At 40.4% G+C, this 121896-nt stretch overlaps 1 protein-coding gene across 4 annotated transcripts; it reads left to right on the top strand.

The window, feature by feature from the left end:
- Positions 1-3583: 3583 nt before the first annotated feature.
- Positions 3584-115952, top strand: Tnfaip8 (TNF alpha induced protein 8). Of its 4 annotated transcripts, none has more exons than XM_047554704.1 (2): positions 3584-3733; positions 114449-115952. In XM_047554704.1, coding segments are annotated over exons 1-2 (567 nt in total). In that variant the 5' UTR covers positions 3584-3732; the 3' UTR covers positions 115015-115952. The 4 variants fall into 4 exon arrangements, with proteins under 4 accessions (XP_047410660.1, XP_047410659.1, XP_047410658.1 ...); XM_047554703.1 differs by lacking the exon at positions 3584-3733 and adding an exon at positions 55388-55769; XM_047554702.1 differs by lacking the exon at positions 3584-3733 and adding an exon at positions 77360-77573.
- The last annotated feature ends 5944 nt before the right edge of the window (positions 115953-121896 follow it).

The following is a 121896-nucleotide window of genomic DNA, read 5'->3' as shown; positions in this document are numbered from 1 at the left end:
CTTTATGGTTCCAAATTGTAAACATGAAAGAGCTAGTTTAAAAACAAAAGTAGACCAAATATCTATCAACCCAAGTAAGACAAGAAAGTTAGTTATCCTAACTAAATTCTAATTTATAAACCTATGTGATAATAAAATATCACGTTTATGTGACACACACTATGAAATAAAGTCCTATGTTTCTACCAACATAAAGGCACTCTCCACCTGCCACTCTCCATGCCCCTCAAAAAGTAGACAACGAAGGATGACTTCTCTTTTAAGCACCTGTGGTCTTGCAGGTCTAGATGATCCTGGTAAAGCAGGTTGAGCTGAGAAAAGGTATTAGGGTCTATAAAGAATTTTAAGTTTTGTATTTTTATTGTTTTTAATTTTAGTATTTTTACATTCTGCAGGGAAAATATAGGAATCAAAAGTTTGAAGATAAAAGGGAAAGAATAATTAATGGAATATGTTCTCTGTAGGTAGTGGGGAGAGGGCTTAGGGGAGCCCCAAAGAACTTTTGGATTGGTTTATTCTGAGTCACCTAGGAAAAGGAAGGGAATTCAAGATAAGTGTGGATTTAGATGCATTTTTGGTGGCTGAGGCAAGTCACTGGGAAAATACTGTATAGATGGTTTCTATATTTTTGATGAACTAGGAGGTGAGATCATCTCTCAAGTGTCAAAGGATGAGGGGATGGGAAAGAAATCTTGAGGACCTGGTAAAGGTTAGCCCCTCTTCCCATTCACTATGCAGGAAGATATCAAGGCTGCATCAAGATGCAACTGAAATTTGAAGTCATGAACCTGTTCAGGCAGATTTTGGGGGTTCTTAAGTAGCCCATATGAAAAATGTGGATGGCTAGAAAGATTGGCCAGGTGGGTCCAGGAAAAGGATGATGGGACAAAGGAAGAGGGAGTGTTAGCAAATGTGTGACTGACATGATGGCTTTTGGATTCAGGCTGGATAGGAAAGGATACCAACTGGGAAAAACACAAGTCTATTAGAGGTAAAGGATGAGCATGGAGATCAATGGTAAGAGGTTGAAGTTGGAGTATGGAATGTTAGAGATTATAAAGGCAGAGGAGCCTCAGGAGGTTGCTGCTACAGGGTGCATAGCTGGGGACAAGAGAGACTAAAGTCAAGCCATAGTGAAAGTTACTAGAATTGAGTTTTCAGACAACAGGACATCCTGGGTGAGTCATAGCAATCATGCAGATAGGGCTCCTTCTACCTCACACACAAGCAGCCAGGTGTCCCAAAGACAACTTACACTGGGCAGATCCACTGCTAAAACTCTCAATTTATGTTGACAGATGTCCTCACTCATGGGCGTTCAGAGATGGTTTCTAATTCATTTGAGGAGGGGAAACTGGGAATGCACAAACCCTTTCAATCCTAAGTTAATTGTAGACTCCAGAAGTGTTTAGAAAGTATCTGTCTTTGTTCCTCCCTTCTCAGGGCGGCACCATTGATGGTATCTGCCAATCCAGAAACCTTGAAAAGCAACCTAGGTGATTCCCCTGGCCCCCACTCCATCAGTCTCCAGGGCTCTTGTTCAGTATTAAACCCATCTTATTTCCTTCCACTTAGTTTTGCCCCTCAGCATCTGTATTAGTTTCCTATTATAACAAATCACCACAAATTTAGGTGTTTAAAATAACACAAATTTTATAGCTTCATAGGTCAAAAGTCCAGTGTGGGTCTCTCCAGGATAAAATTGTCAGTATAGCTGAGTTACTTTCTGGAGGCTCACAGGGAAGATCTGTTTTACTTGGGTTATTGGTGGAATTCAGTTCTTGTAATTGTAGGATTGAGATTCCTTTCACTGTTGCTTTTGGCAGTCAGCTGAGGCCCATTCCTAGATCCTAGAGGTCCAGGTTGAGTCCCTGTCACACTTTGAATCTCTCTGGCCCACCAGGCTTCCATTTTAGGAGATTCATGTGATTAGACAGGGCCCACCTAAACAACCCAGAATAATGTTCCAATCAAAACAACCTTAACTTTAATCACACCTACAAAATGCCTTTTGCCATGTGTGTTAACACAGTCACAAGAATTGGGGATTAGGGAGTGGACATCTTTCAGGGGATCTTTATTCAAACAAGTTGCCTGACTTTGGGATCCTCTGTATTGTTCTCTTTCTAGAACAACATTTGATACCTCTCCCATACGTTTTAGCCTTCTGTCTTCCTCTCAACCAAGAATCAATTAATGTCCTTAGCTCCTGTAAGAAGAAAGCCCTTGGGTTTGGTTCTGTTCTATTGTTTTAGCTTCATTCCAACAAGCACTTCAATTGTCCACTCTTTCTTAATGCTGGGAAATGTTTACCGTGACTTTTCTCTACTTGTGTCTGTTTGTAAGCTCCCATGCTTTCTTCCAAATTCAGCTCAGAAGTCACCTCCTCCAGGAAAATCTCCCTGGAACTTCCTACCTATAGCTATAACCACAGGAAAACTGTCATCTTTTAAAATATCTCTGTACTTTGTGTATGTCCCTATCTTTGATACTAAACCTAAATGCGTTGTGACTCTCTATTCCACCTATCCAGAGCTAATTTTCCTGTCTCCCAGACAGGCTCTGCCCTTTCCTAAAAGTGTAACTTTAGGCAGGCCATGTGACTTCACTATGCCTTCCTTTCTGTTTTGTAAAATTGGGGTAGTTGTAAGATCTATGTCATAGATTGTTGTGAGAACGATGACGTTCACACATTCAAATATGCTAGTATCATTACTATCCTCAATCCTGAGCACGGATGTCACACAGTTGCGCAATTGTTTTTAGTACGGATGGGTTCGTCTTAACTCCCACAACTGTCCGTCGCCCTTGAAAATAGGTGCCAAGGTAAGGGCTCTTAAACAGAAGGAAGTCCAGGTTCATCCTCATCCTGGAGTATACTCTCTCTGTAGTATCTTGGTTCCTTAGGCAAGGACTGTCACAGTGAAGTTCGCAGGGTGGTTGACACCGCTGGCTTTCCAAGAACCAAAGATTGTGAGGAAGCCCGCATCCTCCCAAAATCCGCAAATCTGGAGCGCTTCGGATATCCCTGGGTAGACTTCAGGCCGGTAGAGGCCGAAAACACACAAATGTATAAAAGCAGGCAGCAGTTAGGGACTTTCACGGATCTTCATCATAACAGTAACAATGGCAGCAGACGCTAACGTTCACGCGTACTGTTACTTGCCAGGAACCATGCAAATACTCATGGCCTCGCTTAACTATTTCAACACCATGAGGTTACTACCTTCTTTTACAACTGAAGAATCCGAGAGGCCTACGGGCTAGCAACTTTCATGTGTTCTGTCCCAAACAAGTCCTGCCCCTAGCGCCCAGAGGTCTGCGCCTCCCCGATCCCGCAGAGCTTCCAGGCTGCTGCCCCGCGCCCCTCAGCGCTCTCGGGCTGTGGACCACTTTCCCCGTCCCCGCCCCGCCGTGGCCCTCGGCCCCACCTCCCCGTCCACCCTCCCGGGCAGCTCCGCCTCCCCGCCCCTGCCCGTCGAGCTCCGCCCCTGCCCGTCGAGCTCCGCCCCAGCCCCCGGGCTCCTCCCCGGTCCGGCCCGCCACGCCCCTGGTCTCCTCCTCTCCGCTCCGCCCCCGGCCCTTGGCTCCACTTCTCCCGCCTGCGGTGGCCCGCGTTTGGTTGTTAAGGTCCACCGGCGCGCGCTAGCCGTCCCGCGACCCGCGGAGTCCGCGTCGCCAGACCGCCCAGCTCGCGTCTCCGCGTCCGGCGCCGCTGCGCCCCCTCCTCCGAGTAAGTTCCTCCCGGCGCGCCCATCCCGCGTGCACCCTCACTGAGTGGGCTCTCCCGACCGCTGGGGTTAAAAGAAATAAAAGAAATAAAAGCAGTCGGCATTTAGGGACTTTAAAATTGTTCTTGGGCTTGCGCTTCCAGTTCTCCGAGAGTTTCCGGAGTGAGAGTGGGAGCGAGTGGTGCGTGTGAGCGAGTGTGTGTAAGTGGGAGTGCGTAAGAGTGTGTGCAGGAGCGCACAGCCTCGGAAACTCCGGGGAGTTTCATCCAGTTCCTGCGTTGTCATGAGAATCCTAGGTCCAGGACTAGGAACCCTCACCGACTTGGGCCAACTTTTTAACTTCCACCTCCTGCTCACAGCCACACTCGCCATTCCTTCCTTCCTTCTGTGGAATGGCTCCCGCTATGTGTCACGTCCTCTTGGTAACCAACCGCACATGCTGAGAAAGGATTGCCCGGGTTATCAGGATGCCCCAGATTGCAGACTGAGTTGCTAGTCTGAGATTGTAATCTAATTCTGCATTGTAAAACGGGCAAGGACCAGGAGTTTTGCTTTGAGATTTTTCAGTGGAGATTTCCTTTGGGGAATAAAGTTGTGTGCACGTGTTTGTGTGTGTACACGAGCCTACTTGTGGCATTCCAGTCCTAGCACCTGCTGCAAGAACACCTGATGAGTTCCCAGGCTTCCTGGGCCCAGGGTTACTGATACTTAAGACCAGATTGCCTGACCAGGCATGGGCGCCAAAAAGATGTTCATTCGTTCAGCAACACCATGTGTCTAGATCAACACCTAGCACTAAGGAACAGTTTCAGTGCCCTGTGTTGAAACAAAAATGTTTAGGTTGCTTAAAACTGATGGTTCCATTATCCATAAATTAATTTTATTGGGAAGGGGGTAAGCCACTACTCTCAATGCAGGGTACATATTTCTGTATTTTAAAAATTGATAGCTTTGCCATCATAACAGTATTGTACTTCAATCAATCTACAAAATAGTCTCTTTATCTATAAAATGATTGCCTGGTTTCTTAGGTCCCATCTAAGTTCTAGTTCTAATAGTCTGGGTTCTACATCTCAGTTTACTCTTCCTGTCTTTTTTTTTTTTTTTTTTTTTGTGGTGCTGGGGATTGAACCCAGGGCCTTGTGCCTGCAGGCAAGCACTCTACCAACTGAGCTACATCCCCAGCCCCTCTTTTTTTTTTTTTTTTTTTTTTAAATGTAACATTTTATTAAATAAAGTTTGAACACAGGCCCATTTATTTATGTATTACCATATGTCTTGCTTTAGGGTTAGGCTAAATATTTACTACCTGGCCTTTTAAGAAAAAGTTTGAAGTCTGCTGATACAAAGTAACCTGAAGAAAAGTAAAAACATACATCAAACCTCAATAATGCTATGACAATAGAGAATGTCTGAGACTATTTATAGTCTTGCTGTGTTCTTACTATGAAAATAGAATACCCATAAAATTTCCCCCACTTTCTTGACAAGAATTCACTTAAGAGATGCTGGTAGAGAAATGACATTTTTGAGTAGAAAGTGTTCCCTGAGGTATCAGTATAACAAAACTATGTGACTAAAGGAAATAACCAGAACAGGGTAGTCTTTTTTTTAAATTGGGGATTGAACTCAGGGGCACTCAACCGTGGAGCCACATCCCCAGCCCTATTTTGTATTTTATTTAGAAACAAGGTCTCACTGAGTTGCTTAGCACTTCACTGTTGCTGAGGCTGGCTTTGAACTCTCCATCCTCTTGCCTCATCCTCCCGAGCTGCTGGGATTACAAGTGAGCGCCGTTCCTGGCTAACAGGATAGTCTTTAAGAAACCATTTTACATTGATATATGAAAGTTAAGAGCTGATAAATCACTTTAAGTGCTGCTTATCTTAGAAGATATTTTTATCTGGTTTGAACCCTGCGTTACACAAAAGTATTTCCACACCGTTTTAACTAAGGAAACATTATACTTTGCAATGTAAACATATGACTCCATCTCTCTTTAATAAAGAAATAATTATCACCTTAATTAAACACCTGAAAACATTTATTGCCACCTTCTAATTAGATCTGTCATGGGAAATTGTCAGCAATTTATCGTTAATAATCTACCTAGTAACATAAGTATCTTTTTCTTGGATTTTTTGGATGCATATTTCCCTCCATACACATTAATCACCCCTGTGGCCCACCTTTTGAGTTTTAACCTCTAATTTGAATCAGTAAAGTTTAGGGAAGTGGACTACCTCATCTCTCTGTAAAACCTTAGGTATTGAATGTTTTGCATTAAACTCTTTGCATTAACAAACGTAGGCTTTACAAGTTATTAAATTCTTCTGGATTACTTGAGGATTTAAGAATAATAAGTCATTGAATATAGGATAGTTCTACCAAAAGTATAATAATCATGCACAAATGGACCTTATAAATATTTTCTTCAAGAGATTTTTTACTCTATTATGCCTTTTGTTCTGATGAGTTCAAATTGAGTGAGAAGAAGGGTTGTGTGATTTGGAAATCTCATCTTCATTGTCTTAATTTTCCATTTCTGATTACTTTGCTAGACGTAGTCTCCATCTGGGTATTGAGATGTCTTGAGGAATGGCAGAAACCAGGGTGGACACCCTGCATTGACCAAGCAGAGAGTATTTTATGATGCTTATTTTTTTGCAATTTTCCTTCTGTTGAAATTGGAGGAAAGGGTGTGTGGCGAGAAGCGATTACATTCAAACCGTACTCATTAGGAAATGCCACGGTGGGGGAGGAGTGAATTTCTACATGGTTTATGACTTGGAGAACTTCAAATAGTTAATACTTGGAGTTGAGTTGCCACAGTGCCAGGCACTGCAGCAGTCTCAGAGTTAATTGATCCAGTTAATTCACTTCTGTTGGGAATAGCCCTACTTGGAAATAACACTTCTTGGAGATTTCATTAGTACTCAGAATACAGCTTTGCTCCTCACCATGTAGCATGGAGTCCATTCACTAACCTTCCCATTTTTGTATGGTACTGTTGAAAGGATTGAACACAGGGTAATTTCCAGGAGGCAGGAGAGAAATAACAGTGACCAATAAGTGCCACCAGTTTCCATATGGAAAGGAAAGGGTGGTGGATAGGAGTATTAGTGGAACCCCAGTACCAAGGGCGCTGATTTGGGCAATGAGGACATGCATAGGGCCAACCTGGATGACATTGTGGACAGTTTACTCTATTTTGGTCTTCTCCGGGGTCTGGCTCTGATACAGAAGTGAGGGAAGGCACTGTGTAGTGCTAGATTAACTTTTATCGCCTCACCCGTCCTCATACCGCCCACATCCTGCACTTAATACCAAATGCACACAGTATGAATTCAATCAATATCAAAAAGGTGTTCTGAACACCCCAATCTTCATGTTTCCCTTTAGCTGGGAGTTCACTTCCTGCTGCTCTTACCATCTCTGGTTTTGATGACTGTGTCCCTAGAGTCTGAAATGACTGCATTTCTTGACTTTTGTCCTTCAGTGGTGCTGCCCAATAGCTGAAAATGAGTGATTTGTGGAGGATCAAAAAAAAAAAAAATGTAAATCAGGTCAAATAGTATGTAGTGGAAGTCAGTTGGTTGTTAGTCTATCTTCCAACCTGAAGAGGAGGAAATGAGTTAAAAGTGAAGGGTGGGTAATAGTAGAATGTCAGGGACAAGAGGCATCACAGAAACAATCTGGCTCATGGTCTTAGACCATCACATTTGGGGTTATTTAAGTTTGTAGGCATCCAGTTCCCCAATCCAACTTGTAGGAAGTGAGCACCATTCATTCTTGCAGTGGGTATTTAGTGGGTACCTACCATGTGCCTGGTATTGCACAACCCTCTCTTGCTTACATGAAGGCCTGGAATCTGAGCGGCAAGTTATTTATGCAAAGAAGAATGCTGGTATGAAAGGGTCCCTAAGGTAAGCTTATAATGGCAAAAATGGGTTTGCCATTTTCTTTTGTTTCCTGAAGGACAGGTGCTTACTTAGGATGGTAAAACCATTTTCAAAGTATTTTTATTTTTCGTTAATTAGAAACTGAAATAAGAACATTTCTTCCTATGTCTGTTAAAATTATCAGTGGTGTAGCAGCAATAAACTTGATTCCGTAGGATTTTGTTTTCTTGGACTTTCACATCAGGCATGGAAGCTACCTGAGAAATTTGTTTACAAATATCATGGGCTCAGCGATAATCAAATGATACTTACCTCATCCTTTCAGGGAACAGTTGCTTTTTCTCTAGAAGCACATATTTATGACATAGAAGCAGAGTAACTAAGGTTCAGAATTGGCTGCAAAACTAGATGGATGTCAATGAAGTTATTTTCCTGGGGTTGCACCCCCTGCTTTGTTTCTCATATGGGAGATATGAGAGTTCACATATACTAGGCAAGCATTCTACTATTCAGCAACATCCCCAGGTTGGCCTTGAACTTGGGCTCCTCCTGCTGCAGCCTCCTGAGTAGCTGGGATTACAGGAGTGTGCTACCATGCCCGGTATTGCCCTTTTTCTTACAGAACAAAGAGGTTTATAGACCAATCTGGTAATATTTCTGTAGAGGGACTGGAGGCTGGCTAGACAAATAGCTCTTCTCTACCAAAAAGAAAAATAGAAGGGTCAGGAGGTCACCCTAAGCTAGCTTGTGAACAAATCTAGGTTAGTTTTCTTTAACGGAGAATGGTATTCAGTTCAGATTTTCACATGTAAGTTTTCTTAACATTGAAAATAAAGATGACTATAATCAAGAAGAGGTGGGTTCACATGACTTTATTGAAATCAGCTGCTCATGTCTCAGCTACCACTGGCTGACTATGACTTTGAACAGTCTACTTCAGCTCTCTGATACTGTTTATTCAAGTTTGAGGACAGTATTTACATTATAGGATTGCTGTGTGGAAGAAACCAAAACATTCCTCTCCTGTTGTCAGTGGGTGGAATGTGCCCAGCCAGTGGTAGACTTTGCTGATTTGGTCAAATAGGCCTCATTACAAGAAGATAGCGATAGTACTGGGCATAGTGGAGCAGGGAGGGAGAGTGGTAACTTGTACCATATGTGCTTTTGGTATGAACTTTTTTTTTTTTTTTTCTCTAATGATGCCAGAGGAGCCCAGAGAATAGGTTGAGTATAACACAGTTTCAGTGATTCCCAGCTGTAGGGTAACATGATTATATACTGGAAATGTTGCTGCCACTGCTCCTCAAGATGAATGAGCCAGAATGGGGCATTTGGGTCCTAAGAGTCTGAGCACAGAGAAGAGCCTTGGTACCAGGTAAGCCTCCCTGTACAGGAGGGAAGCTTTGAAAGACCTCTCCAATGAAGCTGTGGATAGTTGGTTGACCCTTCATAGCTCCCATGTTTAAATCAGTTAGAGATGAAGCCAGATGATCCAAGACAGGCAGCTGCCTTTGGTGTCACAGAGGGACTTGGGTTGGGGAGTCTCACCAGAAGTCGTGTGTTCTGGGAGGCAGAAGCAGGGATGCATCCCCAGGAGTGTCCATCGCCACAGCTCTTCTGGGGACATGGTACTCAGCAAGGCACATAGTAACCCTTGAATGTTTGAAGGGAGCCAGAGAGGAGGAGACCAGCCCAGCTGGCCAAGCCTGGCTCTTCCTCCTTTAAACCAAGTTCATTTAGCTTGAGCCTTCCCTACTCCCAACCCTTATTTTAAAAAAATGAGATTCTTATAACACATCTGTCAAAAAAAATGGGGGATGTGGAGGTTGTGCTGTGCTGTGGAGACCTGACTGCCCTCGTGCTGTGCTGTCTTGGGCTCTTCGTTTGACTGTGTTCAGACCCACAGGCACGGCCCTTGGTACAGTGCTGACAATGGATTCAAAGTTCAGGACAAGTTTTGATGACTCAGACTTCAAGAAGTAGCCTATACCTGATGCCATCATTCTGCAATCAGGAAATGACTCCTTTATTTTTTCCTTTTTCTCTTTAAGGAAATGAACTTTGGGAGATGGCCGGTGTTTGGTTAAATACTGATTTTACTCTGTTGGTGCAGAGATGGGTCCCCCAGTGACTCACGAGTGTACCTGGGAGAGGTGAATGAGCTCAAGCCTCCCCAGCTTCTGGTGATGACCTCTGTTTGCACATACCTGGCCATTTGCTCCTTTGGTTTTATGGCCTGAAATAACTGATAGTATCTGAAGGAATGACTGCTATTATTTGCCAGGGTAAGACACTGTATAAATAAGGATCCCCTAAGGAAGTAAGGAGTCCCTGCCCTGTGTACTTGTGATTCTTATTGCCTTCACAGAAGGAAGGCTCTGCCCAGGTGGAGCAGTTTGAGAACATGATTACCTGGACAGCCCCAAAGATGATACACTTTGAACTTGTCCAGTGTGCTGTCTTTTGGGGCTCATCTTGGACTGCAGCTTCCAGCCTGACTATATAAATCATTCGCCTGGGTGCTTGATTGAAAGGTATAGACTCTTGGGGCTCCCACCTACCAAGGGCCTGGCCTGGGAATTTGTATTTCTACACCCAAACCTACCCACCAATGCATATATTGACAAGCAGGTCAAGAACAAAAAAATGTCTACTGAAAGTAGTAGTGATATCCCACAACTAGATCCAGGAATTGAAAGCCATGAAATGGAGCCATTGGAGGATCTTTAGTTGAGAATCTAGATTTCAGTGATGACAGTGCTGACATCAATAAAGCTAGGGTGCTGACTGACTTGAGGACACCTCAGGTTTCTCTGTGGATTACTAATCTGAAATGGTTCCCTTTTCTCAAGCATGGCACATGTTTGGAAGAGCCCAGGCTTAACCCAAGACTCAGAGTTGCCAAATGGCCTCTCTTCCCTGCCCCAGGCCTGCTCTGCTCTCCTGAGGTTTTGGCATCTCCAAGAATAATCTGTCTCCTTTTCAAGAGTGCCCCTCTCATTTCGAAATGGTAGGCAACAGGAAAATAGAAAACACATTTTTTTTCTTTGAAGCCATCTTGCTATAACTTCCTCCTCCTTCATCTTCTTTTTTGGGGGTTGATGGGGGAGGGGAGGTTGTGCCAGTTCTTGAAACTTTCTTCCTGTTACTGAATTTTGGTCAGTTTTCGATTTATCATTCTAATGGAAGTCATGGAAATTATGAATAATAAAGGTCTGCTACTGATGATACATAGTACCAATTATAGTAGAACTATTGCTTTTTCCCTGTAGGCTTAAATATTTGATTTGGGACCAAAAAAATATGAAAATGGATTAATTTGTGTCTTGCTTCAACCTTCTTCTCTAGCCAGCCATCTTCCAGGTTGCTGCCCCAGAGTAACACATCAGGCCTTCCATCATCACCATTTGGAATTGAGGCAGAGGCTGGAGGTTGAGACAGATGGCAGAGGCAGAGAATGAAGCCCCCCACTCTTGCTGGTGCAGGCCTTGATTCTGAGTACCCAGCAAGCATATCCACTCCTCGTTTTACCCTTTTTCCAGTCTTTTTGAAGTTTGATTCTTTTTTATGGTTGCCATTAGTATTTGTACAGTCATGATAATAGTGTACTATATCAGTGTTTTAGTTTGTCAGGATGTTATAAACAAAATATCATGGACTCTGTGACTTAACATTTATTTTTTTCTCAGTTGTGGAGGCTGGACGGTCAGGATGTCAGCAGGTTTTGTTTCTCTGTGGTTTTCAGATGGCCACCTTCCCTCTGTGTTCTATGGGATTTTTTTCTCTGTGTGAACTTCCCTGGTGTCTCTCCCTTGTCTTAGGCACCGGTCATATTGGATTAGGGCCCCACCTTATGACCTCATTTAGTATTAATTATCTCTTTATTAAAGATTTAGCTCTAAATATAGTCACAGTAGGGGTTGAAGCTTCCATATATGAGTCTAGAGGGGACACAATTTAGTCCTTAACAGTTCCTTTTGTAAAAGGGTATTACAAATACCCTTTGTATTATGATTGTCTTATGGTTTCTTTCTTTTCTTTTTTTCTGTGTACTTCTTTTACTGGTGTACTACAGTTGTATATAATGATGGGATTTGTTGTTACATATTTGTATATGCATATAATATAACAATATAATTTGATCAGTATCTCTCCCAAGTGCTTCCCGCCTCCCTCCTCCCACCCCCTGGTCACTTTCCTCTACTCATCTCCCTTTGATTTTCATGAGATCCCATCCACCCTCATCCCTACTTTCTTTCCTTTTTCCTCTCTTGCTTTCCCATATGAGAGAAACATAACCCTTGACTTTCTGAGTTTGACTTATTTCACTTAAAATAATAGATTCTAGTTCCATTCATTTTCCTGCAAATGAAATAATTTCAATTTTCTTTATGTCTGAATAAAACTCCATTGTATATCTATACCACATTTTCTTTATCCATTCATCCATTGATGGATGCCTAGGCTATTGTGAATTGTGCTGCTATAAACATGGGTATGCATATATCACCGTAGTATGATAAATACCAGGAAGTGGCTTGCTGGGTCATATGGTGGTTTTATGCCTAGTCTTTGAGAAGCCTCTATACTTATTTGCATAGTGATTGCATTAATTTACAGTTTCACCAGCAGTGTAAAAGTGTACCATTTTCTTCCCATCCTCTCCAGCGTTTGATTTCTTGATGACTGCCATCTGATTGGTGTGAAATGAAATCTCAGTGTAGTTTTGATTTGCATTTTCCTAAGTGCTAATGATGTAGAACATTTTATATATTTGTTGACCATTTGTATTTTTTCTTTTGAGAAGAATCTGTTTAATTCATCTGCCCATTTATTAATAGGGGTTTGTATGTGTGTGGGGGGGTTGGTGTTAATTCTACTTGTTTAGCTGCTACAGATCATTATTTTTTGTCTTAAATTAATTACCTTTTGAAGACAATTAAAATAGGAGTAAAAAACTTTGTATTAACTTTTTGTATTAACTACTTATTAACTAAATTTGGGGCTTATCATTTTTAATGTAGATCCAAGGTTTACATCTGGTATTTTTCTTTTTTTTTTTTAAATTTCAGGTGTTGATAGGCCTTTATTTTATTGGTGTATTTACATGTGGTGCTGAGTCTTGAACCCAGGGTCCCACACATGCCAGGCAAGTGCTCTACCGCTGAGCCACAGCCCCTGGTATTTTTCTTTTTTTATAATTTTTTTTCTTTTTGCAGTGCTGGGGATTGAACCCAGGGCCTTGTGCTTGTGAGGCATATCTGGTACCTTTTTTGTCATTCACCATGAGCTTCCTTTACTATCTCTTATAGATCAGATCAGATTCTCTCAACTTCTCTGGTGTCTCTGGTGTCCTCTAATAAGGACACCAGTCATATTGAAATAGGGCCCACTGGAATGGGTTCATTTTAACTGAATCATCAAAAATGAGATGATTCAAATGCAGCCATATTCTGAGATACTGAGGGTAAGTCTTCAACATGAATTTTGGGGAGTAGCTTAGTTTGTTCATGCTGCTATAACAAAATACCTGACACTGGGTAATTTATCAAGAAAAGAAATTTATTCACAGTTCTAGAAAATCCAGATCAAGATGCCCTATTCAGTGTCTGATGAGAGCTGTTCTTTGCTTCCAATATATCTTTTTATGTCCTCACATGGCAGAAAGGGAAAAAAGGAATGAACGATGTGTCCTTACATAGCAGAAGAGATGGAAGATGGAAGGGCATGGTACTCTCTTCCGTGTCATCTATAGGACAGGAATCCAGAGGCAGAGCCTTGTGACTTAATCACTCTTCAAAGACCCCAGCTCTTAATACCTTCTCTGTGGAGTTTGCATTCCAACATAGGAACTTTAGAGGGACATATACATTCAGACCATAGCTGGAGGGAATCAGTTTATTCCATGGCTATCAGAATGCTTTAGATGCAGGTAAAAGAATGCCCAACTAACAATGGTCTGAATAGTAAAGACATTTAATTATCTATATGAAGAGTAATCTGGGGTTGGGTCAGTGGCTTAAACTGTGACCTCTAAGATCAGGTTCTTTCTAACCTGCTGCCCTCCCATCATAGTACATTACCTTTTATCTGCAGACCTGCTTCCCCATGGGTAGTAAATGGCTTCCTCTGCAATGGGTGGCACTCACCAACCTCATTTAAAGACAGGAAGTGTGTGCATATATGTGGAGGGCATGACACAGGGGTGACAGTGATAAATTGGTTTTCTTGCATTTCTCTCCTTTCATCAGAAGATATTTTTTTCCTAAAACCTCTGTGGATCTCATTGGTTAGAACGAAGTCATAGCTTCCCCAAGTCACAGCTTCAAGGGAAGCTGTGAAAGGTATTAGTGAACCTTGAGGGAGAACCCTATCGTGGGAACCTCTCCTGGCTGTGCCACTAAGAAGAAGCGGGAGGGATGTGGTTATTGGGTAGACAAATAGCATCTGCTTTTTTCCCAGGATCCCATGCCTAGAGGCTGCCTGCTAAGGCCACACTATTCCTGATTATAATAATCCCAGGTTTTATTGGATTTAAAACTAAACACCATGATGGTAATTGGGAGGGAAAAAAAAACCAATGGTTTGGAAGGTGTTGAAAATCACATATACTTAATTACTGCTGGCAGTGACTTTTATGTTCAAGATCATGGGTTTATAAAAATAACACTACTTATTTTGGAAGAAGTCTCCTGCATTCAAACCCAGAACATGTCTATAAAATAGAGTTCCTAGTTGAGCGTGGTGGTGCATGCTTGTAATCTCAGCAGCTCAGGAGGCTGAGGCAGGAGGATCTCAAGTTCAAAGCCAGCCTCAGCAAAAGCGAGGCGCTAAGCAACTCATTGAGACCCTGTCTCTAAGTAAAATACAAAATAGGACGGGGGATGTGGTTCAGTGGCCTCTGAGTTCAATCCCTAGTCTCCCCACTCCCTTGCAAAAAAAAAAAAAAAAAAAAAAAAAAGAGTTTTCTTTGTTTCTGGAAATGTTTACCACCCCAGTAATTATGGCAAATACTTATCAAGTACTTATGATGGACCAGGCACTGTGCTAAGTGCTCTGTACACATAGTCTTCATCTTGAGAATTGATCTATGAGAAAAGCCCTATTGTCAAACCTCATTTACAGAAGCTGGGGTTGTGGCTCAGTGGTAGCATACTCACCTAGCTCACTAAGGCCCTGGGTTCGATCCTCAGCACCACATAAAAATACAAAATAAAGATATTGTGTCCACCTTAAAAAAAAAACAACAACAAAAAAAACTCATTTACAGATGAGATTAAACAACATGCTACGAACCTGAGATTCACACCCTGGCAGCTCAACCGCCTCCCATATTTGTGCTCTGAATGGCTACAGGGTGTTACCTCTCAGTAAAACTGTCACAGACCCCCTCATTTCTGGACTCTCAAAGACTGTTACTTCTCCAACCAATCTAGTTGTACTACATAGTTTGCCTACGTGTTTCAATCTTGACAGTTTGTTGTTTTCAACAGTAGAAAGATGAACCACATGCTCTGAGTGTGAGATACGTAATCTCACATGTGAGAGCACCCAATGCCTAAAAGCTTTTGCAATTCCAGTAGATGTCCAAGAGGTCTGTTATTTTGAATTGAGATTACCATTGAGATATTATGCAGAATGTCCTTTGCTATATGCCTCTAAAATATGTTGAAATGTTGGGTCAAATTTTAATCCAAACTGTATATGAAATCATTTTCCTTGAACACAGGAAGGACATTGAAACAGAATCCAGAAGATGCTGGCTCTTGGCTGCTTCTGCTGGATCCTGAAGCTCTTCTACCCAACATTTGGCAATTCTTTCTGTCAGTTGCCTGTTGTCATGCTGACAAGCCTAGATTTTGTTAACACCTTTTTTTTTTAAACCTTTTTATTGTAAAGTAAAACACAAATACCAAAATTCCACACAGCTTAATGAATTATTATAAGACAGAACCCACAACAACAGCACTGAGATCAAGAAACAGAACTTTACCAGTGCTCCCCTAAGCCCCTCAGCCCATCCCAATCACATCTCCCTATTTATTTATTTATTATTTTTATTTGGCTTTTAATTGTTTACAGACTGCATTTTGATTCATTATACACAAATGGGGTACATAATTTCATTTCTGTGGTTGTACACAATGCAGATTCATACCGTTCGTGTAATCATACATGTACACAGGGCAATGATGTTTGTCTCATTCCACCATTTTTCATACCCCCCTCCCTCTCATTGTCTTCTACATATTCTAAAGTTCCCCAATTATTCTCTCATTCCCCACTGCCAGCCCCATTATATATCATCCTGCACTTATCAGGGAAAATATTCGTCCTTTGGTTTTTTGGACTTGGCTTATTTCACTTAGCATGATATTCTCCAATTCCATCCATTTATTTGCAAATGCCATAATATTATTCTTTATGGCTGAATAGTATTCCATTATGTATATATACCAGAGTTTCTTTATCCATTCATCTGTTGAAGGGCATCTAGGTTGGTTCCACAATCTAGCTATTGTGAACTGAGCTGCTGTAAACATTGATGTGTCTTTTACTCTACATATTCCCTTATCACCCTCTTTTCTTAAAAAAAATAAAATAAAATAATAATACAGATTATTTGTGGAAGGACCTGGGCTGTGATCTGTAGTTTCCCACAGTCTTGATGATAAGATACATGCTCTTGATGCAGCACCACTTGTTCCTTTGCCCTCTGTCTCCTGCATCTGGATCTAGAAGTTGATGAGATTCAGGTACCATCCCTTTGGCAAGACTGCAGGTGGTGGTTTTCGCTGAAAGGTATGTGAGGCCTTGTTTTTTCCACACTTTTTTGATGTAAGCAGCTATCGATCCTCAGTGTCTAGATCTATGAATGCATCTGGGATTGCAGAAATGGTGATATTCAAATTGCTTCATTTTAATTTTATTGGTTAACTAGGATGATTTTATAAGGAGAGACTCTCCTTTTGTTTGTTATTTGATGTGACCTTTTTCCCCTTTCCTTATTAGCCTGTTAGGAACTGCCCCATCCCCTTTTGACTCTTGTCCCATTAGGTGAGACTTTTGCCTCAGACCCAGCTGTGCTCACAGGGGCAGGCTCTTCCCCTGAGCAGGTGTGTGGGTGCAGCACCGCAGGCCCCAGGCTGTCCTGTGGACCCATTGAGGTCATGTGGTACAATTCACACAGGAAAAGCAGAATAAATGTTTATTTCTTTTGATTTATCCAGTTTTCAAAAATTGATTTCCATTCATTCTCAGAAGGTTGATCATTAGGGTTGTTTTTCTTTGCATTTTAAAAAAATCATTATGAGTTTATGGAATTAAATATTTTAGATGGGTTTCAATCCACTGAAATTTTGATTTTTGCCAAGATTCAAATTATTCCATTATTGACTGATGGATCAGTGGGAGCCTCTTCCACTTGGTTCTTGAGAACTTGGGACATAACCTTAGTAATCTTGAGAACTTCCTGCTGTTTGGTTATGTTAAGGTGATTCAGGCTTATATTGTACATTTCCTGCCCACACCAAGAACTAGCCATTTCTCCAAGAATCTCACATTCTTTCTGAGAAATGGTATTTCAGGACCATAATCCAGGCACTAGGGATGCTCATTCACTGCAGTGGCTATTATTTTTAGTCCTTTTCACTGGTCAGAGGTGGGTAAAATGCACGCATTTACATACAAACATATATACTCTCATAAAGATAAAATACTTTGTGAGTTCATATTGATATCTCCAGTTCAAGTTTAAGACTACAGAGTTTTTGTTTAACCTCTTATATATTCCATTTCTATTTCCTTTCTCTCATGCTTAGAATCCTGGGTTTTTTAGTCATAGGAGAGAGAAAAGGGCAGTCATATAATTACCCATTTGGTTGTCCCATATTACACACAACAGTTTCTGAATAACAACATAAATACTATAATTACTAGCTATAATTACTGAAAAACAGTAGAAGTAATTGTTTTGGCATATGCCATACTCTTTCTTCCCCAGTTGTTTTTTTTAATGGGTGACTCTATGTTGTCAGATCAGACAGCCATTACATACTGAAGTATCTGCCTTTTAATATTCATTTAGTTTTATTTCTGCAGGTAGCTGTATGCATCATGCTTATCACCAGTTTTCATGTCAGTGACTCTAGAGATTTCAATGAAAGCTCTTTCTCTAGTATATCTAGTAAGTTGGAGTCATGAAAACAATTTCTTTATAACACTTTGTGATCTTTACAATTAAAGTTAGTTTTTTTTAAGATATAAAATCCTTGGATCACAATTTCTTTCCTTGAGAATTTTCAATATGTTACTCCATTTTCTTTTGACATAAAGTATTGTTGGTCAAAAGGTCTGGTGATGACTATCTCATTTTCTTTCTCTCTATATGATCTACTCAGCACTTTTGAGAGTATCAACTGTATATCTGTTTCATTCAATCTGCTGCATACCTAGCCTTCCAAATACTGGAATTAGCAAGTGATTATGTTACCAATTCTGAGTTTATGATATGGTCAGTCCTGGTGCTAAATAATATCTTCTTCCTGTTAACCCAGAATAATCTCAGTACTATAGCTTTTTTTTTTTTTTTATCTTTGTAACCTCAGCTGAGCCTTGTAAAGTGTACGTAGCACTAAATATATACTTGTTTTTGAGTGTTGTGGAAGGATGTGGGCTTTTTTCCTGTCCTCATTAGCCTGTCAGGAACTGCCCTATTCCTTTTCACTCTTCTCCTTCCACTGGGAAAGGCTTTTGCCTCAGACAAAGCTGTGCGCACTGAGGCCAGCTTTTCCCTGAGCAGGTGTATGGGTGCAGCACCATGGATTCTGGGTTGTCCTGTGGACTCACGGTGAGCTTGCCAGACTGACTTCTTATTTTATTGTATTTTCCGGACTAGCAGCACATAGGGAACCCACCACTCCTCCAGAACATCTGATGCCATGGTGAATACCAGTGTGGTACCTGTGCCTGTTTGCTGTCCCTTTGTCCATACCTTCACCTCTTACCTCCTGGGTTTTAGGGCCCATAATTTGGTCTTTGTGTGACCTTTCTTTTCTGACCACTGTTGTGTCACTGGATGCTGAGTCCCTGCCTCCACATACAGACCCTTTGTTGCTGCTGGACTCTCCTTTCCTGTCTGATCTTTTTGCTTGGCTGTCAGAACCTATGACTTTTTATTAATTAAATTAATTAATTAAATTAATAAATGCTACAGTTAAATTATTAAAAAAAGAAAAAAAAGAACCTATGGCAGGCATTACAAAATGGGGGCCTCTGGCCCGATGTGACCCAGATGCATTTTGTTCCATTTACACACTGTTTAGCTTTTAAAACTTAAATGTCAGTAGGACCTGTGCTAAAATTTGGCCAAAGCCTCTGTTTCTCCCTCTTTTATTGCCCTGGTCAATGGCGCATTTCATTTACCTGCCTTGATTCCTTAGACTGTTGAGTTGGTGGTCTCTGAATGTCCGTATCTTATTCTTCTCAAAGCCCAAGGGCATAATCTTGGGCTGCCAGGTTACACACTGACTTGCATTAGTTCAGTGAGCGTTGTTGACCTGGTTCTGCCTGTTTAGATCCTGGCCTGTGGGCCACATAGACCTCTTTCTTTCTTCCGTTTGAGTACCCCATCACATGTGATAACAGGAAACAAAAACCAGGCTAGTGATATGTAGCTTTTAAAAACATTCAACCTACAGAAGTAACAATGAGAATAATCAAGAAGTGATGGAATCATGGCTCTTACCTGATGGAGGGAATGCTGAAGTGATCCCTTATTTCAAGAATCAAGAGAATCTGATGAAATAGCTCCTGGGGCTGGGGAGAGAGCTCAGTTGGTAGAGTGTTTGCCTTGCAAGCACAAGGCCCTGGGTTCGATCCCCAGCACCACAAAAAAAAAAAAAAAAAAAAAATCAAGAAAAGGGAACCTTGTAATCTTAATTATACCAGGGAGATCTCACTTATAACAGGGAACTGGAGATATGGAAAAGCCACTGTGACTTGAGAACTTGCCCTGAGGCCCCACTTTTCTGTTCCTGGTTAGCACACAGAGGAAGGAGTGTGGAGTGGGGCTCTGTGCTCCTGTGGCTGGTGGCCGCACCCGTGGGAGGCAGCTCAGGAGCCTGACCCACCCTATCGAGTTTTTCCCCAGATCTGATGATTCAGACCTCAATCAAAACAGTCCTAGGAATGACTGATCCTGAGAACCTCCAAAGACAATAAGGATGTGTAAATAAATGTAACTATTTTTATTCTGTTTTTATTAATTCTGCAGAAATCATACTGAAGATTTTTTCTTTTTCTTCCTATCCTCAGCTGCCTGGATTTTAGCCTTTTGCCTCTGCAAGAACCACATGTGCTCCTAGTGACTCAGTAGTTATTGTGCACTTACTATGTGCAAGGCACCGTACTAAGGCTGCCATATACATTGCCATACTCATCAATAACAGTTTAAATAGATTCTATCATTATTATCCCCATTTTAAAGATGAGGAAACAGACCGTAAGACCTTACCCAGGGTCAGTGGCAAATCTGAAATTCAAATCCATTGATTCTTCACCATAGTGCTATACTTCCTCTTGCAGAAACTATCTCTGACTTCATCCAGTCAATGGGCAGGTGCTTTCTGTAGGTCTGTAACAGCTGAGCTCCAGGGTTTGGAGGCAAAGCTGGCTACTCTATGAGGTTTAGTGCTTTAAAAAAAATTTTTTTTTTAGTTGTAGATGGACACAGTACTTTTATTTATTTTTACATGGTGCTGAGGATGGAACCCAGTGCCTCACACATGTGAGACCAGCCTTCTACCACTGAGCCACAACCCCGGCACCAAGGTGTAGCTCTTGAACAAACTTTTCTGAGAGCTGTACAGAACCCCTGATTTAGATCCTGCAGCATGAATGGGCAGGGAGTGGGTGTAATACAGATGTAGCTGGGAAATCTCACAACCTCATAACCCCAGGCTTGCAAACCCATTGTCAGGGCTGCAGACAACTTGAGAGTGGCAAGTCTTGCTGATAACAAGTCAGCAGTGTTACCCACACTTGCTTGTTATCACCTCAACAAAGGGACAGGAAAAGCAGTGTGAAACAAATGTGCCAATTTTCAAACTTGTTAGGCATTCAATTTGGTAGAGAAAGAATTTAAAGTATCTAAAAATAAGGATTTTGAATTTCTTACTATCTGTGCTATTTCTACATATGTTCTCAGAGTTTTTTCCTTTTATTTTAAAGCTTCTTTTAGTACTCTGTACTGGGAAAAGCCCTGGACCATAGTGTATGAGATGGCTGTCCAGTGAAAGGCTGGGTAATCTTACTGAGACGTTCAGCCCCTCTGAACCAGAATTCCACATTTAAGAAATGTGAGATGTGGACTAGATAATCTCCAATCCCTCCCAGCTCTGAAATTGTATAGTTCTGATGTTTATAACCTGTACTTTTCATTATCATTTTAAGCATAGAAACCAGTTTCAGCTGAAGCCACTGGCAGAACCAGAGGGTAGTGCCCTGGGTCCCCTGGGAAGGAAAGCCATCCTACCCTAGTGTGGACTGAGGAATTCTGCACGAGGGGTTAGGGGTGAGAAATCAGAATTCTGGCCCTGAGTCTTCCCAGGAGGCCCCAGAGCTATAAAATGTTGTCCTGAGATACTCCTGTGAGTGATTTATTTTTAGACTATCTTTGTGTTCCCCTTCATTGCTAAGTGACAGTTAGCTATACTTACATATGAGGAAATCGTGCTAAATTATGTCTTACGCTAGAGAGCCATCTGTGACAATATCCAAGAAGCAGATACAAGTGACCACAAGTGAATTCATTTTTGAAGATGAGCAATGGCTGGGGGTATATAGTTCAGTGGTAGAGCACTTGCCTTGCATATGTGAGGCCCTGAGTTTGAGCCCCAGGACTGAAGGAAAAAAAAGAAAGAAAGAAAAAAAAAAAAAAAAAAGAAAAACAAAATAGAATGGAAAAAAACTTTAAATGACTTAAAATATGCATCAACTGCTTATGTATGTACAACCATGCTTATGTATGGAATGGTTCTTCCTTGAAATGGAACAGTAGAACAAAGCTGGTCTCTGTGCACTGATATGAAATGATCTCCAAGAGAGATTAAATTAAAAAACTAAATAATGATCTCATTACATTAAAAAAGGCTTATTATATTTTGATGAGTGCATAAGCATTTTTTTTTTGCGGAATGAACAATATGCTGTTAGTAGTGGTACTGTGGGTTGGAAAAGGGGAAAGTTTTTATTTTTATTTTATATTATCTGTAGTTCTTAAATTTCATATTAAAAATATATTTAGTGAAGGATGGAATTTAGATTTCAGTTGAGGTTTTGAGGCATTCTAATACTTCCTTGGAAAAATCTGTATAAAAATAGCACACTGAGAAAAGCAAGGCATGTATAAATACTGCAGACTCCCAATATTAGGTGAACTCCCCTCTTTGCACTCCTGGGCTTTATATTGCCGTTTTTACAGAACACAGCTCTCTGATGAGTACGTTCTTCTAACCCAGAAGAGTCAGGGGATCCCCAATGTCTATTTAAAAAGTCCTGAGGTCATCTGGGGATGTGGCTCAGTTTAGAGTGCTTGCCTAAGTATGCACGAGGTGCTGGGTTCAATCCCCGGCACTAAAGGCCTGAAGAGCACTGTGGTAGGGTGGGTACAGTGTGTGGCCTGACCTTCTGGTTTCTTATTTGGCGTGTAGGTAGTGGTCATGGAGGCTCTGGTGCAGAGGTGAACTGTATACCTGTCAGAAACTGTATTTGATTCACCAAGTCTCAGTCTTCTCACTTGTAGAGGATCAAATAGAACAGCAAATACAAAACTCCTTGGAGAGGCCCAAAGAACAATATTTGCTTGCTTACTGCCACCCTTCTGTCCATGTCCAGGGCTAGGTCTGATCCTACCCCTCTTTCTCAGCTTGTTTCCTTTGGTTCCCATTGCTAAACCTTTCATACCAACCAGGACACACCCGCTCTTCTCTGCCTGGGTATACCTCAGGTGAGACCTCTCTTGCTTCTCAGCCTGTCCTTCCAGAGCTAGTTCAGATGCTGCCGCCTCGTGAAACCTATCTGAGTCCAGATGTGCTCTCTTCCTCTTCAGATTTTTGAATAACTCCTTCAGCTCTCAGTCTTGACCCAATTTTCTGCCTTAGTTGCACTATCTGTGTCCTGAATCCCTGAATAACATCATGGGGGCAGTAACTGAGGTTGTTGTGTTTTTTTTTCAGGTTTATTGAGGTATAATTGACAAATAAGAATTGCAGATAGGTGTAGAACATGATTTGATATATGTATATATTGGGTGATGGTTGCCACATTCAAATTAAATACACACCCTTCATCACACTTAGTTACTATTTGTGTAATGTGGTGAGAACACTTAAGATCTGCCGTCCTTTAAGTTTCAAGTCAACAATACAGTATTATTACCTATTTCAACCTGCTGTACATTAGATCCTCAGACCTCTTCATCTTATACCTGAAGGTTTGTACCCTCTGACCAACTTCTCCCTGTTTCCTACACCCTCCAACCCAGCTCTGGCAACCATGTTCTGTTCTGAGTCTGTGAGGTAAATAACTAAGTTTTGTCTTTAGAATTCATCTTTATAACCATGTTCTCAGTAAATATGCACTAATGAGTGATTTCATTTTTATAATTTGCTAAATTTCATTTTTACTTTCATTTAAGGGATTATTTTAGTTTGACACTAATAAAATGAGAACTTTTCTTAAAATCTGCTTTGATCAGCAGGTTATGTAGTTTCCTTCCTCTTACAGGAACTAATCTTGAAATTTATGGAATTGCTAATCCTGAAGGATTTTTAGACCAGGCAGGTTCTGTCTAGGGTGGTCATTCTGTGCACAAATGATTGTCTCATAAGTTCTTAAGTGATGAAGTGAGATCTTATCCTGATAATGTGAAAAAACAAACGTGCTACACCCACTGTTGAGACAACTCCCAACAAAAGTAAAAGAAATTTAGAAAGAAAAACAGTAAAGTTGTAAACGTGTGCAAAAATCTCGTTTCATTTCTCATATTTCTTTCCGTAGTTATATATAGTTGTAACCATAGAACATACACAGTTTAATGTTCTACTTTTTCTAAGATTGTTTCTTAGTTTTTCATGTTTTTGTGGACATTTGACTGTTTCTAAATGAGACTATTTGAATTCAGTCAATTATTACCTTCCTTAAGAAAGAAATGGAGGCTGTAAAACAAAGAGACAACCTGAAGGATGGTAGACATCATATATTTAAAAAAGACATGATCTTATTCTGATATTGCTGACATGTAGTGGAGCTAAAATAGTAACAAATGATTTGATTGAAGCTTGCAGCAATATCAGTGAGATTAAGATCTTGAAGTGCTTTTAAAAGTTTTCTTTAATTAAATACTCATCTTTAAGAGATTAGAGTTTTGCCCAAGCAATGGATTTTTATTTACAAAGGCATGTTGAAAACAGCTGGACAGCAGCCTTTCCTTATCAGCAGGTTTCTATTACTAGCCTCTAGTTGTTTGCTAATAAATTTCAGGTCTCTAACACTAATAGGATGGAATAATTTACATAGAAGAATCAATCTCTAGCCTCCTTTGTCAGGAGAAACTAATCTGGCTGGTGCCTACAGGCAATGAGGTGAGTTTAACATATGGAAAGAATTAGGTTAAATACCAGAATCTCTTTGAGGTCTGTGGATATAGGCTCCAAAAGAGAAAGAGAGGGGCATTCAAAATTAAATTGCACAGAATTTTAACTAGCACTAAATACTCATTCTTGGAACTAATCTTGTTTTGGCCTGAGGCTAAGTTGACTAGATTTATACTCCATTTCTTGACTTAAAGCCACAATTGCTCCTTCTTACCAGGAGAACCAAGTGTCTTCTGACATGATTTTGTAGTGTTCCTTTGTGGAGTTTCTCGATTATTTTGCATTTCTTCCATCTCCCACAGTTATTAATACAAATGTTGATTCAAAGTAAATTTACCTTTTGGGCTGCTTACCTGTTAGGAATTAGTATAATTTCATAATGCTCTCACCTTATCATGTTTATCATGTATAATCTACAATTTCACCAAGGGAAAATTGTCAGATTTCACTGTGTTTACCAATGGAGATGACTGTGTCTTTGTGTGGCATCTGTGGTTTTATTAATGAAAAGACCCACAAAATATGCGTCCTTTTTTTTTTTTAAGGACTTAGTAAGGATATTCAGTGTTACTTAGTCACTCAAACCAACTTCACTGGGTCCCAAGAAGACCCATGAGAGGGACCCTGCAAAATTGTAACTTAGTCCCAAGTTTAAGAGAGGACCTGCATTGCATTGGACCCTCTTAAAATATATTCTGGGATTTAGAAGAAATCTCAAGTACGTATCTTTGAAATGCCTACAGTTCCTGGAACTGGGGCCAGAGTGCCTGAAATAGGGATTCTGCCAATTTCAAGCTACTTGAACTTGGCTGACACAGAACTCAAAGTGGTTGCTGTTGGTTGTTGCTGGTCTCTTCTGCCCATCCTCATTACTAATTCTGGCCCTGCTTTTGTGCTCAGTTACCACCTGTGACATTTTAAAGCTGCTCCTGCCCTTGTATAAGCTAGGAATGTCAGGGTCAAAGACAAGTCTTGAGGTAGAGGTGAGGTCCTTTTGTATCTCTAGTGTGTACTTCCTTAAAAACCAGGGCTAGGAATAGAACCCAAACTGCCAACTGTTGCTACTTCCACACTGCCAAGACCTTAAAGTCTAAAAAAATTGATATGATGGTCAACCCAAGATACCACTCTACCAATGATTTCATTTAGTTTTTATCACTCAGTCAGCTAATGATTATTAAATGTCTTAATAATGCATGCAGAGAACTGAGAGATTAAAAAAAAAATCCTTCTCCTCTGGGAAATGTTAAGTCAGTTCTAAGGAAAAGGTTAGGATGGAAATAATTAGAATGCTAGCACAATACAGAAGAGGGATGAATTCGTTATCCATTGCTACCTAACAAGCACCTACAAAAACTTAGGTAAAAATAATAATAAACATTTATAACTATACCCAATTTCTGTAGGTCAGGAATTTGGGAGCAGAACTGGGTGGTTCTGACTTGAGGTCTCCCATGAAGTTGAAGTCAAGGAGTGGGCCAGGCCTGCAGACATCAGAAGGTTTTCCTGTGGCTGGAGGATTCATTTCCAACATGGTTTATTTACATAACAGGTGAATGGTCTTGGGTCTAGGCTGGAGGCCTCAGTTCCTCACTCTGCAGACCTCTCCAAAGCTGTACTGCCTAACCCGTGGCATGGTGGGTGGCTTTCCCCAGAGTGAGTGATGAGAAGAGCATGACGTGGAAGCCTCAAATGTCTTTCATCTCAGGCTTTGGAAGTCATGCCCCATCCCTTCCATCATACCCTGTTGGTGACATGGGTCTCGTGGGAGGGGTTACACAGGGAGTGCCTACCAATAGGTGAGAATCATTGGGACGTCTTGGAGACCAGCTGTTTCAAGAGACAAAGATCTGTATAGTAATGAACAAAAATGTGTTGAGGTGCCGCAAAAGAAGGAGTGGAACGTAAGATGGATGGATTTTCAGTAGCTGAGGTTGAGAGGAAGGGTATTGAGTAGGATAGGACATCAGTTGCAAAGGCAGGTGGACATCAACAGATGTGCGTGTGTTCAGGGCCCCATTAATGGAGTAGTTTGGCCTGAACGAAATTCAGCAAGGTAGAAAGGGGCCAGGACCAGTGAGGTCTAAAGGCCAAGCTAGGGATTTTAGTCCTTCCTTGATTGTTAGTGAGGAGTCATTGAAGATTTCTGAGCTGCTCTGTGATATAAGCGTTGGCTTACTTGAGTTTTACTTGGCATGTGGGTGCCTTCTTTTTTGTTCTCAGTATTATCTAGGGAGTCAGATCCCTAATTTCTAAAATCCCAAAATACTTGTATCGCTTGATCACAAACCTCCTTGTACTGTTTAACTTTTCATGTTTTTGTCATCTTATCACAAATAGATTACATGGACCACAGGGTCATATGGTTATCTGGTTATCCAGTGAATTCTTGCTAACTGGTTGGACAATAGCAACCAATTACTCTATGTGTGTACAGCCACTGTGTCCAGCCTGTGGTGCATAATTCAGTTAAAATTTTTTTAAAAGAAAGGGCAATAGAAGTAGATTTGATTTATGGAAATGGAAAAAAATGTTCAGAATCAAACTCTATGCTTGGTGTTTGCCAAAATATTTATAGGAAATTTGAAATAGTAATTTTTATTTTAAAAACTCAAGTACATTATTTTCAGCTTCAAAGAAACTTCTTATTTGCTTAAATTAGTCTAATAGAGTGATAACCAGCTACAGTGTGAAATAAGGACTGCTTTCATCCTGCAACAGTAAAGGGCAGCTTCTTTCAGTACACACAGGATATTTATGGAGTAAGACTCCTGTTTAGGAGCTGGGGCAGGATTGTGACCCACTCCTTCCTTTTGTTTTGAATGAAATGATCATTGTCCATGTATTTTCATTAACTACATATTTCACTCAAGAGATAGTTTCCAAAAAGTTGGGTACTTGAGGTCTCAAGTTAGCAAAGACATTTTTTGCTTTTTTCTCTCAAAAATTTCCCCTCAAACTTTTTTTAGTAAGAACTGGGAATGCAGACCATATCCTCATAAGCCTTGGGGACATCTGACTCTCTGAACTGCTACATAGGACTTAAATATAGAAAGCAGATAAAGGATGACAAATGAATTTGCTGAGAGATGGGAAAGGGTCAAAAATGAAATGCCTGTGTGCAGGGGAGGGGCCAGGAAGAAAACTGGAAATGATTGATTTGCTTACAGAATCCCAGGAAGGCTGGGAATGAGAGCGCAGAGGTGAGGCAGCCGGAGTGAAGAAGGAAAGCCTACCAGAGGTGAAGGGCTTCCCGGGATAACTAGGGAGGGATGTTCCCTTAGTAACCCTGACCCAGAAATAGTCAGTCCAGGATGAGGCTGAGTAGAGCAGGGACCAGACAGGGTTTCTGGGAAGGAAAATGAAATAGATTCTAAAAGAAGGAAAAATGAAAAACAGGGAAGTCCTGGAGTTTGAATTCTGTTTCTTGTCATCAGTGAACTGTGAATATGGGCAAATCAATGAATGTGTTTTGATTTTGGTTTCCATATTTGTTAAATGAAAGTTTGGATGAGTCGTATGATGTTCAGAATTTGTGCAAATTCTTATGCTTTGTGATTCTGTTGAATAAACCTTCAATTGTACTTCTAGGTGTCTACCTAAGAGAATGAAAGCATATGCCCCACTAGTACTTATATGCAAGTGTCCAGAAGGTGGAAATAGCCCCACTACCCACCAGTTAGTGAACAAATAACAAAATGTGGTATGTTTATGCTGTGGAATACTCTTCAACAATAAAAAAGAACAAAGCACTTTATGTATTGCAGCACAATGGATTTCAAAAATATTTTGCTAAATGAAAGAAAACAGATGGAAAATCCTTTACGTGATATGATAGAAAAGGTGAATCTATGAAGTCAGCAAATAGATTATTGGCTGCTTGAGGCAGAGAATGATCCACCTGGGCACTTTGGGGGATGATGAAATGTTGAAATGATCTTTTCTTTCCCCTAACACTATGTGTCTTTCTCTAACTTATTTCACTTAGCATAATGTCCTCCAGGTTCATCCATGTGTTAGAAATGACAGAATTTCCTTCTTTTTTAAATTTTATTTTAATTGACAAATAAGCATTATATGTATTTATGGTATAAAACATGATGTTTATATATGTATATATATCTGTGTGTCTGTATATGTATAAACATTATACTTGTATACACATACTGATCAGGCTGAATCAAGCTATTTAACATTTGTATTACTTATCTTTTGTGTGTGTGTGTGTGTGGGGGGGTAACACTTATGATTTACTATCAACAATTTTTAAACATACAATATATTGTTACTAACTGTTGCCACCATGATGTATAATAGATGTCTTGAACTTATTCCTCCTAATTGTAATTTTGTATTCTTTGGCCAACATATTTATAACTATTTATCCCCCAGCCTCTGGTAACCATGATTTTGCTCTGTGTCTATGAGTTCAACTTTTGAACACTACAGTAATAAGTGAGATCATTCAGTATTTACCCTTTGTGCCTGACCTATTTCACTTAACACAGTACCCTCCAGGTTCATCTGTGTCATCATAAATGAAAGGATTTCTTCTTTTTAAAGTCTGAATAATATTCAATTGTGGACATAAATTCTTTATTCATTTGGGATAATGAAACGTTTTGAAACCTGGATTGTGGTGTTGGTTGCACAACTCCCTAAATTTACCAAGAATAATTCAATTGTATACTTACGATGATAAATTATACCTCAACAAAGTTGGGAGGAGAAAAGGTAACAAGGGACAGAGGCAGAGAATTGTAAATGAAATGAAACTGGCAATGTATTGGTTATTGTTGAAGGTGGGTGTCAGACAACACTTTATTATAATCTTCTTCCTACTTTCCTGTATATTTGAAAACTTGCATGATGAAAAAAAATTCACAGGCAATCACAAGCCTGTGGTTATTATTGTTATTGTTGTGTGGATATCAGATAATCATTTGCAATGTAAGTTTTACAGTTTACAGTGGTAGATATTCTAGATATTCTTGGGACATTGTTCAGTCTCCATTGAGATTTTGTCCATAGTATATGGAGTCACTTTTCTTTTTTTTTTTTTTTTTTTTTTGCGGTGCTGGGGATTGAACCCAGGGCCTTGTACTTGTGAGGCAAGCACTCTACCAACTAACTGAGCTATATCCCCAGCCCTGGAGTCACTTTTAATGTGTCAGCTCTTCCTGATTCCTGAGCAAGAACTTGAGAAAATTATGGTGATCAGAAAGAAGGTTAAATTTTGTTCAGCTTATTCTTTTTAAGTATGATTTATGTTAGAAAGTATAAAATTAATGTAAGTTTTTCTGCTTTACAGGGGAACCTTGATCTTAGAAAAAAAGTAAACCATCTAAAACAATGCCATTTGGAATAGCTCTGAAAAACTGAAATTTTTTTTTTTTTTTTTTTTAAACTTGAAACCTAGAAGCAGCATTCCATTCCAGGCTCAGGCTATTGTCAGAAGTGAGTATAAGAGTGATAGTTACCATTTTTCCTTGCTTTCTGTGTACTTGTCTAAGGATCTATTTTCAAACCGTGTAATTAACGTTCTAAAGAAGGTCGGTTTTTGCCCCGTTTTACAGTGAAGAAATCGAGGCACAGAGAGGCTGAATCACTTGCTCAAGATCAAGCAACTAGTTAACTGTGAATGTGGAGCCTGCCCGACTCTGCGCTGCATTTGCATCCTACTCTCCTGGCAGCGTAGGAGCAAATTTCCCACCAAAGGCCTTTTTCTCGCCAACTTCAGTCTAATCTATATGATATGCTCCCTTTACGGACTCCACATGGGGTAGGTGAGAAAGAGGAGGTGATGTCTTCCCTGGGGGAGAATCACAGGTGTACACACTAGTCAAGGCAGTGACCATCTCTGAGGCAGTTTTTTGGGCTGCCTCATGCTGAAACATTACAAGTGGGCCCTAAGCTTTGACTTCAAGGTAGTGGAGACAGTTGTTAGGAGTGCAGAATTCAGGTCCTCATTTATTGGCAGGATTATTACTTTTTTAGCACACGTGATGTTTCAATACACGTGTACAGTGTGCATTGACCTAATACAGCTTCTCTTTATCCTCCTTCCCGTCTCTAGCCTTCCGAGTCTCTAGTTATCACCATTTTATGAACTTTAGCTTCCACTCATGAGAGAGAACATGCAGTACTTATCTTTCTGTGTCTGTCTTATTTCACCTAACATAATGTTCCCCAGTTCCACCCATTTTGTTGGAAAAGACAGGATTTTATTCTTCTTTATGACTGAATACAATTTTGTTCTGAACTTATGCTGCATTTGCCGCATTTTCTGCATTTTCTTTATTCAGTCACCTGTTGATGGGCTCTTAGGTTGATTCCATATCTTAGCTATTGTACATAGTGCTGCAATAATCCTGCAGCTATCCAGTTTATTTTGCATATATACCTGGAAGTTGGATAGCTGGATTACATGATAGATTTATTTTCAGTTTTTTGAGAAACTTCCATACTGTTCTCCATAACAGATGTACTAATTTACATTCCCTCAAGTGTATGAGTTTCTTTTTCTCCATATCCTCATTAGCATTTATTTATTTATGTATTTTTTTCAGTATTAGGGTTGAACCCAGAGTTTTGTGCATGCCAGACAAGCTAGCACTCTACCAATGAACCATACCCTAAGCCCTAAATTGCATTTTAAAAATACATTAGTCATTCTGACTCGGGTGAGACATCTTGTTGTTTTGATTTGCATTTCCCTGATGACTAATGATATTGAGCATTTTTTCATACATTTTTGGGCCAGTTGTATTTCTTCTTTTTAGTAGTGTCTATTCAGGTCATTTGCCCATTTTAAAACTGGATACCTGGTGGGGGGTCATGGCTCATTGGCAGACGCCTGGCCTGGCATTTGTGAGGCACTGGGTTTGATCCTTACCACCACATAAAAATAAATAAATAAAATAAAGGTGTTATATCTATCTACAACTAAAAAAAATTAAAGAAAAAAAATTTGATTGCTTGTTTGTTGCTTTTTTTTCTTTTTTGAGTTGTTGATATCGTCTGGTTATTAATCCTTTGTCAGTTGAGCAGCTGGCAAATACGTTCTCTTATTCTGTAGCTCATTTCTTTACTCTGTTGATTGTAATCAGCTCATCTCTTCACTCTGTTGATTGTAATCTTGGTGTGTAGAGCTTTGTAGTTTTGTGTAATTTGAGTTATGCATTTATGCTTTGGGGGTCATATCCATAGAATCATTGCCTACCCAGTGTCTTTAAGTGTGTCCCCATTTTCTTCTAGTAGTTTCGTAGTTTCTGTTCTCTGATCCATTTTCAGTTGATTTTTGTACAAGGTGAGATAGAAGTCAAGTTCTCAATCTTCTGCGTATGTATGTCCAGTTTTCCCATATCATCTATTGAAAAAAACTGTCCTTTTCCACTTTATGATTTTGAAGCCTTTATTGTAATCAATTGGTTATAGATGCATAGGTGTATTTTCGGGTTTTATGTCTTGAGATAAGGTGTTGGCATTCTTCTAGTCTTATTCTTTTTGTGCACAGTTACTTTGGCAATTGGGAATCTTTTGTGTACCATATGAATTTTAGGATTTCCTCCCTAGTTTTGTGAAGAGTGTCATTGATATTTTGATGTAGATTGCATGGATCCTCAAATTGCTTTAGGTAGTATGGATATTTTAACACTGCTCTTCCAATTCATGAACATGGGAGGTCTTTCCATTTTCGCACATCTTCTTCAGTTTGTTTCATCAGTTTTTTTGTTTTGTAGTTTTCATTGTAGAGATTTTTCACTTCCTTGGTTAGATTTATTGCTAGTTATTCTGTTGTTGCTGGCAAGATTATTATAGGTCTCTTAGTTGATCTCCCAACTTCCAGTCCATTTTTGCCACCCAGTTGTAATACTTCCTTCTGTAAAAACCAGCCCTGGCCCTGCCTTGCCTCCAAATAAAAATCCAAACTCCACAGTGTGGTGTGTAGAGTTCCTGAGGTCTTACTCCATACCTTTTTTTATCCTCCCTCTTGCTGTTGTCTAATGAACACTTTCTGCTCATGCCATCTATAATATTCTACAGTTCCAAGTGGAATGGCTTGTTCCTGCTGACATATTTCCCTTTCTCCCTTCTTACTGGTCTGCTCCTATTCATCTTCTACAGAAAGCCTCTCTAATCCTCTCCCAGCAGCACTGGCTGCTTCTTTCTTTGTTTTTTTTTTTTTTCTTTTTTTTTTTTTTTTTTTTTGGCACTTTCTGTACACCTTCGTCACCTGTGTTTTCACTGGTTATTCATGTGTCCCAGCTCCTTCAGGCTGGAGAACTTGCTGTCCTACTCTACACACCTTCATCCAGTTCTGTGTCTGTCATAAGATGGAGTGACTTTTTTGTGGAGTCCTGATTTTTTATTTTCAAAGTGAAAAGTCTTAGAGATATAAAGTAAGAACACATTGAACAGGTTATGTTTATGTGAAAATAATGGAGATGACTTGAAAGTATTAAGGCACATATTCAAAATGTTCCAGAAGTGTAATCCTATTTCTCAGGGTAAAATATATTCCAAATGTTGACCCAGAGCCCAAGGATATGCCCACTGCTGCCTCCTCCTCACTCCAAGGTCTCATCTTACTTTTTTTGTATTGGGGAAGATCTGAGAGAAATGAGAGTCTGGGAACTGGAGAATGGTGAGATATGTATTTTTAGGAATTTTCTAGTTAAAAGAAGGCACTGCTAAGTTTCTGTAGTTTCTAAGGTTCTGTCAAGCTCTAAAATATTCTTTTCAGTTGTTTCAGTTCCTATCTTTTAGCAAATAAGAGAAAGGAGGGGTTAATTATTCACTCACCAGATATTTTGAATCATGGAACCAAATTTAGTTGGCCTATTTGGGGTCAGGCTGGCCAGTGCATTGAACTTGACCTCTAGACCACCTGTTGTATACAAGTCATTAGGTTCTAAGGTATAGCTTTCCTTACAGCTGCTCTCTCATATTTTATGAGCAGGAGTATCCCTGTGCTCTTAGGTGATCACCTCAAAATGCTTACATTCCAAGGGAGATAATCCAGAAATCTGGGCGTGCTTTTATTAGAGAAGATAATTTCTAGAGAACACTGAATAGTACACCCCCACTGTTTTTCACTCCTCTGCTTTCTGGTGTGTTTACTGCTAGTCACTGGGTAAATGCTGAAAGAAGAAAATTGTCCTCTGGATAATGTAGGTTGAAAGTGACTTATTTTTCTCTTGAGAATTGGTTCTGATGAACTGTCAAATTATTCACCTGTAACATGTGAGACAGCATGTGGTTTTCCACAGTCTTCCTCCAGTCTACCCCACCCCCACCATAATCTTTTCGTGGACATGTGATGAGCTCATTTGGAGGGTGTTGCTCACTTGACCATCTTTTCATCAAGATTAGCTGGATCAGTACATTAATTTCCATTCTTAATTAACACTTAAGGCTTATGATCTAAGATGATTCACCTGCAAAAGCAAACAAACCCTCCAAAATAGCAAAGAAAGCAATTCATGATATGCAACTTGCTATATGCTGAGGAGATAGGGGAAAGGTTTTTAAATATTCTTAGCCTTTTCCCTGCTCTGATTTTGCATCTGATTGAAGGAGAAATGCTTCCTCTTTGGGAATTCCCACTCCTGGGTGGACACTTGATATTTTGAATTGTTCTACTTTAAACCAATGCAAATGTAATTTCCACCTTCATTCATTTGATTTTATTATGTTTTATAACTTTGTTTGGAAAGGCCCACCTGTCCTGTGTGCCATTCTGTCTTTAGCTCTCTTCCCTCTTAGAAAGTCTCCTGTCTTGCGCCCTCACACCCACCAGAGCAAAAAGCCACACACTGGCAAATTAGGAAACCAGAGCCTGGTTTCCCCATGGATTCCTTTAGAGGTGCAGCTGTGCCGCCAGTGTAAACATCTTATTTCAGTTAGAGATAACTTCTTGATTTTCCATTACCCACGCCAGTAAGGTCATGAGGAATACACTCATTTTAATGAGCACTGTGTTTTGATTCATGTGTGTGTAGTCTGGGTAGAAAATGAGCAGTTTGGAAGTCAGAGACTTGGGCGCCAGTTAATGTTTTGCCACTGAGAACATATTATGCAGAAGACATTCACCTCCTCTCCCTTTGCTCTCCCCTGCCTGGTCCCTGAATCGGGGGCAATGCTGTGTGCTCTGGGATGGGCTCAGATGGATGAATACTTTTTCATATCTTGACTTGCCTCTCAGAGTGGAAGTGGGTAGATTAAATTCAAAGAAAGATATAATGGCACAGAAACCAGCAGAGGTGAATTCTTACTTCAGACCAGTAGAACAGAAAAGAAAAACAGGTTGCATTCAAGTAGATGTTACCTTCAGAAACTATGGGCAGCAATAGAACAATAAGGGAGGGAAAAAAGGGATTCTTCCCAGCAAGACCACACTGTTTGAGTGAACCTATTATTATGAAGTAAACACAAAGCAGCCACCTTTAGTTTCTTGACCCTTGTGCAAGAGTTTCCCACTATTGTTAGGGGGTGGAATATTTCACCTAAGTAAATTTACCAGGTAAGTGGGTTCCAGGTACCAGTTATTTGACCAGTGTGAATGGAAATTTTTGCAACCTTTTCTCCCCATCTTCTGTATATTATGGAAACACACCTCTTTCTATGTCTTTCTCCCTCCGGCTCCAGTTGCCTTTCTAAGAGACAAATCCTGTCATTCTTCTGCTTGAACATCTCAAAAGGGTTTCCCTACTTTCAAGATCAAGTTCATATCTCTTCAGCTAACATATTAGAGTTGGTTTCTGTCCAGGTTTCTAGCCTCATATCCTCCTCCTCTTCCAAAGGCATACTGCTTCAGGCATCCTAAATTGCTTCCTACATCCTGATTATTTTACAAATTGTTCCTTCTGCTTAGAGCTCCTCACCTGCTTTGTCTGGCTGATTCCTCTGGAGTTGTTCTTTGAGATGCTCCCAAGCATGCCTTCCTCCTGTCAATCCCAGGTGTCCTTTTATCAGTTAGATGCTGCTCTCCTGGATTACTCCTCCCCGGGCCTCCATCACAGGTCCTACTATGGTGTACACTTTCACATGGTTGAGCTGCCTGCCCCACTGATCATAATAACTCGTGTGCATTGGTCATTTACCAAAAGACAGGCTCTTTTCTGAGAGTTTTTATTTGTACTGAATTATTTAAGTTCTTACAGCAACTTTTATGCTGTAGGTGCTATTTATGTAGATGCTATTATCTTATCCATTTTAAAGGTAAGTAAACTGAACCATGGGACAATTGTACAAATCTTGCTGTTACTGGTAGGTAGAAGTAGGTTTCAGTCCACAGTCTTAACCTAATACACACTGTCTTGTTGGCAGGGACTGGGTCCCTAGCTGGGGCTCACAGTGGATTTAGGAGAATGAATGAGTGGGTGAGTATGATGATGATACACCATGAGCTTACTGAGGCCAGTTGTTCCAAAAACGAGAGAATACCAGCGTGGCCTTTAACAGTCTTCTGTTCAGCTTCACCACTTCCTCATTGTTGAATGTCAGTTTTTGATACAATCTCGGCTAATCTGTCCTTGATGAGTAAGAACATTTCTCATTGTTGGTGTTTAAGCACAGAGTGAATTGCGAGGGAGCTAATGGGGTAGTGGAAGGCAAGAAGACTGCTGCAGACGGTGGTGATGATTTTATAGATCCTCAGAGCCTCAATGTCCTAAAATGCTCTTAGTGACCCACAGCCTGAGCCCTTTCTTCACTACACAGAAGGCAAAGCCATTAAACACGGCTCCTGTCTTGTTGAGATTTTGTGCAATCTGAGACCACGATTACATGAATTCACTTCTCTCAGATAAAAGGAGCCTGACTACCCCTGCTTTTGTTTTAGGGGGTGATTTCCTATCAGTGAAACTTGGTAGTATTCTTTTAGAAATTTCCAGGTATCTTCTGTGCAATTCTTGAAGCACAGGTTGCCCTTTTGGATGCATCAGGTGGCAAATTAATGCATCAGTGTATCTCTGCTTGATACAAATTGATTTAAGTTATAAAATTTCCTAAATTCTGTGTGTTTGAAGCAGCACTGTGCCAAAACAGAAAATTCCCAAGGAATGATGAGGTGAAATTATCTTTGAAAAATGGTATATAATTAAATCATTATAAGTGAGTCAATATAACCAGTGTTATGATAGAAGGAAAAAAAAATAATGCCACATGACTTGGAGGGAGAAGGGAGGCAAACTTAAATCTGTAAACTCCAAGCTGAAGCAACAGAGGAATCGCCATTTGAATCATAAGCTCTAGAGCTGTGAACTCCCAGTTACAGAGCAGAATTGAAACAGTGGTTTACAAATGAAAATAGGTTTCAAAAATCTCTTTGATAGTCATTTTAAGGGTTTCTCCCCTCAAAAATGAAATATTTCTTTTTTAAAATATTATTTTTAGATGTGCATAGATCTTTATTTTATTCATTTATTTATATGTGGTGCTGAGAATCAAACACAGTGCCTCACACATGAGGCTTTACCACTGAGCCACAACCCCAGCTCATGAAATGATATTTCAAATGGCCATTTTCTAAATTAAATATGTTGGGGAAGGCGTATGTTTTCTAGTTCTCAAGAAGATCTGGAATTTCCCAATGTTTGTTTCAGTATCTAATCACTATTAAAATTTAAAGGATTTATGATCTCAGCATTCTCAGAATTTTCCGTCTGAATTCTCAGAAGATCTAAAACCTTCCTGATTGAGTAGTAGTATCAATTTTTAAAAGTCATTTGGAACAAAATTTGCTAACTCCAGTGGCCTCAAATCTACTTTTTATGTATTATAAAGATTACCTACATTTCTAGGCTTACCTTATAAGGAACAAATTATAAATACTGAAATCATGATAACTTGTGCCACTCTTCAAGATATTTGTGGAAATCTTTGCCTTTAGTCTGGGGAGGCTAAGAAATCTCCATTTTAACCAGGACTTTTTGGTGGTTCCTGGGTGGAGGACCATAGGGTGACTTAAGGCCTTGTCAGGGCTTCAGCTTACCTGTGCCCAGGACCTGGTTCCAGGTTGCTCTGATCTCCCTGTGGTCAGTCTTGGCAGGAGGACTATCTTCTTCCATCCCTGCCTCCCTTTTCCTTGAGAGAAGGAGAATACCTTGCTCTCTGTTTTGTTGCTCCCTCCTCCCAGAGGACTGGACTTTCTCAGAATTCCCAGTCCCTTCTACCTCCAGCCTGAGGCCAGTCTCTAACCTTTGAAAAGTTGCCTGCATGACCAAGAGACAGAAAGGAAGCAAAACTGCTAGGTTTTCAGGATCTCTCAGCAAATTTCACCCCTTCTTTGATCCCTGCTTTTCATTTTCTATGAAATGAATTTTTTATGACTAAACAAACGAACAAACAAATAAAACCTCTTGGGAGTGATTTTTCCCAAAAAAGAGTAGCCTGGCCAAGATGTTGTCCAAATCACTCCTTTTTAGGAACCTGGAACCATTTATATTTGGTTTGTTTTGAAATTAACATGTTTAAGGAAACACCTCAAATCTTAAGAAAAGATATAGGGAAAAGTAAAAACAATAAGTCATCTTTCTCTTTTTCTACAGTTACAAGTAGCTTTCTGGAAATTTGCTATGCATATTCAGGTATGCATATTTTATACATATATTTACAAATACTACTCATACTACTATATTTCATGAACTCTTATGATGCTATTCATTATAGATGCACCCCAGTTTCAAATGTGTTAAGATGAAGAAACCTTCATTTGATGATGTACAGAAAATTACTCTTCTGGTGCTTTTTTTTTCCATATTAAATACCTTGAATCAGATGGGGATGTTGGTTGCACCTGTAATCCTAGATGCTTGGTATTATAGAGGATCACAAGTTCAAGTCCAGCCTTAGCAATTTAGAGAGGCCTTAAACAAGTTAGTGAGACACTGCCTCAGAATAAAAATCAGAAAAAGCTGGGGATGTGGGTCAGTGGTAAAGTGCCCCTGGGTTAAATTCCTGGTACCAAAAAACAAAACAAAACACCAACTCTTGAATCAGTCCATCATTAGGAACAAGACAGATCTGCTTTATTCTTTTTACTTCATAGTATCACATATTCCAAATCCATATTCAACTACATGTTCTGTATTTCAAATCTATGAATCCATCTATTTGTTTAAAAATTCCCTTATTGTTGAATGTTCTTGTTGTACATAAATTCTCATATTACAGATAATGCTGCAATAAACTTCAATGTTCTTATGTCATTTTATATGAGCAATTATATTTATTTATTTATTTATTTATTTTGGTACCAGGAATTGAACCCATGGGTGCTTAACCACTGAGCTACATCCCCAGCCTTTTAAAAAATATTTTATTTAGAGACAGGATCTCACTGAGTTGCTCAGGGTCTTGCTGAGTTGCTAAGACTGGCTATGAACTCATGATCCTCCTGCCTCAGACTCCCAAGCTACTGGGATTATAGGCATGCCCCACAACACCTGGCTGAACAATTATATTTATAAGGTACATTTCTGAAAGTGGAATTGCTAGGTCAAATGGTGAGCACACAATACTTTTTTTTTTTTTTGGTACAACATTTATAAATATCTTTTGCTTGACTGGGGATGTAACACAGTGGGGTTTGATGATCCCTAGTGCAAGCACACACACACATGCACACACATGCACACACACCAAATTACTACCTTCTGTATTTTTAGTGCCAAAGAATCCAAACACACAGATGCAGATGATAGCTTCTGCCAGGGAAGCTTGTAGAGAAAAATTTCTAGAAAGATATGTGGACATATCTGATTAATCATCTGTATTATAGCCATCTACTCATATCATAGTCTTTCAATTCTAAAATGTGTACTTTTCTATTTTTTAACAATTCTCAATTGGGGATACATTGTAGAATGGATGTGTATAGATAATGTCATTGTCCTTTCTCAAAATAACCAGCTATGGAATTGTACATGTTATAATTAATGGGATTTTGGCAACAAGGAAATGCAGTACGTTTTCTTTTTATTTTTTATTTGATTTTTTTTATTTTTAGTGCACATCAGAGTAATCTTAGTAAAGTAATATGTGGTGCTGAAAAAATTTTTTTCATACATGTGTATGTATATAGGGTAATAATGTTTGGCTCATTCTATTGTCCTTGCCATCCCCACGGTCCCACCCCTCCTTTCACTCCCCTCTGCACAATCCAAAGTTCCTTCATTCTTCCCTACCCACCCCCACTATGGATCAGCATCCACTTATCAGAGAAAACATTATGCCTTTGGTTTTTTGGGATTGGCTTATTTCACTTAGCCTGATATTCTCCAGTTCTATCCATTTACCTGCAAATAATGCAGTGTATTTTAGTAAAAGTATGTATAAATATGCTATTGAAGATTTACTTGGAAATTAATTTAATGATGAAAGTAGAGTTTTAATTATTTTTCCTTGAAACAAGCATTGGAAACAAGCCAGAGTTTTGAGGACACCCCGTGTTTATCAGCAGCTACCACTTTCTTTGGAGTCAGCACATGTGATTTAAAGGGATACTTTCAGTATGGGGATGCAGCAGTGGTGGAGTGTGTGCCTAGCACGTGCAAGGCCCTGGGTTCAGTCCCCAGCACTGTAAAAAAGAAAAAAAAAAGGTAACTTGCATTTACTAAAGAGTCCCATTTTAAGGAAAAATCAAGTCCAAGATAGCACCTTGGGAAATACTAACGTCATGTTACTTAAGAGTTACAGAATTTAGAAGTCGATTCTTACCCCCTATTATTTAGAGATGAGCACACTTCTTGTGGCTCAATACTTGGGATCTCATGCATCTTGCCCAACTGATGATTAACATTAAACAATACTGTTCACTGAACATTGCAAAGCAGCAGGCATACTCAAGTCATGAAATGATAACTTTGGTGCAAATGACAGCGTTCCTGCCTTTCCTACGAACATTCCAACTGTCTTCTACCTGTGAACTCCCTTAGGGTTTGGCATTGACAAGTCTGGCCCTTCAATCTGTTTTGCCTTTCTGTTTAATTAGGTTTGAAATCTGTACTCTTCTCTCCTCTACCTCTACTTTTGGTTTCCCATGAGTGTGTGCAGTAGGTGGTGCACCTGTGCTTTTCCACCTCTTGGTGGGGAGGGGCTTCCATAGTTTTAGGGATGGCCTTGGAGGAGGTCTTAAACAGCTGGCACTTATTAAGCCGTTCTTAGCTGCACAAACTCTTAGTCTTCTTAAGACTTCTGATATTGCACTGGAAGAGTTTCAGGCTGGTGCTCCTGAAACTCCATTTCACTCATTCTCTCTCCAGTTGTCTATCACACGCCTTGTAAAAAGGCAAGCTCAGTTTGTGCACGTGTGTGATAAAGTTGTTAAACTGTTTCTTGTTAACTGTCAACTGGTATTGAAGGAGACAGTTATTTACATTTTCAGTTGTTTTTTGTGAAATACCAAGATCAAAGACCTTTTCTGCATGTTTCCTCCTCTACTCAAACCACAGCTTCCTTCCTCTGTGTTAAGTGCAGATAGCGTGCCTCCGTTTTCTACTCTCTCCCTCCAGTGGCAAGAGGCAGTCTTACTGGGCCAGGATGAAGTGTGGTCAGCCGGGGACATTTTCCGTGTGCCTTGCTAGCTCTGAATGGAGACTTTTGTCAGACACTTAGTGGACTTTTCAGAAGCTAATTTTGTTTTCATTTAAGAAAAGACTTTCTAGAGGTGCTTCACCCTGGATTTCAACCCTTGTTTGGTTCTGGACCCTTTTGGGAATCCAATGAAAGCTTGAGTAGTGGGGTAAGGCTTGGTAGCCAGGGGCAGCTGTGGCTCAGTCCAGCACTTTCCCTGAAAGGGATCGCCTCTCCACTGTTTAAATGTGTTCACAGGATGGCTCCTAAGGCTACAATGAACGGTAGCAGAAGAGGAAGTAGCATCAGGATGGGGGAGGGCAGTTCTGCCTGTGTTTGAGGCATGGGGTTAGCAAGACAGAGAAGACCTGGAACACTCTGAGTGACCTCCACATATCATAGCCCTGACCCCAAGTCGTGAGGATTCAGATGAGAAAGAAATATATATAAAATACTTGATTCAGTGCCTGGCACATACTAAATGCTTGGCATATTTTAATTTTCATACAGAGCATATCTTACTCTTTATTATAAAAAAGAAAAAAGAAATTGTTTCCGTGGGAATTTATGGTTTAGGTCAAGAAGCTTAGTGATATTCTTAGGAACTAAAATACCACTGCCAAGGTGGGTGTATTTGTTTATAGGGAAGTGTTGAACTTATAAAGTTGGGGAGTAAGAATATCAAAGGGCAGGGCAACCTGTCAGATCATGCAGAGAAGGCAATGTGGCAATTAGAAATTATGTAGACATTGAATAAGGTGCAGACCTTTAAAAGAGAAAATGAAGTGAGGACAGTCTGTACTTGGAAAAAGGCTATCTAATAAAAACCAGGACAAATACTTGTTCTGAAATTTTTATACTCTTTATATTGGCTTCAGTCTTAAGAGGGGTTAAATTATATTTGAAGAACCTCGATGAAATGGGGAAAATTTACATTGAGCAGATATTATATAAGAACAACTGGGTAAGCATGGAGAACTTCGTCTTTGTCATTTTTGTTACAGATGATTAATTCAGTGCTGAGAATTTATATTTGATTACAAGATTAATTAAAAGTTCCAAACAAAATCATTTTTCTTGCTTATTTGAAAAGCCCGCTTTTAAAAATCAACCATGTATTTAAAGGAGCTTTATAGAAACCTTAACAGCAATTGGGAGTTTGAGAGCAGTCAGCTCATAAATGAAACGTGACTTGGAGTGCTGACTCTACCAGCTGGGGGCAGGAAGGGGGTGTGGAGGGAGAGAAGGAAAGCAGGAGATTTGCCCCTACTGCTTGGAGACCATGGTTGCTGAAGCTGCGAAACCCCAAAGCCCAAGTTCTGATGCTGTTCCTAAGGGTCCCACAGTAATAAGCATAGGTTTCAACAGTTTCTTTTATTCTAAAGGTGACCAAAATAGTGAAGGGTGTAACATTAAAGTTTAGAGTTTTATAGAATACAGTAGCCACCTTATTAACCTGCGATGTTAATTAATAGATTTATCTGCACCTTTAATAACTTTTTAATAATACAGATGATGTATGCCTCTTTTAAATTCTGAGATGGGTATATTTTGAAGCAGCCTTAAGATGGAGTGGTTTTAGTTGGTGTGCGTAGTAAACACAGGATGATCCTTGTACTTCAGGAGTTTATACTCTAATTGGAGACATGAGGCTCAAGTGCATGGAACACTTTTAATGCATCTAGCCTAGCTTGTAAATTCAGTGTTTAAATGACTGATTCACTTATTTAGCAAATATTAAAGTGCTTACTGTGCACTAGGCATTCATGTATTAAATTTTTGGTGTTAAAGTAATGAGCAAAACTAAGTTTTCCACACTAGTGAAAGCAATTGCTCAAAACACAGCTAGCATAAAATATAGTAGAGGCTGCATACTGTAGTGTTTAAAATGACCTGAGTGGTCTGTTGTTCATTCGTGAATGTTTAGCATATGGGACAGGATCTGGCCAATAGTAACCACTCAGTAATAGCTGACTGAATAAAAGCTGATTAGAACAGACCATGGCCTTTTGGAACTCATAGTTCAGTGATAAGACCAGATTTTCCCAGATGTGTTCTGTGTTTTCCTTTTTCTTTCTCTTTTTCCCACACACAAACCCATGCACACACAGCAAGAGACAGATCTGATGACACACACAGTGCCCCACGGTCTCACTGGTGGACTCCAGAGCAGACTCTGGACATCATACATCCTCTCCGTAAGTAGGAAATCTCCTACTTAATCCAACCCAGCAGTGAGATGGAAACATTCAACAGGTGGGAGGGTTTACATCACTGATTTTAATTTTTTCTTTTTATGTGTTTGAGAACCAGAGAGATGGTATGGCATGATGATATAAAGCATGGGCTTTGGAGCCAGGGAAAAATAGGCTCACGTCTTGGCTTTGCCTTGGATAAGTTTCTTAAACAACCTAAGCTTCAATTACTTTGTCTATGAAGTGGTGACATTAAGAGCTTCCTTGCAGTCAGGAGTCAGTGGGATAACTCATATACGGTGCTTGGCAGAGTCCTGTGTGCACTGGAAACACTTAATACAGGTTACTGATTGTTATTGTTCCTGAAATGGGACAAGAATCCCTATTGTGTGTATGCAGGTATGTATGTGATTGCTTTTTTATTACAACAGATAATCTGTTTTAGCACAACTAGTAGACTGACACACAATAGACAAGAACATCACCAGAGACTTGCTCTGAGGGGAAAAGTACCTCCAGAGTGGGCCATGCCATTCTCTGCAAAAATTGTACCCTGGCAGAGGATGCAGAGTGTGCCTGGGAGGAGGGAGGCTTGTAGCCTGTTTGTGGCCATAGAGCTGTTTTAGAAGTGTCAAGCTTCATTGTAGGCTCCAGACAAGTCCCTGGTGTTGTCATCTGTAAGAGAAAATCGCATGTGGCCCCGGCTGCCCAGGGTCTTTATAGGCCAGAATGGGCGGGGGTCCTGCTGAGTGACAGGTGGAATTAAGGGTCAGTGGAGTTTTCCTGCCCGTTTGATTGGTCGCCGTGTGACGCTTTGCCCTTTGCCTCAGTTGCTCTGCTCTCCCTCATATAGTCGCCCAAATTCTGACCTAACATTGTCTACCAGAGAATGAACCCTCCAGTGAAGGCTTGATTGTGGTTCCTATGTGGGTCACTGGAAGTCTTCCCAGCCCACAGGTTGTTTGTTTATTATTTGTGTGAACTGGGCATTCCTCTGAGGCTGGTTTAGTGGTGCCCATAAAAGAAATGGAAGCCCAAGGCTGTCGTCATTGTAGAGCTGCCAGTTTCACCCTGGGAAGAAATAGAGCTGTTTCCCCTCCTGCAACGCTTGATTTTTAAATCTCCCAACTGTGTTGGAGTGTTTTGGGATGCAGCATTAAAATCCAAATAAATCATTATTCACTAGGTCTTGTGCATCTGAAAGGAAAAAGAAGTTTGCAGATCAGAGCTATAGTTGACCCTTTTCTATTTCCTCTACTCTTTTCCTGTTTCCTCTAGTCATGTTGATTCTGATATCAAGCTAAGACCCTCATTTGGAAGGACATAATGCACCATTGTATTAAAGTGATTCAGTATATCACTGATATACTTTGGAGCAGAAATTCTTACACTTGGCTGCACATTAGAATGTGTAGCTTTCAAAAATCTAGACGCTTAGGGCCTACCCCAAATACATTAAATCAAGTAAGGCTAAGTCACACTTGGGTGTTAGTAGTTTTAAAAACTCCTTGGGGGCTGGGGAGATAGCTCAGTTGGTAGAGTGCTTGCCTTGCAAGCACAAGGCCCTGGGTTCGATCCCCAGCACCAAAAAAAAAAAACAAAAAACAAAAACAAAAACAAAAACAAAAAAACAACTCCTTGGGTGCTTCCAATGTCTCTAGCCAAGTTTAAAGTCAGTGCTCTAGAACATGGCTCTCACCTGGGGGTGGTGTTTCCTCCCAGGGGACATTTGACAATATCTGGAAACAGTGTGGGCTGTCACCACAGCGGGGAGGGCATGCTACTGGTATCTAGTGGGTGGAAGACAGAGATGCTACAAAGCTTCCTACAATATGCAGGACAGCTTCTTGGAGCAAATAGTCATCTGACCCAAAATATCAATACAACCAAACACTGAGAGACAATACTCTGGAAAAATCAGGTTTAAGAAATGACAGAGTAATGTACATACTTGTTGTGAGAAAATCATATGGTGTAGAAGTTTCCATTTTTGTCTTTTCAGCAAGATAAGAAAAAGGAAGTGACTTTGCCTCTGTCTTTTGTGTCTCTTCTGTATCTGCCATTATGGTGGCCTGTCTTTGTGGATGGTGCACCTCCTGGTTCTGATTTCTTGGGCAGGATCCCTTCCTGTGGTTCTATAAGTTTATTGAATTTGAATGATTTGGAAGAAGACCAAAGTTAAGACAATTAAACCCATAGAAATTAGCCAAGACAAATAATTTTTAAATAAACTCTTGAATTGCTTGGCCTGATAGAAAGTTTTCTAAAATTAGAGAGCTAACTGTTTGAAAGTGATTATATGTGACCTATAAGAAAACTGATTTTAGCCAGGTGTGGTGTATGCCTGTCATTCCAGCTGCTTGGGAGGCTGAGACAGGAGGATCACAAGTTCAAGGCCAGCCTGAGTAATTTGGTGAGCCCCTGTCTCAAAATAAAATTAAAAAAGGCTGAGGAAATAGCTCAGGGATAGAGCACTTTCCTAATATGTGTGTGGCCCTGGGTTCAATCTCCAGTACTCCACAAAGAAAGAACGAGAGGAAAATCTGATTTTATGTGCTATAGAATTCATTCTCTTAATTTTATCACAGTCAGTTTTCTTGTAATGGGAAGTGTGAGACATTGAGGAATGTTTTCATACCAAGTTATTTCTTGTTCTTCTCCTTCTCCTCCTCCATCAAACCCACTGCCTTGTGCATGTTAAGCAAACGTTCTACTACTGAATCTATCCACAGCCTCATAACAAATCATCACATTGTTTTATAATCAATATCAACAACTTCATCTCCTCTGGACACACCCAATTTTTCAGAGTGTGTGCACATGAAAGAACTTTACCAGATGTAAGTTTTCTTGTGTGCAGTTGTCAAGTTTAGAATGTTTAAACAAGGTGGTAAATTTAGTTGAAAACTATTCCTTAAAACTGATAAAAGTAAATGGTCACAGCTCTTGAAGTTGCTCTAAGTTAATTGATCTTATGTAGCTGGTTGATTGCCAGTTATATTTTTTTCAATTTATTCCTTTACAAAGAGATTTCAAGTGGTGCCTTCGATAATCTACATCAGCCCTTATGAATCTAGGGTTACACCTGTAGTAGGTTTTCAGCCTCTTCCTCCTTCTTGATCCCTGTTCCAGTCCCTGAGAAGACCAAGTTTCCTGTAGCCAGCATCTACTGCCTTGTTCACTCAGAACCTACCCTCTTCCTGCCTGCCATTTTCACCCCCTGACTGCTCGCAGATGTCTCCAGAAGAAACCAAGTGATGTCCAGCATTTTAGTGATCAGTGGACACAGCTCAGTTTTTCTCTTTCTGACAGCTCAGGGCATGCCCACACTCCTCCTGTGTGGGACCCACAGACTCATCCTGGATCCTGCACTCTTCTGATTTCCCTCTTCCTTGGTCTCTCCTATGGACTTCTTCCTCTAGCTTGTCTTTCCCTTAAACAGTGTTATTTCTTAGGCTCTGTCTGGGTTCTCTGCCTTTTCTGTTCCACTCTGTCCCTATCTGTATCTAGACTTTCACATTCTCTAAATGCCACTGACTTCCTTCCACATGTATATTTCAAGTACAGACTCTTATCTGAGTTTAAATCCATATTTCTAGTAGGTGTTAACCACTGCTTCACAGGCAACTCAAATTCCATGTGAAGACAACTGAAGTCACCTTCTCTTCTAGTTTTCCCCTCCCAAGTGGTCCAGTGAGGGGAAACCTAGAGGGCATCTTCCTCTGCCATTCCCCTGTTCCCAATCAATTGCCAGTACTGTCATCTCTCCCATGATATAGCTATAGAACCAGCACGCTGCTTGCCACAGTTCCTGTCAACAGCAAAGACCAGGCCACAGCCCTGGTCCCTTACCTAGGACAAGTGACTGCTCCATCCTCACCCCTTCTGCAGCCTGGCTTCCTGTGCTGCTTGGTCTCCATAAATGTCCATCTGATTGTGTCATGCCCTGCTTAAGATACCTCATTGGGGTTTTTAAAGTTCCAACCTTTTTAATAGGCCTTATAAGATCTCTAATCACTTGTTCCCCAGTGGCTCTACTACTTGAGTTTCTTACAAGTATTTGCCTCTCTTAACTCACCACCAGTGTATACACATACGTCCTCTGGCCCTCTTGTGGATCATTTATCCTAAAGTCTAGCACAGGGCACACCAAAGCCTCAGTAAATATCAGTTGAATGAATGTGGGAAGTCAGTGAGTGGTCCTGGATTGTCCTTATCAGTGTTCTCAAATTCTAATTTAATTTGCCTTAATTCAGAGGCATCCAGAGTTAAAACTTTATATTTTGTTTTATAGTTCTGTGTATGTTTCCCTTGGCTTTGTATTTTCCAGAGGGTCATTGAAAACAAAACTAAAGGAAGTATGTGGGATTCTGTCAGCAAATCATTTTCAGTGTGTGCCCTTTGGCCATTGAGGGTTGAGCTTAGGAAGCTGCTGGGCAAAATGGTACTTAGGAAACAAATCACCTGTGTTTCCCGGTGGAGAGCCAGGGGCACCTTGGCTGAATGGGCCTCTGGGAAGATTTTTCACCTTGGGCTTGTCTAAGTCAGGATCAGAATACCTGGGACTTGCTGTGACTTGTCTGAACTGTTTACTGAATTTTCAAACCTGTTTGGGAAGAAGGCTTGAAACCAAAGTGTTTGAGTCTTACGCAGTAAATCTCTCATTTCTAAGAAATAAACAAGAACTAAATCATGTTTTACTTGTAACAATAAAGGTGAGACTGCTGATCTCAGTTGTAATGAACCTAAAAAGAACAGGAGTAGGCTTTTTTTTCCTGGAAGAATCCAGGTCTGATTTTTCAAGCTTTGCCCTCAGGGCTGGGAGCTCCTGAGTGAGGCTCTTAAGTCTCCATCCTCTCAGAACTCCTATCTCTAACTTCACTACCAGGATCAGAGGCCCCACCATCAGTGCTGAGTCAGAGGGATCAGAGTAGGGAATGACACACTTCCTGCCCTCCCTAAGTTCTGGGGAGTTTTTATGGTTTGTTTTTCTGTTTTGCTTTGAAGATTCTCTGAAAAGAGAGAAGATTGCCCAGACTGTCTCCTGAACAGCAGCCTCTGATTATTTTTTATGATATCATAGGATATTCTCCCTTCTGTACTTTCTTCTTAACTCACAAGTTTTTAAAAAATCTTTTTTCTTATATAAAAATATCACATTTATTAACTGTAATTTGACAAAAAAGTACTCATTTTTACTAGCTAAAAAAAAAAATCATATTGTAAATATGTTTTTTTCTACATGCCTGTAGTTTTGCTCTACAAAAATTATGTACTGCTTAATATAATTTATTTCCTTTTATATATTGCTTTGTAGCCTTTGTGAAGAGTTCTCATGTTATTAATTATAAGGTTATTTTTAAAGACTGCATTACATGCCATTATATGGATGTGCCAAAATGCACTTAACTAGTCTTCACTTGGATAGCTGGGCTCTTCTCAGCTCTCACTGATGTCATAATCCTGCACAATTTCCTTGCACTCCAGCTGCCCACACTTGTCTCTGTTTCATTGGATGTATTCCTGGAAGTGGTTGAAAGAGCCTGTGGAGTTTGAGGGTTTTTGATCTTTATTGCCATTTTGCCTTCCAGACATTTTGTCCTGTTTTACATTCCCACCATCTGATGTAAACTTCTGACCACGTCCTACATGGTCTGCAGATTCTGGCCTGTACCTAACTCTCAGCTGCTTCTCACACTCTTGCTTCTGACATTGTAGCCGCACCAGCACCCTCTATTGTGCCCTGGAGTGTGTCATGCTTGTCCTATGGCCCAGCTCTTCCTGCTGCCCAGACTGCTGTTCAGAGCACACCTATAGTGCCTCTGCCCTGGAGTACCTCCAGCCAAACACCCCACTCACGTCTATCCTAGCACCCCTCACTGTCTGTCCTCATCTGCCACCTTTCTCCCACATTGAATGTCAGTTTTATAGGACAGGTGACCTCTTGTGTTGTATTCCCTACCTGGTCCCCAGTATCTAGGCAGATAGAATTCAGTAGGTGCTGGATAACTATAGGCGGATCTTGGTGAGTGAATGAAGGACTCTTCTGTAGTCCAGGAATGTGTAGTGTAATAGGGCTGACGAGATGTGTATAGAGAGGGCTATCAATCGGAACAGCACATGGTAAGTGCTGTAAGAAATTTTCAAGTGGTGCAGGAAGACCATTGGGCTGATGACTGGCCCCAGGGATTATGAAAGGCCTTGTCTGAGCTGAGCCTTGAGGGGACTGGCTGCATTTTGCAGCTGATGATGGTGAAAGGATCTGAGAGGCTGGAACAGGTTAGCAGAGGCCCAGAGACAGAACAGTACTTAGCCTAGTTGGGGCAGGGTTGGAGACTGCACTAAGTCCTATGCTAATAGGACTCGCATCCTGAGCAGCAAGGAAGTATTGCCTGTTCCTTATCCAAGAGTGGAGTGACTGGGTGAAGAGGGTGAAGCATTTTTTTTAAACTCGGTTCTAGCCACTGTTGGTGACGTTGTGGTGATAACAGCTGTGTTTTGAGAAGATGCGCCACACGGGCAGCTAAGTGAATACAGCCATAGAAGGAGCCTGCAGTAGGATGGGGCAATGGCGCTGGAACGCGGGGAAGGCAGAAGGGGCACTTTGGAGGCATCAGAACCTGGTGACTGTCAAGGGGAGGGTGGGGCTCAGGCTGACACCTGAGGTTTCAGATCTGAATGACTGATAAGAAGATGAGACGCAAAGCTTCAGAAGAGAAGCTGTTTTGAGGCAAGGAAGGTTGTGAGTTTAGTTTTAGCCAGTGCCTTTACTGTGTGAGTGAACATTTTCAAGATTTAACTATCCCTTGAACATTCCTTTTCCTGAGGGCCTTGGGTATTAAGAAGATAGAGGTGAGGACAGAGAAATATATACTTCTGGACAGGGGACTCAGGTCACATTTGGCCCCTTCGTTATCTGTAAGAGTAGGCATGCATTTGCAGAAGGGGAAATGGGACTTTAGCCATTTTCCAGGGGATGAGGTGTAGTTTGCTGGAAATGTCTGCTCCCAGATCCCTTTGGGAAAGAGTTTGTTTGACATCAGTCTGTCATTAGGTAAATTTGTTCCTGCTGTTAGATGAAGGAGGATGGAGGTGGAGGCTCTGGGTACAAATGGGATTAGGCCCAGAACTGGGTGACATATCATCCTTCCCCTACAAATGTTCAAAAATGATGTGTTTTTCATGGGGAGGAAATTCAAAGAGAAACTTGACTCAGGACATATTGATATTTCTGATTGCTGTCTAAATTGAAAGTTTCTGAAAGTTATTATTTTTTAAATTTACATTCAGAAATGGCCACATGGTAAAGCTACACAATTACGAAGCTCTCTTACATCTAGCAAGGGAATTGAGAACTGCTTTCTTTTCAGACTGGGGTATCAGAGTGAGAGAGATGGTGCTGGTACCCAGAGAGGTTGAAATGAGAAAAAATAAAATAAAAATAAAAATAGCAGGTTAAGCTGGGTATAGGGTGCACACCCATAATCCCAACTATTGTAAGGCTGAGGCAAGAGGATCACAAGTTGAAGGCCAACCTCAGCAACTGTCTCAAAATTTAAAAAACTTACCATAAGCGAGGCTGTAGGTTCAATCTCTAGTACTGCAATAATAAGAATAAGAATATAATAGGGTTGCGATGGAGGGAGTTTGGAAATGGATGAATTTCAACTTGGGAAATATCTTGTGGTGGCTCATTAACTAGAAATTCTAGAAATTTATAGAGAAATTTACCCTACAACTGGATAGTTTTTCTTGGCAAATTGAGAGTTGACTAAGTTTAGTATTTTATTACTGGAGATCATATTCAGTTTTACATGAAGGTCTGCAGTGGAAGAATGCTATAAAACGTCAGGGCTCTGTTTATATTCAGTTCAGTGGAGAATAAACCACATTCAAGTGCCAGTGTACTTACTGCTGCCAGCGCTCAGTGTTTCTTTGCTTTCTAAATGCTGATGTAGTGTGTTCACTGGTGGTGCAGGTGTGAAGAGAGGCTTGAGTATGAATCACAGGAAGACAGACATCAGTGCTGCGTGGAGCCCTGCGACCTGGCCCTTGCCACAGCTCTGCTACTCAGCAGCCAGTGGTGTGATTTTCAGCTTCCTTGTGCTGCCTCATTTTCTTCGCTTGTGAAATGAGGTTAGATGATATCAGAGGACTTGCCAATACTGAAATTACCTGATTCTGAGAGAGGAAACTAGAAGATGTTTTTATGGAACTTATACTTGAGACATGGAAATGCATACCATAGAAAGGCCCACCTTCCCATACTTGTTTTTTGTGTCTCTGTTTGGGTGGAAGGCCTTGGATGGCAGCTGCCATGATGACAGACTTGGGAACTCTCTGCCACAGCCCCGTCTGTCATAAGCACTGACCGCCAGCAACACCCATTCACACTGTTTAAGGCCGCTCTACTTGCTGTGGAGGGTGGGTTGCAAGGTGTTCTTTTTTATTTTGTAAAAGTCAGTTCCCTCTTTTTGTTTTCTGTTTTGTGAACCAAGGACACTTTCATGGTATGTTATAAAGGGAAAAAGAGCCAATAGATTTGGCGTGAGATAGACCTAGGTTTGTACCTTAGCTCCAACTGAACAGATATGATAATTTTATGGACTTCAGTTGCCTCATCTGTAACCTAGGGATAATTATGAATACCCTTCAGGGTTTGGGTGAGGACTGAGTAAACCACAGGGAAAGAATTGTGTGCAATGTGGCAGTTCCTGTAGGCATGAACCACATACTTCTGTGCCCAGGCAAGGCTTCCCTTAGGGGAGAGGAAGGAATCTGAGCATCTGCTGTCTCTGATAGAACATCTGGAAAACACTTAGGAGCATGTTGCTAATCTCAGTTAGTCTCCTGGAATAATTCCTTCTCAGCCTGCCCTCTGCCCTACTTTACAATGGCTCCTTTTCCCTTGAAAAAGAGGAGAGACAAAAGGAGCAATTTGAATAGAGAAAGAGGCTTTGATTGTGGCCATGGTTTTTGGGAGACCACTGACAGAGTTGGCACGGGCGGGACCCAAGTATAAGAGAAGGATCCAGAGAGGACTAATGGGAAGAGAGGAGGGTTGAGCAGAAGGGTAGAAAAGGAAATTATTCTTGGTAGTTGCAGTACTGTGCACTAGGGATTAGGGAGCATTTTGGGAATGCCATACCATAAAGGTCAAGATTCTTTGTGGAAGTTTCCAGTTCTCTATGAGGCTAGAAAATCAGGTGAAGTGAAAAAAAAATATATCTTTTTCACACAGGCACAAATTTAATCACTCCTGTGGTAATTTTGTTGAATGTACTGCTGATAAGGATGTGGGTGGCAGTAGAGGAAATACTTTTCTCAGGGTGTGTAATAAGCAGTTGATGAAATGAGGCCAGCAAGAGTGTGTGTCTGGAGATTGTTCTGGGAGGGTAGGGGTTAGGCCTCATGGCTTCTCTTCTCAGCCCTGCCCTATCTTGCAGGGGCCCTTTTGAATGTGCTGCTTAACCTCTTGTTATATGCCACTCTTTGGAAATTGGAATTGTCACCCACTTTCCCTGGGTGTGGGGAGAATGCAGTGATTTAAACACCTTACTCTGAGATGCTAGATAGCAGGGTATGCATGCATACAGAAGAGTATCTGGTTTTCTAATGGCCACCATACTGTGATTGCAGAGATGGAGGAGAAACACCTGATAAGAAGGCTGTGGACCTCCCTGACCAATACTTGCCTAGTGTCACTGTGAAGCTCTGGAGTATTCCACTACTGGCAGTGCCAGTTGCTCTCCCTGGGGCTGGAGTGCTGAGCAGCCCTGTGCTTCTACTGCAGAGCTGTGCTCACCAAGAAAAGGACCACGACTCACCTGCATTCCCCAGCACAAATTACCTTACCAAAGCCAAGTCTGGACATATTCTTTGGCTACTAATCTATTTGGCAGAATTTTTAGGGCTGGAAGTCCCAGTGACCTGCTCTCTTCTTGCTGCCAAGCATGGCTGATATATCTGCACTGGGTGGCTATCACAATTGTTGATCCTTGGATCCACCCAGAGTATCTTGCAAGTCCTGAGGAAGCATGGAAGTTCTGTATTATATCTAGAAAGGCAACTAGAGGAGTTAGTTTTTTTTTTTTTTTTTTTTTTTTAAATATAACACTAATTTTGTGTATGTGTATGTGTGGTGCTGGGGATTGAACCCAGGGCCTTGTGCATGTGAGGCAAGCACTCTACCAACTGAGCTATATCTTCAGGCCATACTCTGTAAATTTTGACTACCTCACAGATAGTTACTTGAGAGTTTCCCTACTTAGCTTCTGTCTGTGACTCCTCCCAAATGAAGAAGGATGAGCAGAATATAATTCCAAATGCAGAGACTGCTTTCTACAACACACTAATTTGATCTGAGTCTGGATGGACCTGGGCATTCTGATCTCAAGTGAGAGAAGAGTTGTGTCTTCAGAGAATGCCCATCCAGATGCCTTGCTTTGTATCCTCCTCTTGTTGGAGAACTCTTTCTGAAATCAGGAGTGTGCTGCAGGATGGGGAGGTGGCCCTTGATACCTGAGGCCACAGTGCTTGCAGCTTGTTTGCCCTACCTGCTTCAGACCTTCCTAGGGCCTCCCTGCATGGCCCCGGAGCATGTATGAGGTCTCTGCCAGTGTGTTTGCAGGTGTTTTGATGTGGAGCTGCAGGATTCTTCCTCCAGCCTCCCCTTCCATAGCCTTACTGTGCTGCTCAGTTTCCCCCCAGCAACAATGGACAGAGCAGTTGCTGGTAACCATGTAGTTGTCACATTTTAGGGCAATGTGAGACCTGTTTATCTATTTATATGTAACATTTTTACTCTTGATAAATTACCCTTGAAATAGCCAATATTAATAGAATTAAAGTTTGGGAAATTCTTGGATTTAGAATCCTATACTTCTAGGAAGAGATTTCTCTTGACATCTTCTTTGACCTATAGTCCCCAATGAAGTTTTCATAAATGCCAGCCAGAATTTGGGGAGAAACACTTTTGTGAACTCACAAAAAAATGGTTGTTTGGTTGGTTGGTTGTGCGGTGCTGGAGATGGAATCCAGGACCTTGTGTATGCTAGGCAAGCACTCTACCGCTGAGTTACATCCAACCCAGGATGGTTTCTAAGGTATAAATTTCAAGCCTCCTCATGCTTCTATGAGTTAGTCACATGATAATGTAGGCTAAAGAAAATAAGAAATGTGTAGATATGTTTGTAAGTTGATATTGATTTGGTATCTATTTTAGCTTCCTCTCCCAACAAATAGTAGGCATTTGATTTTAATTAGGTCAGCAATAATGGTCATTACTACTTAAGAGCTCACAGTGCATAAGCCAATACACTATTTGCATGATTCTCTTTCAATCTTTATAATTATTCTGTGATGTAGATGGTGTTATTCTCATTTTACAGAAGAACAAAAATTGCTCAAGAAGGTTAAATAACTCGCAAATCCACAAAACAATAAAACATCATAAATAAAATTTGAACCAGGTCTAGCAGGCTTCAGAGAACTTGTCCTTATATTCCACTTGGTATCTTTTTTGTTGGGTGCCTTGTAGGCTCAGGAGGAGTGTTATTGTTACAGATGATAAAAATTAAAATTATCATCCCATTTTGTGGGGAATAAGATAGATATATAACTAAAGATAATATATAGACAACTGTGTTAAGTGCCAAAAAAATTCACCAACAAAGTTCATTTGAGGTTCTGTGGGAATTAAAAGAAGAGTCTGAGATTGTATATACTTAATTGGGGTCGTCAGGAAAAAACTTCAAAGAGTTGGTGCTCTTGAAGTGGTCTTGTAGGGTGGGCAGAATTTGACCTGGGGTGGGGGCGGTAAAGGAAAGCTTTGTGGGTGTTGATGACTGCCAAATGCCCAGGTAAATAAATAAGCTCCTAAAGAGACTCTTAGATTGCCCACAGAGGGGGTATGTGTGTTGTGCACATGTGTGTGTTGTGACCATCTGAATACCTCACACTTAACATGCTTTATAATTCCCTTCAAATGTACAAGACTAATGAGTCTAAGTAGCAACATTGTCCAAACTATGTTCTGTAGTTGTCCTGAGAACAGGAACACCTCTAAGCAATACTTACTATTAATAGACATTCATGTTTATACTGGCCAGGTAGGAATGAGTTGTTTTTTTTTTTTAATTCTATTTTCCCAGGTATCTGTGAATAGGCCTACTCCTTTTTTATTTTTTTATTTTTTTCCTCTTCAAGTATCTGTTTTCTAGCATGTTTGAACATTAGACTTCCTGTTCTGTTTGATTTTGAAAACATCTCCCATTCACCTATCACGGGAGACCAGGGTTTCTGTGTAGCGTAGTTTACAGGTAGCAAGTTCAGGCAGCCACCAGTTCGCCCCATTGTGAACGTGGAGACCTCTCTGGACTCACAATTAAAGGCTACATAATGCATTCCACTACAAGTGACGAAACCCAGCGCCCAGAATAACAAGCAAGACAACTTTTTAAAGTGACTGTTGTTGACCAGCGTCTCCTGTGCATTTGTTTGGTAACCTTCTGGTGGATTTTTCAAAAGGCTAGTATGATTTCTTTCCAATTATTCTTGAGGAAGAGTGACTCTTCCTGATGGCAAAGCAGATGCCCTGGCATACACATCGGCAGGGCGATTGCCATGTTCCTTGAGTCAGCGTGACTCTACTCAGACACGGTGAAGTTGTCCTTCTGCTCAAGCCCAGGGAGAAAATGCTGAAGCTAGGTGAGTGAAAACTGCCCTCAGAGATCTTGGGTGTGATGTCTTTGTTGGAATCTGGCAGAAAGTTCAGATGACTAAGTGACATGGTGTTGCTGTCTACCCGGAAATGATATTTGTCATGGCTTTAGAGGGGTCGTGTTCAAGAAATCCCTGCTTTTCTTTTGCTGTGGCTGTGGCTGTGGAGAGCTAGTGGTTAGCTGAAAGGAGTATGAGTACTGTGGGTGAAGAAAATGGCATTTGAAGATTGCGTACAGTTTCATTTGTAAACAAAATGAAGAAGAGTTTCAGAAATGGAACTCTGAAAAAAATCGAGTAGATCTGTTTTACCTAAAGATTCTTCATTACATTTCCACTCACATCTTGCCTGTAGGACACCCCTGGCTCTCAGTGGTCTGGTTACAGTGGTAATATTGTAAACCCGAGGGAGTTCATTTCTGTTCTCCCCTTGGGTCATTGTCAGAATATCTCTGTTGTCGTTTTTGCTCATAGTCAAAAAGCAATTTTACCTTATATATAAAGCCTTTTATACCTTTAAAATAACACCTCGGACTTGTTTTTAGTCATACAAATGCTTCTACAAGTAGACTTAATTTTACTTTTAAAGAAAATTGAAAGCCTTACCAAGGATCAAAATAGTGCTTTTAAAACAACCTTTAAAATTATATTGGCATTTACACACTTTTGTTCAAATCAAGGCATAGTATTTGCTTAAGTTTATCTTATTTTTTTTCCTGCTCAAATGGCTTTCTGGAGCTTAAATTGAATATTAGGAAAAATCTAGAAACTGAAAGACATAGGTGAGTGTTGGTATATCTAGTCTCTCTGCTCATTAATTAAACCCTTGGCAGCCAGTAGTATTTTGTAGAGTCATGACTACTTCTCTTGGATGGAATGTGGTCACCTGCACATCATTTATATAAAATAAACATTGGTCTACCAGACACCCAGAGTTGTGTGTGTCTGTCTAGTGTGTGTATGTGTGTGCGTGTGTGCATGCGTGTTCTACCTAATATATAAAAATAGTTATGTGTCTATGACTGTACATTGTGGTGTATATACAGTCGGGATCAGAGCCAGTTTTGCTTGGGAAGGTTTTATGGAAGAAGTGAGTTTGGGGTAGAATTCCAGAGGGAAGGTAAGTAATGAACTTTGGCAGAATGAAGTATACATAAAACAACTTCCAAGGTTAGAGTGATTAAGTCATATGTGTTCATGGGTAAGCATGAACCATTTGAGAGCAGATTGTAAATTAGTGTTGAAAATAGACAGATTAAAAGTGAAGAGGGAGCAAAGGGGAGAGAGCCAAGCAGAGAGCCAGAGGGGCAGAGAGGTGGGTAGGAAACTCTCTAGTGTTGCTGTAAATTTCCTCCTTGGATAGCAGCGCCTCCTGCCCATGTCGCCATCTAGTGGGACTGACTGAAATGCACGTGGGAGCACACCACCTTTTGTCACTTCAGGATAAAAGATGGTGTGCTGTCTTGGCAGTAAGGAAACATTTCTGTTTCCCCAGGGTTTTAAGTGAAGAATAGAGAGATAAAATGGATATAGTTATGTCCCCCGACCAAAAAATTGATATTTATTTAGACTCTAAAAATATGGGACCAGATGTCAATACCAAGAATTTCTCAGAGACCCAAGTTTGCTGAAGAGTGCTGGTGTACTTGGCCCTCCCCCACTCAGGGCATGCACTTGAGCAGTTCTGCAGCAGATGAAGCATGCCACAACTGGCCCCGGGCCCTTTGGGTTTTCACTTGGGTCAGCTTGTTTTTTTCATGTGGTTGGAGTCCATCCTGGTGGCAGAGAGCACTCTTTCCATAGGCACCACAGTCCACAGACCTCAGAGCTGAAGACACCATGGAGGTCATTATTCCTCCTGCCCTGCCTTTCACCCATCCAGGAATGCATCCGTTCCGCACGCGCTTGCTGAATTCCTGTTAGATTCCAGATGCTCTTCTAGGCACTGGGGATGCAGCAGTGAAAAAAGCAGCTCTTGGAGATCTGACATTCTATTTGGGGGATACTGACAATTAGCAAAGTAAATAATAAAATATATAGTAAGTGGGATGCTAAGTGCTAAGGATAAAAAAAAAATAAAGACAAATAGAGAAAGAAATAGGGGTTGTTTTTGTGTGTGGTGGGGATGGTGGTAATGGGTGGCAGTGGTTGCAATTGGGAATAAATCCTCACTGGAGTGTGATATTAGACACACCTGAGAGGTATGAGGAAGCCAGACAGGGATATCCTGGGGCAGAACATTACAGGCAGAGGACAAGCAGCAGCAAGGGCCCTGAGGCCCGGATGGCCTGACGTGTTCCAGAAACAGCTGGAGGAGAGACGAGACTGAGAACTGGGGGGGGCCAGATTAGTAGGGCCTACTTGACAGTTTAATGAATTTGATTTGTATTGAGCATAAGATAAGAAGACATTTGATTTAATCTAATTTGCTCCTTTTATACATGAAACTTAGCCCAAAGAAACCAAGTCAGGTGTCCTTTGTCAGGTGTCCAACTTTATAGTGCCAAAACTGGGACAGAAACCTTCCTCTCAACTCCAGCATTCTTCCCTCCACCCTGCCTGCCCAGCTGGGAATGAGTGACCACACACAGGCTCAGCTGTCCAGGTGCAGTGGTCTGAGTGGAAGCAGAGTTCTGTGGCTCCTCTAGCAGTTGTGTTCTGTGTGGTTCATCTTGGTCATTCCCTCAGTGTGTCTTTACCTACCTACAGAGGCCCACTGCAAACATGAGAATGGGTGAGACCTTTCTTCCCCACAGGAATACTATGCCAGATGCTGCTTTTCTTTATTTTGACATGGAGATAAATCCTTTGGGTTTTCCCAGTAGTTCTCTCCCAATCAGCTGGTAAGTTCAAGCACCCAAAGTCTGATGATGACTACCCTGTTCCTTATCTGCATTCATATTTAAGTTATTTGGATATAGTTAATATATGAAAAGGTTTCTGCAATCCTAAAGGGTTTGATCATAGCTCCTTGTATGGCACCATCCTCATGAAAGTGAGGTTGAGCATTAAACATTATTGAAAATTAATTTGAAAACAGAATTACTAGTTGAGGATGGAATGTGAACTCATTGTCACCAAGTACAGCTTAATGGGGACAATTTTTGCCCAGTACTCTGTTGTCTTCCTGCTGTGTGTTTGAGTCAGCCTTTTTCGCTGCTGTGACTAAAAGACCTGACAAGAACAATTTTAGAGGAGAAAAAGTTTATTTGGGGGCTCACAGATTCAGAGGTCTCAATACATAGACAACAGGCTCTATTCCTTGGGGCTCAAGGTGAGGCAAAACATCATGGCAGAAGAGTATGGCAGAGGGAAGTAGCTCACATGATGATCAGAAGGAGAGAGAGAGAGAGAAAGAGAGAGAGAGAGAGAGAGACTCCACTCACCAGATACAAAATATCTACCCCAAAGGCACACTCCCCAATACCCACCTCCTCCAATCACACCCAACCTACCTTCATTTACCACTCAGTTAATCCCATCGGGGGATTAATTCACTGATTGTGTTAATACTGTCATAACTCAACCATTTCTCCTCTGAACCATCTTGCATTGTCTCACACGTGAACTTTTGGGAGACACCTCACATTCACACCATAACACTGTGCTTTGAACTAAAGCCTTTTTTCCCCTCTTCCATCTCCGTTATGTTTTATGACTGTTGTCCTCTGGACACAGGCCAAATCCTCTAATATCATACTCTGATGAAGGTCAGACAAGTGCTAAGAATAGAAGAGAATGACTTTGAGCTGTCACCTGCATTGTCTCCTCTTGTTTAATCATCCTTTGCCCTGTATCCAGTAGATGAAGTGACATGAGGAATTTGCATTTTGTGGGAACATGTTCTGAACTTTCTTGCATTGCTTAGACCCTTTCTCTTAAAGTTGAGCTCCTGTTATAATGTGAGATTTACATAATCATTGTATCTTGCATTTGTATTTGTTTATTTAGCCTCCCCCTCCCTTTTTTTTTTTTCCAACCAAGGTGATTTCATGTGTTCATTCACGTTGTCTATAAATGAACTCTGAAATCCCACCAACTTGAACCATTAAGTTGAGCATTGATTTGCATCCTTTGAAATCAGTTCTTTCAGTAAAGTTGTTTTGGCTACCAGTGGAGCCTGAGGATGCAGACTTCTGTGGTCTTTTGGTTTGTTTGTTTTTAGGAGAGTGGTGCTGGGGGCGTGCGGAGCTCTCTGAGCTGGACTTGGTAAGAAGGAAAGAATGAGCACTTGCTGAGGAAAGAAATGCTGTGATCCAAACTCAGGGCCAATAAGACAGTGAAGCACAGCAGAAATCCAGATATTTGTGTGGAGGCTGCTGTGAGCAATAGACCATAAGAAAGTCTGACAGGAAACATTTCTGCAATACCAGCTTCCCATCTAAGCAGGAGCATCGCAAGTATTTTTTGCGTGTGGGAGATGGAGAATGAAAGGGCTTAGTTCAAGGTGCCACCAAAGACAGTCGAATGAAAATCCTAGGTAATTTCCCAGCTTTTAGAAGGTCATCCTGTTGGGATTCAGTGATTCAGCTGTAGGACCACGGAGAAAGTGCTGAAATATAATTAGCTGTGTGCAGTGTGTTTAAAGCAGTACCGAGTGGACTTTGAATGTTTTCTAAGGCTAAAATCGGGCCTGACTGGAACAAAGCAGTGCTTCTTACTATTGCCCCTTCTCCTGCTAACTACTTAATGATGTTTCTGTCCTTTGTCACATGTGCCCTTGAGGTCCTCACCACACCTCAGCTCCTGGGAGAAACCCCAGGACAGATCTGACGTCACTCCTGGTGTCTTACTCCAGATTGGAAAATGGCACTTTCACACATACATACCTTCCTGGCACCTCCTCCCACCTACAAGTCTTGCCTTTTCTGTCCCATCAGGGCAGCCACCTGACTATGACAAGGATATTCCCACATCAAGAAGCCCCTTAGGTGGTGGGCAGCACCGGACTGTGCACAGGAGAAAGACTAGGGACCCAGGTCCTCTGCTCAGGCTCCCCACCTCACCTGTGCCTTTGAGGTTTCTCAGCCTCCATCCCCTCCCCTGGCCTTCAGACTGCTGTCTGCTACCACTGGTATCAGGTCAGGCTTGGTCCTACTTAAGAGGCAGCCTTCCAGGCTTAGAAAGCAAACTGGAAGAAATGGGACTGAGAGGGTTTATTGACTTACTGTCCAGGTGTTGGGAATGTGGTGAAGCCAGCAGCAAGATTAGAAGCTTTCAGGCACTCTCCTCTGTGGCTACCCCACATAGTACCTCCGTTCTGGCCCCTACTGTGCAAGAAAGAGAAACCCCAGTTTAGATTGGTCATACACAAGAGAATTTATAATTAGCTAACTAGGATGAGGTTTGTTTTAGCAATTCAGTGATGTCAGGAACTCATGTCCTTTCCAGTCTACCCTCTGTGGTTGCACTTCATCCGAACTGGGTTTTCTCACAGTGATAAGACTCTGCAGCAAATTCTAGACTTTACATCCACAACACACCATCCTGGAGGAGACAGAGAACTGGCTTCTGATGGCTGTCAGAGTAGTGAGCAACCTTTTCCAAAGCCCGTTGCAAATTTCTGACATCTCAGTGGCTAGTTTTTTGGCTACAGCATCTGCTGTGGTGATTGTCTTGGGCTCAGATTGCCTAAACCAGTTACTCTACAGCAGAGGGGCATGGGATTGCTACAGTGGAGTTAAAATGGTCGGGCTGCTACTCAGAGAGGGAGTGAGGGAGGTGACATTGAGTCTGCTACACAGGTGTCCTCTTGTGTTTTTTTCACTGAGTTGCTTCTTATTTGGTGACTGGCTATGGTATGGTATGCTTTAGTTGAATAGGACCCTGCATATGGGATTACTAACTCCTGATGACAAATGTCAGATGCTATCAGGGTGAGCAAGGACACAGATTTCATGAAACCGTAGTTCATGAAGGGAAATTTTTCAAAGATCAGTAAAGCATCTCCAAGGTACCATAGATCTGGTCAGGTAGGCATCAAACAATTAGAATAGGAAGTAGAGAAAATTACTGTTAACTTTTCAACCTCTGGTAATTATATGTCACCGTAGAACACTGAAGTCCAATATAAGTTTTCTTTAAAAACTGTAAAAGGCAGCTGTATATTCCTGTGGCCTTACATCTTAAAGATAAGACCCTAATCACTGTATTTGACTAATTGTTTTATCTATTTAAATTTCAATAACTGGGCTCTGCATCATGTAAAGCTTTGAAACTGTGCATGAAGAAATAAAGCAAGGCAATCCGTCCTGAGAGTTTCGTTTAATTTATTCTAGATGGGTCCTGCAGGACAGTGGCTGTCTGAGGCAGGGGCAACATTTGGAGGGAAAGAAGGGCAGAGTGATACAAGAAAACACTCTTGTGGTGAGTCAGTTGGAGCAAGAGAGGGGTCAGTGTTTTTTTTATATAACATCTATGGCTGCTGTCTAGAATTCCAAACTTCAGAACTTTGTTCACAGCTAGCCAATATTCCCTGCCACATCCTTGAGGGAAACCAATGCACAGAGAGAAACCAGTGCACGGAGGGCCAAACCCTAAGAGGGACTAGGGTGAGCTAGGCCATCCATGTGGGTCCTAGAAATCAAATGCAGGAGTACTGGACTGGACTTAGGGAACCAAGGGTATTAAAGGCTTGCTGAACTCCCTGGAGGCTGGATGCAGGAGGAGTGCCGAGTTCCTGAGACCACAGTCGAGGTCTTAGAGATTTATTTCTAGTTCCTGTTAAGACACTTGTATGATGAGTCTTTGGAAATGTTGCATCAACTTGCTGGGCCTATTTTCCCATTTGTGACCAAGTTTGAGGAATGAGAAATTGAATCAGATAACCTTGAAACCATCCCTTGAGCATTAGCTCTCTGATTCCTAGGTTCTGTACAAGGTGTGGTTGGAAGTATCACAAGGAACTAAGGGTCTGGGGAGGGATGGGACTTATGTCCCCCATGTCAGGACATACAGCAGATGACAACACCATTTCTGCATTGTGTGCTAGATGTCTCAAATAGCTACCAAGTGACTCAGCTGGCGGTGTGCCAGGCATGAATCGCTCCAAATTGAATGTTGTTCATTGGAGATCACAGATATTGCCTTTATGGCCACAGTTCACTGAATGGAAGGATTATATCCTTGGCCAACCCAGAATAGGGTTTTGGCTGCCAGTCTTGTGTTCTTGGACATGCAGATAGATGTCAGGAGTAGAGCTGGAGCTTTGTACCTGAGGTCAAAGCAGGTGGTGACTCACAGCAGGTACTTCTGTTAAAAAGTGGTTGCAAAGCCACAGTTGCATTTCATCCATAGATTGGTGAGCCTGACTGATGTTTTGCACTGCTGTTTTGTCGAGTCTTATTACAGTGCTGTTGCACACTGTCTTAGCTTACTGTTTGTTAGTAATTCTGTTGCTCAGTGACTCGCCTGTGCTCCACTCTAAAATGCTCACTGCTGGAGCTCCACCTCTGTAGGAGAGAGGGTGTTTGTTTTAATGTTAGTTTGTGTAAACCAGTGGTCCCAAATCAAATGCCTGAAGGAACCAAGCAAGTACTACGAAGGTATACATAGTGCTCTGTGTGAAATGGAAGTTTTGTAGTAGAAGGCAAACTTAGAACAGATCTTCTTTAGAGGTGTTGAAGTTCAGATGAAAAAATAAAACTTACCTGGCTGTAGAAAAGTCCATCTTGAATTGAATTAGCCCTAAGGCTACCAGTTAGTGATTCTTGGGCTATAAGCCAAGTGACTTCAGCTGTCTCGGCTGTGTTTGCTCAGTGTCAGAGATACCAGATTTTGTGAGTCTTTTATGATTTCATTTTTATAATTGACTTCAACTTCCACCTTGGATTAGAAAACTGGGTGTCTTTGGAAAAGAGAGCCACGATCATTTTCACCCACAAATTGGAAATAACCTCAAAAGAAATCATTCTCGTGAAAGTCGTTTTTAGCCTTTGGAGGCTGAATCAGTTTAGAGAAGCAGAGATGGAAATCTCAATCAAAATAGTTCTGAGTATTTTACATCATTTAAAAAATTTGCATCACAAAAAAATAAGGAACTCCAAGCGTTTGAAACCTCACACTCCTGCTCTATAAACCATCTGTTGGTGTAGTCCTTCCTCTGTTTTTGCATGGGGTTAGGCAGCAATGGGGTGAGTGATCAGGCAGAGCTGGGAGTGGGACATGCTCATCACATTCATTCTCTTCCCAACCCTCCTCACACTCTTAATTTCTGCATCTCTGCTTCCCACTCACTGTGCCCTGCAGTCATCATGCCTGCTTGGAAAGAATAAAGAAACCAGTGAATTCATTTACTCTGAGGTGTTAGTCATTCACAGGCCTTTCTTCCAAGTATACTTGTATTTTAAAAAGAACCTGGTGGTGAAACAGAAAACAGGACAAAGAAAAGAGGGTGGTACCCAAAGTACCAGCTCTCTAATGGAAGTATTTCTTGAATGCTAAGATTGGAATTTGGGGGTTCAGGAACCTCCCCCGGTGCCTCAGAGATGACACTTTGTATTGTCCTCTTTGGGTCAGATCCACTGGACCAGCACCTGTGATGGGGAACCTGGAGGGGTTTTTGAGTATTCTTTTTTATTTACATTATTCAAACTCCTATCAGAGTCCATGCAAATTCTTGCAAGTGTGTTTTTGTAAGAGATGGTGGCACCCAGCTTCCCTGTGGAAATTTTAATATTTCTTTCTTAAAGCCACTCAAACTTGTGCTAAAATTGTGTTCTTCTGATAGTGCTTTCTCTGCAGGGTACTGTCTTCTGGGAAACTTCCTTAATGAATGGTCACCAGTGCTTTCCCTACTTTCTCAGTGCAGGTTTATTCCTCAACCCCTTGCAATTTGGCTTCTACCTCTAATTGTGTTACTAAATTCTCTTTCTCAGAGGATCCCCAGTGGCCACCTGATTATCCTAGCCATTGATTTTTTTCTTCAGCCTTCCTTTCCCACTAGATATTTCTTCACCTGTGGATCTTTTTGCATGCTTTCTTCCTTCTTTTCTCCTCTTTCTTTGCTGGTATTACTTTTTTCAATGAGCCTTTCTTGATGAGTCACTGCTTCAGGTCTGATTTAGGTTCTTCTCCTGTGAACCATCCCAAAACCTCATGCTTTTCTGCTATTGTATTTATCATACTGGATTCTAGTTAGTAAATGGTTAGTGTCCTTCCCCAAACCTTCCTGCCCCTGCCCCCTAACTCAGTCTGCTTCAAGAACAGATAACAAGACTGTTGTATCTGTGTCTTGTACATGTCTTGCCTGTATGTGGTATGACCTCAACAGATACTTGCAGAATGGAGAAATGTGTAAATGAAATAACATCTGAATGGTGACACCTACACCTTGCTCTAGAGCAGACAGTCTCTGGTTTCCTCCAGAACTCTTAATTCTCCCTTGGTCCCTTGCATATCCAATAACAAACTGTAGAGGGCATGTTAGATGCTGTCAATAAAGTGGTACCTCACCCTGATGAAGATGGTTGTGAATAAATCCTGGCCATTCACATGCAGCTACTTCATCACCAGGCAGTAACTCTGCATTGCTTTTGTTGACCACCTTCTGATGTGAGCTATGGAGTGGATAAGTTGAAGGGTTCACACCACCAACAGAATGGGAAACACTTTGTTCAGGAAACCAGGCAAATGGCTGTAATAAATTGATCATTATTATGGAGGAAGGACTTGAATATTTGACAACTGAAGAGAAACAGACTAAAAGAACTGATACAGTATTATGTATACATATGTAGATGGTACTGAAACTTCTGGGCTATTTAGGGAATTTTCAAGGTAATTTTAACCATATGTAACTTCACTTTACGGATGTTAGAACCCAGTCTCATTCCACTCCCCTCTGAAAGCATGACTGTAGTACATTAAGGGAGTTACATGAGTCAGTAGGCTGTGTACTGGGATAGGCTTTCTAGTGCTTTTATAAAGAATGTGAAATCCTAATCACTTGCATATTCTTGTCTCTTGAAATTGGGCAGAAATTGTTGACTGGGTGTAAATATAATGAAAAATAACTATCAGGCAGGTTTAGTGAGCAAAAGTAGGTTCATATCTATATTATAGAACAGTGTGGTTAAAAATTATAATCTTCATTTAAGAAACTATGTTCTATAGCCTTTAATAAATGAAGACTAAATATTTTATGTAATTTGTTCTAGAAATACTTTTAGTTAAGACTGAGCTGTACAGGAGCCCCCCACTGCTGGAGAGAGCTCTGTTATATGGGAAATTGGTCTGAGACAAGAGGCTCAAGTTCATCCACACCAGTTGCCCTGCTTAGACCTCACTCAGACTCAGTGTGTGAAATGGAATTCCTCGTGTCCCTCATGGCCACACCTATTCCTCCTCTGGGTTACCAATACTCAGCTACTTTTTAAAAACTTAATGTCTGGTTTCCTCTTTCCCCAGGGTCAGCCAGACTCCTAGCCTCCAAATTAACTTTGCCCTTGACCTTTCTTACTGCCCAAAACCCCTCTTCTGGTGATGTGGCAGATTTCCGTTTAGTGTGGTAATTGGTGTTCTGCTCAGAGAGACACCATAGTATAGAGAAAAAATAGCAAGGAATGAGGTCAGAAGACTCACATTCTAGTTTCAGCTTACACTCAGCCCCAGCTAAGTGGCTGTGGGCCAGCCACTTAATATCTCTGAGGTTCTGTACCCTCATCAAAAGCAAATGTTGTCAGTAATACCCAAGATTCCTTCCTTACAGGCTTGTCATGAGGATCAGTGACAAAGTATGCCAAAGTACTTCAAGGACTAGAAAGCACCACCATGCTGAGATGTGTAAGAGAAAAGATATGTTCTAGAATGTGTCTAGCATAACACTAGCATGTAGTAGGTACTTGATAAATTATACTTACTATTGCCGATGGTAACATAGCTTAATCTGAGCACATAAGTTATTTGGTTCTAAACTGGGTTGTTAATTCAGAATTTGGGGCTATGGCCACGTGAGATGCTTTTTTATTTCCTCTGATCCAAATAACAAGATATTTGGGACAAATGAAGTGCTACCTTTTTTAAAAATAACCTTTCAAAATTTTACTTGACACATAATATTTGTACAAATTTATGGGGTACAGTGTGATAATTTGATACATGTATATAATGTGTGATGATCAAATCAGGGTAGTTTGCATTTCTAGCTCCTTAAACATTTCTTTGTGTTGGGAAGCTTTGAACTCCTCTCTTCTAGTTCTTCATAAACATATAGTAAATTGTGAACTACGGTTACCCAACGGTTTTATAGAAAATTAGAACTTATTCCATCTAATTGTACTTCAGTGCCCTTTATCCAACTTTCCTCTATTACTTCCCTCTCTCCTTCTTAGCCTCTGGTGGAAGGTCCACTTCCACTAGGAAAAATGAGGTCCACTTTTTAAAGGTGCTATCTTTTTATAATTGCTGACTGATTTCATCCACTGAGAAAAGAGATGGCAAAATTAATTACGTGTTGTGCAATGATCCCAAATTGACTTTAGAAAGCATAGCATCTAGTGAATGGAAGCAGTCTCTGAAAATGAGCTCATTCCTTGGAGGCTTGCTTAATAGAATGTTTATTGCCTGAAAGAAATTCATGCCTTGAGTAAAGAGGTGTCTGGAATTCCCATCTGGGATTTATTAGTATATATATATTCAGGTGGCCAGTGCCGGATGTTAGTTCTTAACTTAAAGGAAACAAAGTTTTCAATCTGAGGATGGAGAAGTTGCTGCTCTTTTAAAGTGGGCAGCTGCTGCCAGTATCTTGCTGGCCCTGGAAATTCCATTAACTGAAATGGGATTTTGTCCAATCCATCTTATTAATGGTCTCTGTGGTAATTGTGGTGGGTTGGATAGGTGGCTAGTAAGGTTGCCTTTATAAAGATAAGTACAATCCATTTGTTGAAGTCTAGAGTCCCGTGGACATCTACTGGGGAGGCTTGCATTTGCTCAGCCCTCTGTTTATGAGGATGTTAAAGGAAATGTGTCCGTTCTGTGCATGTTGTAAAACAGAAGGTTTGCAGCTGTCAGAATTATTTTCTTCTTGGCTCCTTTTCTGAAAGAATTTTTGGAAACTTGTTAGATTTGTGGATGGTTACAGAGTGTCAGCCTCAGTTCCCCAATGCAATGCATGTGTTCTTTTCTTTCTTTTTGAAGATAGCAGATATGTATATACCTAGTTCCCCATATTGTACTTTTGGGGCATGGGGAAATTCAGTTTATTCTTATATGTTGTCATAACAGTATTATAAAATGATGAAATTATCATTTTTGTTAGTTGTATAGAGCCTTCGAAGTGTCCAGTATGTGTTGTGCTTTCTAAAAAGGAGAAAAAGTAAACACACGTTAAGGTATGATCTTATGTTTTAAATAGCCAAGGTTATAGATCTGCTTCAGAAGACAACAGGATGGTCAGCTTTAAGTATAATAGATGTTTACTGTAGGTGTTTAAGTTCACTGTGGGCTTCAGCAGATTTCGTAGAGGAGTTGGGACCTGAAGAGGGCTCTGGAAGGGTGTAACAGCGGAAAAATTAGACTGGCAGCAGTTGCTCCCTTGGTGTGGCTGCACAGGGTATCATGATTCATCCTAAGGTTGCTTTTAAGTCATTTCCAGTTAATGAAAGCAAGTATCAAAAGTTTCTGAATGATTACTTACTCTTTAGACCATCCATATCTATGAGTGTGTGGCGCACATTCACAAACGCGTCTCTGGTGATGCCTTTCATGCTCACTTGCATTGCATTGGCTTCTTTGGGCGTGAGAGACTGGTGTGCCAGCTGGCATCCTGGGAGTAGTACTTTACCCACAGCCTGCCTTAACTGTGTACCTTCATGGGTATAGGGACTGAAGCAGCCTGTAGTTGTTACAGGTAAGGAATTAGTGCATTCTAGCTTCAGCATTTGAATTTTCTAGAAAATTTTTTCTCCATTCAGCATTTGAATTTTCAACCTATGGTCTTGTTATGAGAAAACTGCCTAAAAATCTTAGATAATGCCAACTAGAAATGCTGGCCCGATTGATTGATATAGGAATGGAGGGGAAAACACCCATTCAGTAAATATTTTGGTTGTGGGACTTAGATTAGAAATACAAGTAATGCTAATTATAAGGTTTCTTGGCACTATTGCCTAAATGGGAATAAATTTAATAATATATATAAAGAAAATCAAGACACTGTGTTGGAGGTGGACGTGAAGGGCTATCTGTGCCTTCAGGGATAAGACTGTCCCTAGGTACAGTGACCCTAAGGAACCTCCCAGGAGACAGATACTAATGGCATTAGGAAATGTGTAGGCTGGAGCAGAGGTTCCCAAGTGATCATGGCTCATGGGACCCTTAGTGTCTCTGTAATTTTTTTTAATGTCATTTCTAGGACAAAAGAAATACCTAATAGTTAACATTTATTGAGTGCTAAGGTCTAAACAACTTAATAACTTTGTAGTTCTGTGAAATAATAATTGAAAGGTAAAAAGGTTTTTACTTTTTTTATTTACTAATGCACGTGTACATTCATTGGGCACTGCATGTATCAGGGTCCATTCAGGAGACAAACCACACAGTAATTTGAACAGAAAAGTTTAAAATAAAGAAATATTAACTAGGAAACCACTATGGTAGTTCTTCAAAAAATTAAAAATAGAATGACCACATGCTCTCACAATTTCACTTTTAGATAGAGCCCCCAAATAATTGAAAAGTGTCTTGAAGAGGTATTTGTGTATCAACATTGATAGCAGCGTTTTTCAAAAGAGCCAACAGGTAGAGGCAACCCAAGTGTCCATCTGTGGAAGAGTAGATCAGCTAAATGAGATGTACAGGTGAAAAGAAATACCATTCAGCCTTTAAAAGGGAGGAAATTCCGACATATACTACAACATGGATGATCCTTGAGGACATTATGCTAAGCGAAATGAGCCAGTCACAAAAGAGAGATACTTTATAATTCTGCTTAGATGAGCTACCTAATGTAGTCACATTCTTAAAGACAAAACAGCCCAGTAAATAGTTTTGCAAGATGAAAAATTTGTGGAGATGGATATTGGCGATGATTGTACAAAAATGTGAATATACTTACTGCTATTGAACTATACACTTAAAAATGGTTAAGTTGATAAATTTTGTTATGTGTATTTTACCACAATTAATAGTACTATTGCAAAAGAAATCTGAGCTATAATTGGGGTTGGCTAATAAAGAGAACTGTAAAGAATAGAGAAGTAGCAGGTATCAGGAGCAGCCACCACACTGGATGTGGTATGAACACTCAGGCACAAGCTTCCTTTCACTTTAGATCTTATAGGAGGGGGATGGTTGACCTTGGCTCTCTGGGTGGCAGAGAAGTCACTGTGGTGCTGTGCTGGCAGAACTTGCTGGAATAAGGTGCTGAGGAAAGCTGTTACCAGAAGGTTCCTCACTGGAAGCATTCTGCTGCAAATCACCTGAGAGAGATGCCAGGCAAGCCATTGGAAGCTGTGTGGTGCTGACCATGGCGCACTGCCGGATCCAGCTGCTGAAGAAGGTATCACACTCAGGAACTGGGTGCTGGAGAAGCCATCCATGCTTACAGGCGCTTGCAGAAAGAAAGCACCAGAACCAGGAAGGAAACTTCTTTCTGTAAAATCTCTGAAGTACCCCCCACCGATGAAACAGAATTGTACCAACTGGCAAACAAAAAAGATATAAAGGTCCCTTCTTAATTTTTTTCACAGTAGGTAATGAGGTTGAATGTAGAATGTGAAATAATAAATTTATCACTAGCCACTTCACAATTTCTCAGACCTTCAGATCTGATTGGATCCTTCTACCCTCATTTCCTGTTCCACATCACTTTTTACATAATACTTGCTTTTTATCACAGCAGCCTACCTTTGGAAAGAAATGATGTCATCGCAAGGAAAATAGCACAGGCTATGTTAAACTGTGAACTAGCTTGAATGAGTAGCTTATGCAGTGTCTGGGATGTTGAATATTGCTCTTTTTCCCTCAAATATTTAAATCATACCGTGTTTGCTGTGGTGCTCTGAGGTACACTGGCATACGATTTGGGGATCCCAGAGTTAAAATCAGGAGTCTTTTCTCACAACTCTTGACCACACCATTGTAACTTAAAGATTCTAAGGTGCCAATTTGGTTAAGAGTACTGAGGAGTCATGTAAAGTAAAAATTGTGTGAGTTTAATATTGTTTTTGAAAACCTTAGGAGGCTACCATATTAAAGACTGACATTCCATGTCCCAGTAAGTGTAAGACTTACTGTGTTTGTGCTTCCTATAGTACTGGAACAGGTTGTTGTTTCTTTGGGACCAGATGATAATATGGTTGGCTTGTCTTTATAGGCATTTTGCTATGAAAAAATACCTAGTTCAAAATAGCTAGAAAAGAGGATTTCGAAAGTTATTTAAAAATTTTTTTTATTTGTTCTTTATAGTTACACATGGCAGTAGAATGTATTTTGACATACTTTACATACATAGAGTATAACTTCCCCTTCTTGTGGTTGTACATGATGGGGAGTTACACTGGTTGTGTATTCATATGTAAACATTATTTGACTGTTTTTTAATGAAGAAATGATGAATATTTGAGATTATGGATGATGTAAATAACCCAGATTGATCAATCCACAGTGTATAAATGTATCAAAGCATCACACTGTATTCCCCAAAGTTATACAATTACTATGTCAGTTTCTTAAACACAATGTTCACCATCACTATGTGAACCACTCACAGTAGGAGGGCATGTGTAGATGAAGAGACTAGAGCCAAAAGGGAAACAGCAAATTCCCAGCTCCGTGTCATGCTTACTTTGCTGCATAAAATTGGAATGGTGGAATGGTGGCTGACTTTCCATTTCATTGTTATTTCTGTCTTGGGCTGACTGTACATAGCTGAAATGGAGAAAATTAAATGGCATGCGATGGGACTTTGCTGAATTCATATGCAAAAAAAAGTATCTTTTGAAATAGATTTCAGATTGAGAAAGTGATTTTTTTTAAAAAACTTTCTTCTGTTTCTACTAGGAAATTTATGGACAATATAAGTAGTCAAGCACAGTGTTCCGATTAGCAGTGTCTCAGAACTTGCATTCATTTGGTGAGGTCTACAATTTTGTGAATCTTAACTAGTACATATTTCTATAGATCTTCTTTTAAGGACAGGCTGAATAAACCTAAGTTTTGTAACCAGGCCTATTCAAGTGGAAAAATTTCTGATCCGTGCCTTTCAGTACTACCTGCAAAAAAATAGCCTCCCCTTCCCAAGAACCCTGTTTGGGTAAGTTCTGCTTCAGTGCACATTTCACCACCTGCTGAGTTTGTCTGCTGAGTGTCAGCCTTGGCCACCCACACCTGGCAAGCCTCTTGTAGCCCTGTAGCTTCCCTGCCTGCCTTTTCTGTCTCTCAAACTGTGACTACTTGGCATACTGTTAACTTCTAGATTCTGCCCGTGTCAGACACTCAATGTAAAAATCAAATTATGACAACCAGAAGAAGGTTAGACTTCCAAACAGATCATGGACTAAGAGGCTGTGATCCAAATTCCACATATGGAGCACCATCTTTGTTTTCTTTGTGGATTTCAATTTTCAAAATTTTGTTCAGAAACCTGGAGAAAGCTCTTCGCTGCTCATATTCCATCAAGTAGGACTCATTACTCAACCTTCCTCGGCATTGTGTTCTAACCCTTTAGAGTGAGCACACTGAGGAGGAAGAGATTATCACTGGCCATCTCAAGCAGAGCTGCTTGCTTCCGAAAGCTTCACAATAATCCATAGCAGATGTGTGGCTGACACGGGAAGGTTGCATAACTGTCTCGCATTGCATGCAGCTACATCAGCCAGCCCTTGTGAGGGGGTCCCCACTAGGTTGTTGAAAAAGAAAATCCAGTTAAAACCTGTTTATCTCATCACAAAATTATTTCCTTACTCTAAGGGGTAAAGACAGCAGTTAGAGTGAAAATAACTCAACAATTACTGCCCTTAGACTTGAAGTTCAGTTCACTGTAAAGAGGAACTTTCTAACAGAAATGAAATAGGGCCTTCTCTTGCAGGAGGGTGTCTCTGCTAACGTAGGTATCAAGGAGATTCCAGAAGAGTTCATGTTGATGTTGATGTGTCTAGGAGGTTGTTTCACCAGACAAGTAGAGATTAGAGATGACCATTAAGGTTGCTCTCTGGCTGTGATTGATCATTGAACATTTTTTGTGAAGGAAAGAATGTGTTGGCTGGATGGGACTGTTGTGCCTCTCTGTTGAATTCTTTCTGTGTCCCCTCTTGTGCCATCCCCACATTGACCCTATGAACCTGGACTTGGTAAAGAATTTCAACTCTTTTATTTTCATTTTCTACCATTTGCCACACCTATCTGGAGGATCTGGAGGATCTGGAGGATCAGCACTTAGGGCCTGCGAATAGACACTCTTAAACACCCTAAAACACGTTGGTCTTATTCACAAAAATAGGTGGACGAGGGGTGAGGGGCACTTGGTAGTTTTTAGTGCCCATCAAGTGCTTGATTCATTTCATCTTGATAGTGACCCTTTTAGGTAAGCTGCCATCATCACACTTTACAAAACTGCTAACAGATTCTCAGAGAGGGTTAACCAATTGCCCATTTTTAAAGGACTAATGAGAGAAGAATTAGTAGGAGAAAACCCTTCTCATGCAAATGAGGCACCATCTGGGCTGGCTTTGCTTGTGGTAATGTCAGTCCTGGGCTCCTGGTCTTCCAGATTTTCTGTTTCCAGTCTCCCCACTCCTGTTTCTGGTAACTTTGTATCCAAGAAAGCTTAGTTAGGTTCCTGACTGAATTTTTAATTAAAAAAAAATATAGTCTCATGTTACTAAATAAATAGAAGTGGCTGAATTTATAGCTTATTTAAAGCATTAAATATCAGGAATGGAATGACCTTAGCTTGAGGCTGTGATCTAAGCATTTTAACAGAGCAGTTTGAGCAGTGTGTGCTAGAACCTGTCCAACCTTAAATTCTTTGGTAAGCTCACAGTATAGCAAGCTTTGAGGCATTCCTCTGCAAAATAAAGGTTATGAATCTTAGGTGAATACTTGAGTAGAGAAAACCATTTGAATATACAAGACAGGAGGCCTAGCCTGCTTTCATTGTGACCTAAGAACATAATTACTTAGTTTGGTGACCTTGAGCAAATATCCCTTTCTTTAATCACATATCTTTAAAATGGGTATGATGACCCAAGGGAGCTAATTTAGGAGACTAAGTCAAACTTAAAAAAAAAAAAAGTGAGGCATTATTGCTAAGTATTTTAAAAGAAGGACCACGGGTCATAAATTCTTCAGATGAGATTTTCAGACCTGATTCATTTGTGTGTGTGTGTGTGTGTGTGTGTGTGTGTGTGTACTAATCTGCTAAAGGTTCTTTAATGAGGAATATTTCTTAGAAGAGAAATAAAAGCAAACAATGAAATCCTAGGAAACAAATGTATCCCAGGTGAATTGCTATCTCCCTGTGTGTGCTCACTCGGATGGCAGCACCCCTCCCATTCCCTCACATTCAGAGCATACTGATTGCCTAGAACTTTCTGGAAATGCCATGGGAGTCTGAGGAAACAGTTTCCCCATAACTGAAAACTCCCAGAATCTGGTCACCAGTAGCTTTCCCCCTGCCCATTTCCACACTCTTCCTCAGTTCTCTTCCTTGATTCTGATAGTCTTGCCCCATCTTACCCCAACTGCCCAGCCTTACCCCCGTTCTCAGCAGCACATAAACTAAGGCCTCTTGGAGCACAGAGTCTGACTCCCAAGAAAGTACATAGTGACCTCTGTCATTTGAACACCCTCTTCTCCATTTCTAGTAGATAAAATGTTTTTAAGGCAAAATTGTACCCGGAAGCTCCAGGAAGATAGGGCCCATGTAAATATTTGATAATGAATGAATGAATGGATACACCATCAGAATCTTAGCCAGGATTTTAATCCTTTTATATTGACAGAGAAGATGAAAGATCCATAATTGGACTTGTGTAGGGATTCACCATAATATTTAAATGCACTTTGTTACTAAATGAGAAGTGTTGCTAACTTAGTTGCTGTTTTGTATCAGGTTGTGTATAATATATTGTCAATGGAACTTCCAGATTGCTAAGCTAAGGATGTTGGAGTATTTCTTAAATGTACAAGAGTAAACAGGTCACACCTATAGGAGGTAATAAATCATTATGGCGCACTGGAGCATTAGTCACTGGGGCTAAAAAGTACCTAACCCTCTTTTGAATAAAACCCTGGCAAAATCAAGAGTACTTAGTATATATTTGGAAGAAGCAGAAGACCAGGGGATCTCTAGAGTGTCTGCTGTCCTTTGTCACCATTTTGCAAGGTACAGGCATGGAGCAGTGAATTACCCAGGGCAGATGGCTTTGAGGTCATATAGGTGACTGAGAAATGTCCTTATCACATACAGTCATTTAAAAGCTAAGCATTCATCACTCTTGAGCTAGATCAGGACATTTTTCCCCAAGGTGACTGCTGCACTGCATTTAAATACAAAAGAAGTTTCTCGAGGATCTTGGTGAATGTTCAGGGATCAGCAGAGCTGTTAACATAACTAAATTGAATTACAAGGCTGCCTTGGCAAGCCGGAACTGTTGGTTCAGCAGTTGTTCTCCTTGGCTAACCTGAGCTGGGCAGAAGGCCTTTACCTGAACCCATGTAAAAACAAGCAGGACATTAAGGGCATGTGCTTTAACACACCTAATGTGGTTAAAGGGCATTTACCTAATATGTCTTATGGAAGCACTTTCTAAAAGGTGAGTGAAAGTAATTCTGCTTGGGGCAGACTGGGCCTGGTGTGCGAGTTGTCTGGCTTTGCATAATCATCACCTTGAAAATGTGTTGCTTGGCTTTACCCCGATTATAGAAACTCTCTCATTTGTGTAGAACATAACCCTGGTGAGTGTCTTCAGAAGCCCTGGTGGACATCTGTGGACATCTGGAGTGTAGTGGGAAAAAGACAGATGGTGTAGGAGGAGAAAGGGAACTGAATGATTCCTTGGGAAGGACAGAAAAGGCCACTTGTGATTGCTGAGGGAGCATTTCTTTGCTTTGGCATGGTCCTCATCTCAGGTTGTTTCTCTCAAAAGTCTAGGTTACTGAGTACAAGGTACACATCTCAGCAACTCCTGATGCAGAATGTGTGGCACAAGGGACCATGAGGTACTCACTTTCAGAAGGGTGCAAGGGGTAAGGTCAGTTTCTGGGAGTCTCCAAAACTGATATTGTCCCCTCTCCAACTGGCTATTATGTCTTCCTCTCTTCATCTTGCCCTTTCAGTGAGATTGTGATAAAATTCTGCTAGGGTCTTAGGTATGTTAAAATTACTCAGCAGTAGGAAGTAACTTAACACCTAGGCCTTTTATTAATATTTATCATAGGCTCCCTGCTTATGAATAACACACTCTGTTTGAATCCAATACTGAAATAAACCCCAAGATTATCTTTTATAAAAACTTACTTTTAGTAACAATATGTAGTACTTATGGTTTTCAAATCACTTTTTACTTCCATTACCTTATGTAATACTAGACATAAATACTATTTTTATACTCACTTTATAAGAGGAAATGAAGGCTTAGAGAGGTTAAATAATTTGCTTAAGGTCATACAAATAATAAATGGCAGAATTAATTTAAATTCAGACTCCTTAAATCCAGGTCTTTTATATATTCTTTTCATTAAGTTTACCACAGTGCCTCTATTTTCCCCCATATAAAATGGAAAATGAAGTAAAGGAAAGCAGCTGGAAAGTAAATTAATTAAAGAATATAACTTTTCTCGCAGTTTCCAGATGGATCTTTCAGATATGTTATTTGAAGACCTTTGTTGCCTAAGATTGGTGATAAAACAAGTGCCGTGTAAACTACCTCAGTAAGACAGGTATATGGATGGCAGCTCATGTCCCCACTTCTCAGAAGGGAAAAGCAAGGCTCTGTAGAACTAAGATGACTTCCTCTGCCAACTTTAGGCGCCTGTGGGCCTGACCTGGGGTCAGAACGGAGCAAAAGCAGTTAGTGGCCCATTTGGGCTGGGGTTTGAATAAGAACCTCCTTGCCCAGGGGGATCTACTGGATGAGAGAACCGTGAGGCCACCTCCACTTTATTCCAGAGTCCCTGCTCTAGGATTTGTGAATTCACGCCTTGTGCAGATGGTCCTTCTGACCACATGGACGGTATCTATTATTTTCCTGCAAAAATAATGTACAGAACTCAGCAGCTTTACAATTCATAAATTTGAACGTGTAAAACCCCACGACGAGGAAAGTCGGGTGGGTGTCGAAAGACGGAGACCTAGGATAGTGTAGATTTGCTTACCGTGTATGCATTTGTTATTTATGTAAAACTGCAGTTCTCGGTGAGATGAGACTTTTTTTCTTTATCACACATTTATTTTATACTCCCAGCTTCTTTCGGTGGGTTTACCCTGGACACCCCTAACCCTGCCTCTGCCCGGGCCTCCGCCCCACCTGTGGTGAGCCAGCCGCGCCAGGTCGCCTCCGCCCGCGGCCCACCGGCAGGCGCGCGCCGCTCGGGGGCGGACTCCTGCCGCCCAGCTGAGACGCTATTCGTCACTGTTGCAGAACTTTCCCCCTGAAAATCCCTGCAGCAGAACCAGCCCTCCCGCCCCGGGGAGGTTTGGATTTTAGTGGTTTTCGTTCCTTTTATGTTCGTTGTGTGCGGATATTTCTGCTGAGCGAACTCGCGGCTCCACGGAGTACATGTCAGCGGTGATCGTGCCTGCAGCCGGTTACCCTGACACTATGCACTCCGAAACTGAAGAATCTAAGGAAGGTATGATTTTGATTTCTCTTGGGGGCGGGCTAAGTTCTGCGGAGGAATGTGGAGGAAGACAGTAGTCAGCGCTAATGGGAGTTTTTACGTGAGCGATGGGTACTTTGTCTACTTTCTCAGTCCGGTGGGAGGAGAACATGCAGAGCCGGGTACCCATCTCTGACTCCCTTCTCACTCACCGACAGAGTGGGGAGGGAGGTGAACAACAATCAGACCTAGCTCAGCCTGCCCGCTAAGTGGAGACTTCTCTAGAAATGAAACCCCACTATGATTTCAAGAATGCAAAATGTGCTTGGGAAAGGGTTGCTTGCCTGCATCAGGACAGCCTAAAGCCAAATCTCTGGGACAAGCCTAGGAGTGGAGGGCCCAGGGTCCCTTGAAAAGAGGTTTCAGAAATTGGAAACGATGTGCATTTCCGGCTAAAAGGGGAAGCTGAGTGAGGGGAAGAAGTGAAAGATCTTTATTTGGGGAATAGGTTGGTGTATTTAAAAAAAAAAAATTTTTTTTTTAACTTGGCTTTTCGGCATTGAGTTCATTTTGTTGGGGGCTGAAAGATATGAGGGGGACCTTGTGCAGCTTGAAACTGAGGAGAGTTTGTTTCTAACTTTGAAAAAAGCAAGTTTCATTTACTCCTAACAGAGAACGGGTGACAGAGCTGGAAAAACTCCAACCAAAACACAATTATGCACTGGTGTTAGTTTGGGGAGTTTATTTGTGTGTGAGTGTTTGTATGCTTTGTTTCTGAAACTTTGTATATACAAAAGTCTCCTTGTAAGTGGGGGTGGTTAGGGAAAATTAGAAAGTAAGAGGGGAGAGTGTTCAAGATTGTGAAATTCCTTTTTCTTTTTCAAGTAGCCTCTTGGGAAACTGGTAAATTTGAAGTCAATCACAGCAGCTCTGGCAGCCTGAGGAGCAGGAAAAAGCTCCATTTGGTAGACATCAGTTAGGGAGAGCCCTTGAAACTTGTCCTCTTCTGTCTTTTCCTGATTTCTTTCCCAAAGTAAAGCTCTCTGTGGGCTGACATTTATCTTATTTTGCTCTGAGAGGGAAAAGGTCAATAAAAAATAAAAAGCAGAGTTGTTTATTAGAAATATGGGGCTGGCCTAAATGAAAAATGACAGCCAGGAGCATTGTTTTTGAACTTGATGTGGAACTTGGGGGATTAATGTTTCCTTGCAATGGCCTCATTCTAATAGAGCCATGTAGTGATGGATGCTTTTCTTTTTTATGTCTTGTTATTATAACAGCAGTTTATTTTAATTCAAAAGTCATCAAAGGCAAATAGGAGTTGGACTGAAAAATCCATTGATGAATTTTTGTATGAGTCACATAGCTTTTAAATTGGCATTTCCCCCCAGGCCTGTTTTCCCTCTCTTTTGGGAAAGGAGTGAGGAGAAAGTAAAAAACCAGTATCCTGAAGAATGTATTGTACATTCCTCTAGCAATATCCATGCCTCCTCTCAGAGTTCTCTGGTGATGTTTGGAAGTAGCCTGCAAACTGGGGTGTTAGTGGGCCCTCTTGTACTTGCTTCACACCTGCCTTCTACTTGCATTCCTGCACATTGTGTAAATCTGCTGCAAATGATCACCCAGAATGTTTCTTTCAAAATAATCTGAGGTGCTAGAATTATAAATTGATGGCAGTTAGGATAAGGTTTTTGAATAAGTCTTGGGGAAATTGGTCAAATTCTTTGTTAACCAGATAGAATCATTGTAGCTTCTGCCAGGAAATAAAAGATGGGTATCTGTGTGGTTTGCATGTAGTGTCCTGGGCAGTTCCTGTAAGACTGATTATTGACTGTGATCCAGAACCTTCTCTCTGGCTACCACCACTCAGATGTCTACCAAAGCTAAATAACTCAGTTATCTTCTCTGTTCTTACTAATCCTAATTCCCCCTGTAGGTGCTTGGTTTTTTTTTGTTGTTGTTGTTTGTTTGTTTGTTTGTTTGTTTTTTGTTTTTGTTTTTTTGTTTTTAACCAGCTGCTGGCAGACTTATGTATCCCACTCGGTGTGAGATCACCCCTAGTTCTTCACAATGTCTGTATTGCAAGAAAATTGCTGTTGGATGCTTCATGCCTGATTTGTTGTAATGGGAGATACTTTTAAGTCATTATTTTGAGCTTCAGTAAGAGACTAGTATACTTTCTTGGGAGTGAAATCTGACAAAAAATTCGAGTCAGATTCAGAAGTCCTTGGAGGCCAGCATATTTACATATGTGCATGAATGTAGAAACAAATGACTGGGGATATTGTTAAGCCATCATGACTTAGAATGTATTTGACTCCATGCCAGGGGTGCTGAACCTTTGGCCTCAGCCTATAACTACCTTCTAAAAAATGGTTTAATTTTGAGTACTTATAAATGAATAGATGATTGTGCCTAAGTATTAAACTGAGAAAAAGAATGGAGGCCTTGCTTTATTAAAAGCTGAATGAGTTTTAAGATATCTAGACCTAAAATGAATAGGAAAGCAAGGGAAATGAAGGAAGAAACCCACTTTATTAAAAAAGAAAGTGCTGTTTAAAAGAGGATGTCAAGTTTCCAGTGGATGGGGACTTCTTGAGGAGGGAGCTGATGGCTACTTATTTGGCAAGTCGTTGCTTCCTGTTGAGTACATTGTTATTATGAAGTAGTAAAAGTGAATGGCAACTGAATTTTCTGAGGATCAAGGAATCCAAGATTCCTTTGCCCCAGTTATCAGTTTTGGTGCCAGAAATTGAGAAAGCCATTTATAAGAGGGGTCACTTTGTAAGGACTTGGAAAAGAATACTGGCTGAGTGGTAAGCGAGCTGAGGTCCCTCCTCCATTGCTCAAATTCCCACTTGCCACCACCTCACCAGTTCTCACATGCCTCACCAGTCTTGCTATTTCACAATGAAAACAGTAGCTATCTGACAACTCCTTCAACTTCCTGCTCCCAGACCCATAGACTCACCTCACCCACACCTACCCTCTCAGTAGACTGCAGAGGAGGTGTTGCTCCTGCTGCAGAATGTCACTCCTTCATCTTGGGCTGCTGCACCAGTCAGCCCCAGGTCTTTCCTGACTCCTTCCCTTCTGCACTAGATGAGCTCAGGCTCCTCTTCCTAGGACATTGGCACTTGTTTGGTCTTTCTGACCAAAATATCCTTATCTTCACTCAACCCCCTTTTCTTGGCCAGCTCCTTGGAGAGACTTTTTCTGAACCTCAGCCAAAACCAGGGTCCTCTGTTGCCTTCTCTCAGAGCACCTATTCCTTTCCTTGCTGGCACTGACCAGACTGGTTAGCATTCCTTCTCTTCTAGTCCACAAGCTCTTGAAGACCATGTCTGTTTTATCCCCCCTATATTCCCAGGACATACACAGCAAGAGGTGCTTATTAAATATTATAGAATGAATGAATGACCTCTATTGAAAGTTAATTTTCAGTATCACAGGGTACAGTGGCATAAGCCTGCAGTCCCAGCTACTTGGGAGCTGAGGTAGGAGAATCACAAGTTTGAGGTTAGCTTACCAAGACGCCCTCTCGAAAAGGATGGAGGGGTGTTAGGGATGTAGCACTGTGGTAGGGTAGAGTACCCCTGGGGGAAAACAGTTAATTCTTAGCACTTTTTCCAATTTTAGGCTTGACTTATTTTTCCTTTAAAATTAACTTAAAAAAAAAGAATGATTTTTCATGGTTCCACTTTTCTTACTTTTTGCTATCCTTCATCCTTCCGAAGTCTGTCTTTTTCTACTCCACTCTAGAAAAATCACATTTGCCAAAATCGCCAGGATTTCCCAGGTGCTAAAGTTACCAGTTACCCTGCATTCATATTTGTTTGTCCTAATGACTTTCAAAATTCTTTAACTGCATTTGACACCAGGAGATAAGCATCCCTGCAATCTTACAGTCCTTCCTTGATTCCTATGACAGTACCCTTTCCTGGTTTTCCTTTCTTCCTTTATTTTTCTAGCTTTTGCATTCTAATCCCCTAGCCCTCCAGCCTGGACTGTTCTAAGATCCACCTGTGCAACCAGGTTCCTGGTGGACACTGTGTTTGAATGTCATGCTGGCACCTTAAATTCAGTAGGCCTAAACTGAGCCCATCCTCTTTTGCTTTCCGCAAATATGACCTTCCTTCTGTATTTTAACTGAATATCATTGCCCTCTTTTTTGGTTTTCAAACTACAGACCTGGAAGTTGTCCTTAACTTTGCTTTCTTTAACTTCTGCTTCCAACTGGTCACCAAGATCTGGTGCTTTATCTTCTTTATTATCTGTTGAAAGCATCTCCTTCCCTTTATCTCCCTTGTCCCTGTCCCTGACGTGATTCCAACCCCCAGTATTTGTACCCCCAATTATTGCAATAATCACTTCTGTCATCAGGGTTCTTTCTTAGTTTCAAGAAATGATCTGAGAGCTGGGGTTGTAGCTCAGTGGTAGAGCACTTCCTATAGTGTATGAGGCACTGGGTTTGATCCTCAGCACCACACAAAAATAAATGAATAAAATAAAGGTCTATCAACTTCTAAAATATGTATATAAAAGAAATGAACTGATTCTTGCTATTTTAATCAGAAAAAAAATTTGGAAAGATTTTAGGAAGTTTACACATCTGCTGTGTTAGTCAACTTTCCATATCTATAACAAAATGCTTGAGATAATTAACTTCTAAGAGAACAGGTTTATTTTGGCTCACAAATTTTAGAGGTTTCATTCCATGGTCCATTGGCCGTGTTGCTTTGTGCCTGTGGTGAGGGCAGCACATCATGGTGAGAACATGTGGTGAAGCAAAACCTCTAACTTCATGACCAGGAATAGGCCATGAAGCCACACCCCCACTAACTGAAAACCTCCCACTTGGCTGAACATCTCAAAGATGCCACCATTTCCCAATTGCACCACTGAGGGGACCACCCCTTGAACACCTAGACGTTATGAGGACATTTAAGATCCAAAACATAGCATCCACTGCAAGGTTGGAAAACTAGCCTCTGAAAATGCAGCAAGACATACAGGGACATTCCCAAGAAACATCTGGTTAGGACATCACCACTGCTTTCACTGCCTCTGTCTTTTTCAGTTCTGCCATTCCTCGGACTCGATGGGACCCAGTGTTCAGTCATCCTCAGCGTTGAAAATCTGAGATAGTAGTCATCTGATTGATCAAGGCTGGGCTGAGTGCCTGCCCCTTGCTGCTGTGGGAGAGGGGACTTCTAGTTCTAGCTTTGGTGGTGGGATTTAGATGGTCTGACTCCCACAGCCACTTGCAAAACCAGGTCTTCTGCACAATAGGAAGAGAGTTCTTATGTGGATCTCCAAATAGCAACAGTCTACCAAACTACACGATTGGCCCAAACATCTACCACACCCCCCACTAGTGTTGCCCTGTTTATACACTTCCTCATTCCTCCAACAGATGCTGTTTCCGTCGGTTGACTCACTCTCTGGCTCTTCCTCCAGAGGTGAATATCTCCAACCAGACCCAGTTCTGGGTAGATGCTCTTCCAGGGTTTTTCCCTAACACCCTGTTCTTTCCTCCAGTGACTATTCATTTTCATTTACCTTCACTTCACTAGGAGCTTTTTGACAGCAAGGTTTGTGCCCCCATCCTCCCCTAGCATTCCCAGTGCTAGACCAAAGCCCTCACATATAGGAAGTCCTGATAAAGTTTAATTAAAGTAATTAATTTTAAATGAGCATTTCTGATAGGGTGAAACCTTTTAGAACATTGCTGAAAAGTGGTCTAGCTTCTTTGTGGAAATAGGAATTGGGCCTTCCAAACCTAGATGACAAACCTATTTTGGGTTTCTTAAATTTTCCACTAACATACTCTTAATAGCAGAGGCAAAACAAGCATGTGTCTTTGATCACTGGGGTCAGAGCCCTAAATAGCTTGCCAGCATCTCAGATTTCCTTGAAGACTGAAGAAATAATACTGAAACTAAAATATATTGAGCTGTTTCACATACTAGACATGGTGCTGTGTATCTTTATATGTATCTTGTTTAATATGTGTATAAATGATACAGTTGATAGCTAAGAAAACTGAGTGTCAGAGAAGTTAAAAATTGTACCTAAAACCACAAAGCTAGGAAAGGCAGAATCGGGTTTTAAACTGAGGCAGACTAACAGTAATCTTTCTTTCAACCTTTACATAGTACTTTCAATAATGCCCCGAAGCTGCCCTTTCCATCCTCAAATAAGCTTGGCATTCAGGAAGATGCTTGGTGTCCTATGTCTGCATGTACCCCAGAGAAGCAAGGAGTGAACAGACCACTGTCTTGGAGGAGAAAGAGCAGAGCCCAGGTGCTGATGTTCTCTGCTGCTTCTAGGCAGCCAGGAAGACAGGCAGGGATTCCCAAGTGCATCCTTCCAACCTCTGATACAGGAGATCTAGGAGATACCTGGGCAGGTAAGAGATACTTGGAGCTTACTGAAGTGAGAAGGACCCAAGTTAAGGGAACATTCAGAATTCCTTCTTCTAACTATTTTGAAATATTCAATAAATCTTCATTAATTGTGGCTACCCTATAGTGTGCTATAGAACACTAGAACTTTCCCCTCCTAACTATGTTTTTATATCAGTCACCAACCTCTATCTCCTCCTCCCCCTACCACTGCCAGCCTGGAGCAACCACTATTCCACCTATGGCTATGAGACCAACTTACTTAGCTTCTACATATGAGTAAGAACTTGTGCTACTTATTTTTCTGTGCCTGCCTTATTTCACTTAACACAACTTCCTTCAAATTCTTCCATGTCGCTGCAGATGACAGGGTTTCATTCCTTTTTTTATGGATGAATAGTTCCATTCTGTATTTTGTGGTACTGATGATTGAATCCAGGGGTGCTTTACCATTGAGATACATCTCCAGACCTTTTTTCTTTTTTAATTTTTTGAGACAGGGTTTCACTAAGTTGCCAGCTTTGGCCTTGAATTTGCAATCGTCCTGCCTCAGGCTCCCTGAGTTACAGGGATTACAGGCATTCACCACCATGCCTGGATATCTGTTTTGTATCACATTTTCTTTACCCATTCATCCATCAATTATAGGTTGGTTTCATAACTTGGTTATTGTAAATAGTGCTTCAGTAAACATGGGAGTCTAGATATCTCTTTGACATACTCTCTTTGACATACTTTGGATATATACCCAGTAGTGGGATTGCTGAATCATATAATTCTATTTCTACTTTTTTGAGGAATCTCCATCCTGTTTTCCATAATAGCTGTACTAATACTAATTTACATTACCACCAATCATGTGTAAGTTCCCCTTTTTTCCACACACATGCCAGAATTTCTTTGTCTTTTTGATAATAGCCATTCTATTGGGGTTGAGATGCTATTTCATCGTAGGTTGAATAGCATTTCCATACTGACTAGTGTTGAGCATTCTTTTATATACCTGTTGACTATTTGTATGTCTTCTTTTGTGAAATATTTATTCAGATCTCTTCCCTAGTTCTTAAGTAGGTTACTTTCATGTTTGCAGTTGAGTTCCTCATAAATTCTGAATATTAATCCCTTGTCAAATGAATAGTTTGCAGATATTTTCTCCCACTCTACAGGTTATCTCTTCACTCCATTGTTTCCTTTGCTGTGCAGAATTTTTTTATTTTGATATAAACCCATTTGTCTATTTTTGCCCTTTTTTCTTGTGCTTTTGGGATCTTACCCCCCATTTTTTTTTCCCCAAACCAATGTCCTAAAGTGTTTCCCCATATTTTCTTCTGGTAGTTTGAAAGTTTTGCTGGCCAAGTATTTATCGTAGAGAAGAAAAGTTCATTTTTTCCATGGTAGTGTTAATAGTCTCTTCTAGGATTCTGCATTTGAATCCTAAGGTTATTGTATAAGCTGTCACATCATGTGCTGCTCTCACTGTTTTAACCTCATGTGGTGTGGCGGCTTACGTAATCACTTTCATTGCTAAGCATCACTTTATCAGTTTTCTCCCCTGTGCCTTCCCTTTCCCAGCCCTTGCTTTTCAGAGGCAGTGAAGAAGAAAGAAGGTTAGGCCGCGGTTCCTCTCTGATGGTTGGTGTGCGTGACCTTGTTGTCATATATAATGTAAAAGGTACAGCAGACACTGTTAAGCACCAGGATTTGACATGGTTATCTTCTTCCTTTTATGTAGTCATTAGTCCTGGATAGGACTTAGAGTGGAAAGTCCATTTAGAGATATGATATATGTTCTCCTCTATAGTGGACATCACTTGATAACCTGGCATTGCCTGGCACCCCCAGCCCTATAAACCTAAATACATCTGGGGCATTTTCTTTCTCACTTCTGAAATTGTTATCAGCCTGAATATGAGCCATACCTTTCTTGCCCCTGAATTTTGATGCCACTGAATAGTCAGGATAACATGGAAGATTAAATTCTATACTCCTGGCTGTTGGTAATCCAGGAAGTAGCCAAAAAGTAGGTGGGTCAAAAACAATTCAGTAGGACCAAAAAAATCTCAGGATCCAGTGATTTCATCTCAGAATAATTCAGTTTCTAAAATTTCCACAACCATTTATTTGTCAATATTTCCATCTGAAGGAGAATGATGCTAACAACTTGGAAATCAGGAAGATGAATGTGATTATAGGGTATTGTTCTTAAAAATATAGTGTAAGCTGAATTAAAGCAGACAGAATTCATATGCGTATCTACAGCTTTTGTAATTAAAATTATACCTGAACAAATACCTATAGAATCACCATGATTTGGAGTTAAAAGTAATGGCAGAACCTTTTACCTAACCTCTTAAATCTTAGAGATGAAGCACTGAGGCCCATAGAGGTGATCACCAGTCCTTTTCTATTTGCTTGCCTATGTTGCAAGCAAAGATTTTTGCAAATATTAAGTTTTAGAATTCTGGATTTTTTGCATGAGTTCTTCTTGAAGCAGGACAAACCTAATCTGTGTCTATAGGTGTCATTCACTATCTTTTGGGGGAACCTTCAGAACTTAAATGGAATGTTTGAACAAGTAGAGATTTCCTGTTTCACTTCTTCACGTAACTCAGGAGAATAAAAGATGAGGTATTGAAATGAAATATTGCTCTGCAAATAGATCCTATTATATCCCTGGTTTGAAAGTAGCAGACAAAGTAAGAAGCAGTTAAACAGTGAAGTTACTTGTTTTCATTCCTCTGAGAATATCAGTCAAGACAAATTAGCTATTGAGAGTTCTGGATGAGCAGGGATCTCTTTTTTGAGGAGAGAAGAGAGCTGACATCCAACACAGGACATGCCATGCTATTGTGGGAACAGATGGGCATCCCACAGCCTTACTTTCCCTGGAGCACGCTGCAGGTCTGGTGCATTCTGGGAGTCAGAGGACCTTTCTCAGGAAGTGGGTCTGGAGTGGCAGCCCACTGCTTTTGAACAAGACATCTGACAGACCAATTGCTTAAGTCATGTTCTAAGGCCTTACCAACCTTGAAGAAGAGATAGAGGTAGGGCTAATTGCTTGTGTCTAATTGTTGAGGGGGGAGTAAATTGCTGAGAGAGTAATGCTCTGGGAATTGATCAGATGGTGCAAAGCTTGTGTTATTAAGCTGGTACCTTATGTATTTATGGCTTTGAAGATGTGTGTTGGGGAGGTGTTTGTGTACATAATGTCACTTAAGTGGGGATACATTCTTCAGCTTTGCAGCGATAAACAAGATTTAATTTTATAAATAACTAGGAGACTATGGGCAAAGCTTCTTCCTAGAAGATGGTAAAACAAGGAGGCTGAAGGCTAAGCCTTGTGCCCTAAGTGATAATGACAGCTTTAGGCTCCTGAAGCCTTAAGATCTAGTTTATCCCAGTCAGGTTTGAGTGTCAAGAAGAGGATAAGTGATGCGTGAATCTTTCCTTCCAGTTTCACATGCCAGCTGTGCTTTATGCTGGCTGACGTGGCATGTTGAGTTTTCAGGTGGCCCATTCAGCTAGGTTGAGGAGCTGGGGACCAGAGGTGGCCTCAGAAGCACAGGTTCTTCTGCCTGCTATGGACAGTTCAGTAGGCCCTTGCTTCCAGGGTGCAGCCTCTTTCCCTTGCCTAGTGCTGCCTTCCTTAGCCTCAGCTATTCATAACAACAATGCTGATGGAGGCAGTACCAGGTCTGCAGGGCCTGGGGGAGCAGAACTGTGTGTGCAGATGGCCCTGTCTTCGGTCACTTTTTGGTCTGGGCAGTATCACATGCAGCATGTGTGCAGACAGGGAGCTTAGAATGATTACAGATCTGAAAATCAGACAGTAGACCCTCCGAAATCCAGAAGAGATCATATATACCCAAAGTCATCAAGGGCAGCAGTGACTTCACAGAGGGATACGTGTGTGCTTTAAGATAGGTCCTTTAAGAAGTGGAGAGGAGAGGAAAATGTGACAGATGGGAAACCTGCACCTGTTGTATCCTGGAATCAGGAAGGAAGTTTACAGAAGTGTTCAGTGGAGGGTGCAGGAAATTCATAGCAGTACATGGGACCAGGCTAGAAGCCAGGAAAGGCACTGGGAATCAGGTTCTGCTCTTGACCTTGTCCCTGGATGTATGTACAGTGTTCAACAGCTACTTAATCTCTCTGAATTTCAGTTTCCTCATCTGAAAAATTAGACTAAAGCATGTCCAAGATACCTTCTTGGAGGGAGACAGTTATGTTAAGGAGTTGGAGGGGCTTGAACTGTACAGGAGATATTAGATGCAAACTTTTGGTCAGGAATACCAAACTGGCAAGAGCTGTGGCTTGCTCTGGAGGCCAAGTCTGAGCCTGGGTGTAAGGAAGGTGTGTGAACGTTCAGTCCTAGGGAGGGAGATGACTACCCTTCCGTGATCTCTGAGGGAAGACCGGTAGTGAAAGGGTCATGTGCTTAACTTCTGAAAACAGCCATTTTCACAGGGGAAAGAGGTACATGGAAACAGTAAAGGAAACAGAACTGTAGTAGCTCAAGCAATAGGAGAAGAACAAAGAGAGAATGGGGCTTTAGAGGACAGGAGGATAGAGTCCCAGGGAGGAAGCAGTCAGCCAAGCCTGAAGAGAGGTGTTGTAGAGAGTGCTTTGCCTTCTTCTGGGGCCTGTGTTGAGGCTGGGTTTGGGAAAAGTGGGGAGCCTACAGAGCTCATCTGCTAAGGGATCAGAAGACATCATGTCTGTTCAGTCAGTATGAGTGAAAGAATGAATGAAGAAGGCGCCGGGGGCCCGGGGTGACTGTACCTGCCGTGAGCAAGTGCCCAGTCTCTGAGGGACCTGGCTTGTCTTCTCCATTTTTGCACTTTCCAGGCCTCTTTACCAGCAGATTCCTTCCCTGTCTCCAGCTCATCACCTCCCACAGGTGTATGGAAGAGCATGCCTCCAGGCCTCTCCTTGTGGCACCGCACAGCATAAGCACCTGAGCATGAGGCTAACAAGTAAATATAGGTAGGAAATTGAATCAACTTAAAAAGGAAAAATAAAGAACCGCCCCCACCCCCAAAAACCAAACCAAACCGAAAAGAAAAAAAAAAAAAAAACACCTGTTTCCTACACACTTAGAATACTTCTGACACCAAAAATGGGAGTGTTTTCCCAGTGCCAGCCAGTTCTCCATTTTTTGCCAGACACTGTAATGTCACAGGCTTTATTATATCACAGTACCACCCAGCTCTTCACACTAGAAAAACCCTTTGGCTCCCTGTGAATTAGAGAATTTTCCCCTCATCCCTTTCACTTTTACTGATCTCCTCATGTTTTTCGTCCTGTGACATGAGGGCAAACCACTGACGGTCCTTCTGAGTTACCCTAGCCTTGGCATATGATCTGAATCTCTGAGGACTCCAGTGTTCTACATAATAAGTAGGATCTGGGTCACTCTAGTAAACTGAACCATTCTGAGAATTTTAAAATTTCTTCTGTAATTATGTAGAAAATGGCTGTCACACCAACAGAAATATGCTTCCTGGCTTCTCCCTCATGAGAACCAATGAGGTCATGTTTGTGTAAAGCTCTGCGCTCAGACAGCTTCACTCAGGAGGTGCTGTTTAAATCAGGAGGCTCACAATGGCACCCAAAGACAGAACCCTGCCCAGACCTGCTGACAGTGTTCCCCCAATTAAGTCCTCATTTCATGTCCCATAAAAAGCAGGGAATGATGGGCTCACCCTGAGGAAACTTTTTCTTCAATAAAGCTATTTGATAAGAGTAGAATATTAGTGCACTCACTGTTTTCCTTACTGTAAAACATTTCTAAAACTGTTTCACCTTTCAAGGGTAAATAGGAATTGAGTTGGTTATGAAATAGCTCTAATGAAAATACACCTCTTCTCAATATCACAAGTCTAAACATTGGACTCAGATTCTTCAGAGAAGGGTGATAATTAAAGCAGCAGTTTCTCGGATGAGTTTTCAAAGAGGGGATTGGGGACATGAAACACTGACTAAAGGGAAGGAAAAGAACGACTGAGAAACCAGAAGAGCAAAGCAAGTAAAGGGAGTGGCCATTTGGCAGATTTCAAAGTTTCAAGTGAACAATGAGGGAGAAATAGTGGGAGCTGTGGGAAGGTGGAGCAGGTGGGATCCAGGCCCTATGGAAGGCCTCCCAAGGAACGAGTAGTAGTCTGGATTGAGAGGAAGGGAGGAGTAGGGAAATAACTCTGAGATCAAAAAAGTAGCTGCAAAATTGAAGAAGTGAGTGGCAGTACCACTAGGCAAGAAACCTTCATGACTGGGGTAAATTTGGGCAATAGCTTATTTTGTTGGATTTAGGAGGAGGTGGAATGGGATGGTGATCTCCAAAGTACTGTGCTGACTTGGAGCCAATGAAATGGTGTTTGCAGGACAGAGAAGTAAGTGCTCCAGTTCTCAGGCGGGGTTAATGCAGAAGCCCATAAACAAGGCCATGACATAGAGGAATGTTGCTGCTCTTCCAGCTGCTAAATTGGTTGTGTCAGAAGCCAGGGTTGTGTTGTTTTGGCTGGGATGTCTAGTAACTTTCTTACTAGGTTATAAAAGTAATTTCCTCCAAAAGCTTGCAAATGGCGCATGATGAATTAGAAAAGCAGCAGTACCTGCCTGTGGGAATCATTTCAAAGCTGCCCACTGTACTGTGCCATCCATTTTCGGCCAGAGAAGCAATAAGTGGCTTTTGGAAGAATAGAGAGCCAAATCTCATTACCACTGAAGCTATACCTAACTTCTGGGGGTTTCCCTCATTAACAAGTCTGATGGTAAGCAGGCCCCCTGAAGAATTTCAGGCTGAAGGTTTTTATGAGTAGAACTGGTTTAAATTATTTGACGACTCAACCATAGCTCTGACTTGATGATCAGACTGATAACCCTATAAATACAGGAGCAATTACTGGACATTCCTGCCCTTGCCACCTATCCCAGCATGCTTTAGTGCTCCTCCTTTGTGCTTCCGGTTAAGGACTTGGGGGAGGGGAACAGTTCCTTGTGTTTCTCAGCAGTGGAATTTTAGCTGGCTTGTTTCAACATGTGGAAGGGTTAATTAGGCAAGTTATAATTGCTGCTGGGAGAGGCATTCTAGCTGAAGTCTGACGGCTCTCAGGGCTGCTGCGAAAAGAATCATTCTTATAATCTTTAATTGTGTTCTCCTCTTTCCCAAAGATGGGTTCTTAACATTAAGACCAATAGACCAGTTGATACAACTTGCATTCCTGTGTGTTCTCTTTGTTCCTGTTTCTTTAAAATTCTCTGGCAACCCTTCCTTGAAAACATAATTGCACTACATTTTTAAAAAAAGGAATAGATTGGTTTTTGTCATTGTCCAGTTCATAGAGTCATTCTGTTGTCTTAGGCGTTTTTGTAAGTGAAGATGTGGACTGCGTCAACTGGACTAGTTAGTTCATCTTGGAGGAGGGAGGGAGAACTGTTGTGTTTGGTGGAGGTGTTAGAACATCACAGAACCTACCAGCAGCACTCTTTTAGACTAGTACTGCCTGTTGTCTTCCTTCCATTTTTCCTTTTCACAGCATCATCTATTCCTATTCTGTGACACAATCAAACCTGTTTTCATTATATATCTTCTAGAGCTTTAGTTAGCTAGGTTTTTTGAAGTGTTTGATGCTGTTTTTTATTCCATGAATGACTCAATTGACCAAGTGTGGGCAGCTACTAAACACGGCAGCTGGTTGCCATCAGCATGCCCTTGCACAGGAAGTGTTCAGTATAGATATGACTAACCAGTTTCCAGGCTCAAAAATAAAGTGGGGGATTTCTGGACAGAATCGGTCTTTGTCAGTCATTTCAACATGGCTGATGAGTGCTGGAGTTCACAGCCGACCACTTGCTTTTTCCTTATTTCCCAAGCCATCACTTTACCAGACTTTGTATATTAATACAGATTTAAACTTATTCATGGTGTTGGTGTTTTGTTGGTTTTTCAAAAATGAAATCAGAGGGCTGGAGTTGTGGCTCAGTGGTAGCATGCTCACCTAGCATGTGTGAGGTCCTGGGTTCTATCCTCAGCACCACATAAAAATAAAGGTATTGTGTCACCTACAATTAAAAAATTTATAAAAATAAATTTTAAAAAATGAAATATAAGAGGATATTTGAAGAGTTGTGAGAATTAGCTAGAGTCAGTATTCTCTCTCCTTCTTTCCTGTTTTATTTTTAGCTCCTTTTAAGTCATCACCCTCCTAAGGTAGGTAAGAAAGAAATAATCTTGCTGGGATTGGTGGCACCTGTCTATAATCCCAGCACTTCAGGAGGCTGAAGCAGCAGGATCACAAGTAAAGAGGCCAGCCTCAGCAATTAATGAAGCCTTGAGGAACTTAGTGAGGCCCTGTCTCAAAATAAAAAATAAAAAGGGCTGGGGATGTAGTGTAGTGGTTAAGCACCCCTGGGTTCAATCCCCAGTAGCAAAAAGAAGAAGAAAAAAAATAATAATCTTTACTTCTCTTTGGAGGGAGAAGTTTACACAGAGTAGAGAGAATGTGCCGGCAGCTATATATACAGTGTGACTTTTCTTTTTGAATCTAAGGTCCACCTGCAGTAGCATTTTTTTCCCTAAAAGGTTTTCATTAGGTAGCCCTTATAGCAGCAGCTCAGGAAGAATTGTACTATTTTGGCAGAAACTAAAAGGGTTTTTTTGTTTGTTTTATTATTACCACCCTGTTTACCTTCAGTTATTGTTTCTGAACTTTGAAAGTAACTTGATATTTTATTTTTTTTCTTGCTGTCTCCCTCAGTAATGTAATTTTCCCTCTATCAACGCAAAAATAAAAATCTATACTTGTTAATGTTTTCTAAGCTTTTTTTTTGTAAGATATAAGAAGTTTTGACGCTACATGTTGTGGAAATGCTAAATTAGATGCAGCATTTACTACAGGCTGTCTTAAACAAGTATTTTTCTTTCTCTCTCTCCTCTCTTTTTTGGTGGGGTGGGGCTACCAGGGTTCGAATTCAGGTGCATTCCACCACTGAGCCACATCCCCAGCCTTATTTTGTATTTTATTTAGAGATAGGGTCTCACTAAGTTGCTTAGCACCTCCCTTTTGCTGAGGATGGTTTTGAACTTGAAATCCTCTTGCTTTAACCTCCCAAGCTGACAGAATTACAGGTGTGCACCACTGTGCCCAGCAGTTTTTCCCTTTTTGAATTCTTAACTCTGGGCAAGTATTAGATTCTGAACTTTTATTTGTTTTTCAAATAAGAAATTGCTGGGGAAAGATGATTTGAAATACAAAATACATGCAAATATTTTTCATTTGGGTTAGGAGTGAAGTCAGTAGTGATTCTCTGAGACATCTTTAGGGACCCAACTAGGCTTCATTTGCCAAATTTAGAAATAGGTTTTAAATGTATAAAAAATGAGGCGAGAGCAGGACATGACTGGGACTGAACCACTTGTCCCCGAGCCCTTACTTTTGACTTTTCCTTTTTCATGATTGAGGCAGAACAGAGTAGCACTGTTTTGCTTTGGATTAAACTTCATAAAAAGCTGGCCTTTAAAAAATATAGGAATCTGGTACCTGAAAAGGTCTATACCTGTTCTAGTAGACAACTTTCAGGGAAAAGAGAATTATTTACACAAACCAAAATTTCATTGAATAGAATGATTGCTCGCTCTGAAATATCAATTTCCTTTAGCTGTGTAATGATCAAGACTCCTGAACCTGGAACCACTGACAAGACTTTTCTAACTTATGATGAAGGGCATACTGTAGGCAGACAAAATGTCTGATAACTGATGAAGTGTGCGGATAGGCCTATGGTCTAGAATATAACATATTTTGCAGAATTCAGACTTCTGCAATTTTCATGTGATTCATGGATCATCCAAACATTGATACTTATTTTGCCTCTGTCCTCTGTCTGGTTTTTAGTTACAGGAGGGTGTTGTACTCAGCAGGTAGTTGTACCATCCACTGTGCCAGAGGTTAGTTGAAACGACCCTGGATATTCTGAACACACTGTGCCCGTAGCCCAGCATTTAGTAGTGCCTGGTAGGACCTTCTTCCTGGCTCCCTTTAAGTGACATTCATTCTGGTAGTCTGGGTGGTGGGTCACAGCGTTGAGGCCCTGGAGGGCCTTAACCAGGCCTAGTTGTATAGGCTGATGGAGGGCTATGACTGGGAAACTTCTTCCTCCATTAAAAAGTGGTAGAAAGTGAAGTGAATTGTCTTTCCTATTAGAGTCAGACACACCTTCTTATTGAAAAACTTGTAGTACATCTTGTGGTAGCATTGGACAAAAGGAGTGTTTTAAACAACTCTTGTATTTGAAGTCTCTGGATTTTTTTGTTTTTGTTTTGTACCAGGGATTGAACCCAGGGGTGCTTAACCTCTGAGCCACATCCCCTGCCCCCCCCCCCTTTTTTTATATATTTTATTTTGAGTTGCTCAGGGCTTGCCTCCTTCTTCTTCTTCCTCTCCTCCTTCTCCTCCTCCTTCTTCTTTAAAATATTTTTGTTTCTTTTGTATCTCTCTGTTTCAATATATTGGAATTGTGTTAATTGTGGAGTTACTCATATGTTAAAGCCACTGCAATGCAAATCAGTCCAGAAAAGCTTACTATTAGTTAAGTCTAATTTCAAATAAAAAACAAGTTGTAGGAGAAAGATTGGACAAGAGCACGGTGTTGCTTGATGGGGGGACAGAGAAACAATGTGTGAATCTGGACAAAACTCTGAGCCGAGTACGGGAGGCTTTCAAACCCTGTTTTAGTACTTTTAGCAACCAAAAACCTGGATTTTCTTTCAATTTTGCATACAGAAGATGGAAAATGGCCTTTGTCAGACTTTGCCAGTAAATTAAAGGCCTTAAGCCCCTCTAACCGTGTACATGCATGCCTTGAAGTTCCATCAGATAATGGATGATACAGGCAAGCTCCTGGCTAAAATGATCTGCATTGTGCCTGGAAAGAAGATCTTGCCAGAGCTCTGACCCTCCCTAGGCTTGGACTTAGAGAGAAAGGAATGGCTGTCACTTAGACCTCCACCGACCCAGCCAACCCCAGCCTGAAGTCACAGAGCCAAGTATCTTCTCAGCTACCCCTAATGATATTTTAAAAAAATATAAAAATGTTACAGCTTCTTTACCTTTCATCAGAATTCAGTGAGCCATAAATCAGCAAGAACAGCTGACCCAGAGCTCGACCCATTGATGCTTTATTAGATGCCATTAAAACCCTGGAGAGGGGAGATTGTTAAAGCCTGAGCTTGGAACCTAGAATCTTAGTCTAAGGATTCTGCAGCTTCCTTTTTTGCCTGCATCTAAGATTGCTCTATTTTGTGATAATATAAGCTTAATGAAAAAAGTCATTTTTTTCATAGATGCTAGACACTTGTTCGTCAAGGATTAAATTCCTTTTTGATATTAGCCAAAGTCTCTATACATCTGTTTAAACATGGTTTCTAAATTTTTGGATACACAATGTGATGTAGGGCTTTATTTTTTTTTTTTTTTGGTAGTGAAAAGAAGGTTTTGTTTTGATTGATTAACAAGGATAATATGACAGAATTATTCATTTGTGTGTTCGCTATAGAATGTGCCCTGTGATGGAATGTGGGTGCAGTTCTGGCATTTGTGGGTTTGTATATTTCAAGGAAATAAAGGTACAGAGAGGCACTTGTTCGTTGCCTATATAAAGACTAACTGTACAGCTGACAGTTTAAAAATACTGTACTGAGACCACATTCCATGCCCAACAGTAGCATCTGTCTCCTTCATTCCAAGATCAACAAAAGGCGTTAAAAACCGATGCCGAAATGTAAGCAGAAAAGCCCCTTGCCATTTTTCTCAAAGCAGAGGTTGAGTGAATGGCACAAATTGAAGATTAACTGGATGGAACTCAAAGGGAGATGGTTCAGATAGGGTAGATTTACTTTTCAGTTTTAGAATCCAACTCAAATCATATATTCAAAAGGTTTGACTCATTTTTCCCCCCAAGCATGTGTGTACTCTTTATAATACACATTGCCTCATATCTTGGAGATAAATTCAATGTCATTTTTCTAAGCTATTGCTATGGTTTGAATACACTTTACCTTCCAGAAATTCTTGCACTCAGCACTTGGTCCCCAATGTAGCAATACTGAGAGGAGGTAAAACCTTTAAGAGGGGGGTCCTGGTGGGTTATGGGGGCACCACCCTCACAGGATTTGCCCATCTCCTGGGAGTGGTTAGGTCTCATGGGGCTGGAATGGTTCTCAGAAGAGCAGGTTGTTACAAAGCAAGGCCACCCCATGTACTTGGCCCCTTCCTCATGCTTCCCTAGCCACTCTCATTTGTGCTCTTGCCATGCGTCGCCATCCATCGGGGATGTGGTATGAGGCCCTCAGCAGATACTGATCTAGCCTCTGGAACTGTAAGCCAAAATAAACCTCATTTCTTTATAAAGTACCAACCTCTGGCATTTTTTATAGCAACACAAAATGGGCAAAGATAGATATTTTCTGCCTTTTGCAGCATTGAGGATGTTAGAAATAGCGTGAAGAAAATTTCAACCAAGTGTGTTTTCTTTATAGAAACAATGTTTTAACTAGAGGTTCTGTTATTTATCAAGAACTTAATGTCAAGTAACTGCTAGATGTGATAAAAAAGATTTCCCAAGTATGAAGATATGATTATAGACCTTGTTAATCATTTAACTCAGTTGAAGTGTATCACTACCTTTGTAAAATGCATATCAGTACAACATGTATGCAGATTTTATAAGGGTTCCCTTCTGTTAGAAAATCAATCCAGATACCTTAAAAATACAAGTTGACCATCACAAATTGCATCTTAATACCTTTTAAAAAAGTTATGTTAGTTTTATTTATAGAGATCTTTGTCTTGTGTCTCTATCATATTGATTCTGATAATGTGATCAAAGTCTTCTTGAGCATGCTCGACACCTGCAATCACTACAGAAGGTGTTCAGTCCCTCTGTTCATCCCAGAAACAAAACCTAGAAACCAAATCCTCCACTCCTGCTTCCCAGCCTACCACTCACACATACTTCCCTTTAAAACAAAAACTGCCCTAAATACCAAGAATGATTTCTCCCTAATAATTGTGTTCAGTACTCTGTAAAACCCCAAATGTAAGAAAAGGCAAAGAGATGTGGATATTTATCCCTGTGCCTTTCACCATTTGAGGAACTTCATCTGCTTCATTTATTTAGAAGCTGGCTTGGAGTTTTTCAAAATCATTTCCACACACTCCTCACCAGCGATGTCCAGACAGGCATATGAAAGGAATCTGGCCAGGTGTAAGTAATCGGGCCAGGTGTTAAGAGAAGGAATCTACAGTGGGGAAGACCTGTGGCTTTCTTTGAGTTTTCAGCCTGGAGGAATTATCAGGCATGCACGTAAGTGAGTCCATGGAAGCCGAAGGCTGTGTCTAGGTGAGGCAGGCTTAAGGACTATCTGCAGCTGAGAGAGTTGAAGCAAAGCTATTGAGAAGACTTGAAGTTTTCGAAGAGGACTTGCCTGGTTGTTTCCCCAAGCCTGGTGCACATGCTACTCCTGATACAGGAAATGATTTTATGCAGCCCAGACATGGCATTGAATCATCTTCACAATGTCATATTAGTCCTTTTCAGTTTCCTTGGAATCCTTTGCCTCTTCATGGAGAATGCTCGTGTTGGGAGCTATGAGACCTTTGCTACCTTAGTCATACCAGCTTACCTTCTTTTGTAGCACTCTGGTAGACATGGGGCTCCTGGCCTTTGGTGACAGTACATCGTAGCAACTAATCATGTTAGTGTTTTTCCTCATTGACTTCATTTGTCATGATTTTTGAAAAACATTTTAATGTTTTAAATCATTATATCATAATCATTTGATGATTATGATATATTTAGGGAAAGAGTTCCAGTTTCCATGCATACAGAACATATGGTTTCCTTTCTATATAAATTAATTAATTAACTAATTAATTTCTATTTTTGTGGTACTGAGTATTGAACCCAGGACCTCACACATGCTAAACAAGCACTCTACCACTCAACTACTTCTCCATCCCTTTTAATTTTGAGACAGGGTCTCACTAAATTGTTTAGGCTGGCCTCAAACAAGCAATCCATTTACCTCAGCCCAAGGAACTGGGATTACAGGTGTGTGCCACCATACCCACATGTAATTTATTTTGTAATAAAAGTATACTAAGTAACAATAGGGAAATTAAATACAGATAGTGAGTAGAAAAGGCAGGTCGGGGGACTTGCTTCAAGGGACCAGGGAACAGGACATGACCTAGGAAGATGTAGATGGCTTTCAGAAGAGAGATTTCATCAAAGATCCTGAGGTGGAAAATGCACATTTGAGAGATGAGTAAGGAAGTTGGCAGAAACCCTGGGATCCCATTGGAGAGTCAGAGCTATGAAGCCTCCTCACTCAGCTGACTGCAGCCCCAGGAGCCCAGGGATGTCAGCTCTTGAGTCACCAGGAGTCTCATTCCCGGAGGCTCTTTAGAAAGTGATTCAGAATGGTTCAAGCCCCCAGTCATTTCAATCAGGGATGGCTACTCATATACCTCCAGGGTCCAGGAAATTACCCAACTGCCAGAGTGACCAGGTAGGAAATTGGAAAGGACCTGTGTTGCCCAACCTCTTTCATCAGCGTTTCTAGAAGATCAGGTTTTTCCTGAGAAGTCAGAAATGTGAATGTTTATAGGAAAGCTCCAAATCCATGCATGCTTTTTCCCCTTACAAAAAAATTAAAACATTATGGGGGCCCATTTTTGAGGTGATGTGAACTTTCTGGAATTAAAGAAAGATAATGGTTGCTCAGCATTGTGGATGTGATTTAAAATCACAGAGTTTTTGACTTTTAAAAAGGTTACAGTGGGTTGGGGTTGTGGCTCAGTGGCAGAGGCTTGCCTTGCATGTGTGGGGCACTGGGTTTGATTCTCAGCACCGCATGTAAATTAAAAAAAAAATAAGATCCATCAACAACTAAAAAACTATTTAAAAAAATAAAGTTACAGTGGTGAATTTTATGTTGTGTTAATTTTATCTCAGTGTACAAAAAAGAAAAACTATGGGCCCATCCCAACAGTGCCACCTAGAAGTCTGTAAGCTTTTTGTTGTTTGTCTGTTTCTGTGGTGCTGGGGATGGACCCAGAGATGCTGCACCCTTGAGCTGGATCCCAGCCCTCCCCCCTTATTCTATCGAGACAGTGTCTCTCTCATTTGTTGAGGCTGACCTTGAACCTGCAGTCCTCCTGCCTCAACATCCTCAATCACTGGGATTACAGGTGTTTGCTACGCGCCCAGCTAAACTTTGTTTTAAAATGAAGGAATTTCTATTTGCTGCTTTTTTGTTTTGTTTTGTTTTGTTTTGCTTCCATACTGGTTATTAAACCCTGGGGCGCTTTAACACTGAATTATTGTATCTCCAGTTTTTTTTTTGCTTTTGCTTTTTTAAAGACCAGGTCTTGCTAAGATCCCCAGGCTGGCCTTGAACATGTGACCTTCCTGTCTTAGCCTCCTGAGCTACTGGGGATTATAGGCGTGGGCCACCACACCAGGCTGTTTGCTACTTTTGACATAAAGTAACTTTTCACAGGCAGGGAGTTGTCAGGAGTTAATGGAGGTCACATTGTGACCCTGCATGGACCTCTGGGCCTCTGTTGTTCCTCATGTGGTTCCCATGGCCTCTTCTGTTTCTGGAAACAGGGTTGGTGATTGAGAGGTGAGAGGTGGGATGGTGGGCTGACTTCCAGACCAGTGAATGATGGGCAAAAGACAAAACTACAAAAGGTGGGTGCCTCTAAGGTATTTTAGAGAAGACATTTATTTTGTTGTTATTTGGCAAAATTGGTTGGTTTTGTTATTTGACAAAGTTTGTTTTACCCAGATACCTACCATTAGGGAAGTAATCCATCTCCAAGACAGCAAGTTAATATATTTAGGAAAATTTTTTTCAATTCTTAGAAGAGAATGGCTAAAATGGTCTTTTTAGTTATTTTCTTTAACTGAAATACCAAGTATGTATCATTGGCATCAGAGAATTGAAATTATTTTAGCAAAACTATTTGTCTTTCAAGCTTTTGTGGACTTTATTTTAAATTCTAAATATTTTTAAGTTATCCAGTTTCAATAGGGATCAAATATAAAATTTTATCCAACAATCTTTAACTTTTACTTCCTTAATAACAAACTAACAAAGAAAGGTAGAGTTTGTGCCCTTTTAGATTTTAAGTTTCTTTTGAGTTAATCCTAAAAAGGCCACATCTATACTAAAAACAGAATTATCACCTATGTAGAGTATGAATATTCAGTATTTCATACCAGTTGCAAATGTTATCAGTAGATGATTTTTGAATGCTTATCTTTAGTTATATAATGAATCATTTACAATAAACTTTTCCTCAAAGTTTACATTGAAATATTCATTTCTTATGTAAGTATATTTGAAATATGGCATATAATTAATAGTAATATCATTTATTTATAGCTTTATTTTGTTTGTGTTTTATAAAAATAGTATTCACTTCCTACACCCCTTCTGTCCTTCTGCTCACTCCCCTCAAACAACCTGAGAATTTTTTTAATCCAGTAAATACATATTAAAGATTATGTATTTATTATAGGAAGGAATAAGTTAAAAATTGGAACCAATCACAAGACCTTTACTTTTAGGGAAAGTGGCACCAATAAACAGGACATAAAGCAGTTTCTAGTCAGAGATAAAGACAAAATAGAGCATTTCTGACTGGGATAGATGATAAAGTCTCCATGGAAGAAGTGATATTTGGGAAGGACTTCAGGGATTTCACATCTCAAGGAAGCTGCCTATACTGTCTTCCTGTCTCTGCCCCAATGTCACCTTTTCTGAAAGGCCTCCTCTGACCTCCCTGCCACAGCTCTCTTTGTCCTGGCCTCTGTTCCTCCTTGACTTATTAATACGTGCTTGTCTGTTTGTGTTACAGGTCTCCTTCTAGAATCTGAGCTTCCTGAGGGCAGGCGCTTTGCCTGGCCCACACAGATGCTCTATAAGAATTTGATGAGTGAATGGAGAATCAACTTTTCCCTAGGATTTTTACAGATTTGGCAAATTTACCACCTCTCTCTGACCCCCTTGACACATTCTTTAGAAATAAGAGGGAGATTTTCTTACCCAAGAGTAACTTCCTGAAGTCTGTGACTAAATAACAAGTGTTGTGAAAACAAATCATTATAATCTCCCCACCACTTCACCCTGCAGATCCTCCTTAGGAACTCACTGACTACACATAATTTTTGGTTAAATTATTTCTCAATTCCATGAAACCTGCATGTGTGCTCTGGTTTCTGATACACAAGTACACTGCTGGGCAGGCTGTTAATTCACGATTCCCCAGTAGGAGTTCCGTAGGTTGTCTCTGAAGTCCATCACATTTCTGCCTGTAAGTCAGAGGTCACCCACACTGATGCCTATAGCACCCAGGAAATGAAACTAAATGGTGTGGAGAGCCAGGAAGACCTGGGACAAACTGGAAGGATGAGTCGCCTTCTGAAGGAGGCAGTCAGTTTAGAACATTGTTGTCATGTGGGAATGTGGGTCCATTTTAGTTAGCTCTTATGATTGTTAAAAGGAAATCAAACACAGATTTTGAGGTTAATTTCCCCAATTTGCTAACACAAACCACTAATCCTAAGAACAGTGCAGCACTGTCCAGTCCAAATAATAGTGTGTCCAGATTACAACCTCTGCTCTTCATCCTAACACAAATAAAACAGGGAAATGCCTGAGTGTTAGGAGGGGAGAGAAAAAGAATAGAAAGGGGTAAAAACCATTTCATAGAGAACTTACTTGCTTCCCTGGAAGTACCCAGTGGTGAGCAACACTGCTTCTGTAAACCTCTGGGTGTTTTCAGAATTTATCCTAGAATTTCAGATCTTACTAGTTCTGATATGTGAAATGAAAAGTGTACTTTTAGGCCCAGCAAATCTCATCTTATCATTTACTTACATTTAGCAGAATCTAGCCACAGGACCTGGGCATGGCTATAAAATGCTTGACTGATTTAACATTTTAATACAGTTACTGGAAAGACTGGGGCAAGAATGTTAAGAGGTTTTGCCAAGATGCATATTTGAGAGATGCCCAAGCTGAGGCCAAGAGGTTGCTGCTCCTAAAATACTCAGACAGATGGGTGTGAGGCATTTACATGGAAGATTTCAGACCATTTGCTGTAAGGATTGAATTAACTAAATATGGTCAGTTCTCCAAACAAAGTAGCTAGTTATTCAGTATGTTTTGGCCAAGGGTAGGGGAGGAAAAGCAGATTAAAAAAAGAAAATACATAGCATGGCATGAGGCTCTTAGCACATCTCTCTCTCTCTCTCTGTCTCCCTCTCATGTGCACACATACATCTCATATATAGGGTTATGTTTTTAGCTAGGGAGGGGAGTGCAAGAATGCAAATAAATTCGTTTGTTAAGCTCTGGATAAAAGGAATTGACTTGATTTCCTGACTTGACTTCATGAATTGCTGTAGAAGGTATTGATGGGTTCCATCAATGCACATTCGAGCATTGCTAGCTGGAGGGCATGTGTTAAGCACTTTGAAAAATACAGAAATGAATAGATGTGGTGCCTTATCAAGGATCGTAAGTGGTTAAGGTTAGATAGGAGTTTAATTCTCCCACCAGGCAGGTCAGATGGAGCGATTTATTCTGGCCATCACACTTGGAAAACTTCTTGGAAGAAATGGTCTTTAAACTGATGCTGGCAGGACCAGCAGCACGTTTCCAGGCAGGGATGGAGGTAGAGGGCAAAGGGTAGACATACAGCTTTTCCTTATTTTCTGTTCTCTGATGTGTAACACCTGTGCTCCTTATTTTTGGTTCAAGGAGTCGCTGACCTAGGAGAAGATTCTGCAGCTGGCTCAGCAACATGTGGCATTTGATAGAAAATTCATAAGCAGTGGACATTACTTGATTTTGCTTTTCTTGTAGAGCAGCTGTGTGGTATAGTAGGAAGTTGTATGTCTCAGCTTTCCACTAACTGTGCACCCTTGGATAAGTCCCTTGACTTTAGAGCCTTGGTTCTCTTATCCGGCTCCCCACCAGAAATGCATATGAAAATGTTATGATGAGAATATTTTGCAAACTGTGGAATGTTACACACATGTAAACTGTAATTTTGTTATTTGCTTATCTTTGTTATGTGTTATATGATCAGACTAAAAAGCTCTGTGACCATTGATGCTAGTTCAAGGGCTGGTTCAGTAACTGAACTTCACTCCAGTGTGATAGATACTAAAATCTGTTACTGATTTTCTGAGTAAATGAAATGAATATTCATTGGGAGTCAGGGCCTCTGGCAGTGTGGGAGAACATGGGGTGAAAAAGTGTAGAAAATCATGGAGCTGTTTAGATGATTTTTCTGCACACTCTGGTGAAAGATTGGATCATATCAACAGTGGAAAGACTTTATATCCCTAAGAAAATATATAAATAGATCAGCCTAATTGAAATATCTCTAAGAAAAACCAGCATGTTCTAATTCAACATAGTAAATGAAGAAGGATTCATTTAATTTGAAAAGAAAAAGTTCCCCAAAGTCAGTTTTGTATAAACAATTATGGGATATTTTTCATTTAATTTCAAACCCATCTGTAGCCTGGAGATAGAGCTAGGTCCTGTTCAAACTCTGATTTGAAGAATCATCTAGACAGGGGATAACTTTTCAATTCTCCTAGATATGTTATCAAAATTCCTTGAAGTTTTGAAGCTCTATTTTGAAAACATTTTCTCTGGATTCCATGTACAAGCTAGCATCTCTCTCTTTTTTTTCTTTTTTTTTTTTTTGGTGGTGCTGGGGATTGAACCCAGGGCCTGTGCTTGCAAGGCAGGCACTCTGCCAACTGAGCTATATCCCCAGCCCTGAGATCTCTATTTTTATGAAAAAAGTTTAGATAGAATTAAATCTGCTCAAAGTCCTCCTTCAACTTGCTTCTGTGGCTAAAGTATGTCTATTTGAAATTTTAAGTGTACTGTTCTAAGAGTACATCTTAGAGCAGGGGTCCCCCAACTTTACACACATAGGAATCGTGAGGAGTGCTTCTTGTAAATGGAGACTCTCAGACTGTGCACCTAGAGGTTCTTTCTGTTTGTTCGTTCGTTTGTTTTGGTACCCTTGGAGATTCTGAAAAGCAGGTCTAACAGTTACTTAGACTTTTCCAGGCAATTCTGATGCTGTTGGCCAATGACACAGAATTCTGCCCTGGATACCTGTACACCTTTCCTCTCACCACCAAAACCCTCCTGAAAACTAAGCACCTTTATAGTGAGCATTTCCAGGGCTTTGACAATAAGTTATACATAGTTAATGTTTAAACTTTTTTTAAAAAGTTTACGGGATACACACACATCCTTTGGTTTTTGACATACCAATTTATGAACAGAATCGTTAATCCCTATCTAGCCATAAGGATTTTGTAGGTCAGCTGTGGAATATAGACACATTTGTGTCCAAGTAGGGTGGAAGCTTCTTTTCCTTTGAGGTTGATCTTTTGCAAAACCTCCCTCAAGCCTAGCCTCCCTCCGCCTCCCTGTCCAGAAAAATTAATGTTCCCTGTCTTGGCTCCCTGTACGTTGTGTGCATTGTCACATTCCTTCTGTAGAATTTACCATGGTGTGTTCTGCCCAACTGGGCTTATCTGCTCCCTCCCTCCTGTGTGAGTCTGCGTGCCTGGAGAGAAGGAATCCTGTTATTTAGCTTTGAAACCGCGGTGTCTGATACATCATAAACACTCCACAGAAGTTTTTGTTGAATGTGTTAATGTTCTCTCCTTTCCTCTCACTCCTCAGGCATCCCATCCTAGTGGAACTTTAACACTATCTCCCTTAACGATAAGGATAGCAGTAATAATGACAACAATAGTAATTGCTTACATGGATTGATGCACTTGCTTTTCATCTAGTACTGTTCTAAGTACTTTATGTGGATTATTTTTACTTAAATTCCTTTTGTCAATAAGGAAACTGAGGTGTAGAGAGGGTAGGTAATTTGGTCCAGGGGCTCTGGCACTCAGTGGCTGAGTCCTACTTCTGACCCAGACAGTCCGACTCTAGAGCTGTGTTTACAATCACCACATTGCCTGCCTTTGTCTGGCATTGCCCCACTGTCTGTCTTGCCCTCCCCTATTTGCTCAGATCATTTTGGATCCATTCTAGAGGAATACCAAGACCCCTCGTCAACCTGTTAACCAATTAATTTCACTAACCTTATCTCACAAATTCATTATTGGTTCCTATGTGGAATTAGTTTGGAAAACTTAGGTAAGCAAAGTTACAATGCTTCTTTCTTGCAAAAATCAAGAACTTGCCTGGTGCACACCTGTAATCCCAGCAGCTCAGGAGCCTGAGACAGGAGGATCAGGAACTCAAAGTCAGCCTCAGCAACTTAGCAAGGCTCTGAGCAACTCAGTGAGACCCTGTCTCTAAATAAAATACAAAAATGGGCTAGGGATATCGGTCAGTGGTTAAATGCCCCTGGGTTCAATCCCTGGTACCAAAAAAAAAAAAAAAAAAAAAAAAAAAGATCAAGACTTTTAACATAAAAGATATTTTGTGCATCTCCAGAGGGAACCTGTTATATGCTGTTTCCAAACATGCTAAACTAGAATAAAATTTTCCCCATGAGATTCTTCTTAACTTTAAGAACTACTTTTTCTTTTCTTTTTAACAAAGTTTGGAAGAAAATCTGGCTAGTGCTCTTGTGATATTCCCAAGAAATTTCTCAGGTCATAAATATTTGGGTAAATCCCTACTTTTAATCCTTTCTTAATTAAGTAGGGTGACTACTTATATTTACCTGGGACAGTCACAGATCTGTTGTGATGGTACAATTACTGACAGCACCTTTTAATTTAAAAGTATCCCATTTGAATGATAAACTATATGATCACCCTAATCACAGTATTTACTTGCCACAGCCTCTAACCCCCATTAAATTAAAGATCCACATCACATACTTGCTACCTTCTCACCATTCACTGAAGGAGTCTTACTGCTACAGTGTGGGTGATAACAGGTGAATAGCCCATGTTCCTCCAGCACCTTGCCTGTTTATGTTAGTTATGCATGGAATTGTGGACACCTACATGCTTTATATTCTTTCATCACTCAAAAGTTGCAGGTCTGAAGAATTGCAAACTTCCAAGTCTTCTTTGCACTGCTCAGTATCTATTGATGTATTTGCTTATCTATGCAGGGGGCTGTGGGTCTGAAAGGATGTCAAAAATCTAAACAGTTGTTTGCCTCTTGGAAGCAAGGGTTGGGTCAGATCCATGCAGTGAGTGTCAAAGCTGAGGAGAATTTTCACTTTATATATTTGTGTTCTGGCTTTGGAACAGTTTAATTTTTTTTTTTTTTTTTTTTTTTTTTTTAGGTTAAATTCTAAAAGGTCTTAAAACTGCTCAGGTTTTTTGAAAACAGACAGTTTAAAGCCCAGCTGGGTTGAGCTATTATGATCTAGTTCCTCATTGAGAGTGACACAGTCTTTTTTCTTTTATTTTATTTCACTTCCCTTACCCACACCTTCTTAGGTCTTTCTCTTTTAGAGAAGAGAAACCTCTTCTCTAAAACTTGTGCATTGTAATGTAGTTCAGACAATAGCTTGAAGCTAGATGTCTCTGTGTTCAAGTTCATCTCAGTTGCAAGATAACCTCCCTCTTAGTGTTGGTGTGAAGCTTCAGTAAGGTAATGAAAGTTCTGGTCATTTCCAGGAATAATGTAGTAAGAATTTTTAAGTGGTGGCTGCTATTATTATTTATTATCGTCATCATTACCATCATCATTATTGCCTAGGACAATCAATAGGTTTTTGTGACTGTAAACCTCTTGCTCTGATGTTGGGTAGCCACAACATGCAATTTTTTCCCCCTGTAACCTCTGCTCTGATATTTATGAGACTGATATTCTTTGGGTTCTAACCAGCCACTTCATATAAACATCACCAAGTTTTTCTCCAACCCTGAAACTAAACCAGCCTAGAATCAATGGGTTGTCTTATTGATCCAGAAAGGCAATAAAGACATCACATGCTCCTTAGGATGGGGGAGAAAAAAGCAGAGATGGGGTCTAATATGACATTGAAGGAGCTGAAATTCCTGATGTTTTCAAAACCATCATCAAACTAAACCACGGAATAAAGGACATACAGTTGACCCCCAAAGCATGGTGAAAAAATTTCAGAATTAAAGAAACAAAAACAGCTTGAGAGCACACAGGGAAACTCCCCAGTGTTTTCTCCAAGATCTAATTTTCCTTGTCCACAAAATTAGCAAATAAAGAGATAAAGAGAAGTGAATTCAGAACACAGTGTGTAAACGTTGGTTTTGAATCTCTGCTCCTGGGTTTCAAGTGATATCAAACCAGATAGCACCATTCAGAGTTCCTTTGAGCTTATCACATTTGTAACTCATTCAACCTCTTTTAAGTCACACAAACTTGAAATGACTCCCACTTAGCAGATGAGAAAACTGAGTTTTGAAGAAATTAAATTGCATCCAAACTTATAAGCCAGGACTCTTGATTTGGAGCCATTTTTTCCTATCCATGCTGTTCTTCCTTGGCTTCCTGCCCAGCCTCTCAGTCTCTGGTTCTCTGGGAGGCTTGGATGCTCCACATAAGAATGCTGACTGAAGTGAGCTTGTCAGCTGCTGTGTCTTTACTGCAAGTTTTCACTCTGGCTTTATTTTTGGCCCATTTCATTTGCATCTTGCCCCTGTCCCACAGATTTGCAAGGATGTGGAAACTGTTTCTCTTATCTTTTTGTGGTAGGCTTTAATTCCATTCTCAATGAGTCAGTTTTCTCTAGGCAAAATACCTTTATGCTACCTGTCAGAGTCCTTTGCAGTCAAATCTGTTGCTAGCGAGAGATTCAACACCTTAAAACAAGATAATTTTTCTTCTAAAGAACTTTATATTATATTTTTAAAATGTTATCGTGAAAAAGAAAATATGACTTCTTATTAGCTAAACTACAGGAGGTCTTTCCTCACACAGCCATCTGGTATTTTGCATATCTCAGTTCCATAATGCTTCCGGAAGGAGTTGATTAATTTGACCAAGTGTGATTCAGTACTAAAGAGCACTTCAGAATGTGTTTGAAGTTTAGTTTGTTGTGTTCTTTAAACAAACCTGTGGAGAAGGCTATTCTGGGGCAGGCATTATGTGAGACTTTTATGTGGTCCCTCCAAACTCCAAGAGGGTGGATCACTATTCTCCAGCTTGTAGATGAGGAAACTGAGTCTCCATAATCTCCCTGAGCAGTTCATGGAACCATTAGCCACAGAATATTTGGACTTATATAAGGACACTCTACTTTTCCAGGACCCTGGGAAAATAAGTTGCCCCAGGAAAAGAATACCAGTACACTAAAGGTTCACACTTCAGTTCTCTTGGTTTAAATATTTTTGATTGAAAAAATTCTAATATTTGTCAAAGGGTATTTTTTTTAAGAAATTAAACTCATGACTCTTATATACATACAAATTAGTTATATCAAAGATTTTTCTTAAGTCAATTAATAAGGGAAATGGTAAGCTCTTCCAGGTAGTTCAAAGGAGAATCCTAAGAGCAACGCATAGACAATAAAATAAAAATAAAAATAAAAAAATAAAAAAAAATCAGGAATCGATTGCAGCTAAGTAGACTAATTTTATTTGTATCTCTACAGAAAAGAGCCACTTGTGATATTATTAGTTCTCTATAATACAGAGAATTTTAAAATGTCTAAAGGAAAGATAATAAGAGAATTCTGCAAGGATTGTTGGACAGTTCCTCATATTTCACAGAAAAGACCCTGTGAGAGGGGTCATTTCAAAGCCACCATTTTCTCTGACATGCATCTTCTTTACTATGTTGTCTTTTTAAACGAGGATGCATTTTTCTGAAGTGGGTATGAGACATGGAGTGAATGACTTAGCTTGTCACTGTGATAATGTATATTACTGGTCCTTAACGGGTCAGGAAAACATATACATCAAAATGTTCATTCAACCAGGAATGGTGGCACACATCTATAATCCTAGTGATGGGAGAATGAGGCAGGAGGATCACAAGTTAACGACCAGCCTGGGGAACTTAGTGAAACCCTGTCTCAAAATAAAAAATTAAAGGACTGAGAATATAACTCAGTGGTAGAGCACCCCTGGGTTCAGTCTCTATCACTGAGAAAAAATGGGGAAAGGGAGGGAAAGAAAGAAAGAAATGTGTTCATTCGGCGTCAGGTTAAAGATCCAGGATGTAGTGATTCTCCCAGGACTACCCTTGGATGTGATGACTACCACCTGTGTGACCTAAGTACGATTTTCAGATTAAGATGCCTGGCACTTGTCTGCTCTGTGTGGATGATAATGTTGCCTCCAACTTGTAACCACGGTTGTTGCTTTTACCCTTCCAGAGCCAACCCTCCTTCAAGTTCAGATCTTTGCTGCTCTGCTAGCTGCGACCCTCACCCACCTTTGTCTCCTCTTTCTCTCTTTTCCTTCTCCCTCTCTCCCTCCTTCCTTCCCTCCCTCCCTCCCTTCCTTTCTGCCTATTTGTTGTTTGGTTCTTCTCCATCCTCTTGCATTTCCTACTTTGGGCTTTCCAGCAGGGAAGCTGCCATCGCAGTTGCATCACCAGCCATTCCCAGCGCTCCTTGCTTTTAACCCCAGTGTGAGTAGGTTCGCTCTTAGCCTGCTGCGTTCTTGTGACAGTGCTTATCTTCAGTTTCACCACTTTCTTATCACCAAAGTTGCCTTTTGACTAAGTCCTTTTAAGTTTGGAGTTATTCAAATATAAAGAGAACTACAATTTTGCATTTTTATTTAAAAAATTCTAATTCAGCCATGTTCTCCAAATTGTTTTCTTTTCCATTCTTCCTAATACTGGCCATGCTGAATCAAATTTTAAGTAGGCAAGGATTTGCAAACACATGTGCATCTGTGGTTACTGCTTAAAAGTTCCAAGTATAACAAATTTGTTGGGTGAAAAAATTATATTATTTGCTGGTGAAGTTGTAAAGAAAGTTACTTAGAATACGTCACCATACAGTATTGGCAGATTCTTAGTGGGAATAGTTATGAACCTTTTTTTTAATTTTCAGAAAACTGTAGTTTTTCATTTGTTAATATTATTAAAAGGCTTTTCCTCTTTGTTCCCTTCTGCGCATGTTTTTACTTGGGTCCGTGGGTCAGTATATTTTTACCATCAATATTGATCTCTAACTTTATAATCATTGATGCTAAAACAGGAATTCCAAACAGCAGTTTTCTTTACAGCATCCATTGCTGAAATGGACTATTTGATTAAGTCAGAGAGGGAGGGAGGTAAGGTAAGTGGATGTCTAAGTCTTAAACAGCTCTAACATAGTAGGAATTCTTTGCATGTTTTTATATATGGCATGTTGTTTTCATGAGTCAACAATTTATACTTCTACTTCCAAAGGCAAGTGGATCCATCTTAATAGGTAAAAGACTGAACCTGTGCTTTCAACACTTTCCCCAAGGGGAACATCTCCGCGCATCCTACTTTCTTCCCAGCACAGTCTTTGGTCCCTCCGTCATGTGTTTAAACATAATCCAGCCAGAAGCCAGAGCGGGCTGTGCTTAATCTTCCACTGCCTCACACCTTGCTTTTACTCAAAACATTTGTGATGTTGTCCTTGGATGTTTTCTCTTTGTGCACAACAAATCTTTCCTCTTCCAAAGAGCTGATTGCTGATGGCAAGAGCAGCCACACTCTGAAGTGCATTTCTAGGGAAGAAAACCACATGTTTAGTGAGGTAAACCAAATAACTTTCTCTAGCTTTTAAAACAAAAACACCTATATGTGTATTTAAAGTCCCATGTTGTAGGCCAGCACATTTTCATTGGTGAGTATTTAAATATAGTGAAGAGATGGGAGAAATTGACTTTTATACCAGGCGCCCTTCTAGGCCCAGGAGATGACCCAATGAACAAGATAGTCTCTCTGTCCTTAGAGAACTTAGGTAGCAGTAGATAGAGTTGGACAGTAAAAATTTAGGCAAATGATGATTTCAGCAACAAAGAGGTGTAGTAGCTAGCAACGAACTTAAATGGAGTATCATTTTCTAATTTACATTTTATTTTGTTTTACATATTTTTTAGTTGTAGATGGACACAATACCTTCATTTTGTTTATTTTTATTTGTTTATTTATTTATTTATTTTTATGGGGTGCTGAGGATCAAACCCAGTGCCTTACACATGCTAGACAAGTGCTCTTCCACTGAGCTACAACTCCAGCCCCTAATTTATGTTTTAAAAGTATCTGGTTGCTGTGTGAAGAGATTGGAAAGGGCTTTTACTGGATGGTATCTATAAAGTTGGAGGAAAGTATATAGAATTTAGAGACCTGAGGAGAAGATAAAATGGAAAGAACTTGGTAATGGGCTCAGTAAGGGTCAGGATGGTATGGTGGACAATTTCCCAGGTCTTGACTTAAGCAAATGGCTGGAAGGGAAACTATTAATTGAGATAGTAAAGAATAGAGGAGGACTACTTTTAGGGGACAGGAAAGAATCAAGGATTCAGTCTTGGACGTGTTGTTTTTGTGATGCCTGCAAACTCACAAAGGAAGAGAAAAAATTTTAAATACTTTTGCAAAATGAGTCTGGAAAAGCGGTCAAGGCTGAGTTATAGCTGTGGGAGTCATTGGCACATGGGTGGTATCTGGAGCCATGGGAGTGGATGAGATCACACGGGGGCGAGAAGAGACTGAAGGAGAAAAACTTGGTCCAGGACTAGCTGTGAGATACACCAGGCCTGGAAGGGATCTGGGAGAGCATGTGGAACTGACAAATGAGCCTGAGCAGGAGTGGCTAGCAGCAGTTAATTTGCAAGAAAGAAAAAAGTCATGTTTTATGATCACAGACCACACATTGCTGGCCAGCAGCTCTTAGCCACAAAACCCAGTTGACTCAGAAAAAGCCTCTTCTAATGCTGGAAAATAAATTCACTGCATGCATGTCTTCCTGGTAGACCGGGAAAAAGTGCTTCATCTTCATTAAAAGTCTTTTAAAAGACGACTATGCTGGAGCAATCCAAAGAATGAAAGTGTGACGTACTTGCTGTGTTTCCAAACAGGGTTTGAAGTTCCACTGGGATGAATGTGAAAGCCTCAGATCAGCTTCCCTGTCCTGGTTCAGACTTGGTTGCCAGTAAATGGGGAATGATCTTGCTTAGCAGGCAGCAGATTTGCATTTACATCCTTTTACAGGAAGTTGAAGTACTGCCCCAAAGTTTTTGTTTCTTTTTATGTTTGAAATTAAATGGAACATTGAGATTTAATAAGAAAAGTAGCTGAGAAGAGATGCAAACTTGCAAGTCCAGCCTAGGATGAAGAGTAGCACAAAGGAATCTATTGAATCTCTCTCCCTCTGGTACAACATATAAAGTGTGTCTATCTGAGAGACATTGCAGAAAACCCCAAATGGGACCATGCCAAGTTCCAAAAGATTAAAAACAGAATAACTTTTCAACTTTATGTAGACTACATTGTTGAAATCCTAGAATTCTTTGCTGTGTTTCTGAAAATGTTTGGGTATCTATTCCTGCATAAGTCAGATTTGTTTATTTGTTGAGGTCCATCTGGAGAGTTCTAAGATGAATGATGGTCCTTGGTCTTAATATAGTAATATTAACTATGTGGGTGCTATTTCTTCTGATATAAATTCTTTACTGTGAATTAACACTCTTTTGTAAATTATTGAAGAAACAGGAATAGAAATAGACCACTGCTTAACTGACAACATTGAAAAGCTTGGAAACTTGCATAAAATTAACTTTCTCATTCTTTTTCACTTTCCTTTTCTTTCTCAAAATAAATTTCAGTTCTTTTTCTGCAGTTTCAGTTCATATTTCAGAAGTTTAAGTATTGGCATTTGTGAGGGTAACACTTCTAGTTCAATCATGAGATTCTTTTAGTGAATATATGAGATTGTCTATTTATGAATGATCATTAGGAACCACTCTGTAGTTACCTGTACAATACCATATTCCTACCATGAGACCAAATTTCCAATAGAACATGACTCTTATTTGCCCCAATTTCACATCTAAAATGACAGTTCCAGGTTGAGGGAGTCACCCTTCTTCTGTGTCCTCCCAGCCTGGGTTGGAAAGCAGTTACCTTCTTGCTTCCTAATAATGCTGTCCAAGCAAGAAATAATCTTATATCATTGAGGCCCTGACTCATTCCAAAGTTTTTATCTTTTATCACTGAACTTGCCAGCAGCTAACCTAGCTCATACATTGGCATATGCAGAGAGAACAGCTACCTTGGGGCCCAGAGGTGGGGTATACAGAACAGCAGTTCTGAAGCCTTAGGAAAAGAGGGATAAAGCACAGTTATAGAGAAGTAGCTTTCAGATTGGAACATGGACAGAGCAACGGAAATTGTGGTAAAGGAAAACTAAACTTGATTTGAGGAGTAAACAATTTTTGAGCGTTTTCACTGACCTGCTCTAAGCTAGAAGCATTATGCATACAACTATTATATATATATTATATATATATATATCATACAATATATATATAATATATATGGTGTATCTTAAACATTTGTCAGGGCTGGGGAGATAGCTCAGCTGGTAGAGTGCTTGCCTCACAAGTACAAGGCCCTGAGTTCGATCCCCAGTACCGCAAAAAAAAAAAAAAAAAAAAAAAAAAAATTTGTCAAATTAAAAATTATTATCATTCCAAGTAAACTCTAAGCATCAGCTTTTTCAAAGTATGTTTTTCATATAGCACATTCTGGTAGCTCATGAAACATGGCTATTTCAAAATGTATAAAAATTTAAAGGGAACAATGGGTCATTCATCAGAAATGGCAAATGATGTTGAGCTCTCTGAGGAGTATTTCCTTCCAAAGCCTGACTTCTGGGAGTTAAAATTGGAGGTGGTCAGAATGGCTGGACTGGAGAGTGCCAGTCAGTGTCTTGTGAAATTAGGATTTTTTGCAAATGGATTATAAAACAGGGCCCTCCCTTTCATGTGCTTCTAGAATTTCCCATCTTACCCAAACTCAAGGCTTTGCCATTTATCCTCCTTTCATTTAAATTAGTTTCTTTAAATTGCTCTGGGTTACTGTTGCCTAGAGGACAGGTATAGAGTGGATTTTATATTTTTAATATATTTTATAAAGTTAAGTCAGGTAAAAATTGCATAAAAACTTACCACCTCATGAGACATACTGTTTTGAAATCAGAAAGTTATTTTCAAGAAAGTCACCAACTTCTAAAGGACTACATAGCAGAAATTAGAAAATATTTGAGTTACATATCATCCTGTTAATTCCATAAAAGAGAATCTGATATCCTGAAATGTAGAAAAAAATTAATTTTCTTGTCAGAGATTTTTATCAGTAGATGGGAGGCAAACCACAAACAATGGGAAAATGAGGAAGAATACTCTCTAATATCTGGTTTTTGATTTGATTCTCTTATTGATATTTACTGATCTTTTATTCTCTCTCCTATTTTTTTTTTTTTTCCTTGTTAGTGGCCACAGATGTCTTTAACTCCAAAAACCTGGCCGTTCAGGCACAAAAGAAGATCTTGGGTAAAATGGTGTCCAAATCCATCGCTACCACCTTAATCGATGACACAAGTAGCGAGGTGCTGGACGAGCTCTACAGAGTGACCAAAGAGTACACCCAGAACAAGAAGGAGGCCGAGAAAATCATCAAAAACCTCATCAAGACAGTCATCAAGCTGGCCATCCTGTACAGGAATAATCAGTTTAATCAAGACGAGCTGGCACTGATGGAGAAGTTCAAGAAGAAAGTCCACCAGCTTGCTATGACGGTGGTCAGTTTCCACCAGGTGGATTACACCTTTGACCGGAACGTGTTATCCAGGCTGCTCAATGAATGCAGAGAGCTGCTCCACCAGATCATCCAGCGCCACCTCACTGCCAAGTCACATGGACGGGTTAATAATGTCTTTGATCATTTTTCAAATTGTGAATTTTTGGCTGCCTTGTATAATCCCTTTGGAAATTTTAAACCTCACTTACAAAAACTTTGTGATGGAATCAACAAAATGTTGGATGAAGAGAACATATGAGCTTGTGAGTTAAAATTGTGACTGATTGTGATTTATCTGAAGATGGAGCACTGCTGATTCATGAAGGAACAAAGGAATTATTTTAAAAGGTTATACATATTTCAGAAAGACTTTGCCCAGCTCAACTGTCAGACATTAATGATAGTGCTTTCATGAGGTTTTATTTGAAGAAAACATTGCCAAAAATTCTGGCTAAAAAGCTTGTTAATGGGTGACAGATCATGGGAAGATGTATGGCTGGTAATGCACGTGCAGAGTTATACAAAGAGAAACTAGTATGACCCCGAATTTTAAGACCTTTTTAGGGTGATTATTGTATTGGTGGCACATTGGATATTTCTGATATGTACAAAATTGCATATTTTGTCTCACTTATATTCCTTACTATGTATATGCTCTTTTATGAAGCCAAGAACTTTCTCTTGCTGTCATTGCTCCTTTTGAATCAATTCTATTTTCAAGTCTACTCTTGATTCTTCTGTTAAAGATTATGTCATTGACATTCAAGAATTAAATCTGAGGCAGTCATGTTGAACCTTCAGAAAAACAGAAAACTCCATATCTAAAATCAGTACTGTGGAAGTGAATTAATTAGACATTATGAATGATGTCCAATATAAGAATATGCTTCTGAAATTGAGTACTTCTTTTGTACCAACAATGATACTTAAATTCTCAAAAATGTAACGGCATGTTATTGCTATGAAGTGCTTGCTTCGAGTTTATCTTTGATGTCGTCTTTGAAAATGTGCTGATACAGTCTCCATTATTAACATTCATTTCACGTGTTAGAGACCAAGAGAGAATATATCTATCAACTGGTTTTGATATCGGGGCAATAAAAAAATTAGTAACATTAAGAAAGTTAAAAAAAAAAAAAAGAATCTTCATTTTAGAGACGAACCCAACAAAATAACTTAGGAGTATGTGCAGCAAAAGGGAAGAAAAGATGTTGCTAAAGAACCTAACCAGAAAGATGAATGCATCTTTAGTGTTTAAGAAGGTTTGATAAATAAAGAATGTCACTTTTTTATTTACCTATGAGGTTTTGGTATTTTGTTAGTGGCTATTTTGATGAGTAAACTAAAGAATATTTGCATTCCAAGCAGTTTATCTTTGTTTTCATGTAATTTTAAGTATAGCATTTGCTTATTTTCAAAAAAGAAAAGGAAACCTGCTAGCTGACTGTATCATCTGGGAAATAACAGGCTCAAACACCAGCACTAAATATTTATTTGCATTGTCACTCTGTCTGTGATTTAGTGTGCTCTCTGGCCTTGACTTTGCCCGCCTCGCAGAATACTGACATTAAAATTACAGTTCACTAGGAAGGGTCCCACAAATGAAAATTCCAGAAGTTGAGATCTGCTTTAGCCCATCACCACCTAGAGGGGGATGGTCAGTTTCTCTAGGACCATCAATTGCTTGGCTAAGACAAGCAGCAAAGGCAGGGTATCTTCCTGCTTGATATTAAATCCTGACTCAAAGATTTGAACTAAAAGTAACATTCTTATTTCCTGGAGCCAGTAGGTGATCACCAGAGGTTATAAAATAGCATGATGACTGCAGAATTTGTCCTTGAGTTTCATAACCTGCTAAATGGCTCAGGAATGGAGTTCAACAGCCTTACTCAATCAGCTCTCTCATTCTTGCATGGGAAAACTGAATGTGAGTACTGATTTGTTGCCTTCTGTTCTCCACCAGATCACTCAGCAGGAGTACAGATGATGGAATGCCTGAGAAGATGGTGAATGAGCTTCTTACTCATTTCTAGCTGTAGACAAGACCTAGGGAGAAAAGACTGTAGTAGGTGCGGGGGGTTTAGATCTGTCTGGGCACATTTGGATCATATTGATGCCCCTGCAGGATAACAATCAAATATGCATGGGAGTGACTGGAGCAACCCTTAATCTCACACAGAGGAAAGGCAATGAGGAGTACAGGCATCCCTCTGTGTATATATTGGTTCCAGGATCCCTGCAGATACTGAAATCTATGGATGCTCAAGTCTTTTGTATAAAATGATGATGTAGTATTTGCATATAACCTACCCATAACCTCCCATATTATTTAAATCATCTCTAATTACTTATATAACACAATCTAAGTGCTATGTTACATTGTACTGTTTAGGAAATAATGACAAGACAAATACATCTGCTGGGCACAGTCATGCACACTCCTTATTAGGAGACTGAGGCAAGAGGATCACAAGTTGCAGGCCAGCCTTAGCAATTTAGGGAGGCCTTAGGCAACTTAGTAAGACCCTGTCTCAATTTAAAAACTAACAAGGGCTGGAGATGTAGCTCAGTGGTAAAGTGCCCCTGGTTTCATTCCCTATTAGAAATAAAGAAAGGAAGGAAGGAAAGAAGGGAGAGAAATGTACATGTACTGTACATGCTCAGTACAACATTTTAAAAATACTTTAAATCCACAGTTGCTTGAATCCATGTGGAGGGACAACTGTATACTGAAAGGAGTAATTCTATTTGCTATCATATTTTAATTTTTAATTTTTTTGACATTTTGGTACTGGAGATTGAACATAGAGGTGTTTCACCACTAAACCACATACCCAGTCCCTTTTTTATTTTTTAATTTTTTGGTACTAGAGATTGAACCCAGAAGCATTTAACCACCGAGCCACATCCCCAGCCCTTTAAAAAATATTATATTTAGAGACAGGGCCTCGCTGAGTTGCTTAGGGTCTGAGTTACTGAGGCTGGCTTGGAACTTGGACTCCTGCTTCAGTCTACCGAGTTGCTGGAATTATAGTCACGTGCCACCACACCCACCCAGCTGCTACCATTTCTTGAGGGGACCCATCGCTTTACCAGTCTTGTGTCTGGAAAGGATACCTTAGAAGAGTCAGTTACAAAGTCATGATTGGCAAGTTAATTTCTCATACAGTTGGACTTCCATGAATTTAGAGTGGCTGTGAGGGTGGGCAGGGTAGAGAACTAGAAAGAATTTGAATGGACTTCTAGTAGGTAATTCAGAGCCAAGTTAATAGTAATTTGTGTATCTTATGAACCTTCTTTTTATTCATTTATTTGGGTACCAGGGATTAAACTCAGGGATACTCCATCACTGAGCCACATCTCCAGCCCTATTTTGTATTTTATTTAGAGACAGGGTCTCACTGAGTTGCTTAGCATCTCGCTTTTTCTGAGGCTGGCTTTGAACTTGAGATTCTCCTGCCTCAGCCTCCTGAGCCACTGGGATTACAGGAATGCACCACTGTACCCGACTATGAACCTTCTTTTTAAACGATCTCATCTTAGATTTGGGAAAAGAAGGAATTGTGCTATAATTGAATTTATTAATTTTATGCTGTTGGCTTTCTGCAAAAATTAGGAGATAGGATGGCATGTGGATGATGACATAAACACTGACAACTAACACAAAGTGGTTACTATGTGCCAGGTACATTAACTCATTTACTCCCTGCCACAACCTTCATCAAGTTACACATGAGGACACTGAGGCCAGAGAATTTAAGGAATTTGCATGAGGTCACATAGCTACTGTGACAGCCAGAGTATCAATAAAACATTGTTTTTACTTAAATATAGTATGATTAAAGGCAATTCTCCTAACATCATTGGCTCAGAGAAGGGTATGCATTATACTTCTGAAACGTTTTTTCAAATAGTGACATTTTAGGCAGAATTTAAATCACTACAGGTCTAACCTGTTTTCTGTAAGATCTGGGTCTGATTTTATACAAAGACATTTTTCAAAGTTTTCTACATGGCTCTGAATTTGAAGGCATCTTGTGGCTCAGATTTCGGTCTCTTGTGGAATTTCAATTCAAGGTGCTAACAATTAAGGATGACTTTGAACATGACTCCTGAGGTAGGGTGTGCCCCCTCCCCCACAGCAACCTTTACCAGAGGCACAAGAGCTCTGTGCTCTTCAGTACAGCTCCCTATTGTGTTCCACAGGGCAGGTATGGCATCAATTCAGTGCCTCCACATTATTTTTCAGCTTTGGAATCTGCAAACATTTGATCCATAAGCTAAAAAATAGCCTTGTACTTTTCTAATTATTAGACCTTTCATAGCAACTCAATTATTCAAAAATAAAAGCATGTGTTAGAAATGTAATGGTATAGAAATATTGTTTTTTTGTCTTATAGTATATCTTTCACACTTATCCAAAATACTCTTTTTCTCCTATTATGTAAATACTCAATTTAAAAAAAAAATTCACAAAGCTTAAACTTTCTGATGGATTCTTGCCACCCACCCGGGCTTAAAAGAGTACTTTTTTGTGGTTCTTACATATCAAATTTCTTGGATTTTTTTAAATTGAGAATTTTAAATTATCCTTGAGATATCTGATGAGAATATATAGCTAAATTATAATGTAACTTACCAACTTTGACAAATAATAAATGAAAGACAAATATGTTTATTTATACTTTGAAATAGTTGTAAAAAGTTAAGTGCTATTCTAGTGCTAGGAAAATATTCTAATAAAATAAACAATTATTATGTTCATAGGAATTATTAAATTTTTTTTTGCCAGTCTTGCATTTTGACACTTGCATTATCTAAATTAGCCAAACTGCAGTGTTTTACTTGATAAATTTATTCCAGGACCTGACACTTCTAAACTCAGACCAGGCTTTAGTACTCAATGCTGTTTGCGATTGATCAAGTTTTATGCTAGCTTTGAAAAAAATGTATTTTCTATGATTCAAATAAAGACTACAGAAACTGCCTAATGAAAGTACTGAGGCACTAACTAGCCAGAAATAAAGCCAACTTTTTGTTTCCAAAACAATACAATAGGACAATCTGTAAGTGCTTATAATCACATATCACCATCATCTCAGATTTGTTGTGTCTTTTACTCAGGTATCCTCGTGGACACTTCCATATGACCCAGAGCCAGGGAGACATGTTTCTCTCAGGGAAATTCCTGTAATGGAAACATTTCTGCATAATATTGATTTATTTCTGTCAAGCCAAAGATGTATTTTCCACATAGTAATGACCCAAGTTATAGAGGGACAAACACTCTACAAATGTACTGTTCGGAGCGCTGAAATATAATATGGACAAGTCAGCCAGCGTTCACAGTCAAGAGAAAAACATCTGTGCTTGGAAAATATTCTTCAAGTGTAGAGAACTGGGCTCAGTGTCCACCAAATGTCCCAGAGACTTTCATAAGCTCAGGCAGCCGATGGGTTGACCCTCTTATCTTTCTTCCTGGGTGGCCAAGGAAATTCTGTCTTCCCCACTAACTGCATTAACTGTATTCCTGCCTCATAGAAATAAAATGACTGACCAGGCACTTGGGATTTATTCTTAACACAAGGAAAGGATCCTTGAGGGCTGGGTTTGTAGTTCAGTGGCGGAGCAATTGGCCTCGCATGCATGAGGCACTGGTTTCGATCCTCCACACCACATAAATAAATAAAATAAAGGTAATGTGTCCATCTACAACTAAAAACAAAATTTTTTTAAAAAGAGACTTACTTTACAAAAGTACATGTTTTGATTCATAGAATGATCTAAGACAATATGCTTCTTTGTACTTTGGTTTTTCCATTTAAGAGCTTTACATATGGGTTAAGTCATTTGAAAACTACCTAATGTGAAGTAAAAACACAAGGCATAGAAGTAAAAACTTAAAAGTATCTATTCTGTCACCTCATCTGGGATGATTGACCATAAGCAGCCCAGGTTCTATTTTCCCAGAAATGGGCTTTTATTAGCCCAAAAGGAGTTACCACTTAACCCATTCCAAATGACTTGTCACCGTTGGTTGTTCTCCTCTGAGACCACTGGTTTTCAAAAGGATAAATACTTGCAAAGCAAATTATAAAGTGTTAGAAGATATTGAATGTCCTGGAAGAGGATTCACGGATAAATAGATAAAATTCCAGCATTATTACTGTTCTCTAATTACGTGGACTTTGCATTCTCTTGACTGAGGAGTCACGTTTTTAGCTTACTAAAATATTCAGTGAAGAACTTGCGGTGAAATCCACGGGTGGAAACATTCCATGGTGTTTTCAAACACTGTGTGTCAGGAATTTGGCATCTCTTCCTCCTGGGAACTCACTGGAGGGTGACCAGGTAGAACCTAGCAGGGTCCAGGGGGCATGTGCTGGAGCTCGAAAAACCTGTGTCCAGCTCCTCCCCTGACAGGGAGTCTCCCTAAAAATTGTATAAGATCAACTATTTCATTTTCTCATTTTAAAGATGAAATTAAAGAAAATATGGAAGGCTTTGAAGCTTCCTGATGGCTATTTCTGTGTGAGGTATTGGTGACCTTTGCTATTTCCAAATACGCAGAACAAATAAACCTGAGATTAAAAGAAATTAAGCAACAGACTTCAGCAAACATAGAGAATTTTATTAAATCTCTGTTCCTTTAAAAAATTGGCCTTTGCTTTCAATTTAGGAAATTTGGGAGGGGGTGAGTTATTCAAAATGATGATTTCTGACAGTTACTTATGTATGGTCTTTTAACCAATTAAATTTTTAATCTCTTCCATTATTTGATCATTCCTTCTGGCTTTAGTTATCTGTTGCTGTATAACAAAGCAGTCTAAATTTTAGTGATTTAAAACAACTACCATTTTATTCTTCATGATTCTGTGGATTGAATGGGCTCAATGACACAGTTACTTTCTTTTAAAAAAAATTGTGTGTGTGTGTGTGTGTGTTGGGGACTGAAACCACAATCTTGTGAATGCTAAGCATATAATCTACCATTGAGCCATGCTTTGGGCAGTCCTCTTTATTGGGGCCTCTCATGTGGTTATAGTCAGATAAGGCTGGAAGCATTATCTTCCAAAGATTCGACTAGGAAGTTGGGATTACTGGGTCTCTCCCATTCCCATGGTCTTGGCCTCCTATTTAC

This window comes from Sciurus carolinensis, chromosome 6 (assembly GCF_902686445.1).
Source record: "Sciurus carolinensis chromosome 6, mSciCar1.2, whole genome shotgun sequence".
Taxonomy (NCBI): domain Eukaryota; kingdom Metazoa; phylum Chordata; class Mammalia; order Rodentia; family Sciuridae; genus Sciurus; species Sciurus carolinensis.
The sequence above is the reverse complement of the archived record's forward strand: the minus strand, read 5'-3'. Positions and strand labels throughout refer to the sequence as shown.

Excerpts from the sequence above, each read along its gene's own strand:
- Tnfaip8 (XM_047554702.1), top strand. The coding sequence starts at position 77,501 with ATGTCAGCGGTGATCGTGCCTGCAGCCGGTTACCCTGACACTATGCAC. Across the intron at positions 77,574-114,448 it reads AACTGAAGAATCTAAGGAAG|TGGCCACAGATGTCTTTAAC; the intron begins GTATGATTTTGA and ends TTTCCTTGTTAG.